General features: G+C 41.3%; 2 protein-coding genes across 2 annotated transcripts; both read left to right on the forward strand.

The window, feature by feature from the left end:
* The first annotated feature begins 1689 nt into the window (after positions 1-1689).
* ptgfrnb (prostaglandin F2 receptor inhibitor b) lies at positions 1690-79694 on the forward strand. Its single transcript, XM_082523448.1, has 15 exons — positions 1690-2097; positions 9453-9565; positions 9981-10239; positions 19291-19698; positions 26120-26530; positions 40882-41028; positions 41107-41267; positions 41464-41584; positions 42531-42750; positions 42839-43026; positions 50613-50720; positions 73787-73973; positions 74080-74198; positions 74325-74375; positions 76443-79694. The coding sequence occupies exons 1-15, from the start codon at positions 2052-2054 to the stop codon at positions 76553-76555; spliced, it is 2652 nt and encodes an 883-aa protein (XP_082379574.1). The 5' UTR covers positions 1690-2051; the 3' UTR covers positions 76556-79694.
* A 46961-nt stretch (positions 79695-126655) lies between these two features.
* On the forward strand, positions 126656-138036 carry LOC309699721 (sodium/myo-inositol cotransporter-like). The gene is made up of 5 exons (XM_082522869.1): positions 126656-126790; positions 131712-132640; positions 132729-132924; positions 134083-134210; positions 134313-138036. Exons 2-5 carry the CDS (start codon positions 132013-132015, stop codon positions 135548-135550), a joined length of 2190 nt encoding a protein of 729 aa, XP_082378995.1. The 5' UTR covers positions 126656-126790; positions 131712-132012; the 3' UTR covers positions 135551-138036.
* The last annotated feature ends 6143 nt before the right edge of the window (positions 138037-144179 follow it).

Here is a 144179-nt window from a genome sequence, read left to right on the forward strand (position 1 = left end):
CTATACAGATACAAACACATGTATCAGTTGGTGATTCAAAGCTGTGTGAATGTGGGTGTGACTGGCTGTCTTTCACTCTGTGTTAGCCCTGTGATAGGTAAGAGGAACAGTGTACCCTCTCCCCCACCCTGTAAAGTGTCCACACTGCATTCTTAAGACAATATCTACCCGCAGACATGCAAGCGTCCACCATAACCAGCTCTGAGGCAAGTCATGTGGCAGTGGGTGTGTACAGGAGTGTGTTTCAGTGAAATACGCACACATTCTTTCACAGGGAAACACATAACAGTAAGGCTGTGATGTCATTAACTGAATCAATCTGGTACCTGATAATATCCTAGCAGGGTAAAACCTTCACCTTCAGATCATCTACAGTCCCTGGATTTGGTTATATTTTCCAGTTATGTTTCCCTGTTTTCGTCTCTCTTTATGTGTTTCTATCAGTGTTCCTCTCCGTGACCAGAAGGTGGTGTTCTAGCTCCATATTTTCTGAATAAGTGACTTCATACGGTCTAAAACGAATCATAACTGAGGTTGCTGGTCGGAATAACAGTCAGCGAAACCAGAGGTGGTGCCAAGACTCCATGACCTAGTTAATAACTGATAGAGTAGTGGTGCAATAACATAAACCTGCGTGTGTGCGTATGTGTCAGATTGAACAGATGTTGTGCGACAACAGAGTCTCCGGTGTTGGACCACATACAGTACCAGGCTGCACACGCACACTTTAAAATTAGAAAGCACCAACGCAGATGACCTACGAAGTCTTAACCCTTGACCCCAAGGTTGCAAAACCAAAGTCCTCACCTCCTCTTGGCCCCTTGCTTCTTTCTCTGTCTCCGTGCTGTGAACTTTGCCCTGCCCAGTGGCTTTGTGTAAGCAGACAGCATGGGTTTGGCCACAGGACTGTAACTGACAACTGGGATGTGTCAGCGCTGGTGAAAGGGCAGGCCACAGGGAAAATGAAAATGGGAGAAATGTTAGCATGCAAACAAGGCGGCAGGCGTTTTGGAAGGGAAGTACATAGATTTTTGCGGATTCTTTTAGCCTCCAAATATATGCGGTTTGTTCATGGAACTGACTATAATGACCATATTGCTTATATAATAGTAAAAATAACAATAGATTGCCTTTGGAAGACCTGAGGAATCATGTTAACAGTAGAAGTTTCAGCCCCCACCTTCCTTTTACACTTCTCCTGTGGCCTGTGCCATAAATTCCTAGGTGCCCCCCCACCCCAACCTTTCTCTGTACTCCTAATTTAGTGTACTGGCCCTTTATCACTGCCGATTTTCAAATGTTTATAGTTATTTTCCAAATAAGCTTTATTATTATTATTATCATAAAGCATCCTGGGTATCAAAGTATCAATTTCAACACATCATGAAAGCAACATTACTGTAGAGAGAAATCAATCAAATGTATCAATTATTATACACAAGGAGCTGCTGTATTAGCCTGGGCTGGTAGGTCGATATTAAAGGATAATCGCTGGAGATTGAGCTGCTGTAATTGAAGCTCTGTGATGGAGAAATCCATCATATCATCACTGGACTGTGCCCGACGTGTAACACAGACTGCGATCTTCGCTATTAAAACTTGTGGCACAGCAAGAATGATGTGGGAATCTCTCTCTCCACCTGGGACCTCCCTGTTTCCCTCCACCCCTCCTCCAGACCGTCACCTAACTTCCGGCCACTCTCTCTCTCGCTCTCTCTCACCTCTATCAGCCTCACCCCCCTCTCTATGTAGCTCGTCCCAGTTCCCACACACAGAGACACACATTACACCGGTTCAGTGTAAGTGCCATGTAAACGCTCTCCCCCCGGACCCGGACTTTCGGCTCGCTGGATCAGAAACCGCGGTGTGTGCATCCGTTTTGCGTAGCGGCTCCGCCCGGTGTGCGGTGCGGACTGACTGCACACATCTGAGAGTTTTATTGGATTGCCCGACAGCGGCGGGAGAGGACTGGTCTTACCCCCAACGCGGGACAAAGAAAGCGGGGGGAAATTAAGGAAAAAGGATAAGAGTGGAATAAGAGAGGAGGGAACATGGATAAGTGTCTTTTCGCATTCGCTTTCGGGCTTTTGATGCTCGGTAAGAGACCTTTCTTTGCTTGACTATATTGATGGTCAATTAACTCCGATAGATGTCGGCATTCTCTGGTCGCGAGAAGCCAGTGTTGTACTCCGTTTTGAAATCTGACGATTTAATATGTTTCGGTTGTCTATCAGCGAACATCCATTTTAAAACATCATTTAAACCATTTTCCGCATATTTAACACCACCTATATAATTCGGCATATAGCCAACCCATCAACTATCACTTATTTTTAATGGATTTGTAACTTTGCAACTGGCTCCCGCTGCTAGTGCTGTGGATTTGGATGGAATAAGTTTGCGAGGGCAGCAAGCTAGCCTCCTTAAAAACTTGAAATTTCAGTGAAACAGAAGTGTCGGTTGGTGTATTGGGTTAGGCCGAATTGAAAAGTCAATCCAAGAGATTGAAAATCAATGACCGAGTTGTTATCTGAGACGCGGCTGGGTGTGACTGATAGAGTTACGTAAAAATGTATTGTTTTTAAATGAAGCTCGTCACGGTAAAAATTTGCACCTACTTCCTCCATAAAAAAAATTTTTTTCAGTGTCGACCTTCTCATACAGGTGTGTTAAGCGAACGTTTTGAAGTCATTTCCACCAGTGATAATTTATTTGGTGTGTATTTTTTTTAAATAAAATTATGTAAACGTGTTATAAATACTTTATTCTATTTAACGGTAGGGCTTAGGAGAAAAAAGGGACTAAAAAGGAAAAAATTCAAGTTTCGGGTGTTCTTCTGTCTCTCAGTCTCTCTCTCCTGTTCAGCTTCTCATTAGCCTAGCAAACTGTGCTCCCATTAAGACCAATTAGCCAACATGAGTTGACATGGTCCCATTATCCTGCTGAGAAGTCACGGCCCGGCCATAATGATGAGCTGTATTATTATAATCACATCAGACTGGTCTGAGCCAAAGTGCCAAGCCAGACCAAGCCGGTGTTAGGCTGGTTTTCTCCACAGGGACAAACCAGGGCCTGTTCACTGGCATACCTGGATACTGCAGTTGCCATATGTTTATGAGCATAACCATGACTGCCACAGGGTTTCTCCAGTATATGTGTGTGTGTGTGAGAGAGAGAGTTGGGGACTTGGCTTAAATTAGTGCAGTGTAAGATGATCAGATGCTGCCAGCGCTCATGCTGTGTGTATTCTGACTCCACACAAGGAGAAAGCGACTATAATATGCAAAATACTGTCAGGCTTCAGGTAACACAACATCACATAACCGACTATTGATCTGTTTCTGGTTGCAGGGCTTAAAGATCACTTGCTGTGTGACCTCAGGTAGTCCCTACAGAGCCTGGTCCCATCTTAGGTTTCCCAAATGTCCCATGTACAGCCATACCCATAAAGAGGAGGAAGCCTCTTAAGTGCAAATCCATCAAAATTAAATCTAGGATAACGGGACAACTGATCCATCTGTTAGTGTTTAATTAACAGTCATCGATGAAAGTTTAGAAAGTCTTAACCCTGACACTGGATGAATCCAGATCCAGTGTTTCACCCTGGAGCTGGGGATGAGTTCTTCAATCTCCTCGATCTTTGCAAACTCAACCTCAAAGAGTTTTATTTTCTTTTTAAGATGATGTATTACTTTAAGAGAGCATTCAGTCAGAGATCACACATTAAAATCAAAGAAGCACTGCATACATGTGCAAAAGAGAGTTGTCACATGTCACAAAACTAAGTAGACCCTTACTGCTTCCCAAAGAATTAGGGAATGTTATGTAGCCAAGTATGGCTTGTTTGGAAAAGTTGGTGGGAGAAAGCCTTTTCTCTGTAAAAGAACAGAACAGCTTAGGTTTGCAAAGTTTAATCTGAGCGAACTGCAAGACTTCTCAAACATAATACACAGCACGTTTGTTGAAAAGCCAAACACCCCATACCAACTGTCAGCACGATGATTTGGGATTGTTTGCAGCCATGGCCCCGGGCACATTGCAGTCATTGAGTTGCCCATGGATTTCTCTATATACCAAAGTCTTCTAGACTTAAATTTGAGACCATCAGTCAACAGCAAATGATCCAGAGCACAGCAGCAAATCTACAACAGAATGGCTGGAAAAGAATCAAGGTGTTGCAGTGGCCCAGTTAAACTTCAGACTAACTACACTGAAATGCCATGAGGGACCTTAGAGAGCTGTGCATAAAGAAGTACCCAAAAAACTGCAATGACTTGAAGCAACATTGTAAGAAAACAAAGAAAAAAAGACTGTGCCAAACTTTCTCCTTAATGAAAACCAGTACTTTAAGTTATTATTTTCTAAAAGCTACTAATTCATGGGATCTTATTTTGTTCATAGCATAGAGTCCCTTTGAAAAAGCTTTTTCTCATGATTGTATAATGTACCCTAAATGCTGTTGTTACTGTGCAGTTCTGCCAGATAACTGATCATGTTTTATGTACCGTATTTCCCGGACTACAAAGCGCACCTGAATATTAGCCGCACAAGCTAAAATCAGGGGAAAATCCTGTTTTGTACATACATTAGCCGCACCTGACCAAAAGCCGCAGGTGTTTCAATGTTGACTTATCATATGTAAGAGAATATGCACAAAGCGAATTGTCAGGAAAGAGATGGCTGTTTGGAGACACACCCCTTTTATTAATATTTTGAAAATCAAGTTATGGGTACATATTTGCACATGTGCTGTGCTTCATAAATGAGTAACAAATGTAGTACATAACAGTAACCTACAGCACACCAGAAAAATAGATTCGGACTACCTTTTAGGCTCAGGTGCAGTGACACGGCTTTAACAAGAAGAAAAGTCAGTCATTCACCACCATCTTCCTGCGCACTAAAACCACCAAAGTCCTCTTCTCCAGTGTCGGATACGAACAGGCTCAGGATGGCTTCGTCATCCACTCTCAGCTTCTTTCCTTCGTTGTCACTTTCAAAACCAAAGAATAATCCTCATTGTCATTGTCAGTGTCGGAGTCGAACACCCTCTGAAGGGCCGTGGCGGTGTCCTCCTCTTCATCATGCAGCAGTCCAGCCCTTCGAAATCCGTTGATCGTGGATGTTTTCACACTTTTCCACGCTGTCAGAATCCACCGGTGGAGTTGAGCACAACTTGCTTTTCGCAAGTTTATCGCCGCTCGTCATCCACGACTCCCGCTGAACGCATAGCGCTACTTTGAAGTTTGTTTTTCGCGCTACTTGTACGGCACTATGTTGCCTGGCGGATGGACATGTGACCAACATACCACTCTTGAACCCCGATCCTTCCGCCAGGCAACGTAGTGCCGTACAACAGCGGAACAAACAAAACAAATCGTCTTACAATATCACAAAAATCATGGAAAATCTATAGAAAAGCCGCACCTGACTAAAAGCCGCAGGGTTCAAAGCTTGTGCAAAAAGTAGCGGCTTATAGCCCGACAATTACGGTATTTTGTTTTTATCATGCAGAAGATTTTCAGCCCCAGTTTGGTGACCTTTATGCTTATTTAATGACTCTCAGGTCAGGCCAACAGAAATGTTTATGGTGAAGCTCACTGAAAACCAACCAGTTTGTTTTTTTTATAGTGTTCGTCCATATAAATCATGGGATTTTCTGAAAGCTGTGGTGAATCAGAAGTCTGAAATGAGAAGAACACCTATAATACCAGACAGTATCTATTATAGTACTGCCCAAACTATAGATTTAGATTAGCTATCGTACTTATTAATATAGCTAGGTTAAATAATCCCATCAAAGCTTTGGCCCCCAAACCAGTGCTGTTTGTGGTGACTCATTGCAATGTTTCGACACATAGTCATGAATTACAAGGAAAAAAGGAAATTAGAGACTTGGTGTCACAGTCTGATGCCTTATTTTATATAGGAAGGGTTTTTTTCTTTTTCAGATAAGAAAACTCAGCTGGAAGCAGAAAAATCAAACGAGGTCAAAAAAGGGGTACAAGCTTAAATTGTAAAATTGCTGACTCTTGCCACCTGTCTGTTAGCAATAGCATAACTGCCTCTAATGAAGCAGAAATAAAACCTCAGCTATAAGACAGAAGAAACAGGTTTCAGGGTTTTTGCTGATAAGATTGACAGTCAGCATCACCTCAACATAAAAAGCCAACTGAGCGTCCAGATGGTGATCCAGACGTGCTCGCTCATTCCAACACAGTGACGTAAAAATATCCAGACATCCCTTTTTTTACAAAATCGTATCTTGTGGGAATTTTCGGGCTCCGCTGGTTCCAATCTTTTATTTTCACAAGAGACCAAAAGTCATACAGGCTGGAAACTAAGTTTGAACATAAATCTCAACAACGTTTTTCCTCTTGGTGATTAATGGCCCTCATGCTGTTTGACCCTTTTGTGTTAATGTACCTTAAAATTAAAAGGGAAGCAAAGTTTTTGGTTGCATCACGTGATCGTAACTTAGCATTAGCTAAGGAAGTAATTTAAATGGCATGTGGAGGAGATCTGCTTGCTGCTGGCTTCGCCTTGGTGGTGCAGAAAACCTCAGTGAGCCTCAGGTGCTCCTTGTAGTGGATGTTCACTGTTAGCATCACATTGTCATTTGAGACCAAACTGTCAACCATGCATGTCTGATGTGAAGATGGAGACAGATTAAACTGTAGACCACTGTAGACAGACAGTGAACTGGAACAGTAGGTTTCATATGCTTCTTACTTCCATGTTACTTGCAAAGCAGAAAAAAGCCCACACTCAGCAGGCTCACACATGCACTCACACCGCCAGGCCAACTGCCAAAACATAAGAATTGAACCTCTCACAAATATTGATGGCTCATGCAAGCACAGGGCTTTTTCTTGAAGTACTGTGTTTTTTTTTCCTGATCCATTTATAGGTTTAAGGGTTTAAAGATAGAAGACATGACTTTTGCTGTAAAAATCCTCCTTTGCTTGCAGACCTCTCAGTATAGAGGTTTTGGTGATGTGTTGATTGGTATATATAGACCTAAAAATACCAAATTAAACTTGGGGTTGCTTTTGAAATTACAATATATGTTGCCAAACAACAGTCTGACCAGGTAGGTCCTGATGACGGCTGAAACTTAATAATTTCTGAGACCTGTTCTGTGAAGTCTATACAGAACTAATTATTAGATTATTTCCCAAACTGTTTGACGATCTGCGTGGTTGTTCTCCTTATTTTTATTAATCTGGCTTCGAACAGAGTGGAAATGCTCCGATTGAAAGGCCATGACATGACTGCTTAAGTTTCTTGGCCTTCAAGAATATTCAATGCACAGACACACTTTGCAGTGCTGCTGTTCTCATAGTACACCTGCTGACAAAACGGATGGTAAAAGCAGTTAATTGGAACCTGACTTCAGCAAACCTGAGTTTAAGAATAAAACGGAGGATGTTAAACAGACACCCGTTGCAAACCTTAGCCTATTGAATTGCCGTTCCTCATTATCAGTCCAATGTTTCCTGTACTGTTTAGTCAGCAGGTATAGACACTCCTCATTGGTTGTCATTGTCTTTCTGAATGGAGATAATAGGCTAAGTTCTTCAGATTAAACCAAACAAGAGTCTGATGTTTTAGGTTTTGTTTGATTTGCTTTCCACATCCTGTTCACTTTAGTTTCAGTAGGCGAAAGCGTCAAAACTGCTTGGTTAAGATTAAGAAAAGATCCTGATTATAAATCACGTTTTACAAAGCACACAGAAAGGCTAGCTGTCTCCTTTGTAATTTAGATAGCTTCTGGTTTATCAGCGGTTACAATGGAGGATAACTGAATACTGAGCTTGGTAGTAAGTGAAAGCGGGCGCCTACTGATGATGCCTACAGGACTCATTACAGCTGATAAGGGCGTTTCAGTGCGCTGAACTGAGCGCAACAGGGATTGAAGAACTTTTCCTACATAAGGCCTCATAAATTGTATTTTATTGGTATTTTTAATTGTCCCCATAAATTGATTCTCTGCATCTGGATGAAGCGTTTCTAGTGGGAGAAATGTTTCATCAGTCATCAAAGTGACTTCTTCAGTCTGGACTCTTCTGATGAACAGCACTAACTTCCTGGGATGTTCTTACCTGTATGGTACACGATGTTTTTCATGGTGTTTTCACCATCTGTAGAGAAGAAGAACAACACTCAATAGGATTGTGAGCAGGGGCAGACACTACATGTGATAGCTTCAGTAGACATGAGTGGTGTGAAGGTGGCGAGACATCCTCAGTGACGTATCGCACTTGCTTTATGGTGATTACACTTTACTACCATCAGGACGGAGGCACACCTCCTTTGTGAACATCTCGTGCCCTGAGGTCTTTTATAGCTTGTAGTATAACTCTGAACAAACCAAGTTGAAATATGATAAGACGTGGGTGTTGTGTTTGAGCCGTCTTTAATGCCTGTAACTGTGATGTCTGTATTGTTGTCGTGTTGGTCGTATTTGTCTGACACCTGGCACGAGGCAAAAATGGAATTTCCAAAAGGAGAGTCGACATTAAATTGACACTGTAGTACAAATAGACTAATCTGACTGCATGTTCAGTATCAGCTTTCATATCTGGGTGTCACTTACCAAAAACTACTTACTTTACCATATTATTATTACCCTACATTGAAGATAATGTGCGGATGAGTTTGGTGTGGCTCATTAAAACTAGCTTGATGATGCCGGCATTAATTGGTGTGGACCGCGCCTCACCGACCAGAAAGCACAGTATCGCGTAACTGTACATGTCTCCGTCAGTTCGGCTGTGTTGCTACATGCTCTTACCCAGCTGGAATTCAAGAGTCGAACACTTTGCCGAAGGAGGAATGAAATGCAGATGGTTTGATTTGATACGAGAGGTCTTACAATGTAACCAAACAGCACTAATGATCTGGTACGCAATTGAAGCTAAATTAAAGAGGCGCATATAAGTCTCAGCCTCTCGCTGTTGTTTTCTTCCTTCTCTGAAAGCTGCTGGAGGGCTGTCATAACCAGCGGTTGGTGTTCATGCCAGAGAAAATGATGTGGGTGTGAGCGTGTATAGAAACAAGTGTGTGTGGAGAGAGTGCAATTCAGGTTTCAGCACCGTCATCGTCAATAACGTCAGCACTTCACTCAAGTTCCAACAAGACCTGTGTCTGTGCCTTGGTCTCTGTTTTGTTTGTCTTTAAAAAGGCAACTTCAATTGGTAAAATCTTTCTTCTTTAACTCAGTAGAGTTTGTTAATTGGTTGTCAGACTTGTAGCTTGCTCCCTCTTAAACATTTTTCTTGCCGAATTTATGCGAATACGGCTTATTCTTCATGTAAATTCTATTTTACTTCACATAAGGGTGAATCTTCTTTCATCTTAGAGGTTTTGGATTCCAACTAAGCCTCCAAATATTATTGTTTCCTGTTATAGACTTTTAATCTTTTAAAATGTTTTCTCTGTCCTTCAAGGTGGGTGCTCGGCCCGTGTGGTGACGGTGCCTCCTGGTCCATTAATCCGGGTGGAGGGCCAGCCAGTCTCCATCAGATGTGATGTCAAAGAATACACAGGACCTAGTGAGCAGGTCATTTCCCCAACACACACACACACACACACCCTTGAATTGAAAGAGTTGATCCTCTGGAGAGTATGAATATTTAGTGTATTACTTGTGGCCAATAGATTATTAATTGAACTGCATATTCTGTTTATTTGCAGCTGCTAATAGCACTGTCACTAAGGGTCAGATTTTGTCCTCTGGGTTTCTTGCATATACAGGAAAAAGTGAATGGAAGTATACTTTTAAGGCACTTTGTAATGGAATCAGAGTCTCTTACATTATTGGCTCACAAGCCACTAATGACTGTACTCCCATTAAGCTGAATATTATTTTGGTTGGTGACCCCATTGCTCCGGCCCAGTGTTTCTAATTTACTCCGCCTATATTTATGTGTGTGCATCCACTTAACACTCGGATTGTTTGTATCCCTCCTCTGCAGGATTTTGAATGGAATATGTTAAAGGACGCGAAAGGGCAGAAGACAAAGATAATCTCCTCTTTCGACTCTCGCTACTCCGACCAGTCTTACAGCAAGCGCGTGGCGTCCGGCGATATTTCAGTGGTGCGTCTCCAAGACAACGAGGTGGAGCTGAAGATTGCTGAGGTGAAGTTGACGGATGCTGGCTTCTACGAGTGTCAAACACCGAGCACCGACTACGTCATCAGTGGAAATTATATGGCTCAGGTCCAACTCACAGGTATGAAAGTGTGTGTGCGTGCTCACGTGTGCCTTTGTGTGTCTGTGTGTGTGTATTTGCCAATTTTGTCCTTTCAGGATACAAAGCTTCTGATGCAGAGTAGCTGTGTTTTTACTTTGTGTTTGAGGCTATTTGGTTATGCTGGTCCATTTAACAGCTATCCCCCACAACTTACCAATGCTCTGCTGACCATGGATGTGTCCTCTTGCACATGAACACCCCTGCTGGTTTCAGACAATCACTGGCGTATAATTTGGTTTTTGCATAGACACGCGTACCTCGACACAGTGTCACACGCGTGGGGAGCAGATGTCAGGTGGGAATACTTGGCTTATGTCAAATGAGGACCAGGGAGGCACGGATTTGGATGAAGAATATCAAGGAGGAGAAATGTTTAGTTTCATGGTTTATTCTGCTTATAATGTTTGTAATAGCTGCTGTAATTGTCCTTGACGTGTTCTGGGAGGGGAAGGGCACCTGCTGCCAGACAATATTCACCTTGGAAAAAGTCAAAAGTGGTTTATAAATTTGGCCACAGGTCTGTTTGTCAGAGGGAGTTAGGTGATTGCTTCATAATTAAAGACTGATTAAGATGGATTCATATTTTCTTAAAGGTTCTTTTTAGACCTCACCTTTTACACCTGCATTGAGTTGCTGCCATGTGATTGGCTGATCAGATATTTGCATTAATGAGTATTTGAACAGATCTACCTAATGAAGTTTTATATTTATGATGAAAATGCTTTGATGGTTCATACCTATGAAGTTACAGTATATCTGAAGAGCCTTAAAATATTTTTTTTACCATAGTAAACTTCAAAACAGACTTTATTATATGATATAGTTTTAAAAAAGGATAACAATTGACTTCAGCATAATATAAAATAATGTGTTTTCCCGATACCTGATTTTTAGCACTATGTATGCATTGGTCAACTTTCAGATCTATGAAGTTCAGCTAAGTTATCTATGTTTTCATTTTTAGTTTCCATTTGCATTTAGATGCACGGCCGATTCTCTGATGTGTGATCTGTTTCTACCTGTGCTGATGCTAGCAGGACTAAAGCTGATCAAGCAGCAGTAAATATGTGAAGCAAGGCTGAAGGATACACTCATAAAATGAACAGAATCATAAGAATATAACAGCACGAGCACTGCAAATGCAACTAAAACATGTTGACATCAAATGGTATGTTATTTGAAATCTATATGAAATAATGACACATCTATGTTTTCCAATTATTTTTTTTTTTGTGTATTTATTTAGTTTTTCCACAGTTGTGTAAATCAGTCTGTCTGTGGACTGGTACAGCTGAAAAGCCGACGCAGCCAGTTCCTCTTCGTCTTCTTCTTGGGTTTTTTCTCTGGCACAGTCTTAGCTTCAGTTTCGAGTTCAGCTGGATTGGTAGTTATCGTTTTCTCTCTGTCTTCTGTTTGTTGTAGAGAGTCATGCAGAGACATCTCAGTTGATGTCAGGGAGTCTTCTCCTTCTTCTTCCTTGTCCTGTTCTTTGGTGTCTTTTTCCACCAGAAGCTCAGATTTTCCATTTGCTGTGTTGGAATTTTGTTCATTTTGCTCCTGTGTGATTTTAATGTAGGACGCTTTGACTTCTTTCAACTCTTGATAAAGAGTCTCTGCTTTCATGTCATGAAGCTCCTTGTTGGAGCAGAGCTGGGATTTAAGCTCACTGATTTCCATGTTCAGTGTCTCCTGGTCCTGCCTATGTTTATCTTCCTGTTCCTTGAGTTGGTGTTGAGCTTCTAGGAGCTGTTGTTGGAGTGTTCCTATTTGCTCTTGTTGAGTCTTGTATTGGGCTTCAAATTGAGCCTCCTTCAGACCTACACAGTCCGTGTGTGAAGCCTCTGTGGTTTGTGTAGAAGAATCCACACACTGCTCTGTGGTAGGGTCGCTGACGTCTTCGTGCAGGGCACGGATCATGTCATCCAGCATGACAACTGCTTGGTTGTCCTTTGCTTGAACCTCTGTTTTGCTCGTATCAGGCTTATTATTATCATTAGCCTCCTCCAGTTGCTCTATGAGCTCTTTAATTGTTTCTTCATGCTGTTTTTTGTCGGCGATCATCTGTGCATGAAGTTTGGTCACTTTAGACTGGTAATAAGAAGCCCTCTTACTAGCAGCTACCAGTTTCCAGTAAAGCTCGTTCTGGTGGTTTTGGGAAGCTTGTAGTTGATGCCTGAGAGCAGCAATCTCACAACATGAATCATACTGGACTCTGCCATGATGGGGTATAAATCTGGGATTTGGCTGATGTTGCCACGTCCCTCCATTTGGCCCAGGGTTTTGTCCACTGGCGTTATTCGTGTTTGCCTCTGTCTCCATATTCACCTCGTCCTTTGGTTCTGACATAGGGAGGGATCCAGGGTTTTCCCTTTCAGAGGTTCCTTCAGGGTTTCCTGACACTTCTTCATTTCTCAGGTTGCTTCCATCAGCCACGTTGTTTTGGGCTTCTAGAAGAGCCCGAGCATACGCCCGAGTAATCGGTCGTCTGGGTTCTTCAGCCACTCTTTTCTGTTTTTGCCCCCTTTTTTTCTTGCCTTTCACGACCACTTCGGTTTGAACTTGTGCCAGAGGACGTGTTTCAGGATTTGGTGTTTGGGGTTTTTTGAGGTCATTTTCCGATCTTTGCAAAACTGTTATATTTGGGCTCATGACCACTTCCATCTGTGCTTCTGCCATTTTATATGTGTCTGCTTCAGCGTCTGCGTCTGTGTCTGCGTCTCTGTGTCTTCCTTATCTTGGTTTTAACAAACAGGTTGTTTTGTAGTTCTGCCACCAAAGAGTTGCTATCCGGTTGGCTGAATTTCTCCTTCCAATGACAGAATGTGATGACATCACAAGCTTTGTGCCTTTGATGACATCACAGGCTTTGTGCCTTTGATTCTGTGATTGGATAATTCCAAAATAAACTGCCCACAAATGTACTTTAAAAAAAGTCATTTTATTTTGTAGTATATGTTGAATTAACACTATAAAAGCTACTCGACCAGAATTGCAGTTAAAAAAACAAAACAAACAAAAGCAAAACACAAGTTTTTATAAATGGTTGTTACAAACAAACCTAACCAAAGGAGAAGACGACTGTTTAGTGGAAAAATATTAGACATGCTCACTCATAATAACTGTGTAATAATGTAAACTAAGACATGTCGAAAACATTGATATTTATTCAAACGATCCAATGACCAGCATGTTTTAGTGAATGTCTGTAGGCACTGGGAGCTTGGTGGTTGCCTAGGCGACAATATGTCATCTATGTTTTGTTTTTAATTAGTTTCACTGGTGAAACTAAGAAACAACAGGCTGTAGAGGGACACGTTAACAGAGCTTTACTAACTCTTACTGTCATATCCAGTGTGGACAAATCTGTATAGATTTATATTAATATATTAATCATTCATTTGAATAACCAAGGATGCAAAATAAATATCACAGGAGAGTTTATGAGACGAGGTCAAGTTCAGAGACACAAGTTTAGCAGAGGTGAAGCCTCGAGGACAGCTGGCAGCTACACCCATGTATGACAGCACCCACCTGTCACAAAGAGCAGCCTTTCCGTGCCTGACTCTGCATAATTGTCAGCATCCAAGCATTTTAAATGAGTCATCATCCTCAGAAATCATCCTTTGCACAGTTGTTATGAAGAGAAAAATAAACTTTAGAGCTGAAAATCAGATATGAACCGTGTTTATTTTTGCTCTAACATTAAACTTTTTACCAAGAGTGTGTAGGCACAGACTTTTTTGAACAAGTGGCCATTAAAGGAAATGCAGTTAAGCTTGCTTAATTGCAGCTTAAAAGTTCCAGGTTTTTGCCGATGTTATTTTATCTAAAAGCCGGCTATTTCAAACCGACTCTATCCTTTGAAGAGCTAATGGGCCCCTAGATCTTTTGTAGACACACGGTTGAAAGAGATACGCTTTCCATTACTCAGATCATCTACTACATTCACAGTGTGAAGATTTAATTTGAACTACTTCCTGACAAAGAAACATGTATTCAGCATTTTCCTTTGAATTTAATTGGGTTTCTCTTTTTCTAGTTGGCAATTAAAGCTGTACTCTCCGCATTGGTTTAATCTGGTGTTTACCCGTGTCCAACCCATCCTTCTCAGGACAATTCTGTCCTCCAGAAAGGATTTCTTTTTTATAAGTGGTAATTTGAGTAAGATTTTACCTGAGGAGGTTTTAAGAAATGAACTCACAAAGAGCAATGTCTGACAGCAGGTTAGTTAGCTCCATAATGCACCATCATGTTCAGCTGCTCTCTGCTTCCCAGCACGGCTCCCCAGACACCTTGTTAAATTTAGACCTGAATTAACTAGGCAGCGCTGTTTGTGAGCGAGAGATTGTCGTGTATATGTAGAGCATATGTATCAGTGAGCGCTTCGTTTTGCAGCATGTAAAGGACAAAATATTTCTGACCGAGACGGTCTTTAACGCAGATGATGAGCTAGATTTATACCATTTGAGTCATATGTGTGCCACATTTCTTACACACACACACACAAACGTGCGCTGCCTCTTTCAGCCCACTGAGGCTGATTGGTTATGTAAGAAACAAGTGAAGTACAGGTCGCTGAGGGTTTGAGAACTCCTTTCAGGCTAATTTTAATTGATAGAGCAAAACGCAGATTATTTGCTCTGCCTTTGTCATCTGCCACAGACAGCACTGCAGCACAGCAGCATCAGCAGGCCTGCAGGCTGCTCTGACCTCCACTGCCAGGTCTGACTGGTGTCTGTTGCAGTCCTGTTTATGTCCACGGTTTAAGAATGCCTCAAGGATTCAAATAAGTGCTTTAAATCCTGCAATAAGCACAGTTTTTCCTATGGATAGAATGTTGTTAAACGAACAGAGACATCATGATGCAAATCACCCAAAATCATACAAAGAACCAAAGCACGAGAGGAGGAGTTCTGTTGATGCCGAATCAACAAAGCACCAGCAACACCCATGCATATCTGCTGTATTCGTCGCTATCAGCAGCATGTTGTAGCCTGATCGTCATGTTTTAATTTGACAGCCTGGTTTGTGTTGAGCTGATCGATAGATAAAGAGTGACATTTAGACTACAGAGGTCGTATGTCTATGTAGCAGTTCACAGAAAAGACTTTGAGTCTTTTATCCAGCTCGTCTGGAATGGGTCCTGCGATGTTCGAGCGTGCCCGTGTGAGGATATACACCAGGTAGCTGTCCAAAGGATTCACACCGAACGAGTGGAAGTTATGTCCCGTCTCCTGCATGGCTGCTCAAGAAAATCTCCCGTTGTGTGCAACTGTGAGAGAGGACAACTTACAGGACACCTTTTCTAGACACTGTCAAGAAATATGTAATGAATGAACCTTTAGAAACAATCATCTGAGTGTATTTCATGCACATACAAGCTGAAATGTGATAATTATGATTGAGACTAGAATCCCAAACCTCTGCTATAGATCTATTTTGATTTACTTATGTTATACATGCAGGTGTTGGTATGTCCTTCACTTAAATATTCACTTCATATCCTGCTCTCTTCCATCAATACTTGTGCGGACGTATGCCCTGAGTTTAAAATGTGTACAGACTCATACATGACAGGAATTGAAATCAGACAAAAAAGGTACAAAAATTCTTCTGAACATGGATAACATCATATTGTTACCTCTCAACAGATTCTGTCCATTTTCATGTGTTTGCTCACACTTTCCAGTGAACATGTTTATTAGAGATGGGAAACCTCGTGATACGACATTATCACAATATAAATTTATTGGTTTTCTTAAATTTTGTGATACTTTGAGTAAATGGTAAATGGCCTGCATTTGTATAGCGCTTTTCTAGTCCATAGGACCCCAAAGCGCTTTACACTACATTCAGTCATCCACCCATTCACACACACATTCACACACTGGCGATAGCAAGCTACATTGTAGCCACAGCCGCCCTGGGGCGCGCTGACAGAGGCGAGGCTGCCGGACACTGGCGCCACCGGGCCCTCTGACCACCACCAGTAGGTAAACACGGGGTTAGTATCTTGCCCAAGGATATTTGGCATGCAGCCTGGGATCGAACCACCGACCTTCTGATTAGTGGCTGACCCAATATTGCAGTATTGCAGTAACATATTGTGACTAAAATTGCCTTTTTCCAACTGCAGATTAAGTCCTCAGACTTAGTCAATAACTTAATTTTATTGGATAAAACAGATACATCAGTTATCTTTTTGATGCAAAATGAAATTTTGAGCATACGATCACTGTCACTAAAACCTGCTATAAATGTTACTATAAGACAGTCAGTCTGATATCAGTCTGTGATTGAATGGAGTCAAGTTGGCAGTTAAAAGCACTCTGCTTCTGATAATGCAGAAATTAACTGTAAAAAATCACATAGCTGTTGCTGTCTACATGGAAAGAAATTCACATTGGACTATTACAGTTGTGCTCCGCATCCTTCTGGTCTTCTATAGGAATATAATCAGAATACAGGCAGCTGAGTTGAATCCCCTTGAGTTGCGCTCATTCAGAAATCCCCATTAACACTGATGGCAACTTTTTGTTTTTAAACAAACCTTCAACAATCTCTCTGAGACTGATTGGAGTCAGTCCAAGTCAGACTGCAACTGTTTGCAGAAAGGTTGCCTTTTACCTCCAGCTTTGGACAACCATTTAGTCAGCACAAGTTGCAAGAATGATGAACAAAAATCAAATAACCAGGCAGACTAGTATTTATTTTGTAGTTGATGGTAGCTGTAAGGAGTTGGCTGTCATATTTCTACTCGTGTGACTGAGCCATTAGCCTCCAGCCTTGGATGGTCTGTCAGTTTGGTTTCATTAATGTAAGTTTGCTCGGCTAACGTTACCTCAGGATGTTGGTGCATGAGAGGAGCCCTCTTCTTCACGGTATTCCCAGAATATTTTAATTTACATAGATGATAACAATATCACGACGCAAAATATTGCAATGCCATGTCAATTTATATCAACGCCAGCGTTAATCGCACAGAACAGTATTCACGAAGACAGTCAAACCTGCTACAACACTTGTAAGTGCACAGTAGTAATTAATGTTAATGATTTATTCATTGGAAAGCGATCGAATTTTAATAAAGAGCCGGGACATTTTCACTCGCAGGACAATAGACGGTTGAAGCAGCGCTGTGCATCGTTGTCTACACCCGGACGTGTTGATCCGTTGTTTTTAAGTTTGCGTCTGAAGTTGGGGCGAACTTTTTATTCCTAACTGCTTACAAAGCAGTCTTTCCCACAGGATGTAAACGTGGCATTTCTCTAATTCCCATAATGCATAGCCACGTACTTCTCATTCCCGGCCATCTGCCGCTTCTTGGATTCATTTGTAACGCGACTAGAGCTGCCTTCCAAAATACACAGTTCATCATTTATCTAAAGCATTTCAGTGATAAATCTCAGAGTTTGGAGCTACTGTTGCTTTAAAGTGTGAGAAATGGTAATGTGTGCACACAAAGATACACAGAGCACAGATTTCCTTCTTTTTTTTAATATACAAAGTTCAAATGACTTGATTGCGATGATAAAACAGAGCCTGTAATTTTTGCTTAGCAGACACGCCAACCCCACCCTGATATTGCCTCTCAGCTTTGTTATTAACCCCCCGTGTCTTCACTGCATCTCAGCATCTGTCTTTTCCCCGCACTCTTCCCGTTGCGAGGAGCAGAGGTAAAAACTTATTTTCATAGCTCTCGCCGTGCATGCATTTAAAAGCAAAGCCATGCTCCCATCAGGAAACCCAGGAGTTATAGGCCTTTCACTTTATTTTATTTTTTTCTCTCCAGCAGTGACTCATCATCCTCCTTCGTGTGTCATAACAAGAAAGGAATGAGCGGTGAAATCTGCTCTGTAAAGACCTTCTGGATGATACGTTTAGTTTCATTTTTAATACGTAAACGAGCCTGAGATGAAAGAGTGGAGGTGAAAGTGGTTGCGTGAGAGTGTTGAGAGTTTACTTGGTTAAGACGGTGACCTTCAGAAGCACTCCTCTGGGCGTGTTGAGGTTTTTTTTGCAGCTTTATCTGCGTCTGTTTGTTTGTCCTTCAACCAATGACCTTGGCACGAGTGTATGCGAAATATTATGTTGGATTACATGAATCACTAGGAGTTTACACTAGCCCTGATTTTTGCCTTTAGTTTAAGCCGGATGACCTGACAGACAGCTTTGAGGTGTGGTAAACAAAGGTGTGACACTGAAGTAAGATTAAGATTCTGTCACTCCACCCAATAAATAGATGCTAAATGTCGAATTGTTCATTTTTTATCATATGCACCTGCAAACTGTCTAATATTAGACAACAGGGAAAAGCCTTTGCTTGCCTTGAGCTATTATGTCATCGTTTTACCTACAATTTCCAGCTCAAATACGCTGCTTTTTAAACCTGGGAATTAGTTTAAACAGATCCTCGAAGTAAACAAGACCTTTTCGCTCACAGCGACACACAAATAGGCCTCAAGTGATAGACGACGAAGACAAGTGAAGGAAAATGCAGATATGCTGCCGATTAGCTGCCGTATGAGGAATCGTGTATCTGCTTATGAATCTGTAGGCAAAGGGAAAGATGACTGGTGCACAAAGCTTTCTGGTTTCTGTTTGTTCTGTCTGGTTGTAGTCCAAGTTTTATTGGGCTGTTGTGTTCAAGCAGGTTTTTGACACTTGCAGGTAAACCGGGGAGCGCATTGATGAAAATAGGGCTCCTTAAATGTAATCTGGAAACACTCAACTGTGGTTTGAAAAAGGAAAAAACATCTGTTAGGGTTCTTGAACGTATCCTGGCAGCCAGAGCAGAAGGTGTGAAATATAAAATAGATGTGGGTGAAAAATATTTAACAGAAAGTTAATTCTAAATATACATCCTATATTTCCTTGTGATAAATGTTGCATGACATAAGTGTGTGTGTGTGTGTGTGTGTGTGTGTGTTGGGGGGGGCAGCATGTGTGGATAATTTCCAGCACCTCCCAGTTTGTTGCTGTGTGATTGATTCACTCAAAACATTTTCTTTTGGTTTGTTTTCCCGTCAGTCATTCCCAACACCCTCAAGGTCTCCCCCAAGACCCCACCCCCAGTCATCTCAGAGGGAAGTGACCTAACTCTCTCCTGCAACGTCACTCGGGAGCTCATCCACCCCACCTACCTGTCTGTCACCTGGTCGGTGAAGAAGGGGACGACGTCAGAGGAGATTTTGACGTATGGTCCTCAGGGGGATGTGGTCACGGGGTCCAGGTTTGCCCGGCGTTATGCAGAAGGAGGCATCCGATTGGTCCCTGGCAGGAACGGAGTGTTTGAACTGGTGATTTCCAGAATGACGACGTCCGATGAAGGGAATTATGAATGCAATGGGACGGAGTGGACGCACGAAAGTGGAGGAAATTGGATAAAAATCGTGGAGAGTACCAAAGAGATGGGAACCGTTGCAGTTACTCCTACAGGTAAGAGTTTCACTGTTACTTGCACAGCTGATGCTTTGTTTTGGTTAAACTAACTATAGAAAAAAACCCTAAAACATGCTTTTGCCAGACAGATGCATTGCATTTCACTGTAGTGGATGCATGCTGCCCCTAGCTGAGCCTGGTTCTGAAGGAGGTCACTTCCTGTTAAAAGGGAGTTTTTCCTTCCCACTGTTGTCAAGTGCTTGCTCACAGTTGGTGTTTTCTGTCTTATTGGTCTTTTTCTTACATTATAAACTGCCTTGAGGCGACTGTTGTTGTGCTTTGGTGCTGTATAAATAAACAGACTTTGAAATGTGTTATGAAAGATGTCCTGTATCTGTCCTTCTGCCAGTGGAGCTGAATCACTCTGTTAGAGAAGATGCTCTGCTGCCTGTGCAGTAAGTGGTGAAGAGGGCGGTCAGGATTTTACACGATTGTTCGCTGACCTCCTCTCACAGACAGAGACGGCCTTCCTTATTACTTCATTTAGTCTGATTGGCTGATCAGATGGTGCGCGGCATTGTGTTTGTGGGTGGCTCATGTGAGGTGGGCACAAAGGGAGACAGCACAGTTCCCTGTGGAGCTCCAGTGCTGCACAGAGTAATGCACGGGACTGTGGAGATGGTGGATGTGTGTTTACTGACATTTCCTGTAGCTTCTCTCTCTAAACGCTCTCGAGGAATCAAAGGAGGCGATCCTCACCGTGCAGCTGTCTGCAGCATGTAGTGTCTCACATTCAGTCTGTATGCAAACTGCAGCAGGTCAAGACTGGTCTCTGCGTCACCTCCGTCACATGTGATGTGAAGGCAATTAGTTAATAACCGTTAAGCTGTGATGGTACAGGAACCAGACGGGACGGTTTCCATAAAACCGATGTGTTCCCCTGTTTCAGGCTGAGGTTGTAAATGTGACTCAGGATCGCTAACAGCTGAACCTCGGGGCTGACGCATTCAGGGCCTGCAGCCTCGCTCTGGTGGATTGTCTCCTAACCCGGCCAAAAGTCACAGAAAAGCCAGGCTGTGCTTCTAAGATGTAAACCACACCCTTCCTCAGACCTTTGAGAGCGTGTCTTCAGCTTTGTCATTGCTGTGTGCCTCTCAGTATTTCCCACTACACTGTTCACGCATCCATCCATCCATACACCCTCACTGCTAATAATACCGACGTTCACACTTCGTGGTTTTCTCTTTTTTGTTTTTCTTACTTTCATAATTTTGTCACATTTAATCATTCCTGGCTTCAGTCTGCATCTCTCTGACTTTGGAGCCAGGCTGTGACAATGTTGGCTCGACTGGGATTGCATAATGTTGAGGAGTGATAGATCAAGTGGACGCTAATTTTAACAGAGAGGTTTATTCATACAGATATGATGCTTATCAATATCAGATGCAAGAGCGAAGGTTTAAAAGATGCAGGTGAGATGGTGCAACTGAAATAAAGGACAGGTGGTGAAGCTGGAGGAGGCAGGTTGAATAGTTTGGATGGGACCACAGGGATAGTTGGAGATGGAGGCAGATGATCTTCTGTGGCAGCAGTGAAAACAAGAAGAGGATTAACTAATGAGATACAGTAACATATATTTCTACATGTTTAAAGACTTCAAAATAAGATGTTTCTGGACAACATGCATTTCTTTGTCTTCAGCAGTCCACAGACACAGGCAGCTTGTATGCGACCCAGGCATACCGCACTAATGCTCGAGCTTATTGCTGTTGACACAGACTTGTGACTCTGACCTGCGTGGTCTGCTTTAATTCACATTACCGAAAAACTATAGAATCATGCCTAGGGCTGTGCGATATGACCAAAATCTCATATCCCGATATAAGAATTCTATCGTCCAATAACGATATAAATCACAAAAATGTAACATTTTCTGTAAGTTCTGTGAATCTCGGGCAGCTCGTCTTGCGTGAAGTGTTTGTCATGTAGCTGGAGTCGAGTGTTTTAACCGATGCATGAAACGATACATTTTTAGACATAAGTTGTAACAGCCGCCGTTTTCTTTGAGTATTTATTACACGGCGTGCTGCGGGGAAAAGCCCGTTCTAAACGTTTGAGTCTAAGGTTTATTTTTTTTTAGCACCTGACGGCTCTTTTTTAATTCTTATCCGTAAATACTCTGCATACTCTTTCATGTGATTCAGTTTATTTTGAAAAGTCTCAACAGGATCTTGAGCTTTATTGTGAAAGGTTTATGTGGGAAATAAACAAGCGGACACGCAATGGTTTTACCGTCCTTGTTGCTAACGACAACACATAAAAACAGGCGCTTGTCCGTCTGTAGTGTGGTTATATTAAATATAAGAGAAAGAGAACTTTAAGGAATGAATATAGCCACTACAGTGACCATCAAAACGATGAAAAAATGTTGCTATAAACAGTTTATTTTTGCGACACCACGAAACAAGCGATAGCGTAAAATGAAACGATAGATGTTTTTATATCGTTATCCGATATATATCCTTATATCGAACAGCTGTCGGAGAGTAGCAGTTAATTAAAAGAGGGCCACACAAGTGAACAGTTTATCAGATTTCTTCATGCAGTCTTTAAAGAACCGAACATTAAACTCTGAACACCTTTAAATGGGAACTTGCTTTTCCCGTTGATAAAGTCTGAAATTTATCCAAAGTGCTCCAGTGGCCGGATTGAAGTCTTTGCTCCGGGGACCAATTTTGGCCCCCGGGCCTTATGTTTGACGCCTGTGATATAAACACATTATGGGGCTTTATACACTGAGCTGTGTGAAGTCTGATCAGGTTTATCAACTAATTATGGGCAACTAATTTTTTTAACAGTCCTCACACCTGTGAGGTGTTTCTGAGGTGAAATGATTGAAGTGAATGATTCTTAACACTAAATCTGCTTACTTATTACTTACTCAACTCTTTCTTTCTTTCTTTTTTTTTCTTTTTTTTTTGTCTCCTTTTTTCAGCCACAGCGGTTAGTGATTTGCTGCCCGGCCTCAGCTTCGTGCGTTTGTCCTTCCCTTGGACAAAATTTAAATATCTTTTCTGGGATAATTGAAAAGGAAGCTGGCCGGTGGTTATTCAGGCTTCAAAAGATCCTTTGAAAAAAAGCCGAGGGTCATCAGTAGCAGTGCAATGCGCCGCTTCCACGTGAGTCTGCGCGCACAGGTTCTCTGCACATCCCCAGCAGGGGAGGGATCAGTACATAATCCTCAAATCTGCTTCCTGATTTGGGATAAAAGATATTTAGTATATGCATACTTAATGTGCAGATCTGTGAGCTGCTGTTGGATGTTTAACGGCAGTTCGCAGCAGCGGTCGTCTTGGGACACAATGCTCAGCAAAGTGTAGAGAGGATCCCCACGATTCCCTGTGTGCAAGCAGCTTGCGACAATGCCCGGAGTGAAATTGGAAGAAAGTCAAGGATGAGAGGGGCGGGGAGGGAGGGGACATGGGAGAGTTCTCCCTCTGTTGTGTGGCTGTCTTCATTTTAAAGGAATCTCCTCCTCTGTGAACCGCTCGTCTTTTCATTCTCTCTGCCTGCCTCGCTCTCTCCCAGGAGGTTCACGACCCTCATTGGCTGACCATAGAGGCCCCTATGTGCACAGACACACACTCAGACACACACACTTTCTCTGTCTGTCTCTCACGCTCATCGGTGTGGTTGCTCTGGTCACCATATCTTATATCTTTCCAGGTTACCATATCCTCTTAAGGGGTTTGTAATGAAACCAGTGATGAGCAGTGCACACACACGCACACAGACACACAAACAGGTCTCGGTCTCAGGTCCATTGTGTCCCAGTCTCTTTATATTGACTTACTGACTTGAGTAAAGAGGATGAGAAAAGTCAAACAGAGTGAGCTTTGTCTCTTTTGTCCGTTTCCAGACATCATACAGACTTTTTTCTCTCCCCCATACTGCTGTTTATGTTGTCACTGGAGATGATATTTACAAGCCCGATCCAATCTTTGGGTTTAAAGATACATTTTTTTTAGAAAAAGGAGAAGTAGGCTGACAGCCATTTGTAATTGGCTAAACCCCCCCCCCCCCCCCCCTTTTTTTTTTTTTTTTTTTTTTAAATTAGTAAAGAGACCTGCAGGAAGGTTTCTTGAGCACCTCTGCGTAACAATGCTGTAGGAGCAATCGCATACACCCATGCACTGCTCTAAATGTTTTTTTGTTATCTCATGACTGATATGACGAGGATGTACAGACTGTGCTGTTACATCCCGTTTTATCCCGAACTATAATAGCACTTCCCGCTTTCGGTAAGATTCGAATCAGCCAGTTGGCCAATTTGCTTATTCATATATCTGTCGTGCTAAATGAGTCACAGGTGTAGTGTTTTTGGCTTTGAATGGGACTTTGTGCTTACGTGTGCTGTCACCGCCCAGCTGGTTTGTGTACATAAAGGAAGTGTTTCCCACAGTTTGATTGGTGGGCATGCAGGCATGGGCACCTTGTTTACTTAAAGGAATAATACTATGCGTACTCTTTAAAGAAATAACTGCGCATTAATTAGCTGCCTCTGCTGCGAGTTGCCCCGGCTCACATTACCACCTTGACGTGCAGTTGCAGATAGGGCTGAACGATTATGGAAAATAATCTAATTGCGATTTTTTTGCCCCAATATTGCGATTGCGATGCGATATGCGATTATTTTTTAAGGTCTTTGTCTTCTGTATTATTAAACAAAGACAAGCAATACATCATATAGTATGGCCAATACTATATTACATTAATTTTAAACTGTTCTTTCCTGGAAGACAGACCTCTGTTATGATGACATGAGGTGATGCATGAATTGATGACAGACATTTTTATTTAACTTCTTCAATCACAACAGTATATTTGAACATACACAATAGTTTATTTTTAGCTTACAAACATCTGAGCATAAAGTGCTGACAAGGAACCCTGGTGTAAACATTAAAATGAAAGTCAGTACAATGTGCAGATTGCAGAAATATACATAAAAAAAATCAGTGGCTTTACCACACTCAGTTTTTCGACATCTGTGAACTACTAGACAGTCATTCAATTAAAAAATAATATTAAATAAATAAAACTAATAAATAAAAAATACACACATCTTACTGATCTCTGCAGTCAGTAACATTACACATAAAGTGCAAACATAATAGCAATTGTATAAACACACACACACAAACACGCCTTTAAAATTTAAAGGCGTGAAATTGGACGGTCTAGTTCTGATTAGCGTCACCGCTGTCTCGGTGGAGTTTAATAAACTCGGCCGTCTGCTTCTTGCTATCTAAAATATAACCAGACACTGGTGTAAATTCTCGACTGTCTCATACTTCTGTTTAATAAGTTTTCTGTTTGACGTTTAGTCAGCTGTGTGAAAACCAAGGAGGAACCCACCCGGGGGATTAATAAAGTTTTATTTTATCTAATCTAATAACTTTAATCTCAGCCAAACCGATTTACTCACGAACAAACAAAACACTGAAAAAAGCCCAACAATAACATTTTTAGGTTGTCTAAGTGACTTATATATTACGTTTAACCCGAGCAGCGAAACTCCGCGGTGATCTGAAAATGATGTGCCGGGAGTTGTGCCGTTCTCGGCCGCATCAGTAACCCTCGAGCTCCCGGCTAGCTGTCAAGCTGGTGGGTAGCAGACGCCTCTGAAAACGTCGAAGCACTTTTGCAAATATGGGATATCTTGATAAGCTGAGCAGATATTTGATGTTTACACAACTACTTTCTCGCCTGAAAATATGTTAAAAGTTTATTTTGTGACCCAGAAAGATTAGTATGAGTAATTTTAAAACTTAGTAGCGGCCGCCATTGCTGGAAACTGGAGTTTGGCTGGGCCGCGCTATGAATTCTGGGATATGGTAGTAATTTGGACAGCCTTCGGCGCGTCGCTGTGACGTAATCGGTCTACAAATGCGGCCTCAGGAGGATGCAGCCCATGAATTTGGACATGTCCAGAGTATAATCGCAGCCTTTGCGGTTAGAAAATTGCACTTGATCATGTCGCGATATTATCGCAAATGCGATATATCGTTCAGCCCTAGTTGCAGACGGTTGTTCTGCCCTGCAGCATCGGCGAGCTCAGTGTAGTGACACATGAAAGCCGATCTTCACAAATTAGTCATCCAGCTGTTAGAGGAAAACTAGTCGATCAATCGCATCGTTGATCTATGAAAAAACAAGGCTACCTGAGTAGATGTGTGGATGTAGGAAACACCTCATTTGACAGAATCTGTGCCTTTTCCTGTTTTCTCTGACTAATTGTTAACATGAAAATGCTCATTATGCTTCAGTACATGAAGTCTCAATTCATAAAAAGAGTCATGAGATGTGTTTTTTGGTGGGTTGGGTCAGTGCGAGGACAGAGACTTGAAGCATTTTATTGTCTTCATGCAGTGTTTTCTTAGGATTCATTGACTGATGCCATGTCTGTCCTCTCAAGGTCGTTCCCTCAACGTGAAGGCCTCACCCTCCTCCTCTCCCTCCTCCACCTCTCTCGTCCTCTCTCCTGGCAACTCGCTGACCCTGATGTGCGGCGTCACCGCCGACAACCTGCCCGCCCTCTCCCTGGAAGTGTCCTGGCTGGCCGACGGCCGTGAAATCATCACCATGGATCGCAGCGGGGTGGTGATCTCAAACACATCCTCCAGCGGAGCGCAAGGAAAAAAGGGGGAGGCGAGCCTGGAGCGAACAGAAACCGGCGACTACAGGTTGGGGGTGAGGGGGGTGACCATTGAAAATGGAGGGAACTACACCTGCCGCATCAGAGCGTTCATCAATATAGAAGGACGGAGGTGGTACATGACAGCGGAGAAGACATCCAACCCTGTGACTGTGAAGGTCTCTGAGATCCGTGAGTGTTTTCCACAGTGTTCTTCTTCTTTGTTGCCACACTATGTCTCATCTCGTATAATGTTTCAAATGAATGAGTTGAGCTTAAAGGACCAAATCAGTAATGAGAAGAAAACATTAAATAATCTTTTTAGAGTGGTCCTATTGTGGTTTCCATTATTGTTACACTGCAGAAATGTTTGTGCTTGTCCATAAAAAGCTCTCGGGTACCAAGTGCTTTTCTATTCTCGGCTCTGTGTGATGTCAGAGAGTGTGTATCATCTCCAGCACATGGGTCTGTCCTTGAGTGGAGAAGCCCCACCTACCTTCTGTTTGCCAAGGTCAGCCAATCAGAAGAATGTTTGCAAAAAGCAGGAGAGCGAGGGACGAATAAAGACAAATCATTTTTTTAGTGTAACTCATGCAAACACTGTTAGAGATGAAAGGTAAAAATATTGAAATGAACATAGGTCTTATTTAAGTTCCTCAAGTAATTTAATTTATTTGTAATAACAGCCTCTTTACTGGGAAGACTGGGACTTCTTTCTGCTTGTAGCATTGTGTGCGCCTGGGATCAGGATTTCTTTCCAGCACATTGGTTTAGAGAAGAAAAAGGTGAAACGCCCCGTTCTGCTCTGCTGTGAGTAAAGCTGGGAAATGCCACCCTGATGTGCTGCTAAAACAATCAGCAATTTATTAGTTATTTTAAACGTTTCACTGTCTAAATCCTCTTCTCGTTGAGTGATCTTGTTGGCTGTTTTTTTAATTACAGCTTCAGTTCCTATGATGGATTTGAATTGCTTTTGGACGTGTTCTGAGCTATGATGCTTTGTTTTTTTTAGTAAACAGTTTAAATTGTGACACAGCAGATGTGGGGCTCTGTCTGTTGGCTTATTGATTTTTGCATAAAACCAATAATGACTGTCTCTTTCTCAATTTTCACCTTATCAGCAAACTTTAAATGTTCCTACTCTCGACAAACGCACTCTCAGGAAGGTGTGTGTGCATCTCCTTGGCTGTGGTTGGCTAATTTTTCTTAAAGGAGTAGTTGGGGGAAGTAACAGTAAGAAGCCATGTGCACGTTTCTCATGTATGATTTCATGAGGTGTGGATGTGTAACAGTGCTGCTAGAGATGAATCTTGAGTCTTAAGGGGGGTAGCTCTTTAATCCCCTCATCAGCCTGTCGACTCCTGCTGCGAAGAGGATTGATTAGTCATGCCTGTCCTGCTCCGTGTACCCCTGGGTATTCTGTTAGTGTGCCTGGGTACATGTGCACGATGCTCTGATCCTGCTTCTAAAGAGCAGTGATGTCAAACACAGTTGACACAGCAATCAATTACTGGCGTGGTGGGTGGTCTCTCTGTCTATCCGTCTTTCCCTTCTCTATTTCCATCCTGCTCTCGCTGTGTTTGAATTTCACTTCATGTTGTATTTAGATATAGCTGGCATGCTGGGAAGGTTATCTGTGTCATGCAGTTAGTCATGGAATTGGTTTCTTTGTTTCATCCTTAATATACATAGCTGAAGTCATGGTAAGTGTATATATACATATCAGTAAATAATAATAAAAACTCATCTTACGCTCAGAAGCTCTTAAAATGAGGTGAATAAATCTTCAGTGGAACTACAAACATGACATATGACACTTTTATTTATTTATTTAACAAAAATTAAGCCAAAATGCAGAAGCAAATCAAAATGTAGAAGCAAATCAAAATGCAGAAGCAAAATGCAGAAGCCAAAGTGCAGAAGGATGTACTGTAGTACGCACACCATTACTACAGTTTGCAGCTCTGGAGAATTCAGGTTTGTTTTAACAAAGTGCCAAGAAGGAAAGAAGTCATCAGTGATCTTAGAGAAGCATCATAATAAAAGGTTATAAGGAAATTTCCAAACAATCCAAAGTTCATCCTTCTACTGGTCGATGCTTCCGGGAGTGGACGTCCCATCAAATTCGCCCCAAAGATCGTGCAATACTCACGGAAACAGTTCCACAGCTTCTTCTCTCTCAAAAGAACATGACAGCATTACTACCAGTTTATAAAGCTGCATCTGAACAAACCACAAGAATTTTGGAATAATGTTCTTTGGATGGACGAGACCAAAGTGTAGGTGTTTGGCCATGATGCACAGCACCACATTTGGTGCACACAGGTCCACACTGGACCCGTGCACCTCAAAGTCATCGACTTGACCATGAACTGCTAGAATACCAAAATATTCTAGGTTCAAATGTGAGGCCATCTGTCTGACAGCTAAAGCACAGCAGAAAACCTGTAACAGAATGGCTTAAAATCAAAAGAATGAAGGTGTTGTAATGGTCCAGTCAATGTCCAGACTGATAGGTCGCTGACACTGATGTTCTGCTCTCAAGGTGGAGGGACCTTGAGAGCAGAACATCGTCAGTCAGAACTGAAACAGCAGGGGGCCTGCACATTCTACACCATGTTTGAGATTGTTTTTTCTTTTTTTGACTTTATCAACTAGGGATTGAAGGTGACTTTTGACTTTTTTCTTTTTCTTTTTTTCTTTTTTTTAATTAAAAGCCGCAAAGGCCGTCTTTCAAGGGCAGATGCAGGTTTTACCACTAAAAGTCTGTTTGGTGCAGACTTGGGTGGTCCAGGCAGAACCAACCTGGAAAATTTTACATAATCAATGGGAAAAGCGAATGAGGGTTTATGCATGTTGTACTTCTAAATTGATCTTGTTGACCCAAATAGTCTTTCCTGCAAGGTCAACCACTCAGAATTTTATAAAAGCAAGACACAACAACAGTGTCATGCAGGAAACAGAATTACTGTTTTGATAATGGATCAAAGCCAACAACAGAATTTAGAATAAAATTAAATAAAATTAACTTCCCATCCATAATATTTGGTGTTGACTTTTTTTTTCTAAATACTGTCTAATAGGGGCTTTGTTGTGTAGTGGTTAACATTTGCGTTTAAGAAATCCGCAGTTTGACTCCAGTAGGAGACACCAACCAACCTCAAGTAGGGTTCAAGGTTTGGGGGTAAGAAGCAATGGGCGCGTCAGGAAGATGTAAAATCTTTGCCTCTTGGGAACTGAGGGATCAGCCAAAAGAAAGTTTAGTGTATTAACATCTACACCAATGGCTAAATCTTTGGTTTGTTAACCAAGCCATCCTGCTCTATTGTGGCGTCTCCGGTATTCAATACTGATGTAAAAGTCCTGTTATAACTGATCATAAGAACAGCTGAATTTCTCACAAATTCCCCAAATCCCAGATCTCAATGAAAGAAACAGACTATAATGAATAAATAAAAATTTGTTACATAAGCGCTCTTATTTCATCTACTGTACTATATTTAATGGTTTGGGGAATTCCCAGGAAGTGCTTTGGCAGATCGACTGGCTAAAAGTTGGAAAAGCCCAAGTGTTGGTTTATTTCAGGAATAAGGCAATTAGTCTTTTTGTCCCCATTTCGTTTTCGGAGAGCATAAAAGCATAAAACCCTTAATGATATTCATGGAGTCCAGTTTGCTTTGGTGCTTCTTGGCTGTAATATTGTCAGCAAGGATCAAAAGCACCTCGTAGTCCCATAATCCCTCTACGGAGTTTGGGGGACGTGGTTGCCAGAAAATACTTACATCAAAAGGAAATCGGAAACATTTCAGCATTTACTGGACGTTCAACTAACAAGTTAATAACCCATAAATCCCTGAACATTGCGATGGATTTGCCACAAGAGGTTCATGCTGTTGCTGGATTCTTCAGTCTACTTGCCCGATTTGTAGACACAGCTCCAAATCAGAACAACGGTCCCCTCAAGGTGCTTTATACTGTAAGGAAAAGGCCCTACAATAATGGAGGGAAAACCCCCAACAATCAGACGACCCCCTATGAGCAAGCACTTGGTGACAGTGGGAAGGGAAAACTCCCTTTTAACAGGAAGAAACGTCCAGCAGAACCAGGCTCAGGGAGGGGCGGGGCCATCTGCTGCGACTGGTTGGAGATGACGGGAGGGAGACGTGACAAAAGACACACTGTGAAAGAGAGCCAGAGATTAATAATTACTAATGAATGCAAAGAGAGTGAAAAGAAGTAGTCAGCTAGTGCTCCATGGGTGACTCAGCGTTAACAGCCACCTTTGCTTTATCACTTCTTGGTTTGCACCCAGTTTTATAGCCGGCCTTTGGAGAATTTAGCTGGGCTTTCCTTTCCCGTATCCAGCGTGTGGATCAGAGAGAGAATGTGGAATCCATATCCTGGTGTGCTTTAAACAACTGGAGAAGCAGGTTCATTTAGCTTTGCTAACAATGTGCAGAAGCTGGATAATAAAAGCTACAGGGTGTCATTACTGTTAGCGTAAAATCTAACAGTATATCAACCAGCCCGGCTTCAGAATGTGACTTTGAATGTGTGTTGTTCCTGTTTACTCTAGCCGCGCATGAATTATAAAGGCGCAGGGTGCCTGTTGTTTGCTTTGGAACCACTGAGCACCCCCCCTCCCGATTGCAGTGCCCTCCTTCTTCAAAATCTTTAGACAAATTGTACTGTTACGAAAACAAAAAGCAAACAGGCAGATTTGTTCCAGCTACACATGTTCAGCACCGGGCACATCTTTGTTTTAAAGAGAAGTTATTGTCAAAGGTTGGCCTGAGTCGACGGTGCGAGCAAGTGATCAGAGCTGGCGACGTCCAGCATGTTAAAAAACAGCTAATGGCTTTGTTTAGACGAAGGCAGGTCTAATGTACATGCACATGGAGCAGTTTAGCAGGATTTCTTTATATGTATTTAGTGTAAAACACATAGTGAGCAGTCTTATGGTGTGGTCCAGCTATTAAACTACAATATATCTAAACGACAGCCGGTCAGTCTCAGTGGACGGTACAGTGCGCCTCTGCTAGCTGCAGGACATCCTGTAAAGTATGTCAAAGGCAGCCTTTAGTTAAACCAACAGCCATCTCTTTTCCAAACTCAAAAGATTCCTCAAGCCCGGAGGATCCGTGTTACATCTGCAAATATCAGCAAAGCTTTGCGGGCACACGCATATCAAAGTCAGCCCGCATAAGGGCACAGTATCGAACGGCACCATCAAGGACATCGTCTCACTTTCCAACTTAACCGTTTGCATGTGTTTGTGTTTACGTGTGTGTGATAGCACTCAGATTTATCTGCATGCTTCCTCTGCATGTGTGTGTCTGCTGAGTGGTTTACAAGTGTATGAGAATGAAAGTAGGTTTGTTGAAGGCGCTCTCTGGAGAAGTAAGTGCCACATGCACACGCACGCTTCAAACACTGTCTTCAGTGTGTTTGTGTGTCCCACATACTGAGGGTATGAGGCGGTTCTCACTGGTGGAACTCTTACATGCTGGCCTGGGGGTAAACATTCCTTCATACTGCGTCTGCTGAAACACACACACTAACATTTCTAATTGACTATACAGAAGCTCATATATTCCAAACCCGTTCCTCTCAAGTTTTTTTTGTGCGTGCACGTTGGTGTGTCTCTCTGTGTGTTGTCAGCCAGTCAGCTCCTATTCAACTGATGTGCGGCCTTGAGGATTGCCCCTTCTTCCCACGATGCTTTGCTACAGGCTCACCCTACCACGAAGTGCAAAAAAAAAAAAAAAAAAAACAGAGTTGGAGAACTTGTTTAGGAGTTTCCCCACGGCAGGAACACGCACAGACACACACACAGATACACACGGAGTTAAAGAGGGTGTAATTTGTCTCACCCTTGGCTACACTTCCCCTATGTGTGCGCGCGTTGTCGTGTCAGCTGGAGTTACTGTCAGTAGAGCCACTTTACTGGAAAAAAGACATCTTGTAGTTCATGCAAAGTATTCAATTTTGTGTATTTTATGAATATGCGCAGCAGTCATGTCTGCGTACCACGCAGATACGGACCTGTGCACATTCGCTTTGAATCTGTGAATCATTTTGGTCTCTAAGCTGCTGTTTCCAGATTATCTAAACCACTTCATTTGAAGGTAAACTCAAAGGGTTTGTGCACACAGCTGTGGCACGTATACGCCATGAAACTGAGACAGTTTGGTCAGTCCTGTGCAGTAACGTGTCTGCTTGACCTCTTTGCTTCATATCACCTCTTTTAGTGGAAGAATCAATATAAAGATGAAAGAGTAGACTAAAAAACATTATCAGTAAATTTCTGCTACAAAAAGGGTTTTAGTAGTCTTCATGTAACCCTTACAGTGCGCCTCACGGATCCTATAGCTAAAGGAACATGTTCACCCTTTATACAGTGTCATATGACACTGTTGGGAGGAGCAAAGACAGGTGGCTCTAGTCGTGTGTGGCTGTTTGCTGTCAATTTGTAGCAAAAATCCGGTAGAGCAACATGTACTGGCTGCATGCATACATGGAAAATCCAGTATATGCATATGAGTCAAAGGCATCTGATCTCAAGCTGAACTAAAGGAGCAGCTCAGAGCTTTGATTCTTGTCACTAGTTTTGATTTTTATCTCCATCTTGAGCTTGAGCCAGTGGATTTCTCACATAGAGGGTAAATGGAAGATGTCTATGCTTTTCCCAGCATTTTATTGCAATAAGCCAAACAGTCGAGCTGTTGTGGTTTTCCTGCACGCACTTGCATCATGAAAAAAAAGCTTTGTTCATTGCGATTTAATGAGGGATGATTGGGCGTTATTGGGTTGTGATCTCAAAATAAAGATTAGCACTCACACATCTCTGGTGTTGGAGAACAGAGATGTGAGCTGTTCGTTAACCACTTGATCTTTTTTTTTCTTCTTCTTCTGCAGTCAGTCTCTGAGCACAGGACAGAAAATGAGCAGCTGAAATCTCATTTCTCTGCTGCCTGCCTGGCCTCGTGCCACGGCACAATGAGGAATTCAGTATTATGTGTGAACCTCTGTGTGTTTCAGCTGCCACTCCACACTGAGAGGAGTCAGTGGAGGTAGTTGAACCACTTGGGGGAGGTCACAGACCCACTCAATTGGATGTATGACTGAGAGGAGACAGTGAGACCTCTCTGCAGACAGGATGGAGAGGCTCAGCCTTCCGGCTGAGATGTGAATGTCAGGTGGTGTCATTTGCAATGGAAAAAGCTCTGATCATCCAACTGTACTGGCACCAAACAAGCTGTTATCAACCAGCTGATAAACATACCGGAGCATTTAGCAGCTAAAGGGGCAGATCTTCTTCCAGCAACAAAACGCAGATTAAAAGAGAAACTGCTGGAAACGAGGATTCTGGATTCGAGTATCTTTCTCTGTGTGTGCTGAATGTAGGAACAGGCAATACTTTGCACACGGGATTCCTGTGAAGCTGCATTAATACATCATTGTTAGCTTGTAAAATACTGGAGCCTCATTTGTTGTAATTACCGTGTAAGGCAGCTTCATTCTTATAAGATTTGCAAGAGATCAGGCCTGTGCTATAGGATCTACTTGCAATAAAAGATGGATGTGCTTTAGATGTGCCAATGATAAATTGTCTATCTGATAACCAAGTTTTATTGAAAGTAGTTACCTTCCATAGTTGTCATGAACGTTTTTGTAAGATTTGGAAAGAGTTGTTTAACCCTTTGCTAACAACAACAACCAAACTGACTCCTCACTAGCTCTCAAAGAAGCTCTAAAATCTCCCTCACCTACTGATTCTGTGCATTAATTTGCAAGGTTGTGTATTTTGAGGTTTTGCAGACACGTGACTGTTAACTTGTCCGCCACTTGGCTGTGTGACAATCATGGTGGCAGAGTCAAGTGAAAAAGGGCCAGACCACATGTGCATGGAGCATCTGCCATCCACCAGTTGTGAGGGGAAAAATGAGCATTCACTGACCGGTTGGCGAGTGTTTGCCAGGTTAATTGCAATTGCTGGATAGTCGATTGCTGAAGTTGATGGATGAACTGGTGCTCTACTTGAGCATGAAAAGCACTTCATGCTTTTTATTTGTTCTTGTTTCTAATGTCTCTGTAAAGCACTTTGAATCACCTTGTTGTTGAATTGTGCTATACAAATAAACTTGCCTTGCCTTATACAACATTTATAACACGCCCCACTCACACAGGCATTGCTTTCTATCTGACATTCACACACATTCATACTTGCGGTTCAGTATCTTGCCCACGGATATTTAGGTATGCAAGGCATTTAAACTGGGGACTGGAGCGGCGATGAAAGGAACCACCAACCTTATACCACTTAAGCTCCAGCCACTCCCAACTAGGTGTGTCCCAGTCACAAAAGGCTCAAGACTAGTCAGTGAACCCCTGGCACCTATGTGTATCTGCGATCAGCTGGCCGAAATCCTACAACTGCTTTTGTTGCTTTCAGTCTGCCACAGCTGCCCACAGTTTGCAAGGAATTACATGCCTGGACTTGTCTATAAACTCTCACTTGTTACACACTGGTTGCTATTGAAAGTGCAACAGATTAAAGATAAAAAGTGAAATATTTTCAGATGTGTTTGCGTTAGCACTTGGACCAACTTGTACTACTACTACTAGTATAGCAAATAGTGTTTTCAAACAAGTCTGCATAAACTACAGCAATTTCCTAGCAACCAAAGAAACCACAATGAGTTTTGTTGGTGCACCGCCTTCTTTCCGATTAGTTTTACCTAGCGACTGCCGACAAACTCCAGGAACGAACTCACCAGCCAGTCAGGGAATACACACCTTTTTTTTTTTTCATCGTGACCAGAGGTTGCATGACATTCAACACGCTGGACACCTGACATCACGCCAGAAACCTGATTAAATAATTAGCTCTTGGTCGATGTTCTATCAATTTCCATGGATTTTTTTAAAGCAGGCTGTCCTCTGCCAATCTTTTTCAAATTTTCCTTTAACGTTTAACTTTATTGTAAAATTGCAGGAATTAAAACATGTATGTGATTCATTTGGAAAAAAGAAATGCAAATAAAGAGGACGTTGTGTTTCCTCAAACCGTGTTGATGCTGCCGAGTGTTTGTGTTGTGGGTGTCCGTAGCTTAGGGAAGTAGGGTTGGCTATCATTCTTGGGGATGGTGGTTTTAATTCCTGCCCACATGTTGAAGCTGATAAGCAAGACACTAAATCCCCAGTTGTTTCCAGCATATGTTTAAATTGGAGAAAAAGTAAGTAATTTTAAACGAGTAATGTTCCAGATTCATTTTAAGGATCTGAAAACTGTAATTAGTCTCTACTTTGTGTGTAAGGGTTGCGTGAATAAGCTTGGTAAACTTTGTTTCGTACAGGATTAACTGTATGACTTTTTCTCCCCTAAGGAAAGTGTTTAAGATGCTTCCTGCTGCTTTCCGGCAGTTTCCTACACTCAGTGAAAATTTATCCTTCAGTAAAATGATAAGCAGCTAAATTAAGGAGGTTGTGCATGGCCACGGGATGCAAAAAGCTCCACTCTGTGGTTTTGTGATGTTTAGCATCTATAGAGTTAAGTGTCTGTCTTTCTAGCTGCAGAGCTTGAATGTTCATTCTCTGAACCCCTGCAGGTTTATTGTGCCCTGGCATGATTTTCACCTCGCCATCAGTTTGAGGTGTATTTGTCCAAAGTAATGTAAGCCCTCTTAGAGATTCAGTGTCTTAATACAAGTGTCTTATCCGACATTAGATTAGTAGTTGTTTGAGCTGTAAACGTGATATCAAAAGCACATCTGTTCAGTGTCAGCCCGCATTTTCCCTCCGTCCTGGGAGAAGTGCGCTGTGTTGACAGAAGGAGGGAATGGCTCAAGTGGTCCCCCCCCCCCCGTTCATATCTGCTTTTCCTGTCTCTCTCTCTCACACACACACACACACACACACACACACACACACACACACACACACACACACACACACACACACACACTGTGTGCGCACGCTCCAGCGCAACAAGGGCGACTCACATGCCTCTGGTTGTTTTGACATCATAGAAACACTCCCGTTCGGTGAAACTGCTGAATCTGCTCTGGTTGAGAGTTTAACGCCGCTGCCCAGCTTAATGGCACAGTCACCGCCAAACTTCCCCAGCTAACCTCCGCTAGTCACCGCGGCTTTATCGTGGCTCACGGCCCACCTGTAACTGAGCTGAAGCAGGAAACGGTGACCAGACGCATTCCAGTTAAAGCCCAGCTCATCGAAAGAACAACACGCAGCACTTCTGAGCTCCAATGAAACCTCTGCTGATGGCTGCACTTCCTTGTTTGAGCAAAGCTTCACTTTAATGGATTCTCGGATACATTTTCACAAACTGAAAACTTTGTAACAGCCTGTAACACTATATGCTTGTGCGTTAACTGGAGGTGAATCTCTGTGCTGGCTCCCACCTGATTCCTCGACATCACACATATAACGTTAAGTCTAAACTTAGACGCAGGAGCCACCTTAAGAGAGGGACTTAAAGCCATATTACAGTTTAAGATGTGAGAACAAAGTTTACAGCATATTGTATCTCTTAAGTCTTTTTTGTGCTCATGTTTTTGGTCTCTGCATTCTCCTGTCGCAAATCAAGATCTAAGGCTCCTTTATTTGTGTTGTACAATAAATTAGACAGGAAACTGCTGCTCAACACAGGATCTCCTCATAGTATAGATAAAAATAGAAATTTATAAGAAGGTAGATAAAACATGTAAATATTACAAAAAATGTTCTGAAGTCTAGTCATGTGCGTTCTTAATGTCCTGTATCGTCTGCCCAACGGCAGAAGTTCAAAAAGATGGTGAGCAGTGAGCGAGTCCTTAAAGATGTTTGTTGCTTTCTGAAAGCAGCAGGATGTGAAGATTTCAGGGCAGGTAGGAGAAATGTCTGATCCTTTCCTGGGAAATCGTTCGGTCAGTTCTAGAGATGATTCTGCTGGATTCTCCTCACTGTGAGTGAAGACACAAAGTTAGTCAAAGCCAACTGCAAAGGGGGGACCACGAAAACATCCGTAACAGACCTAATCAGACCTTTCAGTTACTGTCACCTGGCTAAAACTAAAGCTATGTACAGCCCCCGAGTAAGAGCCTCGTTATGAGCAAAGGGCCCAAGCAGTTACCTGTGTCTGGGCTTGACTGTCATGTTCCTTGATCTGTTCCTGGGGAGGTTTTTTAGTACGGTGGTCATTTGTCCCACTGAAGGATACTGCTGTCCCACAGCTCCTGGTCTCAGTGAATTTACTTTGTCCGTCAGTAATGTTATGGCTGATAGCTCTACTAATAAAAATGAATCTATTTGTTCATATTAAAATCAGTTGTTAGTTTTATGTGAGCTGAAAAATAACAATTGATGTGTAAAATAAAATAAAAAAACAGCACTTAGTGGTTTGTGAATCTGTCACCGTTGCTCTCACTGAAATCCAAAGAGTAACTTCTCGATGTGAACACATGCTGTGTGATGAAAGCAGTTTGTTGTGTTATTGACAATGACCTATTTTTCCTCGCTCTGCCTCCCAGATCCACACACTAATGGAGCCATTTTCTTCTTCTTAAAGCTTGTTTTACACAATTTTCTTCCCTGCTTAACTCTGCAGAACGCAGGATAACAGAAAGGAGCAATTTAGGCTGCCAGTCAGACTCAGCTTTGAGGACATGACTTCAGGTCAGAAGTGTGAAAAGCCTCTTTAACATGAAATCTATTTTTTCTTTGCTCTTCTTGCATTGAAACAAACTGCAGGATGACTGTGAATTGATGCTCAGTTTCATGCACACTGCATCGGTTTTCCATATTTAAAGCTTTTTCATAGTTGGAAAACTGTTGTTGGGCAATTTTTGTCATGTGGGTGAGATGACACGGAGAGTTAGTGGTTTAACCACAGTGTTTTAAGACTATTGATTAAATTAGTTTGCATTACTTATATAGTCAGCGGAGTAGGAAACTGATATCCCCTCAGCCCTGTGATGGACTTGTGAACCCCGCCTTTTGGATAGGCTTCAGTACCTCCAAGGGGAAACTAAGTTTGAATAGTGGGTAAGAAAATAGATGGATGGCTGGATGTTTCCTTAGCTGAAGCATGAGTTTCAGCCATGTTTTAGAAGTCTGAGGAAATCTTAATTGTTGCAGTAAATGAAAGAAATCTGTCAGCGTGGCTCTGTGGGCTTAAACAGAAAAAGCTGTAAAACTAATGAAAATAATGCTACAAGTCCAAAATATGTCCTTCATATTCTCCAAAGGCATTCATCGGGCTGGATTGGTGTCTTTTGTAGTCCGATTGTGACTCCTGGGCCTTAAGTTCGATATTCCCGCTTTACGGTTTGGGTGTGTCGAGGCGCATCCATTAGATAATAAAAACTGAAGAGTTTGAAGTTTGGAGGTCGGGTTTCTAACTTGCCGTCGTGGTCCTGAGCCATCTTTGCAGTGTGGCGGCATGCTTTCTCCTTGGTATCTGTGCCATCGGCATGGGTGATTGTTCTAGGTGTGCTATTATTTTTAGGTGTTTGGCACATGATGGGGTGCTTTGTCAGAGTACTGGCCAGTGAAATGCCACAAGCAAACATTTCACTGTGGATCAATATCATCCACTATATCTGTCAGTGGTGTTAATGTTGTGGCTGCTCAGTGTATACCTACTGCGTTTAAAGCCTTGTGTCACAAGCTGCTGTACAGTATCGGAGCCCCTGAACTGGCGACGAGTGGTCATGTTACTCGACTAAATAAGGCAACATTTCGGTGTGGGAGAGAGCGTGGAGCGTGGCTAATTGGCAGAGGAGCTTCACACGTTCTCATTGATCAAAGTGTGTGTGTGTTTCACACCAGATGGTGACAGTGCATGAGTCAGTGTGTGTGTGCGTATGACGTCCAGCTGACATCATGCAAACCAACTCCTTTGCCAAACACACCCAAGCCCATGCACTTGATTTCTTACATTTTTGGCTGCGTGTTTGTGTGTCTGTGTGTGTCTGTGTGTGTGGTATAGTGGCATCTATTGGTATGCTGGCACACTTTGGGATGTATCAGGAACTACTTTTATATACTGTGTGTGTGTGTGATTTCTCACGGTTAAGCAGGTGGAAATCTTGTTGTGTGTTTCCTGTTCACTGACGCGTAAAGGTGCAATCTGGATGCCTGACTGAGAGGACCTGCCTCCCCACCTACACACACACTATTAATGCTTTGATACCCACCTCATCTCACACAGTTAACGGTGTTATTTCTGCTCTATTTCTGTCATCTGGCTCAGTCACCTAACTCTATTTAAGGAAGAAATCACCTAAAAGAGAAAAAAAAGGAGGATTCACTTTGCATGTGTCTGGTGATGTCAGACTGTTAATGTGACCTAGGACTGACTGATGAAAGCAATACCCGGCTGGGTTGGGAATAATGTCTCTCGAGGCAGCACAGTAACTCAATTTCTGGCATTATCATCGAGGAGCTGTTCAGCCGTCAGGGTTCTGATTCTCTTCTTAAAAGAAGTGCTCATTTCAACCCTGCTGACAACGAGGATAATTAAAAACTCCACGTAGCCCGTCTCCTGCTGTAGATTTTGTATGTGTACACTTAGATGTATGTTATGTGGTCATGGCCATTAATCTGCCGCCTTCTAGGCTGTTTGCCGGTAAACTTAATTGCCATTCTAAGTCTGACCACTTAATTATGCCAGTTGCACCATCTGGGCATCTGGGCTTGAGGCTTCTTTTCAGTCGACCATACTTTATGTATCGAGTTTAAAACAAGGACAGGATATATTTTATATAACAAGAAGCGCAAACCTCTGCAAAGTCAGCTCACTGTCCGAACAGCGTTTACTTTAAAGGCAATAGTATTGTGTTTTCAGTTTTAAATAGCTCTGTTATCACTTTGACGATGTATACCACATCACGTCTCTAAGTTTTGAGGCTTTTTTTTTTTTGTCAGTTTTCAGGTAATAAATCATGAAGTTGACCTTTAAGACCTTGGTGGATGGATGCCAAATTTTAATGGATTATTAACGTGGTCCCATTTTACACCAAGTTTTATCAGAATTCAGTAAAACCTTCTCGAGCTATCCCGTTTACAGACAGAATGATAAACATGCAAATGCTACTAAAAACACAATCTCACCAGGGTGCATCAAAAAGAATCATCCAATTTCAAGAAGCTATATTTTTTAAAGTAATGGACATAGAAGCTTGTGTATATTTTAAAATGAGCACAAGAGCTCTGTGCAGGCCAGTCAGGTTTATCTGTTTCTTTATGGGCTAGGCTTTTGTTCAGGTTGAATGATGCTTGGATGGAACTTCACATTTGCAGTTGCTTATTTCTTATAGTCTGCTGCCATAAAGCTGTGGTTCTTTCCTTGTGCCTTTCCTGAGGTTAAATTGAAAGCATGGCAGTTCAAACTGATAAAAAATTAATTGGGTAAAAAGTACTGCAAATGAGTTTAAAACCCAAAAGGACCAGAGTTATCAGACCACCCAACCTCATTTAAAGTTTTCTATTCCGTACTGACACCCAGTTTAATTTTATGCTGCCTCGCTTTTTCACCACAGAGCCGAACTTCACGCTGACCCTCGTGGCTGAAGTCAACCCCCAGACGACAGCTGAGCCAACAGAACTCGCCTGTCGCGTCACCAACATTGCCAACTTACCTCTTGGAGGCCGACTGGGCGTCAGCTGGGAGCACACATCGCTTCCTGGTATGTTTAATTCAGATTTACTTTAGAGAAGTTTTTCCACAGAATCACTCAATTTTTAAATTGTTCTGATACCGGCAGGGTTAGGGGGCGATCCTCAGACCTCACATCCCATTGGTTCCTTGGATGCTAATGGCAACCTGCTTCCGGGGTCGATTTATATGGAAAGGATGAAGAGCGGTGCGTTAACGCTGAGCAGAGTCCAGCCCAACACGTTCAAGCTGCGAATCCTCCGCACACAGGTACAGTTTTACATGCTGTGCAGCTAAACGTTGCCCTGCAATAATTTTAAAGTCTTATTGGAATCCTGAAAACGATGAAGTGCTATGAGGCTAAATTGTGGTTAAATGAGTATAAAGTGATGGAAAGAGTAAATGGCAGTCAGGTGTCGATAAAGGAACTCGGAGGCATTAATGGGCATTCATTTTCGCTCTGCAGGAGATCGACATGGGCCAGTATGTTTGCAGTGTGTCTGCTTGGAGCGTCAACAGCCAGGGAGACATGGTGAAGACCTCTGAGAACAGAAGCTCGCCGCTGACTGTGCGATGGGACACCAAGCGTAAGAAAGCTTTTATTATGACTTAGATTCTTGATTCACTGGCATTAGTAATCAGAAAAAGCATGTAGATCTTTATTCTTTCTAGCTTTTATCTGCTGGTCAGTGGGGCTAATGTTATTATTTTTAATTAAAAGAATGTGGAGAAATTGCTGTGCCGCATCTATTACAAAAGAATCATAAACCGTTGTGATATAGTCGAGGCTTACCAGCCTCAAAATTATTACAACAAATTGCCTTTTAATTCAGTGTGACTTACCAAAAACATATGAAAGTAGCAGAAACGAGTTTCTTTTCTGTAACTGAGACTTCCACTTTTGTGGATGTGATTCTGTGTCACATGCAGATAAAAAAACTGAGCTTTGTATCAGTGTTTTGGCAAAATTAACAGTATACCTGCCTGTGTGCGTGCACAAATGTGCCCGGTCAGTGAGATACTTAATGAGGTGTTTTTGGAAGAAATACAGAAAATCCAAACTCAGATTCGTGATTCAGAAAACTACTCATGCACTGCCAGGCTGCCACAGTAGCTTCACTGCTGAGTTTCATGAATAAATGTTAATGTGTCCATATCGTTTATAGACTTTACAGAAGAATCCCACAACAGACCTCCTTTTGTCTCAGCTTCACTGTCACAGTGCACACACACACACACACACACACACACACACACACACACACACACACACAGACATTCACTTCCTCCCTATTTGAGATCTACATGTTGAACTTGGTGACCATAATTTAGCTGATTGGGCTGTGATGTAATTGCAGTGTGCTGCGCGTGTATGTGTGTATGGGTCTGCTTTGAATGAGTCACAGTTCATAGTCTAAGTACTTATCACTTCCCGTTGACCCCTGTCAATGGTGGGGACTTCCCCCTGTCTGTGATGGTTTGAATGACGCTCTTCTTAGAACTAAATGATTGAACGGCCGCTTCTATTTCCAGGTCCGATTGTGAATGTGGTGGCTAAACGCATCCGTGAGGCATCAGTAGGAGGCTCTACCTTTGAATTGGGCTGCAGTGTCACCACTCAGAACATTGGTGATGCGGGGTACTCTGTGCTCATCCAGTCTCAGGACAGCTTGGACAGCACCGTGAGGACCATCATGACTCTCAGCCCGGACAATGTCGTACAGCACGGAGGAGCCACAGACCCAAACAGGAGGTACACATGAACACATTTAAGTAACAAACTGCAGTTTCTTGTTTTATATTGAGACATATAAAACAATTTCTTTTGACTGCTTACTCAGAGACAATCTGGTTCTGACCAAGTCGGGTGCGGCAGAGTTTCGGTTTCGCCTGGCAGGTGTCCAGCTGTCCGACAGAGGTTACTACTGGTGTGACGTCACTGCATGGACGAAACAGCAGCCGGGACAGGCTTGGACTAAAGCCAGCAGCTCAGAATCAAATAAAATCAGGATAAACTTCCTGGAAAATGGTGAGTTTTCCAAAATTTCCACCCTCCTCTATCTGAAGTGGTTTTCTGACGATCTCCCCTTCAAGGTTGCGTCATTGGGCAGCCTGCAACACTTTTACAATGGCTGCTGGTTGTAGGTTTCTCTTGTTCTAACCCTTGTACTGTATGTCTGCGATGCGCACTGCATGTCCAAAGTTGTTTTCTCTTTAGAGAAGAGGCTAAAGTAATATGGAGCCAAATCTGGCGAGTAGACCATGTGGTTAGGCTATGAAAGGCGTTTATATAAATTATATAGCCTGTTTTTAAACATTACAGTCAACAAGCTTTACACGATCGAATCCAAGAACAAAAATGAAATAATAACTTCTTAAGTTAATCAGTTTAGCTAGATGTAGCTAAAGCCAAAATATGGTTAGCAAAACTAAGGTTGTCAACCATCATTATACCAAGTTTTTTCACATAGGTTGAAGTCTTCAGTGCCCCAAGAGACAAATGTAATGAATCAATAGGAATCATTTAGTAGAGAGCCAGATAGATCAGGGTATCATCTGCATAGATATGTTAACCTGCCTTGTATACCTGAAAGTATCACTAAAAGATCAAACAAAAGGGGACCAAGGATTGATCCCTGCTGGACTCCACATGGCGTTACGTTTTTGTCTGATTCATAAGCATCAATGGAGACAGAATAAATAATCCCTACCTTGAGAGTATGATCGTATACCATGCATGAACACTCCCTGTAAATGGTAAATGGTCTGTATTTTGTATAGCGCTTTACTAGTCCCTAAGGACCCCAAAGCGCTTTACATATCCAGTCATCCACCCATTCACGCACACATTCACACACGGGTGATGGCAGCTACATTGTAGCCACAGCCACCCTGGGATGCACTGACAGAGGCGAGGCTGCCGGACGCTGGTGCCACCGGGCCCTCTGACCACCACCAGTAGGCAACGGGTGAAGTGTCTTGCCCAAGGACACAACGACCGAGACTGTCCAAGCCGGGGCTCAAACCGGCAACCTTCCGATTACAAGGCGGCCTCCCAACTCTTGAGCCACGATCGCCCTGTAGGACCCAATCAAATTTTCTAACCTGTCAGATGGTGTGTTAGGATGTACAGTATTCATGCTAACATTACCAGGGTACTCAGTTTGCCTGAATCTGTATTCAGGCTGGTATCCGTTATCTTCAGGAGGGTGCTTTCTGTGCTATGATGTTTGTAAAAGTCTGATTGCAAGATTTTAGAATAATGTTAGATAATTATGAAACATACTAGGATCCAGGTTTCTCTTTTTCAAGTGAAACTGCAGTCCCTAAGGAAGACTGTGTTAGTGTGGCCAAAATAAGCCCTTTGTTTTCAGTGGGCTGTGTGCCGACACACGCTACAGTTCTGGCCATCTCAGTCAAATGTCCTTCCTCAGTTACTTCAGAACATTACAGCAGAGGATCTACATTAAATCTGTCCTGCGGGATGGATTCACTGTGGACAGCCCTGTGAATATAAACAAGGATGAAGAAAACCCAAAGAGCATGCTCCTGGCTTGGACGCTGAAGGCTCTGACGCCTGCTATTTGGTCTCAAATTCTGAAGACCCACCTCTTATTACCAGAGCTGATTCTCGTTGTGAAAGCTGAATCATTTTGAAACAGGAGTTCATGCTCAAGTTTGATGAAATGGCAAAAATGCAAGAGGTCAGAACAGGACCCTTAGAGAGCGATTTACAACAGGCAATCAGATGGCAGGTGAGACATAACTCTGATTGCTGCCTGTACAGAAAACTCTTGATTTCAAGCGTACGTCTGCCACTGCGGTGACTGAAGGGGCTCAAAGCGGCTGTTAAAACTTAGCAGCAGAGTTTCATTTCAGTCACCCTGGAGGACGTCACTGTGTGTTTGCTGAGGAGGCCTGAGTTTATGCTTTGAGATAAACTTTACATGTGAATTTAGAGTCGAAAAAACACTAAAGAACCAGCAGCTGCTCCTCTGTTTAGCACAGGATGACAGAGTTCATGTTAAACCTCCACCCTAATTGCGCCCTTTTACTCGTAGGTGGGTTTTTTCTCACTTGTGTTGCTCCTAAGGCTGTATTTGTTTTGTAAGACACCGTCTCATTTAATGAAACCTCCTAAAAGCAGCCTTTATGCAAAGTGCATAATTTAATGCTAAATGGTGATAAAATATTTTCCAAGCACTGTAGTGAAATTCATCAATAATAGAGCCGTTGTCTAGTCTTTCGATCACTTATTCACTTTCATAACAGTGGGAACAAATACCAGCGAATAAATTAATATTAAGGCCTTGCAATTATCCTGGAAATCTCAAAGTAGCTGTCTATTTATAGAAATGTGTAAGCATCCGTGTTCTGTACATCCCTCTACACAAAATAAATACACATCCTCCTCCCACACAGTGTTAATAATGAGCAACATAAATTCCCTAAAAATGTGCGGTGATAAAGATACTCTCTCACACACACAGATACACACCTTAAGCCCTTTGACGCCCACCACAGCCACTGGCCTACTTAACTTTCTTTGATCTGGGAAGTAGGAGACAGGAGAAACAGGAGCGTCAGAAAGGGAAGGAGGGAGGCAACAAGGAAGACAATGTGAGAGAGGTGGTAAAGTGGACTGAGGAGGAGGAAAGTGCAATGGGTGAGGCAGAGAAATAGAAATGGAAACAATGTGGAGAGCAGCTGAGGCAGTATCAGGGCCGGCTGGGGGGTTGGCGTGGAGGTATGCATCACCAGAAGAAGGAAAGTTGCCAAAAAGAGGATGAAGGGAAGATGAAAGTCAACAATAACAAAAGGTGGAGAATTTTAGAGAAAGGACAATGATAATAAAGTGATTAACTGTGTTAAATCAGTGAAAATTACAAACGTGTGGCTGTCTGTTGCTAATCTATTTCTATCTGCATACATGTTAAACAGAAATTGGCTGCTTACACTGAGAATCCAGTCAGAACCTCACAGATCTGAAAGAGAAATTCAGGAACTCCCCTACAAATGGTGACGTAGTTGCTAGAGGTGGGAATCACCAGACACCTCGCGATGTGATATTATCACAATACTTCTCACTTCAGGTTTAACATTTGTGATATGGTGACTGAAACATATATTATATAACCAGAATACAAGCAGCTGAGTTAAATCCCCTCGAGTTCTGCTTATTGATACGCTCATTCAGATTGATGGCAACATGTCGGCAATCTGTCTGCATCTATAATTTAGCAATCATTTGGAAACCTTCGTATCTGTAACACAGAGATTTCCCACGTGGGATCAATAAAGTATCTATCTAGCGATGTAATGTTCCATATATGAATTGATAACCCTGTGTAAAAGCTAACCATCGCAGCTGAAAAATGTGAAAAACACCAGTTTGTCTAATGGCCACTTAGAGGATGTTTCCAAAACTCAGCCTGTCTCCATAGTTCCTAAGTAAAATGCCCATATTAAGATAAAACCATAAATGTATACAACATAAAGTAGTAGCTTTAGCATCATCACTATTTCTCCTGAGTAAACTCAGCCTGCGTTTGTGGTTTTGATGCCTTTTGGAGCATCATAACACGGTTATATGCTCTGTGGTGCAGATGGTCCAAGAAGTCTGTTCTCCGGTTTTGGTGAGTGAAGCTTTAGTATGTCATTTGTATGTTACTTAGCACTAATTAGCAGTCTGTGTCATCCACCCATATATCATTTAATGCACCATGCTAACCTTGCTTGTTAGCATTAGCTGATCACGAAGTCCTCCAACATCTCATGCAGCAACATTTTCCTCTAAAAAATAAATAAATAAATGAAATATGATCGTAGCTTTGATGCTAAAGTCAAATATAGGTCACATTATGGTGGCTACTTCCATCTTTTATATACAGCTAATAAGTAACCACACGTAGAACCTGCTTATGCAAAAAATACAGATAAAAGATGCTGCCATGAAATTAGGAACCATTACATTTATGAGTGAATGAGCTACCGTGAGGAAATTAGAGCATGGAAATCCAAAGCACAGTTTAGATGACAACTTCAAGTTACTGTTTGTGGGCAAAAAGATTAGGAAGTCTTCTCAGGGGACATAATATTTAGTTTGAAAGCAGACGCCACCACCTGGAGTAAGTCGCACATCTTTGTTAAAAGACTGGATGAAACATTTTTAATCGTGTGCGAGAGACGTTTGGTGACAGCAGAGATGCTCTGAGGCTGCAGGAGCGAAGAAGTGAAAGATGACAGCAAATTGGAAAGGAGAAGATGAACTGAAGACCGTCTTCTGTCTTTCTCTGGGGAGGGCAGGAACCCTTGAGCTTTACTTCCCTTTTTTTTTTCTTCTATCACACTGTTTTTACCTTCTTCGTTCCTTCCACCACCCCTGCTGTCTCTCCCTCCCTCCCTCCCTCCCTCGCTCTCTGAGACAACTTCAAAGTGAAGCCCTTTGGCCAATCAGCCAGCTGCAAAGATCTGCACCACTGCTTTCCTTTTCTCTCTCTGCTTGCGTGCGTGTGTAATCTTTCAAGTGTTCGAGCGCGTGTGTCCGAGTTGAACATTTTGAGTTGACCCCACACAGAGCAACACACACGCACACACTCCCACACTAACAGCGATCAAGCTTCAAGCAGAGTGGTTTTCAAGAACCCCTTACACTCGCCTTGGGGGACGGAAGCGCTGTGCACTCGTCGTTGTTGTGTGTGTGTCGAGTGCATCCACAAACTGGCAAGCCTCCCATTGTTCCAGCTGTATCTTCAATGTTTCAGACGTGCTGTGGTATTTCTGCCTTGCACGGGGATCTTCTGCGAGGAGGTATATGGAAATGCAACGTCTCAACAGCACAGTCACTGTTTAATAATTCAGCCTTTAAGTGATTTTAACCGTTAAAATTAAGTGAGAAGTATATAAGTATACGAAAAAAAAGTGGTATCTTCTATAAGAAACAATGTCCCCATTTCAGACATGACCTTTTCTTTTGTGAAAGTCTTCATTAGTAGAGTCTTGCTCTGATCCCAGAGTGAGATAGAGGAATGAGCTAAAAGGAGAACTTTAATGTCCACCTTTACTGGGACACATTCCTAAACTCAATCATTCATCGTTTATTAGAAGGTTTTAAGTTAAATCCGTGTCATCCAACATATCATTTGTCCTCTCATGACAAGACCATCCATGGCACAGAGTGATGAGCACGTGCTTCCTAATACAAACATCAGCGACGTGAAGGAATTTTAAGGCCAGGCGTTCTTTGGACTTGCATATAGATCACCAGTGGCAAGACTTAAACATGTCTTAGTATTTTCATAATGTTTATGCAGCTGGAGTGCATGCATTATACAGTATGCTACTCATGACAGCATGGGGAGTGCAGACTTCTGAGGGAAAACTGTCAGAACATTTTAGATTTTACGAGAAATGGCTCCAAGGTCTCACGACTGTAGTTATTCCCGGGCAGTTTTTTTTTTTTTCCTTTTCTCCACACGATCAAATTAATTTGTACGTCACTTTTCTTGTTTTGCAACCCAATCAGCACTACACTTTAAGACACAAATTCACCACAAATTATGTTGTCCAAGGATAGGGATCATTTCTATCCATCTACATGTTTGCTAATATCCAAATGAATCCTTATTTTTTTTCTATGATGATCCCAATTCTTCCATGTGTTGGTTTCCAGGCATAGAATCACACAGGCTTAGATCTGGTTACCAACTATCTGGGGTTAACTGGTCCCAAAGGACACATCTATATTTCCTGACCGGTTGCCAGTGGTTGCTATGAAATTGATTGCTAAAGCCCCGTTCACATAGGAATAGAGCCCGGTCAGTAACCACCAGGTCCTGCTCGTCGAGTGGTGGCTAAACTGTGAAAAGCATGATGAAAACTGGAAGCAGAGACTTTTTTTGCCTTCAAAATAAAAGTTTTACCTTTTTGGAAAATATTGGTAGCAGCAATAAGGCACAGCTTTTACTTTGAGGGTGAGCGTTCAACGTTTCCTGTTTGCTTTGCTGTTTTTCCAAGTTTCATTACAGCTCAGTGGGGTACAGGCAGCTGGTCAGGGAATAAACGTTTCGCTATTGAAACCAATTGTTGCAGATGGTCTCTAAACGCACTCTAGGCTAGTAAATGCATCTCTGGGACATATACTTACCTTCTTATTGGCAATTAACCAAACAGTAATTCGTATTATTTGTCGGATTATTGCAACTTGGATTTGAAGCTGCACAGAAAGGTAACACTCTTCTTGGCACCCACCTTTCGTTGAAAGTGGACACACGCCTAAGAAGAACTTAAGGCTGTGTAAAATCTTACAGTTGTCATGAAAAAGGGGAAATTGACTGTAGCTTTCTTACTTTCTTACTTTTATTTTTTGTACCTGGCTTTAAAACTGCTTTTTAATGCTGCAAAGCAGTTTAACATGGGAGTCTGTGGGGATTAACTCAGCAGGGACCCTCATAATTCAGCAGACCATCTGCACATATTTTAAAAGTATCCAGAACAGAGTGAGGAGCGGTGAGGGGGCGGGCAGACTGTCAGGTTAAGCGCTCCTGTGTGAGGTTTCCATCGAGGCCTAGCGTGGACCTTGACCTGCTGAACCTACTCGTAGATTTCAAGACTCGATGAACGTTCGAAATCTGAAACTAGATCCTGGTTCAAGACCCAGACACATATTTTTCTTTATCTCATCCCTGACTGAGAGTTTTTCTCACAGATTAGCTGCCACTCTGAACTGTATTTAAAGACTTACCTGACTGAGGTGCAGGGGAGAATTCCCACGTCTTGCGCAGTCTATTAAGACATTAGCCGGTCTTTAACCTGCCAGCTCCCTATTACAAAGTCAGTGTGATGCCAGATTGGTCCGATTTGCAAATCGTGCTGTGTGTGGTGCATCATTCATGCTCCAACTGCTTCAGAAAAACACCGTCTCCACTTCGACACAGTTTCTGAAGCAGACTACGTTCTGCTCCATGTGAGAGAGATCCTGATCTACAGCTCCAAAAGGTTTCACATGTAAAAAATGGCTTTTCACTCCTTCCTTCCACTTAGACGCATAGCATGCAAAAGCAGAAATTACTTGTTAGTAAACTAATTTTAAACATAACCCGAAAGAGCCTCAAGCGTTTTCCTTTTTTCTAACGAAACGGCCCAAAGCCAACCTGAAAACTTCATTGGGTTGCAGAATATAAAGCCATTAAGGTGTCAACACTGAAGGCACACTTGAAATTGTAGCTATAAATCTTTATAGTTGAGGGCTTTGTTAGCCTTGCAGCAGCGGTTCCCTTTTACAAATTTATAGCGGGTGCCGAGCTCTGGTTTTGAGCTACCATCTGCTTTAGCTACAGTGCTGCTGTTGATTTCAGCATATCAGAGAACCCGCAGACTGTGACTTTAAAGCAGTATTTATCATCTGAGGGCTGAACTATATTTTCTCCCCGCAAGCTCACATCTACTGTCTTTCCTCAGGGACCCGAATGCCGAATTATCGTATATGTAGGTTTAAAAGCAAGCCTGTGTTTGAACGAGCCCTTTTGATCTCAGCAGAGTTTCTCTGATGTTTGTTGTCTGTGTCAAATGTCTCTTGAATAAAGCTCATTTGAACCGATGTGCTGGCGTTTGCAGGCCCATCCTTCTCCATCGCCATCAAGTCGGACGATAGCAGCGTTTATCCGTGGGAAACGGCAAAGATGGAGTGCTCGCTCAGCGTCTCCGGATCCTCGCCAAAGACTGGTACAGTGCACACACACACACAGCATATATGGAGGTACTGTATGTGAGGTTTTCTCACGTGCACTCATAAATCACGATCTGCAACTGTTGCAAGCTCTTTTCATCTTTTTCCACGCATGCATCGAGACACTGCTGCAGCTCCCACATGTGCAAATTCATACAAACGTTTCCTTTGCCTTCTTCACCTGTCAACCTGTCAGCAGCAGCCTTAATAAGAATGATGTGATGATTAAGAGTTCTGCATTCTTTCTCTTTCCTTTGTGGTTTTATATTCGGGGCTTGGTTACTTGGTGCACTGTACTAACATTTCTATGCAGGCTGCTTTCACTCATATAGACTTTGAGGTCCGTACTGTTAGGTTTCAGTTTCTTCTGATATGAGAAACCACAGGTTAAAAAGGGGGAAACGGTAAACAATATTGTGTCACATCAGAACGCCAGAATGAAGGGTTTGCTTTCAGTTAGGTGGTCTAACCAGTGCTGTGACTCAAAGCAGCAACCTTGCCAAGTTTGTTGAATTTGCAAAGAACAGCCCAGCCTTCCTACCATCAGGTCAAAATCTGTAATCCTGTGACACAGACTGTCATTGAGTTCATGCATACAAATTCAATTATTGGTGGGCAGGTTAATTATTTAATCAGCAGAACATGAATCAATAACAGCTTCAACACACTGTTATGTTCTCTTCTTCCAGTCTCTTCAAGTGTGAGGACTTTCCACCCACTGTGGCAGCTGCACCTTATCTTAAATTGGCTGTGGTTAATTAAATTGCCATACACAAAGCATACACTGTATATAAAAGATGGACACGATGGCCTGAAAAGTAAGGCCTAGATTATACTCCATTGCTCCATGACACAGAGAAGGAGTAAGTCTGTTATACTTCTTTGAGGTCAACTTTGAGTCTCCCTGGTGTGCGCTCATAGAAAATCCACACGGTCACAGACAAACAGTCACACGGACATCTGCAAGAACCCTCGGGCTTATTGTCCGATGATGGAATTTCCATGATTGGGTCCTTAGTGGACCCTAGTGCACCCTAGTGCACACTAACAGACTCGCAGAAAGTGTAATCCCGACTTAAAGAGGACACCTTTACTACTGCTTTTGCCCAGCAGGGTGCGCTACCACTGGTTGAAAAATGCTGCCCAATTATAAATATAATATAATAATATACAAATATTCCACATGATGCACTTGGTGTGTGTGTGTGTGTGTGTGTGTGTGTGTGTGAGTGAGAGAGAACCGGTAAAATTATTCCTGGGATGATAAAACTCTGAGCCACTGACACAGTGCTGGTAGTCTTATTATTAATCCAGTAATCAGTGAGCTTAATTATTAGACTCGACGCCATCATAACGTCTGTTTTTCCGCAGAATGTTGATGTGCAGCTCCTTTAAAGGCTTACAGACACACACTAACTCATACACTACTGCACTTGAGCACACGCACACAAAGACACCTGCACGTGAACATCAGATCTACCTCATCCAGGAGGTGCTGTCAGAAGTCTTGTTTTTTTTCTGTCTTTTTTTGGCCTCCTGCTCATGTAAGAAAACCTTCCAAGAAAACAGCTTAAAGGCTATTTTATGCCTTAGTTTGCTCGTGTGTATACTTCATTTCATTGGCAGCCTGTCCAGGGTGTACCCTGCCGCTCACCCTGTGACATCTGGGATGGGCTCCAGCCCCCCAGCGACTCTGAAAATGATAAGCGGATGAAAATGGATGGATGGGTGGATTAGTGCATTATTTATTTATTCATTTTTGCATTTAGAAAAGTGTTTTCTTTAAATCTGATTATTGTGTGGCCTGTAAATACACCAAACCCTTTAGTTATTTTGAAACGCTGTTTGCAGACTATTAAAATTTCTAAGAATATACATTTGATAGCTGCAGAGTAGACTGAACATACTATTAATTTATACATGTTTTAGTCGCATGTTTTAAGCTGTAAACTGGTCGTATGAGTATATGCAATAGAAGTTAAATAGAATTTATTATTTCCATTACTGTACATGTACAATGTTCTGTGACACTGGAAAGTCCCCATAGCACACCAATGGATGCCTCCTGTGGGAACCATCTGTAGTATAACACACTACTTCTTTCTTCTCTCGGTCCATCTATATCTCCGTCTGCCTCGCCCCCCCCCCCTCCTCCGTCTCTCTTTCTCCATCACTCTAAACATCCATTCATCTTACGCCCTCCTCTTCCTCTTCACTCTGTACTCTTTAACTTGAACACATCACACGACGGTGCGCATAACTCACCACCTCGCTCGGCCCAGCTGTCACTGTTTCCCTCAGATTTCTCTTTGCGTCCTTCCTGCCCCGTCCAACATGCGTTTTCTATATTATATCCACATAGTGAGCTGATAAAGCACAGATGGATAGTTAATGCTGCATTTTAACAAGCAGAGCTAACAAACAGAGATGAATAAAATTTCTTTTCTTTTTTTTAATCCAGTTTTTACAGCCAAACATGATTATTTTTGCGCCTGTGTCCTTGTAGGTGTGCATATGTGTAAGCATTAACACAGATGTGTAGAGCTGCAGGGATTGTGGGGGGTTTGCACCAGGGAGCGGAGCCTTCCTCTCCATGACAGCTGATAAAGATGCTACACGTGGATATTGATGTGTTCATTGTAGGAGGAGAGAGAGTCAGGAAAAGCATGTTGTGCACATAAAATGGTTTATGTTCTGCTGTTGGCCGTTAGCCTTCCTCAGACAGGCAGTTTTAACGTTTAAGAATAAATACTGTATGTGGCCATCAAGTCAAGAAGTCTCTTTCCGTTAAAGCAAGTCACCTGGATTCACTAAGGAGTCAGCTGGTGACGACATTTCAACCGTTTCAAACTAACATACGCCTAATTAGCTAGCTAATAGCTTCAGTTAGCAAAAATCTGTCATTTCACAGAGTAAAAATAGTTCAGTTTTTTTACTTTTATCATGAGTATCTCAGTAGAGTAAGAGGCAGAAGTTTCAGAGATAAAAAAACTGTCTCTAAGCTCGTTTTCTTTTCTTTTTTTCTGCCATCACGATGGCGCACGTTTCCTGATTTGTGCTTCCTGTGGCCGGGGTTTAAGTTAAACTGTAACTAACGGGCTCAGTGCTAATTGCAAATCATTTGTCACTTCAGCATTTGTGTGTGCTGTGCAACGCTACGGCAGTAGGAACCGGCTGAATTACTTGGGCATTTCTGTATCGGTGATCATGCTCTCAGCGCAACATCTGGTTCCACTTTGTGCATGAATGAAGGCGCTTTGAGTCACACTTTGCTCTGCAAGTAACATTTGGTCTGAAAATCGCTCTCATTCAGCACCTGATCGGCTTTCATTTGTTCCCTCTTTTATTTATTTCTGTTTTCTGACGATCGCAGTGGGTTTGTGAAACAGCTGGCAGGTTGTAGCAGATGTGACTCAAACAGGAGTGAAGGGGGGAGTGCGTTTTACGGCTGCGGATTAACGTAGCACAGCTGGAGCGGTTCTTTATCATATATGAAATACATGTTTATTAATGAACTAACAGGTTATATACATCCAGGGGAAGTATACACCCACCAGTCACTTTATTTAGTACACTTTGTCATGAAGAATTAAGCTAGCTACCTTCACAACTGTCTTAATTCTTCATGGCACAGATTCAAGAAGGTGACGGAGGTTTGGTCCATATTCACGATGTGAATTTCCTGTTTCACCACATCCCAAAGGTGCTCTATTTGATTTAGATTTGGTGACTGTGGAGGCCATCTGAGTACAGTGGAGTTATTGTCACACCCACGAAACCCGTTTTGGGACATCACACATTATCCGGCTGGAATCATGATTTCATGTTGTGTATACAATTCTGACCTTAACATCTAGTTGAGTTTAGAGCTCATCAGACCAGGCAGCGCTTTTCCAGTTTTCCAATCTCCAATTTTGCCCATCTGCTTACAGGTTTGACACGCTGTCCATTCAGAGATGCTCTTCTGCACAATTTGTCAATAACAAATGTATATTTGAGACAGCTTGGCCATGCTGGTTGGATTTGTTTTCCTCTCAGACTAGTTTCTGTGAAGGTTAGAGAGAGTTGGACAGATTTAAATGCACAGACAAAACACCGAGCTGTATCAGTTCATGTTTGATCTTTGAACGCTTGCTATAAATAGGCATTTTTCTGGGTAATAACACGTGCAGTTATATCATTGTACGTATCGCTGCGGATGATCATGTGACCATAGAGTTCTTCTGTGATCTAGCTAACCACAAACACTGTTTATATTTAGGGGTTAAACGACTGTGACAGGCAGGTGTGTTTAAGTCTGCGAAAGTGGTCGAAAGCGGGACAAGTATCCATAACAAACAGATTACACACAAGTTAAAGGACCAATTAGGAAACTGGAATCGAGTGACATGCAGCAGCAAAGGTGTGGCATGTAGGTTTCCCCAGTTTGGACAACCGCCAAATCTCAGCTTATGCAGGTGTCCTTACATCAAACACACAAAGCTTTTTCTTGGGTGCGACAGCAAGTTGTATAATAACAGCTCGTGTTTGTGTGTGTTCTAATACAAGTGATTTGTTACTGCCTTGACTCTGAAGCTTATTGTTGTGACACAAGAAGGAAACTAAGAAATTACTGAAGAGGTTGAGCAACAGTCTGTGTGTGCGTGCGTGTTAGAGAGAACAGTACATTCCTTAGAGATGGCCAAAAACGGCTCTCCTGTCGGAGCTTGCTTTAACAGCGGGCATGGTGAAACACAATTGCGTACATAACATCCCGCATTGTTCCTCACTGCTTAGTCATTCAATGCTCCTATTCACTGTTACGCTGACTCAGCCCATTATTAGTGAAACTACTGACTCCATACGTGTAAGTGCGTTGCTACGTCAACATTTATGGAGCGACGTTACATGAGTCAAAGGAACCTGTATCATGTCGCTCTGTCGTCTAAGATATTTTAATATTTTTTACAAATGAGCAGGATTGAAATCGGTTATCATGTCATCCACAGTAGACTGTAATTGTGCAACTAATTAATAGTAGATTTTATCCCAATTGGAAGCTTAGGGTAAGAATTGCTAGCCAAGGAGACCCTTGTGTTCAAACAGGATAACTTCCCAATTGCAGATTGTTGATCTTTGGTGCATGACGAATTCTGATCAGTAAAATGGTAAATGGCCTGTAGTTGTATAGCACTTTTCTAGTCCCTAAGGACCCCAAAGCACTTTACACAACCTGTCATCCACCCATTCACACACACATTCACACACTGGTGATGGCAGCTACATTGTAGCCACAGCCACCCTGGGACGCACTGACAGAGGCGAGGCTGCCGGACACTGGCGCCACCGGGCCCTCTGACCACCAGCAGTAGGCAACGGGTGAAGTGTCTTGCCCAAGGACACAACGACCGAGACTGTCCAAGCCGGGCCTCAAACTGGCAACCTTCCGATTACAAGATGAACTCCCAACTCTTGCGCCACGATTGCCCCAAGTAGGAATTCTGTTTATGAGTCAAAATTATTGCGTAATGAATAATCACTTCCTATGAGGTGTACTGGATGCCCTGTTAGACGCATGGATAACTGTATTCAGGTGGCAAAAGAAAGAAATGCATCTGTCACGATCCCATTAAAGGTGATTCTTTAACCTGCTCCTCATTCACAAGCCCTTCTCTTCTACCATCATCAAAGCATCTATGACAGGGGTGTCCACCTCCAGGCCTCGAGGGTCGGTGTCCTGCAGGTTTTAGATCTCACCCTGGGTCAACACACCTGAATCAAATGATTAGTTCATTACCAGGCCTCTGGAGAACTTCAGGACATGTTGAGGAGCTAATTTAGTCATTTGAATCAGCTGTGATGGATCAAGGACACATCTAAAACCTGCAGGCCCTCGAGGCCTGGAGTTGGACACCCCTGATCTATGAGAAGATGCCTTCTAATCATAATGATGGACATGCTGTAATTCCTGTTTCCTGCACCATGTGGTACATTTTCAACCATCTTGCCACATGACTCAAACATGGAGTCTGTCTGGTTTATATCATTCTCTTACAGTTTGATAAACTGCTATAAAATGCTTACTCAAACATCCTTTAATGTCAAAGGTATTTAAATTGTTCTTAAACCCAAACCTACAAAAATGTATTTGCGCTTCATCTTTAGTGCTAATGTTCATGTTAGCATTTATTAGTGGCCAACCGATATATGATATCAATATTTGGGGATTTAAATATTTGATAGAGACACAGGAAGCCACAGGTTTCTGTAACATTTGCTACGTGTAGTTATTTGGGAGTTCGTGTTAAGATAATCTCGCTGTGTGGTTTAAAAAATAATTTTGGTTTGCTCACAAGTTTAAAAACAACAGTTACCAGCAGAAAAGTTGCAGAGTGCCCTCTGATGGACAAACTATGCAATATCAACACTAATAACAGGGTTAAAGCGTTAAAAGTGTTAAAGCTCCAGTCTCTTCTTTACATTTTTATTTTCATTTATCAGCCATTAGCAAATGGCCAGCATCGGTCAATGGTTGGTTCTAGCATTTAGCTCAAAGCATCATGAATACATAATAAGTCCTAAGTTGAACTTGTGTGCATGCAGTGAAAGTGGCAGCTTTTAGTTGGTTTTTAACTTGTGCGTGTTTGATTAGTTTTTAGCAGTACCACACACCGATACCTCCACACAGCCGCTGGAGTTGTAGGTAATTATTTTTCAGAAATCTGATGGTGCGTGGGATAACTTCAGACACGATTATTGGCGTTCAAATCGCATTTCAATTACCGTCACCGCTTTCATCACCTTCTGCGTGGGGAGTTTCACGACCCCGGTGATGACGGGAGAATTAATTGTGGACAAATATGTCAGGTTTACAGGATGTTATTCCATAATGATCGGATGCTCTCTTCCTCCCCGCGCTGAGATTACTTTGATCCTTTGTTCTTTTAGAGTTAAATTTAGACCTAATTTACTAATCAAGCAAGAGTACCACCCTCCATGGCATACAGTAATTGGACAGTGTAATCATTTGTAAATTAAAGTTTATGGAAGATTTTTCTTACCCTAACTCAAAGATTGATGTGTGTGTTTGTCTCGCTGTCTTTGACCCTGTGTTGTTTTGCTTTTCATTAACTCGACGTGCTGCGTGCGGATATGCAGCCTTCATTACCCGAGGAATGAATGGCATGTTGTTGCACTCGTGGAAGTCTGCACTTGTCAGATGTTGCATGCTAGATGTCAGTGGAGGGGAGATGACATCACCATTAGAGATAGTTTTCTTTGTGTTTTGAAGCAGTGCCTCTAAAAATGTGACACTTTTCACAAGATACCACTGTTTTTAACAGCCTGAAATTCTATTGTTTAAGTAACAGCATATCACTCTGTACCTGCTGGGGAAGGCATAAAGCTTTATTCCTCAGTGATTCACTAGTACAGACACACACTGTTCTTTCCCCTTCCAAATGAGGCATCAGGCATGCAAGCAAAAAGAAAGCTAGATGGCTACAATTAGCAAATGCCAACCAAGATGGTTGTTAAAGGTACTAAACTTAACCAGTGAGCTTGGGAAAATAAATTTGCATTTGAAACAGCTTTCCTCTAAGTAGTTTGTATCACTGCTGTTTACTGTAGTGTGTCTCATAGAAGTGCACAAAGATATTTATAGTAAAAAGTAAACATTGCATTATTCCAAGAAGGTTTTGGTGAAAATTCTTGGGTAATTCTGAGGAAAAACAAATGATATTGAATCCTGTTGGCACAGCGATCATGCCTACATTTGTCTGCCAGCAATCCCTCCAGGTCCACAGTTTTTTTTTTTTGTTTTGTTTTTTTTAGAGAACGAGGGCCTAAAAACACGGTTTGGAATAAAACCACGGTACTGGCAGTCTTTTCCTGATTATCTGATTGTGTTTAGTTCTTTTATTTGTTTGTTCCTTTAAATGAACTCCTCTAGCATATACCATATAGCAGGTTTACCAAGCTAATAACTGGCTTGTATAATTTACTAGAAGAAGACCCAGCCAAAACATTTTATAGAAAGTACGGACCGTAGGTCAATCAATTAATCAATATAGGTGGTATTTACCGTAGCCAGCAGCTGATTATTTGTGTATGTATTTATGTAGTTTGGCCGATACAGGTGTTGGTGCTTACTTCAACTTAATATACACTGTATGGGAAAAAGCATTGGGTCACACCTCTAAATCTTTGCATGCAGGTCCCAGTACCACAGATGTATAAAGTCAAGCATCTAGCCGTGCAGTCTGCCTTTCCAAACATTTGTGAAGCAATGCATTGTTCTAAACAGCTCACTGAATTCAAGCATGATGCTATAATAGGGCTTCACCATTGCATTTAGTTTGTGAGATTTGTGGAATATCTGGGAGGGAACAATCAGCTGTAAGTGGTATTATTGCAAAGTAGAAGAATTTAGGAGCCACAGCAACGGCCACAAAGTCGCTCCAAACCTCCTCCCTTTGCAAAAGTGTCTCCTGGCCAGAGAAAGACAGGATTGGAGTTTATATGATGTAGAAATGATTGTATGGACAAATCCGCATAGAAGTATCGCCCAGCTCTGCAGTTTGGAGACAAGAACCTCTGACAAACTGAGTACTGCACACCTGCAAATCACCAACCCACAGACAGACACATGATGGACAAATGACTGCCTGCTGATGAAGGGTTCCAAAGGTTTTGTCGACTGAGTGCCAATTTAGGGTGCCAGCGTATGAGTGAGCGCCGCACATGAGCAACACAGAAACGCATCTAGTGTTTCCAGCGTGTCTCTGTGTAGGACGGTGGTTTATGTTAGAATTGAGTTTTTTAGTTTTTGACAGTTTTTTAAATCATTAGTCGGGTGGCGTTTACATTTCTTGACACCAGCTATACTTGTCAGTGCTGCCGTGATGGGAACAAGAGATGAAATTAAGCACAAATATTCACTTAACCATGCTCTGCAGCGCTGTGCACTGGAAGCTCGTGCCACATTACTGCTGAGGAGGTGGTGGCAACCAAAATGGCGCTAAAAGGAGATGTGACGTTGGCCTTAATTTGGTTAGACTGCTCATGTGGCCTTTCTCATGAGATACAAAATACTGATTGATATAGTTTAAACAAATTAACCCAGTTCGTGTGTGTATAGTAGAACACGATAACTAACTAAAAAATGCGCACTGCAAGTTTGAAGTTTTATTTTAAAATCAGGTTGGGCGATAGATACACAACGATACTCTCTTTCGCTCCTCTCCTCATTTCCTCTTCAGTCTCTCCTCTCTTCTCTCCACTCTCACCAAATAACCCAGCTGTCTTCGCAGGGCCGACAGGCAGCCGTTAATTAGCCAATCTCACGCTCCGTTAGCCGGCCGGGGACACAGAACGAGGTAGAGAAAGAATAGACCCAGAGCTGGAGAGAGATGGGAAGAGATGGCGGGAGTGAATGGTTGAGGGTGGGGGGGTTGTGGTGGGGAGCTAAACAGATTGTTAAAGTGAGTGAGAGTGGAAGAGAGTGAATAGAGGAGGCAGTAAATGGAGGGAGAGTCGTTGGAGAACACCATGCAAAGTTTCCTAAAGAGAGAGATGAGGACGAGAGGAAGGCAGGGAATTAAAAGTGGCGAGAGAAAGAGTTCAGTAGAAAGAGGGATGAAGAGCGGATAGACGGGGAAGTGTAGGAAGTGGTGATCTGACAGAAAGACCAAATGATTCTCCATTTAATGTTTCTGGTGAACTAATAATTTTTACTACTAAAAACAAAAAACCCAAAGAAAACACAGCCAACACACAGAGTCCATTCAACAACTGTTAGTTGAGGTTAGTTGTAGTTTATATGTATAGTTATTAGACACCCTCAGTTTGAGGATGACAGATTTGCCCATTAAGTCCATCTTTGTGTGCGCTTGGACAAAGAGTCCAGCCCCACCCACCCACCCCACAATCAACAGGACACCAGGTTTAGCTTGTCAGCTCCACCTGTCCCGGTTTCAAACTGTACAGACGCACTACAGATGCCTGAGATTCATAGGTCTGTATTTTTTTTTTCCTCCTCTTTTTGAATTTTTATCCTCGGCCCAGTGGCCTGAGGCATTACTTGGGTTGTCCGGTACACGGTATATGAGAAACATTGTGAGGGGATTTGTTGACATTCACAGTCAAGGACAAAGTGATTAGATTTTGCTATTCAAGGTCATGGTGAGCCAACGTAGAGCAGATTAGTTGAGTTTTAAGCTTATCGAGGCAAAATTTCACACATTTCTAATTATAAAAGCACAAAATCATAGCGGGATGGCATTTTATATCCGATGGACAAAGGTGTAAACTACAACTTTTTTTTTTTTTTTTTTTTTTTTTTTAATTATTAACTCATATTTACTATATCCACATCATGATGATATGGAAGCCCGTTTCCGCCACAAAAAGAAAAAAAAAAAGGATCCATAACTCGAAATTTCGAGTTATTTTCTCGAAATGCTTTTGAGTGCACGTTCTGCGCCATATGCTTCTGGGTAACAAGAAAGTGACCTCATTCACGTAGTTTACTGATTGGCAGAGCTAACTCCAAATTTTGAGTTAATAAGTCGAAATTTCAAGAAAATAACTTGAAATTTCAAGTTATGGATACTTGTTTTTGTTTTTTTTTAGTGGCGGAAACGGGCTTCCATATGATGATACCTTTATTTGACCTTTTTTTAAAGCAAAAAACAGAATTACAGAGTCCTGAATCCTACAAGTTGTTTTTGACTCAGGTGTTAGTCAGTTCCTCATTTCCTGTTGTGCTCAGTCTGAGGTAGAGCAAGTCTAATTTCTTGTCTAATAAACCAAACCTCATCTGGAAAAAGTCAGATGAGTGGCCCACCTGGTTGTGCTGTTCTTGTGGTTCTTGCACAGCTTCCTCTGCACACAGTGCAGGTAAAGCTTGTTATGCTTGTCGGTCCCCTTCTGCAGGGCTTTTGGACGTCGTTTAGGAAGTACAGCAGGTCATAATAATGGCTCTTAATCCACATGCATATTAAACAAAAGTCAAGCAAATGACTCATGAATCATGTTTAAATTGCCTTGTAATAAAAATTTTAGTGCAGCTTGTTTCAACAATTAAAGTACATAAAACTTGAGAAAAATTCAGCAATCATTTGACTTTAAAAAAAAATACATTTCTGTGTCCCCTAGATGACTGCTAAAAGTCAGAACTACCTGTTTCAGGTTTTCAGCTCAAATGAAAGATGACTGACTGAAAACATCAAATGCGGTGCCGTTCTGCCTTTTTTTACTTTATTGAAAAAGTAGAGCAAATGGTTGCCAATCAAAAAGCGGGAAACCGAGCGCTAGAAGAGGAAAAGGGAAGGGACGGGTTTGACAGTCGAACACAAATTGAAAATGTTGCACAGAGTTGCACTGTGCCATAATTTTCACTCCATTACGTCCCACAGTTAAACCGGAGTAGGAACAGAGATGCAGCTTTGAAGAAATCCTTGGAAACAGCAGATCACAGTGTCATCAGACTGCTAAGGCAGCAGTTTTCAAGCAGAAGCGTCGCACATGCAAAGATAAAACATCGTGACCGCACGCAGGGGGATTCTTCTGTTTGGGCTTACACTGCGTGCCAGTCAACAAGAGAGAGTGTCAAAATGTTTCCGACTATAGAAGGCAGTGTTTCGTGGATGCCAATGTGTGATGTGATTGCATCATTAGTCAGGTTGATTGCTTGCAGAAATCTATGGGGCAGTCTTGTGAAACAGTTAACTCTTAAAAATTCTATTCGCTTTCTGGTAAAACACATGTCTGCAGAAAATATTTAGCAGCTCTGCTGAGACCAAAGATGCAGGTGGAAGTGAATATTCATTTCAGTGGTTTAATGAAACGTGCAATCTTACACGGAGATACAGTATTTAAGGTGCTAACGAAAGTGAAAGTCAATATTTCGTGTGACCACCTTTATTCTTCAGCACAGGCTGAACCCTCTTAGGCATCTTTCTCATTATTTCTTTAAGCAGTCTTCAGGAATAGTTCTCCAGGCTTCTTGAAGGACATCCAAAGCTCTTCTTTGGATGTTTCGGCCTTTTGTTCTGTTCTGTCGACATGATCCCACTATGCTTCTATAATGTGGAGGTCCAGCCTCTGGGGAGGCCAGTCCATGACTGATGGTGTTTCCACTGGTATCATTGTCATGCTGGAAAATGAAGCTGTTGTCAGTCTTGTTCTTTCCATATGCTACTGTATGGTGGATCAAATATGTTTTCTGCTTTCATAATTCCATCAGTTTTGACGTCTCCAACACCACTGGTTGAAATCTAGCCTAAACCATAACAGAGCCTCCACCGTGTAGACACTCACTCTTGTACCTTCACATTTATTTGCTTTGTGTAGGTAGACACTTTACTGGTTTATCCCTTCAGTGCCTTTTTAATGCTTGAATGATTGATAGGTCTGTACGAACTGGCTTAAGAAAAAAAGCATTTCTGTTAAACTGGTCAGGTGCAAGGACTGGACTGAAAATGAGGGGAAAATGCAGTCGGTGTCCAAAAAAATGTTAAAACATTCAGAAAGTCAGGAGAACTAGTGTTCAAGAGCAATTTTAAAAAAAGACCATGCCTGGCTCCTTGAAGCAAATAAAAGGAAATGACGGATGGCTTTTGCATAGTGCTGTAAATTCATGGAAGTCTGGATAAATGTAGGTTTCCCAGCTTATCTATCTTTTGTAGTGTAAACATCTAAAAGCAATAACAGACCTAAAAATATATTTCCTATGAAGTCCATATCAGTGTGGTCATTCATTTTAAGGCAGCTGTATGTCAGTGTGTCAGATAAGAAGTACAATTTGCCTTCATTTACTGGTGTTCTTATTAAACATGCAGCGAGTAACGAGGGAAACTTAGCCTCCCGGTGGCTTTGTTTCTGTGAAGCTAAATGGTGTTTTTATAGTGTTTAGTATTCCACTCTACCAGTGCTGTCCTGCTTTATGGAGCAGAGAGCGCACACACAGTTTCATTAGATGCACTGGTGGTAATCGTCAGTCTTTTGTGTTCGTGTGTGTGTGTGTTTCGGGCAGTTTACGCCTTGGACTCTTCTCAAGGGATTAACCCAGAGAAATCCAATCAGACTGTTTTCATTTCCACCGACAGCCATTTTAGTTTTATTAGCTCAGACAGGAGCCAGATATTCTATTAGAGATCCACTGTAGTTTAGTTTCTGCCATCCTATCACCAGAGAAGAAGACCCTTTTTTGCTTAATGAAGCTGCTGCAGCACCAAAACTCAGGCTGGGATTTGGATACCATTTTTATCACACACTTCCTGATACACCAGGATATCAGTGGCGTTGCTTCCACTCTATCAGATGTGATTTTCCCCATACCAGTCACTGCACACCAAAGCTGCCTAATGTGTAGCCATGTCAGCTTCACGTGACAACAAGAATGCATGAAATCAGATTATTAAGCAGCCTAAACATGCAAAGAGGGACCAGTAGTGGTGTTGGTCTAATCATTTATGTTATTAATCGATAGATTCCTTTTTAAACCTCGATCTGTCACCTCACAGGCCTGAGAGATTAAAGTGCATGGATTTATAGCTTAGACCCGAGCAAAGTTAACCCGCTTCAAATTTAATAAGTGAAATTCAGAGATGGCTTATTTTTACCCCCTTAAGGTTGTTGACACACTGCTTTAGGGAACAATATTCGTCAAAATAACTCAGTGCTACAATTAAATGATCACTTGAGTTTGATTTGTTTTCTTTCTTCTCATAGTTGACATGAGTTTCCATTTTTATGCACTGCAAGTCTCGCCACCGAGACCTCATTTAAACAGGCCAAGAAAACGATCAATGATCGCCATTGCATCCTCTGGTCGCTGTGGAAAAATGTGTACTCCCCAACCAGCTGACAGGTAGTAGCTGGAGGTTGCTAGCTGTCAGTCACAAAGTGGGTATTGCATTTAAAACCTACTTGTGAGTACTTTGGTTACTAGCAGGTTGCCACTGCTTCCCATAGTTTGCATGGAAAATACCTACTTGCTTGCAAACACTTGCATCTACTCGCCTAGCAGTAATTTGCCTTAGCAATAAGCAACATGTTAGAAAAGACTCACATGTTTCCATCTGTGGTTCACATCTTCAATGCAAACTACGAACAACTGCAGCAGCCTGCTGCGATAATAGATCATGGTTTGGGTTCAAATATACCCTTTTACAGTCCATGGCTTTAACTCATGTTTTACTTGCGCTTATTCACCCGGTCACCCAGATGTCCATTTGTTTTGTTTTTTTTCCTTTTGAGGTAGGACAGTGTCCTCAAACCAGATGGCAATGGTATCAGACAGTTTGTTTCTAATCCCTTTGCAATTCTTAAGATGACGCAGAGACACCACAGAGCTTTGCTGCCAGCTTCACAGGAAGCCCAGTAAAGGGTTAAGAGTTCAGTACGCCTGAAATAAGCCAGATCGTCTGACCACGTCTGAAAGCAGACTACCTGGCACAAGAAGCCGGCCGTCATAGGCTGCGTCTCACTGTGTCTCAGTGCAACTGTACAAATGGAGATAACGCCACACACTTCAGGCCCAGCTCGACTCAAAGGCTTTTTCCCTCCTTCTGTACATGAAACGTGATTGAAGTAGGTGTGTGAAGAAAGAAACACGAGGACATAAGGGAGATGCTGAAATTCTGTTTGACAATCCAGAAAGACTTTACTTTTTGCTTTTCGTTTTTTTTAAGCGTCTTTTGTGCAGCCCTTTTGAGATGATACATCGTGGGCCACTTACTGCTTTTTTCCTGCAGATGATCATTACCTAATTGCAAACAGTTTGACCAAATCTTTGTTTATTAAAAACACAAACTAGCTTATTTTACAGTCTGTTAGATCACCCTTAGAGCAGCTTTCTTTTTTTCTTCTTTTTTTTTGATGCCGTGCTTACATGCAGTGAAATTATGGAAATAGTTGTGTGCACGTGCTTATGTAGCAGCACATCCACACTTCTTCTTCTTTTTTTCCCCTGTTTCTTCTGCTGGCTCTGTTTGTAGTACACAGGAAGCTTAAAGGCAGTGTTTAAAGCTTGTCAAGTAACTGTTGAGAGAGTTCACGAGTTCATAAAAGAGGGGTAGGAAGGTCTGGACAGCGGTCTAGATTCAGAGGAGGAACAGCTGTGGGCAAGAGGCTGTGCGTCACCCTGCTAGTGGGGGATCAGTTACTCCTAGAGCCCCTCTCGTGAGGAGGGGGCGGGTGGAGGCCTCTCTCTGGTGATACCGCGTCCTCTCCAAAGGCACAGCTTGAGATGCGTTCACATTTCCGAGTGCCTTTTTCTGCCGTTTATTTATGGCTGTGTAATAAACAAAATAATCTTCTCAGTCACTAAGTATTTTAAATCCCCTCTCTTCCTACCTCCTTCCCTCCTTCCTTCCCCTCGTTCTCCGTCCGCTCCACCATCAAGAACAAAGAAATAAAGGAAGGAGGCTAACTGAGAAAGCGGAGGCTTTCTAATTATAGCTCCGTTCCTCGAGTAGCGGTGTCGTCGCTGAAACAAGCAACCGGAGTTTATGCATCAGAATTATGCAAAGCGCGTCTTTGATCACTCACGGCAATGTCAGACTGTAACCTGGTGTTATCACAGCGTCAGAGAAATGCCTATCTTCTGACTGTCAGCTAGCCACTTTTTAAATGATGTCATTATATAAGAGTGTAGCTGTAGTCATTATGCAGTGGATTAACGTCTTTTTAAAAATCTTTTCACATACCGAAATGTGCTATTTTTACTCTTTTTTCCTCGCAGGTATTCAGGAAAAGTGTGTTTGGCCAACAAATTAAAGTAACATTGAATGGAATCACTTTGTTGAACATATAACCAGGACATACCAAAGAAAGGTGGCACTCAAAGAATAGAAACCCATGGTCGCTGTCTCAGTCACTGTGCCCAAAGAGTCAAACCTGAGCTGTTTCCCTGGTCCGCAGGTACAGCAGAGCTGCACGACAGGCAGACATGATATCATAGTAAAGATGAAGCAAATGTACTAATCATCTTTAATGGGTGACTGAAGCTATATCGTGGACTATCATGGCATTTGTTTAGTGCTCTGTTGGGTTGACACAGACACGTCAAATGTATCAGCACTTTGAGTTGAGTTGGTAATTAACCCTTTAAAGCCGGTCAGAGCAGCACGCTCCATTTTGCGTAACTATTTTTAAATCCCGGTAGCACTGCAACCACGTAAGCTAGCACAATAATTTTTTTTGCATATGAAACCGGAGGAGTTGTACTTACATCTGATGCCATCAGCTTGTCCTCGGTCACAGTTTCCTTCCACATATAGCTTTGCAAAAACTGCATAAAAAGCACTTGCACCAACAAAAACATAATATTCCAGAAACACGTTTCTGGGATGCTTAGAAGTCATATTGCACTGGAAATAGTTTATTTTGATGCATATGCTGTTTTTGTGCAAATTTGCAGTATAATATTTATTTTCATTTTTCCTGCAGTATATAAAAATTGGTGTATTTCAAAAATAAAACTATGAAAACACTCAAACTAAATTTCCTGTGGTGGGAAACTATTTTGTGCAACTTTTTTGTATTTACAGTTTTGAGGGATAAGCCTCTTAAATTTCTCTAACTAGAAATGTATGTTAAAAAACAAAAACGATTTTCAATTTTTTTTGTAGTTTATTGCATTTTTTGCAATTTATGTAATTACTATGCACTTAATGCAGACATATTATTAAAATTTGGGCTATAATGGTTGTATTGATGTATAGCATCTTGAAATGCTCCCAAAAATGGCACTACAGCATGTAAAAATATAATATGAGCTCTGGCGGACTTGGTTCTATGGTAGGTCTTAAAGGGTTAACTTATATTATCGTGTTTGCACATGTCTAGTGCGAGTATGAACTTGCTGAGGCGGTGGGGTTGTTTTAAAGTCCCCAGGCTGTTTCTGAGCTTTTTAGATCATCCGGTCAAAGGATTGACGTGGTCACGCTATAGGGAGGCGTCTGTCATCCTGTCTGTCCATTGTTCACAAGAATAACTACTCTTCCTGGAGTGTTGGTCAGCTTTTATTGAAATGCAAGGATCACCTAATGGATTTTGATTATATTGTGGTCAAGGTCATATTTGTCATTCTCTGTGGATTTTAATTCTCATTAGTTTATGCAAAACAGCCAAACCAGTGACAGGGAAACTTCTCACCTTTTTTTCTGTGCTTCACACATTAACCTGTGAACTGCGGTGGATCGTGGGCTGGATGAGCTACAGCGTCACCAGTGTTCTGGTTATCAGAGTTGTCTGGTGGCTCCATGCTTCGTAGTTTTTATGTGGTTGTGTTTAGATAGGAGTTTCCAGATACCATTACCAAGGTGGCTGCTTGGGGTGTGCAGTCTTTCTTTCTGGGATTTATCAATACAGTGGCACGATTTACACAAACATTAGCAATCAAATGGTAACCCAACCAAATTCTACCACTTTTGAAAAGTTAAACTAAAAGTTGGTGTATCTGACATGCAGTAATAATGATACATTTAAAAAAACCAACCACACATTTCTAATAGGAGCACCTACCATTGTAGCAGGATATAATGAAATAAAAGGAACAGCAAAATAAACCTTCTTAATCTCTTTAAGCTGAAGTCTCTGTATGAAATATGCCTGTGCCTGAGATTATTATAGCTCATTTGATGACATCATAAAGATCCAAGACTAGAGAAAAGTGCTCGAAACTAGTCATTTAGAGGTGTCTGAGTCCGCCGCCTCTAACACTATTTATACAGTAAATAGCATGATGGGTCCTCTGTTCTATAAATTATGAGTGACCACTTTTTTTTTCTCTAAACAACTAGAAAACTTAATTTGAACTTTTCTTTCACTCCTCCTTTTCCTTCATTTAAACCAGTTCTGAGCGCAGGGCGTGATTCTTCAGGTCACTTTGAGTCCACCGCCCAGGAGACCATCATTCATATCATACTCATCATTCATCTTGCACAGGAACTCTTTCCATGTTTTTCTTTGACTGAAGCGTGTGCTGGTGGGGATCAGGTTTGGAGGAGCAGGCCTCGGTGTATTTCACCGCGCCTGTGCTCCAGAGTCTCAGAGGAGTATTGGCTTACTTTTAGGCAAGCCTCGAGGTACATTAGGTTTGAGAGGGGAAAACAGCTTGAAACACTTAATGTGATGGTGGTGATTGTTCGTAAATACTTACAACCCTTCTGTTAGTGGTGAAAGTTTTATCGGGGCAAAACGGGTACAACCATCCTGAAGTGTCCTGGAATAAACTTGAAGAAATGTGATCTTGTCTTTAAAGTTTGATTAGCTGTAACTCTTTGTCATTAACTTTTTTTACTAGGAGAGGCAGAAGTGAGGAAGGACTTGATTATTTTCTTGATTAATCATTTATCCTGTTAAACACCAGCACAATTTTTTTTTTTCTCCATCCTAGATCACAAACACACGGACCAGCAGCCAGTTCTCACAGTCAAGCAGACCAGATTGTCACATTATAATTTTAGCCTTAATTTTGGCATTTTTTATCTGCGCTGTAGCAGCTTTGAGGAGACGTAGCTTTCTTGAGGATGTTACAGGGTAACTCGGCCCTGTCTCCATGTCAGAACTTTGAAGTCTTCGGTCGATTCTGGTCAGTGAGTCTGGAGGGTGTGTGTGTGTGTGTCTGATGTGTGTGAGGTCAGTCGACCCGCGGTGTCACCTCCTGTTTCCTCCTCTTTGGTTGGATGGAGCGCTCGGCTACTTGTCTTTGTTCCAAAATATCAGTGCCCTCCCTCTAGGCTGTCTCAGTGCATCTTCATCATCACCTTCATCATCGCCGCCATCAATTGAGTCAGATTTAACAGTGTGAAGGGAAGCTTTATGACTTTATGTGAGCGTCGCATTAACTCTTTAAAAATGACCAAATCTTAACTGATTTCTTTACCTTGATATCAAAGATTCTTCTGATAATTGAAAGTTGAAAAGAAATGATTTGCACATTATTGTACATTGTTTACATAAAACAACTGCATATTACACAATAACGATAATTTAACCAGTACAAATGTGGCTAACTCCACTGAAATCAGGCTCTGCACACGACAAAAGCGGCTCCTCTCCTCTAAATGAGAAGCAGTAAAGTTGATTTGCCAAAATTACATCCTAGTGTCCAGTGTGTCCACTTCTCCACTAACAGGAAGTGATTGATTTAGACTTTGGAGAGAGGACGGCCGGGGAGGAAGCGCGCTGCGACTTCTAATCTTGTGCTCTTGGAAAAGCAGCACCTCAGAATAAAAGTGCAGTTTGCTGAAGTTCTGCTGTTGTTATTTCAGCATTAAATTTAAATTCTCATGAATAAAATCTGCATGTTTAGTGTGGTTGCGTTACCATTCAAGAAGGTTTAAAGTAGAATTTGTAAGTTCATAAAAGCAGAATAAATCCAGAGAATATGGAGGCAGAAAAATGATGATACTCATCAAGCTGTACAGCGGTGCGTAAAAACACGCGCTTACAAATGGTAATTTTTATTGGGTTTATGTTGATAAATCAATATAGTTTTGACAAATAAAAGCAGCTTACACTTAAAAATATTTCTAAATTGGACCATCGGACGATCGGATACAATCATGCTAAAAAGAAAGTACACATTATGTCAGGTTTTAAGGTTTTATAAATCGGACTGTGAAATGAGGTTAATTCACCTTCAGATGAACAACAACATATGACATATTATACTTTATTATTTATTTAATAAGAATTAAGCCTTAATACAGAACCAGCCCCTCATTATTCAGTAGTTTGTAGAACCACCTTTAGCAGCAATAGCATGAAGTGTTTATTTCCTGTGTGACTTTGTCAGTCACATCATGGTGAAGGAGTTTTGATCCACTCCGCTTTAAAAGATTACAGCATGTAATCGGGTTCAGATCTGCACTTTTTCAGCCATTCTGTTGTAGATTTGTTGCTGGACTTGGGATCATTTACCTGCTGCACGATCAGTTTAAGCCAAGCTTTAGTTGTCAGACAGGTGGCCTCACATTTGATTGTAGACTACTTTGATATATAGAGGAAATCATGGTCGACACAATGACTGCAGGGCGTGCAGGCCCTGTGGCTGCAGAACAAGCTCAAACCATCGCGCCTCCACCACCGTGCCCGGCAGTTGGTATGAGGTGTTTGTGAATTATGTCCAAGCATCTCCACTTTTCTATCTAAAGAATGGTTTCCGTAGGTTGCTACGCTTTGTTACATTTTAGCAAACACATACTTTCTTCTAATTGTATCGTCAACAACTTTGCCATTTAACATACTGAGAGTCTGAGATGTTTCCCTGTGCATTGCCCTGTCTGACCTTGATGGGAGTTTGCAGGACATCCGCTCCTGGGATGATGGTTATTAGTAAGAATCCAGGTTTTAGTCTCTTCCGCACAGACCACTCTTCAGAACATGGTCAGAAATGTTTTAATGAAAATATAAACGGCAGCATTTGCCTCAAAAACTTTACATCAGTCTGACTACGTGTGGGATAAGGTGACATTTTGCCGTCAGTGGAGCTAAAACTTCAAAAGAAAAAGGTACACGCTTTAGGGCTCGTCTTTGAATGCTGCTTTAACCTCCTAAGACCCGAACTCTTCCACGGCATGCATTTTTAATTTCTCTTTGATATTTAGGCACATTGGGGCCCGATAAATGTAAAAACAAAGAATTACCAGATTTTTTTTTTAACCTTATTTTTGTTTTTATGAAAAATCAGAGCCACATATGAGGATATCCGTTTAAAATTTTGATAGAACAGTAGCAGTATAATGTCCTCGTAAGTGGATATCAGACCAAATTGAGTATTTTGGTCTAAATAACCCAAAATAGGAGGTTAATTTCAAAAAGTGGTTTATGGTGTGATATTGGAAGGGGTGATGAGATTTCCTGCTAAATCGAGATTATTTTTGAAATGTTCTGGTCTTGCTGTACTGTACATACTGTACTTTTTGGGGGGCCCTCTGGTCATCTTCTGGTGTGGCGTTCAGTCACACAAAACCTTGACTATCTACAGCAAAACTTAATGAAATTTCAGCCTAGTGTCACACACAGGAGGGCAAACAGTTTTCAGGTGATGACCAATATTGAGACCTGGGGGTGCTAAACTTGATACCAAGGTCGGTGTTATTACTATCGCCGCTGCTGCTCACGCTACTACTGATTTTTAATGATGTAGCACTTGAATATTAAAGCCATTAGGGAAGAGAGGGAGAGAGAAATTGAGATGTGATTCATTTCTCTGCTCTGGCTGAGTTCACTCCTCTTCTCAGTTTTTTTCCTTCTCTTCATTATATTCGCTACATCCATTCTCCCCACCTCTTTCTTCCTCCCCATGTCTGTTTCTTTCACTCTTTTTTCATAATTGTTTTTCATCATCATTTATCTTATTCTTTCTTTTTTCTTTTTTTACCCTGCAAATGTTCCTTTTATTTTTTCATCTGTATCCTCTATTTGTCTCCTAAATGACAGAGGATGACTAAGACTCCATGGGGTTTTTATTGTGCTTCAGTGTGTGTGTGTGTGTGTGTGTGTGTGTGTGTGTGTGTGTGTGGGAGGTAGAGTGCTAATAGTCTCGCTCGCTCTCTCTCTCTCTCTGACAGACTAATGACTAGTTTGTGCTTCTGTCTCTCACGCTCGCTCGCTCTCCCCTTCTCTCCCCCTCTCCCTCTCTCTCTCTCGCTCTCTCTGAAATAATTAGCTCGCTCGCCCCCTTTTCCAAAGATTGCATCTATTATCACGAATTCTATCAAACTCTCGTCCCCGTTTTTATTTCTTTTGTCATCGCTGTCGCCCTTTTATGATGCGTGTCCGTCTCCCTGTCTTTTTATCTTAATGTGGGAAAAGGAACGCCGGCGTTTATAATGTGGTGATAATGGATTTATTCTGCTTTCTAGATTTCCTCCTCTCTTCTGTTTGTTATCGTAGTGAAATTAGGGCTGTGCTGGACCTCAGAAAACACTCAGTTTCTACAATGAAGTCGGTACAGTAGCGCTTCTCTGTAAGTGTTAGGCTGGTTAAAGTCGATGTTAGCCAGTGTTAGTGACTTAAAGGCTTAAAGAAATACTTAAAACTGAGCTGGGGTGTCGTGATCAGCGGCAGTAACACACACTTCAGCTGCCGTGCCTTCTCTGACTCTTCTGTCAAATAAAGCGACTTTGTTCTCCTAAACGGCTCGTTGGTTTGCGCTTGATCTCTTACTGGCTTCAAATATGTCACATCGCTGCAGTAACGCTATCTTTTAATGGCACTTCTAATGTTCTTTATTAACTGACACATACAGTATTTTGCCTTTGAGCTTTCTTTTGTAGTTTGTAAGGTTCAGGTTGAAGGTATTTGAGAGACGATGGGATTGGTTGGTATAAGCACGTTAACACGACGTGCGGATATTGTTAAATAAACGCTCAGTTTTGTATTGAATGGAAGTACTCACTGAAACATTACCACCAAAGAAAACCTGTATAATACTGATCTGTGTTCAGGTTGTACAAAGTGTGTCCATAGTGGGTTTAGCCTTGTTTGGCAGTCCAGCTGTGTCCCATCTAAACAGACCAAACGAGTTACACAAATTTCAGCATAGGTTTAAAAAAATGGTTTTAAAGGTGTTCAGAGGTTCAACACTTAGCTAATAGTGCAGTTACTGAATGTCAGAAACTACACTGCACTGCACATTCCTAATATATGTATGAATGATTAGTTAATATCTCATTTGTATATTTTCTTCTGTCTGTATTTTGAATATATTTACACACAGGCGGGGGGGTTGAATCTAATGCACAGAACTTTTGGATCTAATATGCCAGAAAATGAAGATCTTTGAACCTGGTTTTATCCTTAAGTTCGTATTTTGTATCTTCAACTATTTAAAATCCCAAAAGGTTGATTCTGTTCATCTGGACGCGGCTTTTTCTGAAAACGCTGCGTCCAGATGAACAGAATCAACCTTTTGGGATTTACTTGGATGATTGAGAATGCATCAAGACTATTTAGATACTAAAAAACGTATATATTGATGTCTATTAGTTAAAATCATCACCACTCTAAACATCTTAAAAGTCCATCACAGCTTCACTTAAATTTGTTTCTGTGTGTCTCTCAGACGACCTGGCGTACGAGGTGAAATGGTTTTTCACCCGGCTGCGCGGCGGACCCGCGTCGGTCCAGGTGGCCAGCGTTGACCGCTTTGGCGTTGTGAGAAAAATCAACCGTAATTCATCCAGCGACGTTACAATAGAGCGCAAAGACACACACACCTACCTGCTCAACATATTTGGCACTCAGGACAGGTGAGGTGCAAACGAATGATTTGTCTGTTTAATCCCTTTTTGGCTGAGAGACTTGCACAGCACCATGACCGTCATCACAACAGCCTGTGTCCTCTGTGGTTTCCAGTGACAGTGGGGAGTATTTCTGCTCCGTCACTCCCTGGTACCTGTCGGCCTCAACGGGAGCCTGGACAGAAGCTCAAGAGCTGACATCATCCAAAGTCTTCCTCGCTGTCAAATTTGCAGGTGTGGTGCAAAAGACACGCAGTTACGTTATAACATGAACACATTGAAACATAAAAGTCTATGATATATGTGCGTTATTTTGTTATACGTAACACCAATTCTCTTGTTTCCTCTCTCCTTCTGCAGTTTGGGACTCCCTAAAGTTACCTCTCTTATATGGTGCATCAGCCTCACTGGGTAATATAGTCATTATATGTTTGTTGTACTTCAGAGACTTTGCTTTAGGCAATCTTTAATTGTCTATATCCTTTTCTTTCATCTAGATGACATATTTTTAGGGATTTAAGATTTAATTATGGATTCATTTTTCCACAGTAATGCCTGATTATCTCCAAGTCCTCTAAGTGAACTTGTACTTTTTACCGCTCGGCCGCAAAAGGCTGATGGGGTATTGTTGTCAGGTCACAGGCAACGCGGACACCCAAGTTTTTGCGATTCGATAATGAGGCGACGTAGGATATTCAAATTGATACCATAGATGCATCTCTTAAAAGGCTCGGACGAGTTTGAGTCCCAGTGACCTTGACCTCAAGATGATCTCAAGACCTGGGAGGTCACTAAATCTTCTAGAAAGCTGAGGGGTAGCACTGGAAACTTTTTTTTTAAATTTGTGACTCAAGCAGAGAAGCTTTGATTCACAGTAGAAAATAATCCTTATGTATTTTATACCGAGCCCTGGTGCAGCGCCTCAATCTATCCTCTCTAAAGCAAGGTGTTTTAGTGACATTTGGCCTTCTTTTAAGATAACCTTCTTCTGATTGGCTACCCTTTGCAAACAGAAGGCCACTCTCTATGATATCATTGAGAGCCAAAAGTAGAAAAAAAATGTTTAGACCAGTCTAAAGCCTGGCCTTTTAGCCCATGGGAATTACTTCTACACTTTGCTTGTGTTGAGTATGAGTAACCACTGTTGTGACTGTATGTTTATGCCAGAAAACGAGGAAAAACGCAGAAATCACCAACTCCTGAGTGCAATTCGGTATTTCTTCGACTTTGACAGCTGACTAGCTGTGCACCTAAACAGTACATCACAGCTTTCTGGTTTCCTTGTTCTCCTGTACTGTTCTATAAAGCGTCCTCTTGTGTTATGTGTATAGGATTGTGTGTAGACATTTATGAAAGTGTGTTGTGTTGCTGTTGCAGTGCTGAATGACAAGCTGTTGTTGTCTGATTCTGAAAGAGGGCTAACTAAAATGTTGACTTAGCATGAAGAAAATGTTAAATGTAGCCAAGCGCAGCAGAAAAATGTCTCTGGAAAGTGAGAAAAGCTCGGCTCACTGATGCTTGCTGTCAGCGAGGGCGTCCTTGCTAAAAGTGCTGGCCGACAGACTCTTTTGTGTTTTCTTTTGTGCTGCACTGCACTTCGCTTGCTGACGGTGTTCGTCTCTATTTAGGACACATTTCTGATAGCTGGCGTTGTCCGTGCACTGCGGACAAGAGTTTAATCAAAATAGTCAGTAGAGTACAATTTAATTTGCCTTAATTAGCACTGATGGGGATTTTGGAAAGCAAGGATGGGCTTTTGTGTTTGCTCTTCACATAAAAATCTGTGTTTTTATTAGTGATTGTTGCAGCAATGCTAGCAGCAGCTTTGCCACAGAAGTGATTATAGTCCTGACGTAGCCGTAGTCTTCTCGGTGCCACATGAGCTGGAGACGAGGGAATCCCTGCATGTCAACTTTTAGGCGCTTGAACCAGTGCCTTAAACAGACAAGAGAAGATTGGAGTAATGAGACCTTAATCAGAGTTAAAGCTATCTGTCATGTGCTCTCTACCTCCGGAAGTCGGTCCCTTTTCCCAGCACTGGCCAAGAAATTCTTTTGTCAGATTTGTACAGGGCTGTGGTTTAGTGGTTAACGCATTCAGCTTGCATGCAAAAGGTCCCTGTTCAATGGCCAAACTCAATCCTGGATAAAATGGGAAGTCTGTGTCTGGAAGGACTTACAAAGGGTATAAAATGTGTAGCAAATCAGTCAGTACCTTGTGAAATAAAGGAGCAACCAAAAGTACCTTATTCTTCTGTAAATTTGAAGTGTGTGAAGACTAATATTAGCCACTGAACAGGGCCAAAACATTAAAGACACTGTTTTTAGAAGGTTGCTAAAGTTATTCGCTTTTATTGTATTACTAGTTAAAATGGTACTCATGAATAAATGCATCGATAGAAATGGTAGCATTAAGAATCGTTGGATTGGAATGGTTTTATTGGTGTCGGTAACATGGTGCCTGTTCTGGTTTTTCCAGGTGTCGGCCTCTTCTCTCTGGTCCTGGGTCTGGTTTGCGCCCAGTGCTGCTGCCGCAACACCGCACACCTTCCACGCTCACGCAACAAACTCATGGACCTGGAGATGGACTGACAAACACTTTCCCCCGCGCCCTCACACTGCAGCGCTCACAGGAAGCACCACACGCATAACAGACACACGCCCATAGACGATTTCTGGGACACCCAGTTGTTCCCGGGCGACGGGCGTTGGGATTAAAACGCATTTTCGCAGTGCTTTAAAAGGTGCTCAGGACTGTTGTTTTTTTCAACTCTGCAGTGTAGGAGCAGGGGACTTTCACGCTCACCAATGGGGAAAAAATAGCCTTTCAGACTTCTGTTTCTATGAAGAAATCTTGTGGCACTTCTAGAGAATTTTATGCAGATAAATTTGTGCCCTGCCGACACCACCGCCGTACAAGAAGCTCTGAGGGATCCAGAGCTTAATATCCGAGGAACAGGAGACTTCTGAGACATCACTGCCACTTGGGAATAAGGGATCAGTAAACAGATCTGCTGCCTCTATAACCACTAGGGATAACAAATGAAGTGCTCAGGCCTGACTAAATGCTTTTTTAGGTTTTCTTTTTTTTACTTATCCTGATGCCAAGGCAACCAGTAAGCAACGTACCAGTGAATCCCACTATAATCTCTTTTTGGGGAAGCACGTAAAATTCATGGGTTCTTTGGGGTTGGCGAGACTGGAGTGCCATTACTTAATATGAATCTGCACAAGGTTAAAAGACATAATATATCCCTACTTAAGTCACATGGGAAACATCTGCTGAAGGTGTTCTGGCATTGCGCTACCACCCCAAAGTATTCCCACCTTAACACCTGGACTATATTTACCTTTATTCTCAACTCTAGTTTTTTGAAAATTCAGAGATTTAAAAGAAATGAGACATTTTTAAGCTTTACACAGAGATATGCAGTGTGTTTGTGTGTGAGATATACTGTACATGGTGCCAATATTTTGAACTAATGGAGGCGTGCTTGGTTCGTATTGCCACATCAACACTTGAACTGCTGCTCAGAGCGGCAACAGCAAGCACTCTTCTTTTATAAATATTCAAAAATGTATCCAGCTGTTATTTTTGCCCGGGTCTTGTGTGTGTTTCGTACACTGTGTGAGTGCTGTGCTACAGTATGTGAGACAAAGAGTTGCATGTACTGTTTTGTAATAACAGTATGATGTCATTCATGAGCAACACAAGGCGTTTGTTTGTTTTTTTTTTTTGGTTTTTTTCTCCCCCACGGTTACATTTTGATCACATCAAAGCTTCCTACATCTAGATTTGAAAAGCTAGCTGTCACCTCGCTATGGCAGACTCAAGTTTGTTCGTACTGTGAACAAAATGACAAAAATAGTTTGGGTGACGTAAGGAACTTGGTTTCTTCCGTGGTTTGAAGTTTTCAATAAAGTGATGCATGTTTCTTAGCTTTGGGTATAAAAGGAATAGTCGAATAACTTGGGAAATGTGCTTAGCTTGGTTAGCTTAGCATAAAGGCTAAAGGAGGGGAAATGCTAGCCTAGCTTGTTCAGAAGGGAAGCAGTTTGCTCTGAAAGAACTTACTCTTCCCTCTATATTTAACATTTCCAACCATTTTGCATAACCAACATAAATGAGACTCTGATATTGTTGCTAAGCATTTTATGTCACTTTTGGTTTAGCTAAGATAGCAGTTCTCCTCACAAACAATATAAAATATGGACTTAGCTACTATGTCATCCACTGGTTTCTGGAATCCCATTTTGAAGCCTTGAGATGAGCATTTCCACTGTTGCTGTGTTCATTGCAAAAAAAAAAAAAAAAAAAAAAAAAGAGTTGAGACAAAGAAGGGTGGGGCCAACTATGAACCTGTACCCTTATTGGCTAACAGCTTGGGAGTGGCAACTTATTAGCTAAGAGACGTGTGGTTCATTCCACAGATAATGTTCCATGAAACACAGCATGACCAGAAGTTACAAAATATAATTTTTAAATTTTAATTAATCAATTTTGCAGCTACATCTATCGCCATCTGGTGGCCTTCAGATAGAATGCCGGTTTAAGGCACTTTTTCCAAACAGACAGCTAACAGCTACATCCATGTTTTATGCTGTTTGTGGTTCCTTTACACACCATGAAGAAGCTACAGTGTAGCTAAAAAACAGACCAGTAAACTTCCAGTTGTTCAAGACGTGTCAACAACCAACGCGTGCATTATTTTCCCTTTGATATGTTTAGGTTCTGATTTTTCAACAGTCCTGCTGTTTTCCTTGCACCTGCTTGATAAAACTCTAAAATGTATTTCTATAAACAACAACAAAAAGAAACCTGCAATAATCTGCAATAATCAGCCAACTGGCAAAGTTAGCTGTGTCCAACTCGCATCAGCTGACATCTGTTTAGTCTCTGTGGAGTTTTTATCGCAAGTGAATGAACTTGCAATGACGGGTGTGTCGTGCCGACTGCTGTGGGAACACACACATACTTGAAGCAACCACACACACAGAAAATGAGGAAGTTTGTGTCCAAACCCAGCAGGATCCAAGTGGGCCTGTTGGGTTTTTAGCATGATGTGCCAGCCGGTTTTCTCCTGAACTGGCTGGGGTTGAATCAGGCTTTGTTTGATGTGTTTTAAAGAGAGTTTTAAGCAACTTTACGAGCAATATGAGGCTGTAGTCGGGTCACAGCTCCCAGAAAGCTAAACTTCTATTATTCACTCTTAATCAGAACTAAAACACTGTTAACTCAGGCAGCCAGTGCGGCGCCATTATCCAGTCACAATAAACAGATGCCCATCACCGTGTTTCTGAGTTAATGTTTTCATATCACATTTTTTCTTTTAACTGAAACCGAAACCAGTGGTCTGCATCATTTCCACATGCATCTTCCCGGAATTAGAAAAACACTGGTGAGTGTTTTGGCTTGGCTTAAGGAGGCTGGTTATTTCAGAAACTTCCAGTGTGGTTCCTTAAATCCTCTCCATGATTATACTGGTGCAGTATTCAGAACAATTTCTTCCACTATCATTAACATACACACACCTACACATTCACAGGTAAACAATATCACTCTGTGCCAGTGAACAAGACCTAAACAAGAAAAGTAGCATCAGTACACATCCCTGATCATGTGATTACATCACTGCAAGACCTCCCCAGTGTCTTTTTATTTTGTCATTTTATTGCAATTAGTATGATGACTCATGATGATGTTTTTTAATAAACAGATTTGTAAGATGTATTCATTCTGACAGTTGTTTCTGTATCGTCTCATTTTATTGTGTGGTGCTTCATGAGGATGATTTCGGTATTGGTCAGTTCCATCTGTCACCTAGGTTACCCTTGTCTTCACTCCAGCTCTTTATGAGCACAGACATGACTATCATGACTATTTTAAGGTTTAACCCCAACTAAAGTTGTTTACGAAGGGGGGGAACTATCCATTGGGGCCAAAACGGTTTTTAATGCTGGAAAAATGGCATTTTAACCTGGGAGTCTGGACGATCAGCTATTTGTTGGAAGCAGTCTTAAGTGGCCATTAAACCTACGATTTTGGCACATCGGCATTGGATACATTTTCTGTCACTGGCTAGACAAAAAAAGAAAAAGTCTGGGTCACTGCCAATCAGATGCAGTGTTGGGTGTATACTGGCAAAATATGGTTGTTTCTGTGTGTCTGAAACTCAGACACAAGCAGAGCATGAGCGGCTCACCTGTAAACGACACTAGTGACTCACAGTCTGTCAAATGGAAAATCGACCATGTTGTCAGTTACAGTCCCCCGTTTCCCACCATTCAATTAAATATTCATCTAAGAAGTGAGTTTGCCATTACAAGCTATTAATTCATAAATATGGTACTGTGCAAAAGGTTTGTGCCCTTCTTCTTATGGTATATGGATATAGATTATGTTTATGATACATACTTGTATGTTTTGCCAAGGAAATGGGAGGAATTTGTTGAAATATGTAAACATACATGGAAATACAGTATGTAAGGCACAAACGGAGTCGGTCAATATTTGGTATGACCACCTTTATTCTTCCGCACAGTCTGAACTCTCGCCGGCAGCTTTATTTAAGTAGTCTTCAGGAATAGTTCTCCTGGCTTCTTGAGGGACATTCAAAGCTCTTTGGATGTTTGTGCCTTTTGTTCTGTTCTCCTTCAACATGATCCCACACTGCTCCAATAATGTCGAGGTCCAGGCTCTGTGGAGGCCAATCCATGACTGATGGTGTTCCAATGTGTGTTTTTCTATCCAAGTTTGCGTTCACTGCATTGGCAGCGCTTCTGAAAATGGTCAGATAGAGGGACCGCATTGAAAATGAGTGAAAAATCAGCCAGTTTCCAAGAAAACCTTCAGAAAGCCTCAGAAACTGTTGCTCAAGATCATTTTTCAATAATAACAAAGTCTGGCTGCTTGACCAGAGACTTTAGTACAGTACTGGATGAGTAACCCAACTGAGAACCACCTTCTTGATCAGCGAGTGCCTCTTCCTAAAGCTGCTCACATTTCAGTGTTTGTATCGTCTGTTGCTGCATGCTGGAGTTGATTTATTGTGTATGAATAAGCCAACACTTCCTGCAGTTGTCCCTGGCTGGCCCACATTTACCCTCTTTCTTTTAAATGGCTGCTGAATTTTTTCCAGATGATCTGATGTGGTCGTGATCAGCGTTCCCGCTACGAGCTTTGTGACAAATGTGGGCCAATTTAGTTTTCTTTTCCGTCTGTGGGCAAGCCATCAATCAGATTTTTCTGTGCTCCCAAAAACATGGTTTTAAAAAAAAAACAACCAAAAAGGCAACTATAAAAACTTCTAGCAGAATAAATGTTTTATAATTCAACATTAGACCACGGCTATATCTCTCCCTCTTCCCTCCATGTTGTTCTTTGTGTGTCTCCAATCGGCTTGTTATATGGGATTCATCTGTTTGTACTTTTTCCTCTATTTGTCACCCATCTCTCTCTGCTGCTGCTGTTTTAACCACTTCTCCATCCCTTTCTCTTAATTTCTCCTCGTCACACCGATCCCTCTTTCACTCCCCCTCTTCATTAGAAATGCAGATGAGCTGGAACCTCAGCCGCTCTCTGGGGCTTTTACACCTCTTTAACGCCAATCTCTCGTTCCATCTCTCTCCCTCTTTCACCACCACCCTTTCTCTCATCTCCATCTCGTGTGGAGAGGGCAGAGAAGAAAGACATATTGAGTGGCTCTGGAGCTGTCTGTGGTTTTGCTAACATGCTCTTGTTCTCTCTCAGGGTCCATTTGACCCATTTTCCAGTTCCTGTATGTTTGCATCTATGTCGCCTATGGATCATTGATAATGTGGCCTTGTCACAACTTAAAGCATTCTGTTCCCAGTTTGATCAGTGGTGTATATGTGTGGGTGTGTGACTGTAAAAAAATAAAAGCTTCCCTTGGTATAGTTTTTTTTTTTTTATTATTTAGCTCTTGTTCACTGCTGTAAACTCCTGCCGTTTTGGAGATGGCACATTTCATGGCGTGAGCCCTGGCACCGACTCGAACGTGTCACAGCTTAAGGGTTGCTCCACATAACAAAGAATTCAGACAGAAAACTGTAGCAGCGCGTGGAGCAAAGTAAGCAGCCTGTTATCCCCAGAGTCTACCAGAGGCGACGTTTTCTTGTCTTCATTGTAATCAGCGCTGATGTCTCCAGCAGCTCCAAACAGCCCCAGCTCCATCACACCAGTCTGCTGTCTGTTAATGTCCCGTTTCCCTTCTCTACACCCCCACCCCTCTGAACCTCCGCCCAAAACAATACTTTGGTTGCAGTTTATAAAACTGATTTTAATTCTGTTTTGTTTTTGCTCCAGAACATGGGGTTTCCTGCTGTGTTAAAGCTCAAATTAGCCTTGCTTTTGGGAACCTTTGGAGATCAGTCAGGTTGCAGATTTGAAACCATGTCTGCTGAAACTTTCTTGCTATATGTACTACAGACTTGGAAAAGATTTATAGGAGTTAGAAAGACACACTAGATCCTTTGGCTTGGCACATGAATATCTCCAAAGGTTCAGACATTCTGTACAATCATTTGCAAATCATTTCAACCCTAAATTATACAGATTTGATGCAGATGTAGAAAGTTATCCATAATGTCCTTATTGTTTTGGGACCAGGGGAGTACACATCAATCCAGTTTCAAGGTTCTCACTCAAAAATATCGGCATAGGGCGTGAAATCCCATCATCTGCTATGCTGTTTAATAACAACCAGAAAATTGTTTATCATGTCCCAGTGAAGCAAAGCTTTGAGCTCATTGATATAAAGTATTACTAACACATATAGTCCTTGTCCACCAGTACCTAATGTGGTTAGGCTGGTTTGACTCCGTTTTTAGGGTTTTTTTTACTAGGTGGTAGTGTCTGTTAGAAGTACTTTTTTAGTACCTACTCAGTTGGAGTTCCAAGCGATCCGAGGCTATCCAAAATCGTGACGTCAGCAGACTGCATGTCACCAGTTGGCTCATGAGAGTGTCTCCTTCTCGAAAATCAAAACCAGCATGTTTAAAAACCAACAACGAGGCAAAAAAACACCGTGGTCGCTGAGTGTGACAAAAAGCCAGACATCGGGCAGCAGGTATACCATCGTCTCGATGTCGACCTTTGTTGTGGCTTTCTTGTCGCATTCAAATCCCTCGTTGCTACAATGACCCCAAGCATATTAGCTGATTAGGCAAAACGACCAAAACCACGCTGAGTAGGTACTTGTGGAAGAGGGGGAATACTGAGCTATTGCCAAAAATGAGTTTGATGGGGTTACAGTTACCTTTAAAGGTACAGTGTGTAAAATCTCACCACTAGATGTCAGTAGATTGCTGATCGCAGTTCATTGAATTCTTACATCACATCCCAACCCCCCACATTTCTAATGGATAATCCTAGCTATGGTGGCCGCTGTAGGACAAGCAACTTTTCCAGCCGTTCATCTGTAGTGAGTGTAGGCTGTCAGTCTGCTATTTACCTCTACTCTGGGTCTTTATGTCTATCTACTCTGGAGGAGGCTGTAAAACTGGCTGACTGATGTTAGCTATACTGCGGTGAGTTGTTGAGGATATGCTGAATATATAATATAATCAATATAATCAGAATACAATGGAGCTGGTTATCAGAAGCATAGTCTGATTTTTAGGATACTCAAGCCAGACATTAGCTGGTATAACGTTAGCTTCTAACAAGCTGTTGTTGTTTAGCTGGCTTGTTGTCAGCTGTCTGGAGACGGTCGTGTTGGATGTCTACTGTGGTGACAACAACAAACTGTGACAATATTAGGAATAAATAAGCATATTTATTTATTATTTATTAGGTTATTAACTATTTGGACACTATCCTAGATTAAAATCATTACTTTCATATGTGTCTGTTACTCAGACTGTAAAACAACAAAGATACAACAGAACCTAGTTCATGATATCGCAAAGAACGGGAAAAGATTTCAACAGCGACTGCGTGGGTCTGCTGTGCTAAGGATTTCAGATCCTAACATTTCCTGGAAATTCTTGTCAACTTCTGCCTTTTTGTGCAATTGTTGGGGTGTTTTTCAAAATAGGAAACCTGAAGGAGTTCAAACCATCCAGTGAATTTTTCTTTTCTTCTTCTTTTTGCTCCATCAGATTGATTTATCAGCCACGACCCCTCATGCGCTCATGCTACTTCCCAGAACACAAGTCCGCTCAGACAATAAAGCTCAGCAGCTGTTTTCCCTACAGGAACACGGGTGTGTCTACAGTTCATTAACACTATGTGATGAATTAAACCCAAATTCAAACTCCCTCCATAACTGAGCTCTTGCTGATAAGCCTGTGAAAGCTGATTGCAGGCTGGAGGAGCAGATCTGCTAGTCTGCCCGGGGTGAGATCTCGCTGACTGTGTCGACGTTACAGCACTGCAACATACGGAGGCAAAACAGATGCTCTGCCTCGTCTCACCAACTTGCGTTTCTTCTGTAATCCACGGGGGCTACCACACCTTCCATCCTGGCAGTGATTGGCTGAGGGTTTACCTAGACTGTACCCACAATGCTTCCACAGTAGCTCCAAGTCCTGTGGTGCTATAGTAGAGTCTTCAAGATAATAATGAAGTATTTATTCAAGTTAACACCCATCAGCTGTTAAGCTTTGCATTGGATTATTGTGGTTAACTGGTGTGTGTGTCTCTGCATGTGAATGTCAGAAGCTTGCACAAGGTGTGCCTGCAGCCTGTCTTTTATCATCCAATATCCAAAGTAACAAAACACACAAACAATCAAAACTGAGCCCACTCAACATGCATCTTTTTTTTTTTATTTGCAGGCCCAAACTCGTTGCTTCATGCTTATCAATTATTGCTGCAGGAAAAGAAGGCCCCCAAAGCAAACTGCAAGCTTAGTCTGGGCCTGCAAACCTCCAGGGCCAGAAAACCAAATAGTTTTTATTAAAACAAGCACACGAACGTGTTTAATCAGAATATATGTGCTGAAATTCAAAAGGTTTCAGATATCCAACAACTTCAATTAATTGGATGCATTCATGAAACCCAGTGAGTTCTCTTCTAACACCTCCTCATACACATGTCCATGAACAAGGTTTTAAAGTGTCCATAAAACCTGCTGTTTTACTGTCTCCAGAGAATTCATGTCATGGTTTTTGTGACCCTTTTGTACTCATCAGGCCAAACCATCTGTGCTTCTGTAAGGATAAACCATTTCAACCCAATGACATTTCCCCAAAAGAAAGATCCAAACAGTCGGGACACATTATCACGCAAAAAACACAAGAGCTACATCTCAGTGTCTACAGGTGTGGGCTAGCATGTTAAGTGTTAAAGTTTACGACTGCACAGTTCTAAAAAGACGGAGTAAGTACGGCTTGATTGGATTTGGTTTGCCAAGAGAAAAGTCTCTTCTCTCTTAAAAGAACATGTCAGCATTGATTAGTTTTGTAAAGCTGCATCTGGAAAAAAAGTGGAAATGACTGATCATATTGTGCTACATTTGGAGGAAACAGCATGTCAGCATATATACCTCATACCAGCTGTCAAGCACAGTGGGTCATTATTTTGGTGTATTTTGTAGCCACAGGACTTGAGCACCTGCAGTCATTGGGTCGACCATGAACCCATCTGTATACCAAAGTATCCTAGAGTCAACTGTGAGGCCATGTGTTTGACAGCTAAAGCTTGCTGAAACTGGTTGGTGCAGCAGCAAGTAAAGCTGCTGTGCATGCCCAATTTCAACGAACTGAAGGAACGCTGCAACGAAGAATCCGCAAAAAATCCTCCACAAGGATTTGAGAGACTGATGAGGTCACACAGAAAACTGCAAGCTAAATATAGTTGATTCTGGGCTGTACTCAGTGTTTTACACGCTGTGTCTGCGTTTTGGTTTTGTTTTTGTCAAATAAATATTAAAACAGTCTAATGTGTCATATGTTGTATATAAATTAAAAACTAGATTTTTTTAAGGTCAGTTTTTTAGAATTGACAGAGGATGCACTCTGTTTTTACCATGACTGTAATCTTCATATGTCTCTGCAGCAAGCATGGCCTCACCCAGCCTGTAAAGGGTTTAAGGTACAAGCGAACCTATTCCTTTATATCACAAAGAATGGTAGTGCTACAGTTTTGACACTGTTGCTGCTTTTTGTTGTTTCTCCTGTAATTCACTCTGAACACTGTGTTAAGGCCAAAGAAACAGCAAAACAGTCCAAAAGCAACAGGAATCCGTGAATGCTACATCCTCTTGGGCCTGGAGTAAGGCTTTACACTACAAAGAGGTTTCAGCATGCACGCTGACTGCAAGTTAGCTTTGAAATGTGAAGGACAGAGGCAATGACAAGCAAGAAGAGAAAACAGACTGAATCACGCATGGCACGTTTTACCTACAGGACATCGGAAATCTCTGGGCTGTTTTCTGTTTTTCCTCTCTTTTTTTTTTTTATTGGGACAGCAGCGGTCAAATATTGGCCCGGGAGAGCTGTGAGACAGTGTTAACTGACCCCCCAGAGTAAATGTTAGAGTGTGTGTGTGTGTGTGTGTGTGTGTGTGTGTGTGTGTGTGTGTGTGTGTGTGTGTGTGCTCCCAGGAATGCAGCGATGGCTCTCAACACCTTCCCCTCACCATGGAAACTATGTCAACACACAAGTGGGGGATGGAAAGAGAGAAAGAGGGTATACCAGACGGGAGGGTGGCAGAGTGTGTGTGTGATTTATTATTAGGCTGAAGATATTTGACCTTACTTCTCCATAAATCTCTCTTGTGCTTTCACTCTCACTTGCGCACACACACACACGAACTTCACAGCAGTTAGATCCTTTTCAGAGTCACTTTCATCTGTAGAGCTTCACTCAGCTGATGTATGAAACATTTAAATGCGAACATGTTACGAGCACACTCAGGAAAAAAAGAAACACACACGCGGTGCCAGGGTTATACTTGTGTTACAAATTGCACGAGTTCCAGTCTGCGATGCCTCAGATATAATCAGTGTGCCGCAGCTTTATTTGTTCTTCACTGCAGAGTCCACACAAACAGATGAAAAAGGCACTTTATCAAATGTGTTTTCAGAGTTTTGGATTCTCAGCATTTCAAATGTACCTGAAATTGAATGGAGAGTCCTTGTGCTAGTTGTCTTCTGTAGCATGTGTTTAATCCATAGACAGCACAAATGATGGACATGGACAATGATGGCTTCTGGGTCTGGAAAAGGAAGCCAATGCCGAGGGACTAAAATTTGCATTCTTTTAAAGGCCACCAGAGGGCGATAGCTGCGGCTTCAAAATGTCTTCCGGTCCGATCAGAAAACAGCTTTATGACTTGATCTCTGTAAACACTTACAACTGAATTTCATGGTCTCATGTGACCCTTTAATGACTCACATGATTAATAGTGACCCACAGGAATCCCCCATGGGGACAGGCCCTCCAGGGATTGCCTACTGGGGCTACTGGGACTCTCCTTCAGGCTACGTTCACACTGGCCCGGATAGATTTGAAAACAGCGTTTTCATCTGAAAACGCTCCGCGTCCACACTAGAGTTTTCAGTCGTTTTCAAAGGGTTGCGCGTCCACACTATAACGGCCGAAAATGCTGACGTTGCAGTTCCGTGCGTGCGCGAAACGCAAGACGACTTGACCCGCGTCATTTCCCTCTGCCGTTTATTTACATTCCGGCTCTTTGAAACGTGGCGGCGAAATGGCAAGACAAAGCACCGAATTCTTGGTTTAAGTGGTCACATGACTACATCATATGACCAACGTGTGTCATCGTTTTCGAAAGTCTGCGTTTTCGAGTGTCCACACTGCAACGGGACAGCTCCGTTTTGAAATACATGCGTTTTTGAGAGTGTTTTCAAAATGCTGCGTTTTTTCTTGGGGAAAACGCCGTCTCAGTGTGGAGGGGAGGCCAAAACGGAGTTTTCAAACAAAAACACATTAGTGTGGACGTAGCCTCGGACACTCCATCATACAGAGCTGAAGACACTTCTAAGATGAGAACTGAAATGTCTTCACAAGCCTTTTTCCAATGACCCAAGACCATGATAATGCTAGCTACGTCCATATCTTTTTGTTTCACCTAGCTTACCTTACCCTAGCACAAGGACTTGAGTCAGAGGGAAAACGCTTGTTCGAACAACACATTTAAAAGTGCAACATGTAAATTTACTTTATTCTTACTCTAGCAGTTGCTGTTTTTTGGCTACTATGAATCCCAAGTGATGTAATATTTGCCAGTAAATTTGGGTGCGTACCAACTATTGCCAGACGCTGCTATACACCATAAAAATATCCATGATACCAAGGCTGAGCATGTAATATTGCAAGCGCTATGCAAAGAAACCTCTCAGAAGAAAACCCAGATCTTTTCGGAGGGCTAATTCTTCCAAGCCATGATGCAACATTTACATTATGCTAACTCATCAGCAACCAGTCAATAGCTCTGGAACCACCACCACCTGTTAGTTTTTCATTTTCTATTGATTATTTTAATTTTTTAAAATGTTTTTAAGATAACAAAAAAACACAATTTGCACCATGAAGACATCAGAATCTTTTGTCTTTGATGCAGGGCACTGCTGTTCACATCGCTCCATCTCGCCCTAACCTTGAGCGAGTAGTTTAATCTACAGGGCATTTACAGAGGTGTTGATAGGCTGCTGATTGAGCTGTCAGATAGAGGAAAAATCTCAAATCTGTTATTTGAGATGGCAACGTGTAATTAGTTGTGTGTCTTTTTATGCTGGTTAAGCTTTGAAGAAAGCAAATGTATTTTCCAGTGCATCCGATGCCAGCAAATATCTGTCATTCTAAAACATCAGGCTTCTGAACTCCATCTGGTTGGAGCTCTCAGAGCTGCGGTACTCTCACCCTGCAGGAGTACCACCCTGCAGGCAGCCTGAACCTCCAGCATGACTTGTCCTTGTATGGCGTTGTGTCTTCAGCCTGGCACAGCTCCAGCTCGTCACCAGGCACACATCCTCATAATCCATACACATCCAAGTATACACAAATAAATGCCACAAGTACTATAAGTATGACTCCACATTGTCTCTCCTTTTCTCTCTCTCTCCGTGGCGTGAGGCCAGCTAATATCTCGCTGAAAGACAGGGCTGCAGCAACTGCTCCGATGCTGCAAATACTGTTTACCTCAGTGCCCAGATGGTAAATAAAACTCAGGGTTTGATGATGGCTTTGAGGGAAAGGTAGGAAACCATCTTAGGCTGCCAAAAACCAAGAGTCACTAAGAGGGTCTTGTAAAAATATCAATAAGATGTGCTAAATATGTCCTCCACATTCCCCATCCACAATGAGCTGTGCATCAGCGACAGGTCGACAGCTAAATATTAACGAGCATTTTAATGTGTGAGCTGCAGCTAATGTAGGATGGTTCACTACATGCAGATTTTCAGACTGGGTTTGACATTTCTCTTACTCTCCCATTAATTTAATTATAGATCAGGGGTTTCAAACATGTGGCCCGGGGATCAGAAATGGCCCACTGATGACAACAATCCGGCCCACTGAACTGGTTTGGAAAAAAAATGTGAATGAGGGCATAAATATGGGATTTTTAACAGTATTCCAGCTTTCATTTGACCTCCATGGCCATTCACACTGCACCAAGGTAACTAATAGTTAAACAATTAAATTTTCACTATTAAAAAAAATGTCCTTATGAGTCCACAATAAAAAAAAAACCAACCAAAAACAAGCAAACAAAAAAAACCACAACAGTTTTATTACAACAGGACAGTTTGTGCGATGATTCATTTTAGTAATTTTACACCCCTGTTACTTATAATTTAGTCCCAAATAGTTGTGCTGGCAAATGTCTTATATTTAATACATAGCATATGTAGCATTTCTTGTAGAAAAACTGAGACATACAGTTGAAATTGTACTTTTTCTTATATAGATAACTGCATGGTTACATTTCCTTACACTGTCAGTGCTCCAGCACACTTATGGTCAGTATGCAGCCCATGATGTAAAATGAGTTCGACATCCCTTTTGTAGATGAAGCTAAAAGATTTGACTATGGAGGTTAGTGACCTACACATAAATCCCTGCAAAGCTTTAGAAAAAACTAGAAGGAAAAAAGATCTGAAATTAACTTGTGAATGATCAACGACTAAAACTGTATAATAACCCACAGCAATTAGACGACCGGTACATGTGGTGGGGTGAAAACGGCAATATTTCCCTCATAAGTTGAAGCATAAAGTATCATGGAAAAGAAATATTCCAGTAATGTACAAGTTAGAATACTCCGATGTACCGCGACATTAGCAGCCAGCTGACAGGTGAATTGAATAAGATTGATTGCCTCATTATAATGGCACCTGTCAAGGGGTGGGCTATATTAGGAAGCATGTGAGGAAGCAGCCCTTGATTTATGTGTTACAGGCAGAAAAAATTAGCAACGGTAAGTAAGTAACAAGGGCTTGGTCAAAGTATCTCCAAGATGACAGGGCTCAAAAGTGGTCCAAAGATTTATGACTGGACACCTGGAGTTGTATGTGGGAAGGAAATCTGGATAATCTGGTGCATTTGGTCCAAACTGCTCAAACATAATGCTCACTACTATAGAAAGCTGTGAGAACACACATGTATATGCATGAATATCTCCTCTGATGACTCCCATTTTCTTTTACATTAGGTGGGCAGCCAGGTGCACGGGCAGCAGGCTGAACCATGGAAAGCCTCCAGAGGCAATGTGTTGTTCTAAACCAGGGGTGCCCAATCCCGGTCCTCGAGAGCTACCGTCCTGCAGCTTTTAGATGCACCCTTGTTCCCACACACCCGAATCAAATGAATGGCTTGTTATCAGGCCTTTGCCAAACATGATGGCATGCTGAAGAGGTAATCAAACCATTTGATTCAGCTGTGTTGGAGTAGGGATGCATCTAAAAGCTGCAGGATAGTAGCTCTCGAGGACTGGGATTGGGCAGCCCTGTTCTAAACAATGGTCGTAATTATAGTGGAGAACATTTCAGAGATAAGAAGTAAAAAAAAACAAAGCAGGAGTAACAGGTGTGAGCCAAAACAGAACTTCTAGGACATGATCATGATCTGCTGCCTCGGTGCTGACACAACCAGCGTTGGATTTGTTATTAAAAAAAGTAGTGCATTACATGATGCTTATTACTTATTATAGGAAAGTAACACAGTATTTTACTTAATTACTCAGTAGAGAAATTAATTTGTTACACTACTTGTTACATTACTTTCACTTTTACTCTGTAAAGGACCTGAAACACACACCAACAGAAATCCCTATCCTAGTGAGCGCAAGTGATTCTACTGTAGCTGTTTCTACAGGTAGAAATGAAGGCTACTGCAAGTTGCCTTTGTTACCTGGTGAAGTTCAGGCTCTGGGTGCTGGGCTGGGGTCAGCATACACTCAGCTGTAACATCATCTAGGATCTTGGCTAGCTTTATGTTAGCATGCTATCTGTGCAGATGCTTGCAAAGAGTCGAGGTTTAATGCAATTGTTTTTGTCTTGGAGGCAGGTTGCACTCCACTATCATGCTCTTGTTCTTTTGTGCATTCAAAATAAATGTAACGTTCATCTTTCCACTCCTGAACAACAGCTGTAGACTGCTCCACCATTTTCCTCCTCCTGCACACAAAGTGACGTCAGCTGCAACGTGCGAAGGAAAAAGCCACGTTTGATTTTTTCTCTTTTCTATCCACTCACTGTGTGAATAACTTTGTAATGCAAGTAACAACATAACTATAATATATTGTAATACAATTACTGAATTTAGTACATTAATGTACAGTCATTTCTTTGAATGTGTTATACCCAACACTGGATACCACAGTCACCAAGACCTCTTACCACGAAGTCTTAATGGGTCAGAATATAAACGGTTGGTTTTAACGTTGAATGATTCTTACTTGTGTTATTGTACCAGTGGTAGATCTGCTTCCTCCCTTCCTCTCTGTTAGAATGTGAGTGTTACTAATCAGACTTCTTCAGTGGCTGTGGGTGGTCTAAGGAAGTCTCCTGCAGGTGTATCTGCTCTCGATCTACAATTAGTTATAGTTAAACCTTGTGCTGACCTCCATTCTTTGCCAGGTGGTTGTTCTACCTGTGGGGCTATAGCGCAGGCCTTTTGCACCACTTCATTCACTTACCACCTTGCTTGAATTTCCTTGTGTCTTGCACTTGCTCACCTGTCTCCTCCCTCTTCTTGGGAAACCTGCTGGAAAGCCTGCCTGACCCATTCTAACTCTGCCTGCATTATAGTGACTGGGCCTAGTTACTTACCTGAAGATACTCACTTGAACATAATCCCTGCCTTCATTTAAATTTCTCTCCATATTTGGAATTACTGTTGGATAAGATGTGAAGCTGGTGCACATACAGATTTCAACACCAATGTTGTGTATCTCAGTCTTGTACAGCAGTCTTCCCTTAGACTCACTTACGTGTTGGAAAGCCTCGACAACTCTTGCAAATGATTTGATCCAGTGAACCTTCTCTCTGTTCATGGTTAAACTGGATGTATTGTAAACTGATAACTTTGTTTATCTTGTCTGGTATTTAACCTCTACCATCTATGGATCCAGGAACTGCAGGTGATACAGTTACAGTATAACTGGCACAATCCATAACAAACAACTTAAGAGAAGAGCCATTAACCTCGAAGAATGGCCCCGTGTCTGCTTTAACCCTTTAAAGCTGGTCGGAGCGGGCACGCTCCGTTTTGCGTAACTTTTTTAAAATCCCGGTAGCACTGCAAGCATGTGAGCTAGCGCAATAATTTTTTTTGCATATGAAACCGGCCATCAGCTTGTCCTAGGTCACGGTTTCCTTCCACATAAAGCTTTGCAAAAACTGCATAAAAAGCACTTGCAGCAACAAAAACATAATATTCCAGAAACATGCTTTGCCGATCCGATCAGCTGTTTGTAACACTTCCTACATCCATCAGCACGAACTATCGCATGTTCGCCATGACCTGCCCGAAACCGGAAGTGACGTCAAATGTAGTTTTTTACCATCAGGGCCTTATGAGCCTGTACTGGTGTTTTTAAAAGTTATGTTTGACTTTCTAACTTTCTGTGTCGTTTCTGGGATGCTTAGAAGTCATATTGCACTGCTGGAAATAGTTTATTTTGATGCATATGCTGTTTTTTTGCAAATTTGCATTATAATATTTATTTTCGTTTTTCCTGCAGTATATAAAAATTGGTGTATTTCAAAAAATAAAACTATGAAGACACTTAAAATAAATTTCCTGTGATGGGAAACTAGTTTGTGCAACTTTTTTGTATTTACAGTTTTGAGGGATAAGCCTCTTAAATTTCTCTAACTAGAAATATATGTTTAAAAAACAAAACGATTTTCAATTTTTTTGTAGTTTATTGCACTTTTTTGCAATTTATGTAATTACTATGCACTTAATGCAGACATATTATTAAAATTTGGGATATAATGGTTGTATTGATGTATATCAACTTGAAATGCTCCCAGAAATGGCACTACAACATGTAAAAATATAATATAAGCTCTGGCGGACTTGGTTCTATGGTAGGTCTTAAAGGGTTAAACCCTAAACATCATCTCCAGTCTTCCCAGAAATGGACTCAAGAATCAACGATTACATTTCTTAAAAATAGCCACAAAATGGTGAATACAGAGCACTGTGGACACACACAGACACTGATGATGGTGCACAATGTGTATTGACATCATAGCTGTAATTCCACGGCTGCAGGGATGTAAGCTAATGCTCCATGAAGAAGGCATTAAGGCAGAAGTGATGAGGGGAGTCAGACCGACTTCGACATGTCTGTTTGAAGTCGTCTGAAGCCGCTGCGACTCTGCAACTGCTGTTTTCTGCAGACTCTGGTTGCTCCTGATCAACTTATGAGCCCGTGAAGTTCACGTTCCAGAGCGTGAACATAACAAACATAATCTCAGGTTCTAATGTTAATTTACAGGAATTAATAGAAAAAATATGTACGCTGTTTAAAAATAGCTACAAGTGAATTTCAAGTACGATGATAATTTGATCGCTGGGACGTAACCTCAGGCTGAATCGAGTTAGATCGTCACATCCTATCATCGTATCCATCACTCCTGTTTTTAAGATCAACAAAGCAGAAAATGAAAGCAGTATAAGCAAATTAAATGAGGAAGCTCAAAGGGAAACTGCGTCTGTATCATCTTACTGAGTAGTAAACGTCCTCATAAAAGTGAGCTCTGTAATCCCTCTCTCAGACATAGCTACTTTAAAAGGCTCACAGTCCATCGAACAGCACGTCTTCGCAAGGATTTACACAGAAGGTTGGATTTTTTATTTTAACTTTATTTTTTTACGGGAAATTCTCTGCTTTACTGGATCTTGTCCATGAGGGTAAAGGCAGAACTGCTGCACTTAGTTAAGCATGTGGGCTTAAACTCAAGACACCATTGGCTGCTTTGGGCCTTACAGCTTCAAAATACCAGCACTGCTCACAAGTGAGGGGAAGCAAATGATGACTGTGGGACTTTTACATTATTGGTATGGTGTTTGATCATTTTCAGAATTAGCCTTAAGTTCATATACAGTACCATTAATTACCTATTTTGCTAAGAAACTGGGAAATATGTGTAGCAATTTATTAAAATATGTGCAAACACAGATAGAAATACAGTATATAAGGTAAAAACAGAGTTTGTACAATTCTAATGAGCTTGAAAGTGAATATTTAGTATGACCACCTTTATTCTTCATCATAGTCTGAACTCTCTTAAGCAGCTGTCTTGTCATGTCTTTAAGCAGTCTTCAGGAATAGTTCTCCAGGCTTCTTGAAGGACATTCAAAGCTCTTCTTTGGATGTTTCTGCCTTTTGTTCTGTTCTCCTTCAACATGCTGCTTCAGTAACGTTGAGGTGTGAGCTGTGGGGAGGCCAGTCCATGGCCGATAATGTTCCACTGTTTGCTTTCACTGCACTGACAGTGTGTTTTGTAGCCCCATAACATTACACAGCATCCACCACGTTCTACAGATTGCTTTGAAACGTGTCATATCGTTCTCCTGACCTCCTCTGTACCTGTTGATGATCATATGAACCACAATTCTGGATTCATTATTCCTTGAAACCTGTTGCCACTGATTTTCAGTCCAGTTCTTGTGCAATGTGGTATACCTCAGCATTTTCTCCATTTCTCTTCTTTAACAATGACTTCTTGATAGTCACCCTTCCACTGAGATTATTTCCGCCATTTCTGATGAGGCTTCAATGAACCAGGTCTTCACTGGGTTTTCTTTTTTTTGTTTGTTTCTTAAGAACATGACTTTTAGATACTGTTTATCTGCTGTAGATTAATTTTTAGGTCTGACACTTCCTCTTTTTTCCCTTTTTTAAGGAGAGACTGCACACCATGCTGAGATATGCAAAGTTTTCAGCTAATAGCTCTTTGGAATCACTTTGTTGCAACAAAAACACAATTTTATTCTAAAAACTAACTTAAGAAATTGAAAAAAATGTGTTTTTGCAACAGGCTGCTAGTAGCAAAGTGCCTAAAGATATAATCATAAATTAGTTCTTTGCTAAGTTGTCTTTGTAGACACAACACAGGTTCATTACTTGAGTTAGGCGCCTTTTTAATGCTTGAATGATTCATAGGTCAGAGTTCAGTGCTTTAACAAAGAGAAGATCAAAAAATGGTCAGGTGCAAGGATTGGATTGAAAATGAGCGAAAGCCAGTGTCCAAAGAAAACCTTTAGAGTGACTTCAGCCTGGAGAACTGTTGTTCTAGACATTGTAAGGAGTAAGAAAAACGTTCTGCTCACTGGAACCAAATATAATGAAATGCGGCGTGGCTCGGGACTTTTGCACAGGGCTGTTTGAAATTTATAACCCAAATTTTCATGAGTTTTAAAATTTCTTCTCGTGGTCATTTTGGTGAACTGAACCAGCCATGATGTGGCATTACATAAAAGCTGCGACTACCAGTGTGACTTTCAACGAGGGCTGAATGGTTGATGTCAGACAATGACGTCTGCTGTTCTGCAGATTAACGCCCAGTAACGCGATACGTAACACTCCGTAACTCTGCTTCTCCTGCCAGGTTGAGGCAGCACAGCGAGGATGTGGGTCAAGTCATCTTTAAAATGTGATGCGGTGCTTGTGTGCAAAGTTAGTCGACGCGTCATCAGCGAGTTCACAGTCACACAAACCCTGATGGTGAGCGAGGAGAAAACGTGTCACACTTCACGGTCACCAATCTTTAAATAATGCATCTCATTACAGAAAATACACACACTCGCTGCTCGCTGTAATGGATCCAAGCATGGAGGAAAACATAACATTCAAGTAATTTTATTGTCGCAACTAGTTAAACTGAGCCCCTGGTGTTTATTGCAAAATTCATTTCAGTAGGTCTTTACTTCATTTTATGACGATTGTGCAATATTTAAGCCGTGTGGAACCACTGAGCTCTTTTTCTGAAAGATTAACTGAGTATTTTTTACATGTACGGTTCCTACTAAGCAAGCAAATGGAGCGTGTTTGTTTAGATCAGGAAAGAAGATGGTCCTAATTGGAGTAAAGGGAATTTTACAGTGGAGCAGACTAATTATGATTATGACTGATTATAAGAGTCTTTGATCTTTGTTGTCATGAATCGCTGTGTGGCAGGCAAGCAGGAGTGGTGGACCCAAAATGCAGAACTCAGACACGGAAGTGAAACTTAAGGCGCAGCTTTATTGCTGGGAAAAACCTCGTACAAACTAAACTCACCAAAAGAAAACCAAAAGTCAGAACAGAGGAACCAAGGACTGAAACACTGGAAAGAAACACTAAACTGGAGCAGGAGACCAAACGCTAGGAACATAGAAGCAGAACACACAGCTAGTTGAGGGTACGACGCGACACTGACACAGAGAAACACAGGGCTTAAATACACAGACGGCAGTAATCAAGGGATGAGAGACAGGAGGGGAACACACCTGGGAGAAATCACAGCTGACGAGACAGGGGAAACGTAAACTGAGCACACTCACATATGACACAAACATTCACAATAAAACAGGAAACTCAGACACATGGAACCAGACAAGACATTGAACTAAACAGACAGATTCACAAACAGATGGGGTGACACCATAGACAGAGACAGACTCAAAGGCAGACCAAATATAACACACAGAACTCAAACAATAATAATCATCATCATCATCATCATCATCATCAACTAGAAAATGATAACTAAAAGCGCTGGGTCACCGACCCAGGACCATGACAGTACCCCCCCCCCCCTCAAGGGCTGGCTCCAGACAGCCCAGCAGAAACACAAAAACGGACCAAAACCAAAAAAGAAAAACACCCGACCAGGGTGGGCGGAGGGGGCCCAGGACGGAGGGACAGAGTCCAAAAAGGCCCAGATGGTCAAGTTCAGAAGGCCGACCATGCGAATGGCAGCGGGGCCGGTCCCGATGCCGGCCACGCAGTAGGCAGTGGCGTGGAAACAGTTCTGGGGGCCGACCGTGCAGACGGCAACAGCGGCGTGGAAACAAGTCCGGAGGCCGGCCACGTGGAAGGCAGTGGCGGCGGAGATGCCCAACAGGCGGCCAGGCAGATGACCGACGATGTGGAGGTGGTAGTAGGGGACCTGAAGGCTGCGTGGCCCCTGCAGCCCCAGGTGAAGCGGAGGCTGGACCAGGCGGGGACGCAGAGGCTGGACCAGGCGGGGACGCAGAGGCTGGACCAGGCGGGGACGCAGAGGCTGGACCAGGCGGGGACGCAGAGGCTGGACCAGGTGAAGCGGATGAAGCCGAAGCATGCGCTGGACCAGGCGACGCTGAGGATGCTGAATCCGGACCAGGCGACGGCGTGGAGGATGCAGCAGAGGCCGGGCCAGGCAACGGCGTGGAGGATGCAGACGGAGGCGCTGCAGCAGGTGGCGGCATGGATGAAACTGCTGCTGCAAGCGTGGATGAGGCTGCTGGTGGAGCAGCTGGTGGCTGGACGGGCTCCTTGGGCCCCCCAGCTGACGAGGCAGAAGGCTGGACGGGCTCCTCGGGCCCCCCAGCAAAAACAGTCTCAGAACCAGTGGGCACTGGAGCCCCTGGCACACACAGAACGGAACCAGCAGGCGCGGGGACCTCTGGCAGGAACGCCACAGATCGGAACCAGCAGGCGCGGGGACCTCTGGCAGGAACGCCACAGATCGGAACCAGCAGGCGCGGGGACCTCTGGCAGGCACAGATCGGAACCAGCAGGCGCGGGGACCTCTGGCAGGCACAGATCGGAACCAGCAGGCGCGGGGACCTCTGGCAGGCACAGATCGGAACCAGGCACACGGGCCTCTGGTAAACACATGGCAGACTGCAGCTGCACAGAGCATTGAGTCTGCTCAGGCAGCAACGGCCGGGTGCGGTCCTCAGCTGGCTTCTTAACCGCCAGGGGTCCAGAGTCTGCTGGGGGCTGAAACCCAGCCTCTGGGGAGGCCCTGGAGTGAATCTCAGTCTCAGAACTGGCCAGCTTTTGAGGACTGATAACAATATTGTTTGGTTTGTCTCTCTGATTAGGATTCAAGGTTGTGGAACAGTTCTGTAAGGGTTGGATAGACATAGCTTGCTGTACCGGAGGTGTAGGGGAAAATGATGGTTGTGAAGTTGGAAACCGAGCTGACGATAAGGCTGATGATTCCTCTACCAACTGAGCTATTGACTGGGCTAAGGATTGAAATAAGGTTTGTAGTAAGTCAGGCTGTGGATGTGACTGTGCTATGGGAAGCGAGGCTGAATGTGGTGGAGGCGGCTGACTGAGCTTCGGGCCGGGCGGCTAACTGAGCTTCGGGCCGGGCGGCTAACTGAGCTTCGGGCCGGGCGGCTAACTGAGCTTCGGGCCGGGCGGCTAACTGAGCTTCGGGCCGGGCGGCTAACTGAGCTGACATAGCCCCAGAATAAACAGTTCCAGATGAAACAGTCTTAACTCCTGGGTCCGAAGGAGCATCAGAAGCACAGTCTTTTGAACCAAAGTGGAAACGATCGCTCTCAAAATGAATACTGTCATTTTCTGGAACAGGAGGAACAGAAGATCTAGAGTTCATGAAGCTGACGTTAGCGGCCTTGGGGGAAACGGTACGTTTATCCCTCGACACAGAAGGCGAATGTAGGGGGACTTTGTCACTCACCCTAGGCGGTTGGTCGAGAAGAGTCCCAGGCTCCTGCCGGAGCCGTGAGTGCTGGCGGCACGTTTGCCGCTTCTAAGTAGAAGAGGAAGCAGCACTGGCAGAATGTGACAAGGAATGACTCGGCTGTGGCTGCTCCTGCTGTGAAGTGGAAACGCTGGGTGAGTCGGGTGGCACTATAATGATCCCTAACATCTTGTAGAAAGCTTGAGCTGGTGTAAGCTGGTTGCTCGCGGTCTCATAGTAATCCTCCCGGGACCGGCGGGAGCGTTTTCTGTGAGACCGGGGCATCCGGGGGGAAGAAGCAGGTGAGTGGACCGAAGGGTAAGCAGCTAGTGAGGAACGGCAGCACGGAGGCCCTCCAAGCGCTAGCCGGGTCCCGTCAAAGGCTGAGCTGCGCTTCCTCAGTGAGTCTGCTGGATCCATACTGGTCGCGTCGTTCTGTCATGAATCGCTGTGTGGCAGGCAAGCAGGAGTGGTGGACCCAAAATGCAGAACTCAGACACGGAAGTGAAACTTAAGGCGCAGCTTTATTGCTGGGAAAAACCTCGTACAAACTAAACTCACCAAAAGAAAACCAAAAGTCAGAACAGAGGAACCAAGGACTGAAACACTGGAAAGAAACACTAAACTGGAGCAGGAGACCAAACACTAGGAACATAGAAGCAGAACACACAGCTAGTTGAGGGTACGACGCGACACTGACACAGAGAAACACAGGGCTTAAATACACAGACAGCAGTAATCAAGGGATGAGAGACAGGAGGGGAACACACCTGGGAGAAATCACAGCTGACGAGACAGGGGAAACGTAAACTGAGCACACTCACATATGACACAAACATTCACAATAAAACAGGAAACTCAGACACATGGAACCAGACAAGACATTGAACTAAACAGACAGATTCACAAACAGATGGGGTGACACCATAGACAGAGACAGACTCAAAGGCAGACCAAATATAACACACAGAACTCAAACAATAATAATCATCATCATCATAAACTAGAAAATGATAACTAAAAGCGCTGGGTCACCGACCCAGGACCATGACATTTGTGCTTTTATTATTCCTCTAAATTAAACGGCACAAAACAAGTGAATGTTAAATAGACTGGACCTTGAAAAAGGTAGGCAGGCAGGTGAGTGAGTGTGGAAGCTTGGCTGAATTTAAGTGACGTGTCATATTATTGGAGTTACTTTCTATTCTTTTTATGAATCGGCTGATACAGGCTGATTATAACTATATACATATATGGTGTGTGCGTGTATACAGAGCACTGATCTTATTATCATTCTCTTGTGAATATTTAACAAGGCAGCTCAGCCACTTCCTTCATCCGCTCCATTTTACATCTCACAGAACAGCCAGTGTAAATCTATTATACACATAAAGTGTCAGAGCTCATCATTACCACGCTGACCCTTCATTACTCCGCCTGTTATGATGCTCTGTGAGTGCTCACACACTTCCCGAGGCCTTCTTACATTAACCTCTTTTCCACTGGGAGAAAAGGACGGCTTCAGAGTCTGACCCGGTCTTTGGCCTTCACATAATGAAGAGTGTGGTTAACAGTGAATATCAGCGTGCCGCGCTTGAGTGCAGCCATCTTCCTGTTTATGTATGTTTTCAAAATAAAGGTAGCATGCTATCAAGCTGCACAGTGATCATTAACCCTGTTATTGGCTTGCACGTTTAGTAGCACATTAGGTTTTCAGTCATCGTAAAGCATAATGAATCGTATTGTTTTACACCCACAGCTATTTTTGTTGTTTTGCCCATCCCATTTATATCAATGATAGTCGGCTCATAACAGATACAGCTCTCTGTAAAGTGCACCATGACATCTAAGTCGTCCCAAATTATCATTAAAGATGATTTAGTGAAATTTAAATAAAAACTTAAGTGAAGATTTATTCCGCGAGTGTTGTATTATGATAAATATACGCCACAATTTTTGTGTCCAGTTATGGAGGTACTTGCCAACAAAGAAAGGTTTTTGTCCACTGAATGTGTCCCCGTGAAGTTCTCAAATTCCTACTACACGTCGCTCGAGTTGTTGGATAACAGTGTGTGTCACTCGAATGCTAACTGGAGCAAGCATGGCCCACAGACCTGTTGTACCACATATTTTTGACACTGCCCCCTTCTGGCAACAGACACTTTCTGCAAGGATATTATATTTAACTAACACTAAACTGAAAACATTTGAATTAAATGAAGACAAAAACCAGACTTAAAAAATTAAAACCAATTGAAATGATTTTGGGAAATTGGAAAAATAAAATAAAATAAATGTCTTTAGTTTTAGTATTTGTTTGTTCGGTAAAAGTTGATGGACATGTTTATTGAAACTCTGCATGTCTACAAGAATAACACTGTGATTCAAAAGTACTGTGTTTTTATTGTATTACTTGTATAGAGTACTACTAAATATAATTATAGAATAGGCTTACTAAAACTAAATAAAACTAGATTAAAACTAAACATTTTCAAATAGAAAAAAACTAAAACGAAACAAGAAAATCCAGTGTGGAAACTATCCATCCATCCATCCATCCACCAGTCTGGAAACTAACTAAAACTATCCATCCATCCATCCATCCATCCATCCATCCACCAGTCTGGAAACTAACTAAAACTATCCATCCATCCATCCATCCATCCATCCATCCATCCATCCATCCATCCATCCATCCACCAGTCTGGAAACTAACTAAAACTAAACTGACAAAAAAAGCAAAAGGTGAAAATGTAATAAATAAAAAAAATACAAGTTAAGTAAAAAATACAAAACTAACTATATGAATTTCTCTGCAGGCAGATGTGGAACCCAAAGCTGCCAATGGAAGACCAACATGTTTTCACCGCTGAACCATAATTTCACCAGTGATTCTAAGTGAAGCCGCTGACTTTACCCACAAAAAACCCTTTAAAAAAAAAAAAAACTTAAAATGTCCTGGTTATTTTCTGCTAGTACATCATCTGTTTTTTCAGTGGAAGTTGTGCAATTTATTTACATTTTTTGAGTGGAAGAAAATCACACTGATGAGGTTTCAAAAACTCACAAATAGAGTTGAGATGGATGGAAAAATCCTGCATTTCAAAAATGTTAAATGGAAATATCTTTACAGTTTTTTCCCAGTGTGCATCACATGTATTGTAAGCAGGCATCACATCAACATTCATGTAATACTGGAGAAAGCAATCTTTTATAGCTTGCTGAGACACAGCAGTGCCCAAAACATCAAACTTCTTCAGCATTTTTAGCCTTCACGTGACCAGCTAAGGTGAGTGGTGTAAACCTTAAACTTTTTTTTGGCTGCCTAAGATGCACTTTGCCCATGTGTGAAAGTAACTGAGAGCACTTGTTCTGTGAGCTGGAGTATCTGCTGCACAAATCAATATGCACATTTTGGAGTTGCAGTCTCGCACTCCTCTCTCTGCAAAGAGGAAGGTTACAACGGTTCAATAACGTTAGCTCAACGAAAGCCAAAGGTCGGAATTAAAGAGTCTAAAAAAAAACAAAAAACGGGAATTCAAAATGTTCTCACTTTCTCCTCTGACAAACCAAAAAGCAGTGAGCAATTTAGAATCTTCCATTAAAATAACCTCAGAGACATTAGATGGCAGCTGGGTGATATTACATTTTAATAGCACAGCTTGCAGTCATCCTCTGCTGAATCGCTCCAAAGGGGCGTTTGAAGAACTGTATGTGCTTATGGTCTAGATTTTTCCCTTTTCTGGGGAATGTGTGATGAGAATGCACGTTAAATATTACAAAAGAACTCTCCTGTCGGTATGTAAGTGCTGCTATATGTGTGTTAATATTATGCACGCTGATAAATATAAAGCTTGACAAAATTACAAGTGATTGTATTAAATCCTCTTGTATTGCATTGCATCTATGGTAACTGACTGAGTAATTTTGCTTTGCCTTGGGCCACTGCTCATATCAAAATAAAAGTCAGATTATGCCTTAGGGTGTAAGCTAGATCGACCTCTTCTCTTCTGCCAGCGCACAGTACGTGCTCTCTTTGTCTGTGCTGCTTGATGTTTTCCACTTCTCCCCGGTCATTCCCTCCAGCTCTGCACCAACAATGCCTACAAATGATTTTCAAACACCCTATTCATTAATGCAGGACACTTATAATTGTTGTTTTGTTTGTTTTTTGGGAGATGCTATGCTATTCTCCTAAAAATTTGTGTCTACATGAGTATAACTTGACTATACCCGATACTGATTTTTGGTCTGTAAATAAAAGCTGCCCCTTGCTTCAGTGCAACAGCTTTTCCACCAGCCTGTTCAGTATGTCAGCCTCTCCCTTGTCTTCCAGTTTGTGCACATATTGGTTTCTTAAACAGGGAAACATGACAACTGTGTCCTCGGTCTCTTCTAAAATTTCAGTGTGGAAAACTAAGTGCACCCCACAATTCAATAACTTGTAGAATCACTTCTAAGAACAATGATTTGAAGTTATTGTTTTCTGTGTGACTTTATCAGTCTCTCACATCATTGTGGAGGATTTTTGGGCCACTCTTCTTTATGCTGTTTCAGTCCATTGAGATTTGTTCCATTTGTTTATACAAAACTGTCCACATCCTTTTAATCAGATTGAAATCATTGTAAGACCTTTTCTTTTGCAGCAACTCTGTTGTTAACTTTCTGCTGTGTTTGGGATCTTTGTCCTGTTGTGTGACCCAGTTTGGCCCAGGCTTTAGCTGTTGGATACTTTGGTAAATAGAGGAGTTCATGGTTGACTTAATGACTGCAGGGTCCCCAGGTCCTGGCTGCAAAACAAGCCAAAATCATCACTCCTCCACCACCTTAATGTGCTGCCGATCATTATGACCAAACATCTCCACTTTAATCTCATCTGTCCAAAGGACATTGTTCCCGAAGTCTTGGTTTGTTCAGATGCAACTTTTTAAAGACGAGTCTTAGTCTTGATGAAGACAAGTCTTACTCTTGGCAAATCTTCCAAACGAGCCAAACTTGTTCAGTGTTTTTCTCATTGTGCTGTCATGAACTTTAACATTTAACATTGTGAGTGATGCCTGCAGGCGTGTAGATTCTTGAGTGGGAAAATTACTTCTCCCACTCAAGAATGATGGTCTTCAGATTGTTTAGAAATAGTCTTATAACCCAGGGGTCTCAAACTCGCGGCCCGGGGGCCACTTGCGGCCCAAGTCACCTTCACTTGATGTGAAGAAATATAATGAAGTTTGGCCCTTGAAGTTACATTTTTTGTTAGGTAGGATTCGTATGTCTGGATTTTTATTTTTTTTAATAAGAAAAAATTTCTAGCAGAAGTGCTGCCACGTGTCTGGGCGGAAAGAGAGTATCAATTTGTTTATTTGGTAGTTCAATGAAAGGCTTCAGTTAGTTAAGCACGTGCTGTTTTTCATCTGATGCCTAATTTTAAGACCTGCTGAAGACCGGATTATTTTTTATTTCTTGACGCACAAAACCGTGTAAGGTAAGCGCCATTTCTGGCAATATTTTTCTGCTTTTCAGTTTCCTGTTGTAGCAACATCACACATGTGGGCAGTGTTTCGGAGCGGTGTTAATTAAGTTCACTTTTTTTTTTTTTTACTTTGATCAGACATGGTTGATGATACTGCTGCCTGTTGTAACTAGTCGCACCATCCTTCCATTACCTCAGCACTGACACTTTCTGATTACTGATAGTGAGACGCCACAATGCTCATTCCCACTATGAACAGATCCACCAGGTCTGTGATGCTGGAGGGACATGGGGAATTTTTACTGGTACGGACAAAGGTATAGGTACACACACTGTAGGTACATCCAGTACCTTCTGTTCTTGACGACTGCTCTCCGTTCAAATTCTACATGCGGTTCACAATAAAAAGAGCCAGATACACATCTCTAGTTCCTTTTTTTCTGACCCTCTTTAACCAGGCGTGTATTTACAGCAATATCCTGGGGCAATAGAAGCACACAGTCTCCCCAGTGTAACCAGTCTGGATTGAGTTGGAGGTTTGCTGCAATTCAACCAGTTGCTTAAATGACCAGAGGATATGCTGTAAATACAACTGTAACTTCAGGGATCAAACCTGAGCAGTTTTCTAAAAGAATTCCCACCAGCTGCAGCTTTTTACTGGTTATGAATCATTCAGACGCTAAAAGCTGTTTTTTTTATATCTCCCTCCCTGTGGTATGAATCATTAACAATTACCCTCCAGGTCGTGCACTGAAAGGTTCCTCAGAAACAAAAGAATGTCAAAACAAAGGTAGAAATGCCACAAAGTACATTCACATTTTTAATTATGGAGCAAACATATTTTTCCAGTCAGCAGCCTCACTGATGAGTTCACAGAGTCACAGAAACAGGAATATTTGCAGCACAGGGAATCCACAGACCCAAAATGGCAAACACAGGTAGTCGGAGTCGGAGGTAGTCGAAGTCACGTCTACAGCAGAAGTCGTTGGTGGGGTACACCAACGACTTCACCAACGACTTCAGTAAGACCAGCGTAAACGAAGGGCAAAGACTGTGAATGGCTTATTAGGAACTAGCTGGATGTAGGGAATGGGACAACAAGGACCTTGGATGAGATGAGAAATCTAGTGTCTAACATCTGGTAACAAAATACCAATGTATAATGTTCTTGGTCCAAGCTGTATACAGTGTCATACCCAGTCCAGCAAACTTCCACATTTGGGGCTGAAGGAAATCAGATCTCTGCCCTCTTTGCTGTGGAAAAGAGTCCTTGGATCACCTTCTTAGCAACAAAGACTGTGCTGTTGTTGGCCCCATGATCAGGCACTCAAGGCAATGGCTGATGGCAGCCATTAAAAACATCAATGAGTGCCATCACCCAAAGACTTGCAATTGCTGGAGAGAAACCAAGCTAAAGCAAAGGATGGCCTCCTCATCACTGCATCAACTCAGAGGAGGACTCTAGCAAGCAACTAAAGTTTCCAGCCCAGACAAAACCATCATGGCTGCTGCCTGACATGATCACTATACCAGAAATTGATGGTGCTGGAATAAACTGTGCTCTGGAAAGAGCACATAGATGAGGTAAAAACAAAAAAGTGTGCCAAGTATCAGGACCAATGACTGTGTAAAATGACTTTGAATGTTTTTAAAAAATTGAGAACCCAGGCAGAAGGAAAGGGTCGAGATGTGCTGCTGAGGATTTGCTGGACATTCACTATGCAAAGTGCTTGGATCAACAGAGGGCCATTAGATCAAGTACTGATGCTGCAGTGAAAGCCACGAATAGCTACCACTGGAAAGCAAAATGAGGTCTGATCAACCCTGGCTGGGTTGCCTCAGAAAGGGTTTTTGATGCTGACACACCCAAAACACCCGAAACAACCAATGATCCCAGGTTACATCAGTGATGGATCTTTTGAGACATACATGTTTGAAAAGGATGAATACCCAAGTTAGCTCATTGTTGTTATTGGTTCTGATTACTAATGTAATAACTTGCAGACAGCATTTTGATTTTGCAGAATAATGTTGCAATGCAGAATAAAATATATAGAGTGGTTTTTGTGTCGTCAAAAATGTAGAATCTTAATGTGAAATGCAAACATAGCTTTTAAATAAATGCAGTGGAGAAAAAAATTCCAACATTGAGTTTGGTTTCCAGCAGAATTCTGTAACTTCTGAGATAGTCGTTCATTCACAGGTTACAGCGATGTTTCGAACTATCATTAGCTCTTTAAAATTAATGATTTGCAACAGAACAAGATGCAAACACTTTACTCCAAGATCATATCAAAGACCTTTTTATAATGTCTTTGAATATACTTACATATTCTTCCAATTACGCAAAACCACCAAAGTGGTGGAGAGGTGGACCACGGGCAGAGGAAAACACCTTTAATTTTGAAATCATTCATTCATTTGTTAGTTTTTATTCAGCACAACAACAATGAAGATGGTTAAGATACAGTTTTTCTCAAATGCTAAAACACATTTCACAAACGTTACCACCAGGTCCCCCAATGTCCAAACACAACACCCTTCTCTAAAGCTACATAAACACAACCACACCTTCCCACTGCAAAACTCAAACTCCCACACCAAGAGAGCAGCTCGAAGCTGTCAAAACTGTAAACACTATACACAGCATTACACACTACAGCAAAACAATTGAAAACACAATGCTCAATTTGTGAGAAGGTTCTTTGTTTCATAACTGCCAATGCATATTTTAGAAGCTATACAGTAACGGATCGTCGTAGATCTCTGCAGAGGATTAGGCATTTAGATTTGTGAGTTTCATATGAGTAGTATAAATCTATAGAAAATCCTGCATGTACGTACACTACTGTAACACAACTCAATGCAAAAACAGAATCTATCGCACACAACAGTAATCTTGAAAACATGAACAGGGTGTGAAGTTTTTTTATTTACGTTATTCACACCACACACACACCACAATCACTGTGCGGCATCATGTCGCTGAGCTGTTGCTCGCATCTCGTCCGTAATGATGGTGCGAGGTTGTCTTGCTCTCCCTCCTGGACCTTCTCCTCTCCCATGTTGGCCTTCTCCTCTTCCTCGTTGGTCGCTCCTCTTCCTCCTCTCATTTGAACTCCTCTTCCTCATTGGCCTGCTCCTCTTCTTCCAGGGCCAGCTCTTCTCCCTCCTCTGCATCAAATTCCTCTTCCCCTGACTCTGCCTTCATCCATTGTGTTTGTTTGGAATCTTCAGCATACTGTGCACTCTGAACTTGCTTTTACATGTGGGTACAGCATTAGCAACAAGTGTCTTCAATTTTGAGTCATTGTGTGTAGTGAATGACGCCAGGTGTGTTCCCTGTGTTCAAAGATTGGTGACTGTGGCAAGCATTTTGCATCACATGGGCTTTCATTTGAGGATATGAGCAGAGTTGTTTTGCAACATGTGTTTTAGCAAGGAAAAATGTGTTTAGATTTATGAGTACAGAGGGTTGTGTTTTGTGAATTGTGTCTTCATGTGACATGTGTTTATGGTACTGGAATATGGTGGCTACATTTAGTAAATGTGTTTAGACTACTGGTCATTTGGGTTACAGGATTGGCTTTTGTGTTTTAACATTTGAGAAAAACTGTAATATTTAAGAAATACATTTTAATATTTAAGGTTTTGGATTAAACTAAAGTGGTTAACTTTAAGATGTTTCATTATTTACAACTTTTCCCTTATTTATTTGTCTAACGTTATTGCATTTACAGTGGCGTCTAAATCAGGTTCTGGGGAAGTCACTGAAAGTAATAAATGATGTATTCATGTCACAATGTTCCCCTTTAATGACATTCATATTATAGATAGTAATGCCATTGTGTGTGTGTGTGTGTGTGTGTGTGTGTGTGTGTGTGTGTGTGTGTGTGTGTGTGTGTGTGTGTGTGTGTGTGTGTGTGTGTGTGTGTTAAGCTGTGAAAAAAATCAATTCTGCTCTGATTTGCAGCCTTCAGGTTTCACTTCCTCTTCGTGTCGTGGTACATGCATCCAGAGCACAAGTGTGACTGAACCATGAGGCTCTTCAAGTCCACAAGCATTCAGGGTAACTGAGGTCAGGTTCTCTGCATTTAGCAGCTGACTGCCCTTCATCACTCAGATGGTCCGAATGACTGTCTGCACCCAGGATTAGACTCACACAGAGAGTGAGATGGAGGGCTGCTGGGGGTGCAGTTCAGCTCCGATCCTCCCATGGACCGTCTCCAAAGAGCAAGCGGATTCACTGCTGTCGAGCCACCAAGCACTGTTTTCTGTTTCTTTACCACTAAGCTCATTCACAGCTAATAATCTGCTCTAGAGATACAAAAGCACAGCTTTATATTTTCATTTGAACTTTTCTTTTTTGAGATGATTTAGCTTTTTGGGTACTTGGGTGCACAGAAAAGAGCATAATATGACATAATATGTATGCTGTGTATGGGGAGGGGCGATAAGATATAGAAAAAAGCCCTTTTATGAACATGTGTGTGACTGTGTGAATGAGGCTTGTAGTACAAAAGTGCTTTGAGTGCTCTGAATACAAAAGTGCTAGTCCACTTACCATTTTGCTGCACTGTTGCATGTTTTAACATCAAGTCCACAGAGAAAAGAATGTACTGCCAAGCATGTTTCTGTCTCAGATAAATGTAGGGTAACGTTGTAGCATCTAGTCAGATTTTCATGCCTGAAATTATGAATTTAGAAGTTTTGAAACTAAAACAATGAGCTGAGGACAGCTGAATGAGGACACAACTACCCACAACTTTGATTGATTTTTAATTTCAAATATTTACCAAATATTAAAAGTTATTTAAGTTTTAAAAGTTCAAACTTAATTGCAATTTTATAGCAACAACTATAATTTCACTTATTCCTTTTCCAATTTCTCTGAATTCATTGAACTATACTCATAATATTCCCATATTAATAAGGATGAACTAACTATTTTTTAGTATCTCTCTATTAATTTTCCCTCTGGGTGATTTTATATCCTAAAAATTTGAGCTCCTGAGTCATTAAAACGATAGTTTATACAACCAAATTTGTTTCCAGCAGGCACAGAAGCAGGGAGCAAATGAGAACTGCTGTGTAGAAATGTCATTGAGTTTTATTTTATTAGTTTAGGTTTTCATTTCTAATTAAATTGCCATAATATTAATCGATGCGTGGACACACACATAACCAACATTCTGAGGATGGACTTAAACTGGATATGAACATATGGTTCACTCTGTAGCTTACATTTGAACTCATTATTAAGCAGCCCTGCTGAACTTTGTTGTTGTAGTTCACACAACCTGCACCAAACATTAGACACATCTGGTGAAAGGTCAGATTTTCAAAGTAAAAGCTATTACTTTCTTAACGGGAAGATTAATATGTTTTCAAATTTTGTATAACTATTCCATATAAAACCCTCAGTTCCACACGAAGTTATTCTGCGGATCACTTTAATGTAACATTTAATTTAATTTAACATAATTTCTTTTATTTTTGGAAAATTTTTCTTTTCTAACTTTTTCCAAAAATAAAATCCTCAGATTACTTATTAAATTTTATGAAGATGCCTTAATGCCTTTTTCAGGCAAGTTTTGTTTTTTGTTTTGTGTATTTTATGTTCAATATAGGTATTTGTTGTGCCTGAAAATGAATAAATAAATGAAATGAATGAAATGAAATGAATCCTGTGAAACTTTCAAGATAAAAATACAGAGTTATTTTTTGAAAATGAAAAACATGATGCTCAGAAATCCCTCTGATTTTCAAAAGCTTTCTTATCCTTAAGGTGACAGATTTCCAAAATAAGAACAGTGTTTTTTACCATACAAATGTTTTTACTTTTTTAGCCAATTGGTTCAACTTTTCAAAGACAAACAACAGACAAGTTCAACAAACAACAATGCAAAGACCATAACAATGACTATTTTTTAAACCCCAAACCACGATAGAATATGCAACAGACGATGTCTGGCAGTAGCAACAATCTCCAGATTCTGCATTATCTAATTATTTACAAAACTCTACTTTGACTTAGAAATGAGTAGATTTGACAGAAGTGAGTTTCTTCTAGTTATGAAAGAGTATTGGTGTCAGGGATGGAGCCACATTTCTGCATTTCTGCTCCACCTTCCTTCCCTCTAGCAGTGGCATGCTCTTAAGCTGAATATTTGACTACATTTGACTTCCCACTTATTAGTCATCAGAATAATTTGTGTTGCCTGGCTTGTTTGCCTATTATCATAACTGTATTTTCTAAAAAATCTTATCTGCTGATCTACGTCTGTACTTGACTAACTCATCAGTCGTGCTGCATTATGGAAAATGGGGATTTGCAAGGCAGGTGTCGTAAATTGAGGATGTAAACTACGGACTCTTAGAGGAGTAAGACATCCCTCCATTTGTAGTTACATTTCTCTACATAAGGCCCCCAGGAAACCTGGTGGTATCATACTATCATACATCTATCTCTGCTATGCTGATGACACTGAGTTAGTTTTGGCTCCCTCTCATGTGATATTCAAGACAAGCTTACATGTGAGATGTTGCAAATATCCATTGTGCTGTGGGTAGCTGTGATTCTTATCCAGATGTTTGCGCCCTCTTATCTGGGCTACTGGATGCTCTCTGGAGATATCGTGTCCAACAATATAACTAGTCCAGATCTGCCTCAATCCCTTGGAATTACATCCATGTCGGACAATTCTCACTGTTTTTTCTGGGTTAAGGCTTCTTCCTTCTAGTTAAGCCTCTTGAAAAAGAAGTTCTGGCCCTGCTATCACACTTTGCTGCAAATTTTAAAACTCCACTCCAGCTGCATTGCTTTTTTCTTTTCTTTCTTTTTTTTTTTGGTATAGCACAAACATGAAGCTCAGAATGCAACACTTATCTTCAAATAGTATGACCGATGCTGGAAGCGTTTATTTCTTATTCAATTGGATTTATAATCTGCTTTTAATGAATCACAAAGCCCTCCAAGAAAAATATTACCAAGTCAAATACATGTAAGCACGCACACACAGTCTCACAAGTTACATAACAGCTCTGAGTGCTGGTTCACTGCATCAGTTACTTCAAAGAATGGGGGGAAAAACAAAAGAACGAGGCAGGGAGAGGATTGGGTTTATACCTCCTCATTCATCTGTCAAGTTCTCTCTGCTTCTCTCTGTAACCTAAAAAAAGCTGAGCAAGCATTTGGTGTCAGCATATTTTCGAGTTGTGTGTGAGAGGGCCAATATGTATGTGTGTGTGAGGGGATCAGATGTCCCCCAGACAATAAGACGCCCTTATTTAAAATAACTGAGAGAAAGGGGTGTGTGGGGGGGACAACTAAGGAGTAAAACAGAGTGGAAATAGAGAAAGAAATGTTGGAATGAAGTCCGCCTCTCGCTTTCTCTGGCTCTCTCCTCCAAATTCTGGGCAAATGACTGAAAAATATTTGAAAGAAAGGCATTTTCACAACTGATCACATTTTTTTCCTACCCCAACTACAAAGTCAAAATAATGCCAAAATACTGCCCTCCTTTTTCTGTTCACTTCTTTGAAATGGTGGCTACTGGCAGGGCTAGCTGGTACACTACTAAATGCTTAAAGCATTTTTATTCACATGGTACTCCCTCGCCCACACTCAGCTAAATATTTGCCCGCAATCACGGTTTCTGTGTCCAGACAGATGAAGATTAAGGGTTTCTTTGTGCAAACTTTCATTTGTAGCCTATACTTTCCCCTGTTTATATGACCAAAGCACTACCGGTAACTTTCAGAGTGCTTCCTTGAAATCCTTTTCTTACAGCATTCCCTATTTGGAGTTATGTACTTAAAGCATTCCTACGCAAGCAGGTTTCCACTGTGCATGTCATCCAGTCTGTGCACGGGTTTTCATATCAGGGCATTTGGTTCAAAAGGAACAAGAAAAGTTCTGGATAGGTCATAAAGATACAGGTTAGATCTTTAGATCATATTAAATTTCATTCCATCTTATCTGTTTGGGTGGTAATCAAGGTCTATCTGGATGAAATCCAAAAGCTCACAAAACAAAAATCCTCACAAAAAAGTTCCTGGTGAGACAATCATGTGACAGCGCAGGTGCAGGAGCGCCAAGCTAACAATAAACGGCTAATAGCAAACATGTATCAATAGTATGATATAAATAACACACATATTACCTGCACCTGCATCACTTCCACAGCTGTTCTTTCACGTTGATCCCCCAAAACACTTCTGCTGTGTTTGATGAGATGTTGTAATATTTAACTTCTGATATATTAGCAGGCTTTTAGCAGCGTTCTGGGATTTTTAACAAATGTTTTTAGATTCATGAGAAGATTTATAAGCTTTTATGGCGAGCAGTATGTGTTCATAAGAGGGAAATCAGCACTCAATCTCATGCTGAGTTAGTTAAGGTAGAAGAAAGTTGACCTAACTTAGGATATGCTCCACGGTATCAATATCTGGATGACGGCAACAGATGGTAGAGCGCAGCTGAATTTACAGCTAATAAGCGTGTTCGCTAACAGCAGTGAAATGGCTTTTTTTGCTCTTTAATTCTCTTTCTGACAGACACACAACATGAGACTCTGACACTGTCAGCTTCCTGCTGTCAGGGGTGTGTTTGCTGAGGTCGCAAAGTCATTTGAGTTTCTCAAGTTTCTCAGTCGTCTCTCTTTCTCCGTGTCACGCACGCTATCACATGCCCAGGGTGGGTGAAGCTCATATCATACACAAAAATGTTTATGTGTATTTCTGAGTCAGTGATTCGTGGAATGAGACATTTCTGCTGAGTATTAGTTGGATTTTTTTTTAAATCACATTTCGTCTTTTTTGTTCATTTGAACACAAAACAAAAGTCAGTTTTCACAGCTGCCATCAAAACTGAGAAGTTCACACCAAAACCATCTGGGTGGATAAATGGCGCTATAGGTCAGAGAAAAACCACATCAATATTTAATGACTGGATAAAATCTGTTTTTGACATTGGTGAGTATTTTTTCAAGTGGGTTGAATTGATTGCTGTGCAGATATTTTATGGAAGGAGCAACTATTCGTGAAGAAATGAACAGGAAATTAAAGTAATAAGTGCTTTACTGCAAATTACAAAGAAAGAAAATAAATAGAAATGCGGTTTCACACCAGTTATTAATAGCTTTTGTTGTTGTTTCTCTCACCCAGTTGAATATTTGGGGGCTTAGCCCCCTGCAAAGCTGTAATGAGCACTCTATAGTGCCTTCTAAACTTTTATAGAGCTGCAGATTCACTCTCATGCAATGACTGGTTTTAGCTGGAAACATGTTTTCTTTATGCAAGAAATTATAATCTCAGTTTAATCATATTCCCTTAAATTAATAACAAAAGTACTATGCTTATACAAAAGTGCCCTATAGTGTTAAAGCAAAGAGGCTGTAACACAACAGTGCACTCTCCTGCTGTCAGGTCCTCCGCCCTGTTCATGGGTGCCTGTAAAGACTTTATCTACGAAAAAACATACACAAGATGCACCATCGCCATACACACAAAATTTAAAGCCTCCTCCTGCACCACCGTGACTGTTAGCTCCAGCGTTTTTCAAATTCAATCACATTTTTCATTAACCCTCGGGGAATCCTCCCCCGCCCACACATGCATACACACATGCACACTTCTTGATGATGATAAACATGTTGGAAGTGATTTTTCCATCTGCCTTTCATTCCGTCTGCCATCTGCCATCGCCAGCAACTCTGAAGGCTTCAGCTCTGTTTGTGTTAGAAGAATAGTGCTCTCCTCCTCTTCTCCTCTCCTCCTCCTCATCGTCCTCATCCTCGAGCTTCACTGTAGAAACATATCTACTTTCACCCTCCAGAGTGATATCATTATATCATCTGATATAATGACACAGGTTCCCTTTTGCTGTCCAGCTGCCGGAGACAACATGCTTGAGAATGATAGAGCCTTAAAGGCTCTATCTAAATATTATCTCTAAGTGTTCTTGATATGATCTTCAGAAATGTCACAGCTGGTCATGCTAACAACAGCTAAATTATTTGACATATTTGATAATACACACATGTTTAGTGTGTTTATATGAGTATATTTTTTATGTATATTTGTCCAGGAGCAAGGGTACAGTTTGAATCCCCTCGGGGGTGGATCTAGAGACTTTTTCCTAGGATGGCATGGAAATCAGATGGGGTGGCAAAATTAGAGCGCTTTCTTTACACATATGCAGGTGGTACATTCTGTAATATGTATGATTGGTTAAAATGCAGCAAGTATACACATTTTGTATAAACATAGTATGTAACTTTCTTATTGGCTTTAGTCCAAATAATTAAACATTTCAGTTACATAAAAAATGTAAATTTCTATTTTAAGTACTGTATAGCCTATAAAATAATTAATTATATAATTGAGTTTGCAACAGACGATGTCTGGCAGTAGCAACAATTGAATTTCAGATCTTTTTTTTTAGTTTTAGAACTAATCACATTGGCACATGCTGAAATTTACACAAAATATCAGAAATCTGCACCGTCATAAACAAATGAATGTGTTTTTCACCAAACATTTAAACATTTATTGAGTTAATAACACTTCATGGCTTTTCCAGAGTGTAACAATCAACCACCATTGTTGAAAGCTGAGTTGGTATTGATTCAAAATATACTCTCGAATAATCATTGGTGTCAGTTGCTACTGAAAACAAGAAATAAAATAATTTTGGATGCTATGTGCTGCCCCATTTTTTAATGTGGGGGAGATAGACTGTACAATATATTTTGTTTTAAAAATTATATTCCATGTTATTGTACCTAGGCTCAAATGCTAGCTTATTTTAATAAACAACATTGTCATATGCAAAGCTAGGATGGCACATGCCACCCCATTCCACCACTCTGGATCCGCCCCTAAATTCTGTGTCCCTAAATTAGCTTTTAAATACTGAAATTGTGACAATAAAATAAATACTACCCTGGAGTCCAACTTCAGAAACCTCAGGGCTGAAATAAAGCCAATGCAGAATTGAACAAACAAATGCATGCAACATAACAAAGCGGAAAAAAAATCCCAGCTGTTCCTTGTTTTGCCACTTGAGGCTAATTCTCCTGTTAGCTTCAGTGTTAGCAGTCTTAGCATGCTACCATTGTAGTAGAAATAAACATGTCTACAGGATGTATAGGTGGTTAATTGTAACTCACCCATTTAAAACTTATTAAGCCTAAAAAATTATATGATTAAGGTTGTGGTGGTTTGAATTGACAGATGCATGCCAGCTAAGCTGCTAGCTGTCTGTTAGCTTTACCTCGGCTAATTTGAGCAACAGAACTAGATCTCTTGGCTGTGTTTGTACTTTCAGTTAAACTATGTGAATAATAGCATGCTTTGTGCTTAATTGTAATAACAACACTAATTACCAGTTGTCTGTTTATCTTCTTTGCTAAAGAAGCTACCTGGTTAGCTGATAACTTGAACAAATTGCTATAAGATTAAATCTGCAGTCACCTTGATCTTCAGAAGGTGAGATCAAGGTGGAAAGCCTGTTAGCATGACCACTGTTATGACTATTCATACAATGCCTCTTTATCTTTAGGGGATTGTGGGGTACCTTTAAAGTCTTTCTGTCGTCATTTAACTCTGTTAACTCTGGTTCCTTTGCCAAAAATATTTTCTGATGATTATCTGGTCAAGCCAGTGTCTGATAGATGATCCCTTGTGGAATATGAAATTCAGTGGGAACTAATAAAATTCAGCCTCCTGTTGAATAAAAAGGAAAAACATATACTCACTTGTTAAGTACACTGTAGGCTTGGTACTGTGTTGGCCCTGCTTTGACCTTCGGGACTGCCTTAATGCTGTTCCACCACATACCAAATGTGCTCTGATGGTTTGAGATCTGGTGGATGTGGGGGCCATGCGATCATTCAAGGATCCAGATTTAGATTATCTGAGCTTTGTGACATGGTGTTATACTACTGAAGACATCCACCAGAAGATGCGTGCACTGTTGTTGTAAAGGGATGGGCATGGCCTACAACAATAATCAAGTATGTTGTAGCATTTGAAGGTCTCAAAGTGTGCCAGGAAAATATCCTTCACACCATTACAGCACCACCAGTCTGACCTGTTGATAGAAGGCAGGATGGATCAATGCTGTGATGTTATTTACTCCACCCAAATGTCACAGCGGGACTCGGGACTCATGAGACCAGGCAATGCTTTTCAAATTATGTGTTGTGCAATTTTGGTGACCCCAAGTGTGCTTTTCTGTTCTTAGCTGACCTCTGATCTGGTCTGACCTGAGCTGGTTGTATGTAAATCCTGTCTTGCACCAACAGCCATGTCAGGTTCAGAGTCACTTACATCATGTTTCTTCACCATTCTGATGCTTAGCTTGAACTTCAGCAGGTCGTCTTGACCGTGTCTACATGTCTAAATGCACGGATCGCTGCCATACGATTGGCTGATTAGAGCATATATTGTTTTCGTATCAGTATTTAACATCTGTGGTGTTAGAATTGCTTTTGAATTTACAATCTTTGTTTAACCTGAACAGCAAATTGTATAGCTGCTGAACTGAAGCCAAGAAAGTCTTTTAGCTGTTTGTCTCCATCTGCCAGTTAGCTAAACACAGGAAGGCAGAACTGTCGTGGACTCATGGGGACGCTGGAGGACGCGATTAAATATAGTCTGTAAAAAAGCTGTCTTTTATATGATGTTTTGGTTTTCCACAGCAGGGATCCCTGTTTGTGTGTCTTTGACTGACAGTGTGTGTTTTTTTTTTTTTAATTTCAAGTCAGTATTTCACCACAAAAAGTGGCCTATTAATATTTGATGGCTGAAGAAAAGAGCCGCTCATCTCTTTCTTAGTCTTTTTGAAGAGTGTGTTTGAGTCTGAACCAAAGTGGAAAAACAGAAAAACATTTTAAGGAGACCGAGATGAAGAATTCACAAATTTCATTCTGCTGTAAATCTGGTAATAACTTCCAGTTTGCGTCCTATCCCAGAAGAAAAACTGAAATAACCCTAAAACGGTGGCTTCGTGGCTCTTTTATAACAGTGACTGTGACACTAAAACAGGCAGCAAAGAGAGCTCAGATAAATAAAAGAAGAGAGCTGAACGCAGAGAGCCGGCTGTGCTGTTTATCCAGTGTGAGCATGGCGCCATCTACAGTCTAAAATTGAACACATTATGTGCAAATGGACTGCAAATAACACCCAACATAAAAAGGTAAATAAATAAATAAGTATCAAGACTCTTCATGTTGATCGAGTGTTTGACAGCTCCATAAAAGGCGCCTCTAGAACAGCTGCAGTTCTTCTTTGTATTGACTATTCAAATCTTTAGACCCGTCATTAAAAAATCCAAAATATCCAAAATATTTTACTTCCAGGTTTTATTCCAAACTTTCTTCCAGCAACACAGTGTAGTACAGGAAACACAGAGAGGTGTCACAGTCCAAGTTTATTTTCCTTATTTTGCATCTGGTGTCCTGATTGTTTTAGTTCCATGTTTTACATTTTTCCAGATGTTGTAACAATATTAATGTATTTATTCTTGTTTGTTTGTTTCTCTTGCATACTCTCATAATTGTACATTATCTAATGTCAATATCTTAATGCAAAGTATTAAAAATTATCTAAGTAAAGGACAATAAAAAAAATAAGCAAAACTTTTTCCCGGTTGTATTTATCTCATAACTTACAGCAGACATAATATTGACTTTAAGAAGTAAGTTTTTTTTCCTTCAGTGAAAAACAACAGTTAAATACAAAACACATGCTCAACAATCTAATCCAATTAAAACCAGTGTTACTAAAGCTGCACTCAAAAACAAAACGCTGGCTTTAACCGATTTAATTACATGTAAGTCTTGCATGTAATTTCCTTTTCATTTGAGTACGATGTAAAATATTAAATTAAATGGAATCTGGTCAAATGAAATTCAGTTTATTGGTGTAAACTGAATGTATAAAACCAAAACTTTCGTAATTGTAACCCAGGACCCCTGAACAGTTATGGACTTGTTATTGTGATATGTATTTGTAAGTCTATGCTTCTGTTCGGTGTTCCACTTATTGTATGTGTAGGTATGTGTGCGTATATATGTGTGTGTGGATGCCAAGCACCTGCAGACCTGATGGGCGTGGTCCTGTTAGAGGATTGGCCACGCCTGAAGCCACACACACACCTGCTGCTGATCAGGCTCGTCGGGGGAGCTATTTAGGAGACCGATGGAGCGCCCACCGGTGCGGGATCATTGCGTGAGACTTCACGGCAGTCTTAGCTCAGTTAAAGTCTGTGAGTGTATGCCTACTGGAATACAGTGTCTTGACGGCTGCCTCTGTTATTTTCCCCTCAGGAGGATCGTGGAGCATCAGAGGGCAGCAGGCACGGGGTGTGTGTGGACACACGGAGAACACGGAGCACTGACTTTTTGAGAAGACACAACACGGGAGTCACGGGGATTTACTGTTATTGTTTCATTCACTATAAATAAACGCACTGCTTAGACACAGAGTACCGCGACTGGGTCCTCCTTTCCCCACATCCCCACGGTCTGCCCTGCCAAACCGTGACAGTAATATTTAAGAATTTAAATAAAACCTTTGATTTTATACATTTTTGTTGCATTTTACTCAGAATTGTTGTTGTTTCATAGGGTGTGTAAGGAGTGTGGCTGAACATATACTTGTAAAAACAAATAATCAGATTTTTCTTCTTATTTATTTATTTATTTATTTATTTATTTATTTTACATCAGTCAGATTGTTTCAATACAAAATAAAAGAAATCAACCCAGCCTCCACAAGCCTGCTATTATAACAAAGCCGCGAGGACCCACATTGCACTTATTGTGTAAATAAGAGTCTTAGTAGAAGACCACACCTGTGAAGCTTACCTTCACTGACCTCAACAACCAAATTTAGTGGTTGTGTTATCTGGGATCTGAGCAAGTGCAGTGAAGAGTTTTGTGTATTCAGATAATTGATTGGTCTCATTTTGAGGCTCTTTTTCTCTGTTACAAAGCAATCAGTGGTAGGAGCATCAGAAGCATCATCCTTAAAGACAGCTGTATAAACATCACCCAGAAAATCTCAACAACAGTGATGCTAGAACAAATAATATTATCTTTCTTTCTACTTCAATTATTATTCTTTTTATAAATTCATAATACTTAAAAAAAAAAAACCCAAATATTGATATTCAGTAATAGCTATGGCTATTTGCTTTCGCCTCAGTCTAATAGTGCGACTCTAATGAAGACTCATGTTATGTGTTAAAATAAGGTCATCAAAAAGTCATTTGAGGAGTTTTCAACCAACTCACACAAAGCAGCAGCGATTAGATTGCAGCTCAGGAAATCTTCTTACAATCATTGTTTTAATTGCAAAAACTGGAGATAATTACAAATTCGAGGCCTGCTTATTTTTTCTTCTAAAATTGAGGACCCACTTTATCAAAAATGGATCAAAAGTTTTTAATGTAAATAAGTCAGTGCCTACAGATCAGCCTTTCTGTGCATCAAATAAATTAGTGTGGATTGTAATGTGTTAAATGTCAGCTTGTAAAACCTCTTTCCTACCTGGATAGTGCAAGAACAAATGCTTCACATCAAGGTCTGACTGGATACATGTTGATGGACATCAGGTGATTGTGTGACAAGCCAAGTAAAGGTGGCATCTTTGATTGAGTGATTGAGTGATTGATTGAGTGATTGATAGATTTTATTGATTAGCAATCAAATATCTCAGTGAATACAGAATAAAGATTTACCACAAAGCAAGAGAGCACGAGACAAGGCTAATCAAAGGGTATTGGCTGAATATGCTTGTTATGCCAACCCTTTTAACAAAAGAGCTTTTAGCATGCAGCTCATGTACATAGCACTCGAAGCAAAGAGTAAAACAAAGAAAAGCAAACAAGCAAACAAAAAATTGTTCTATGAGGTTATTCAGTACTTTGATCCCATGTACAGCAGCTTCATAATAGCAGATTAAGTGAGTCCAACACACCTCACCTCCTCATCTCTGTGCATGTAGCTCTGCTTCTCTGGTTGTGCTGGTAAGTGGCAACATGTGATGTGCTTTATGTCCTTGAAAGTGGCTGTTTGTGTTGGGCTCAGGATTTGTGTGTCCACAGACACATGCATCGTGGATGATGTTCAGATTACATGTTGCACTTTGTGCCCTTCGGAGGACGATGCTCACTGGTCTGTGAAGTAAAAGGTGTTATGTGTCACATTTAGCAGATATTATTAGAAAGTAATGTGGACTTTTTTAATTAACTGGGGGGGGCAGCTGCACTTCCTTATGACTTAATTAAAAATGACTACTTATCATTCTACATTTTAACAACTTTCTTCATTTAAGCAGATTACTATCATGCAAACTCTGTTCTGTGTCCTCTGTGTGTGTGACAGAGAGAGAGCTTTTTAACATAACCTTCTGCTTTGGCTGCAACCACAGATTACCTTTCCAAATTGTGATCAAAGCATCACAGCTTCGACTCTGCATCAGTTTCTTGTCACACGTGGGGGGTTTTTTCCAGGAGCTGCTTTCAAACAGAGACAAAATGTGCAGATTTTGCATACCTTGCAGTCCTGTATTGTTTGCATGTAAATTTGCAAAACAAATGAGCGTTCAAACCATTTTCAACGTGTTGACAAGAAATAGAGAAGTATCTCTTTTTTTGCATTGTTATATTTCTAAATGAAACTAAGACGTGGGGATTTGCTTATTATACTGCCCTCCTTGTTCAGTGACCTGCACAGCCAGTACATGGGCTTTTGTAATGCTGCTGAGTCTGCAGTAAATTAGCACTATGTGATGAGCGACAGCAGCAATGCACTCTAATAAAATTTATTTAATTATAATTAAATCATAAGGTTTATCAGTTTGCTACATTTTATATTTCTTTTGTTGTATTTTGAAAACTATAAGGACGTTTATTCAGAGTAAAAATGCTACACACAGCAACCTGAGAAAACGACGGCAAACAGAAAAATGCTGCAAAAAGGCACAAAAACCCCAACACCTAAAACCAAAAACACTTCACAAAACACAACAGAAGTTGTTTTTTATGAGACTATAATGTGACAGGAACTGATGTGAAGTGTTGCACTGAGGCGCCATGAAAAGAAGCGAAGAATTCACGTGTTGTGAGGGAGAAAAAGATGAAAGGCAGCATATGTTTTAATCACATGATTCATACAATAATGTAGATAAATCTTTGCTACTGTTCTCTTGTTACTTCCACAACTGTTGTTTTGTGGGCTTATTTGTTATTTTTTGATAACTTTTGCAGTATTTTTCTATTTACTGGTGGGTTTATTTAGGTTGCAGTGTGTTTGAACTTTCGGGGGCAACCATAAAATACATTTTGCTTTTGCTATAAGTCTTGAATAGCTGCACGATCAACACATTTCTCTCACATGTACCATAGGATTTGGTTACATATTGCATTTTTCCACAGAATCAAACATATCAGCATTTCAGAGGTTGGGATCCTTGTGATTTGAAGCCTCTTTAGTCTGTCTAAAGAGAATTAAATAAAGGAGAGGAAGGCTCAACTTCTGAGTATTGCCTACTGAGCTTTAAGGCCTCCCAGCTGTATAATGTGCCACAAATACATTACAGTAGAGCCAACCTGAACTACAGTTATTACAGACATCATATTCAAATTGTGTTTCAGCCATTAGCTATTTCTCCCAAGTAATTTCTGTGGTCAGAAAACATCAGGGATAAAAACATTAATAGGAAAAATGCTGGCTAAAAATCCAGTAAATGGTTTACAGACTCACATTTATGATTGGATCTAGGAGGAAGAAACTACAATACTGACAAATCAGTGACAGTCGTTTTGTTAAAAAATATATTTTATTTATATAGCACATTAAAAAACACTGGAGATGACAGAAGTGCTTTCTAATCATCTATTATGGAAAAGTATAATAGTATGCTAAAATATACATAATTGATTGTGGCAGTGCTGAAAATATATTTAAAAGATGGTGGAGGTAAAAGAGTGAAGCTTCATAAATAATGCTGAAGATATAAATGCACTCATTAGATACAAATGTTCAGCTGCTCCTTAACACAAATATCTAATCAGCCAATCACATGGCAGCAAATCAGTTCATTCAAACATGTAGACATGGTCAAGATGACCGGCTGAAGTTCAAACCAAGTGTCAAAATGAGGAAGAAAAGGTTATTTACGGTGCTTCAGAGCATCTCTGTAGCATGGGCTGCAGCAGCAGAAGATCACAACAGGTGCTGCAGGTAAGAACTGGAATCTGAGGCTACAATTATCATAGTCTTACCAAAACTGGATAACAGAAGATTGGAAAAATGTGTTGTCTGGTCTGATTTTTGCAGCAGCTGGGATCAGAATTTGTCTTGTATTTAAAGCTCAGGGTGCTGGTGGTGTAATGGTGTTGGGGATTTCATTTTGGCTCCTTAGTACCATCTGAGCATCGTTTAAATACCACAGCCTGCCAGCCTACCTGCTGCTGAACATGTCTATTCCTTTATATCGAAAGTGTCCACATCTTGTGATAGCTGCTTACAGCTGGACAACACAACATGTCACAAAGCACAATGTCATCTCCAACTGTTTTTTTTTTGAAAATGACAATGAGTTCAGTTTACTCCACAATCACCAGATCGCAACTCAGTAGAGCACCTCTGGGATGTGATAGAATGGAAGACTCACATCTGCAGATACTGAGTTTTTCCAGCAATTGATGAATCTATAATATGAAGAATGGAGGCAGTTCTGATGCTGAAAGGGGATTCAGCCAAGGTCCTGCACTATGTACCTAATGAAGTGACTAACTAAAAGCAACTAAGTTAAGAAGGTTTACAGTAAACGTGGGAAAAAGCATATGCAGACCTAACAAAAAACAGCTGAATATCAGTGGGTTTATAGAGCTGATTTGCAACTGTCAGTTATGGACCGGACTTTTTGTGGGATGGCAGAACCTTTGGGAACCATGGATAACATAAAAAAGTTGGGAATATAGAATTATCATATTCATGTACCGGTAATATATAATTTGTGATGAAATTGAAATCAAAAACTTCAGTCAAGTGTGTAGATCTTGGGAGCGATGGTGATTCTTATGCGCAGATCATGAGAAAACAACACAGTGGTTGAGATTTCCAGTGTATCAATGGATCATTTAGAATAGTAGTTATAGGAGGAGATTTTGACACAAGCATCAAATTCCCATCAGTGTTGCTGATTTTACCTGCAATAACTTTATCGTCATGCGATCCGACAAGTAGCCTTACACCTCACCTCACCCATGCACACACAAACACACAGACAATGGTGCGACTGAAATACTTTGCATGCACAGAAAATAAAATTAAAAAATGTAGGTACAAATGCAAAGTTGAACGAGTATCTGCAAACCACACACATACACAAATATGCACAAAACAATATACATGCAGACATGCACGATGTAGTGACTCGCTCATTTGTCTTCATCTTACAGTAAGACCTTTAAAGTTATCTCACCTTGAAAGATGATGGGAAAATTATGGTTCAGATGTGGTAGGGCGCTGGCATTCTGTTGGCAGTCAAAAATATGTGGTACACTGGTCTGTGGGTCACTCTTGCATGTGCTGCTGTTCATCCATTGATCCATTTATCAAGTTCTAACATACAAGTTGAAGTGAAAAAAAAAAGAAAAGTGTCCACTGTATATTTTATCTTTGATGGGTTTTTTGCACTTCTCTCTGTCCTGGAGAACCTTATTGTTGGTCCCTTCACTGTTCCAGTGGTTTTGTGAACTCCACAGGAACACCTGTGCACAGATTGAAAACCCCTCTCTGTACTCTCTCTGTAGGCAAATACCTCTGCTGTACTATAAAGTTAGCATCACATGGCCAGCAAGAGTGCACTCGAGATCTTTGATAGACCATTACACAGCTGCTTGTTGGTTCTTCCAAGTAACATTTATGGTGGCACAAAGGAGGGGAGTATAGCTTCCATCCAGTTTCTTGCTCAGTGATTTAGTCAGGTTTATAATTCAGACCCATAGAGCAGAATCGCCTCAACTCACTTGAACACTTTAAGTCTGATTAACCTTTGAATTACACACCTTGGAAAGACATCATGAGTTAAGTTCCCCAAGCTTGACCAGTCTGGCAACTGATATCGTGAGCATTGCCAATGTCATTGCCAAGGTATTTGAAATCATCTGCTTATTCAATGGTAGAGCCGTTCTTGCCGAGTAGAACTAAGCAGTTGGGTTAGTGTACATGAACTAAGTCCTTGATTTGTTAAGGAGTAGAGTGGTACCCTGGGTGGCACTTTCTACGTGGTGTAGGAGGTCCTTTGCAGTTTTGATAATATCTTCAAGAAGGCAGATGCCATCCACAAAGTTAGAATACAGTCTTCTCCCTAGTGTGGGACCATAGGTACTGCTGACAGGTCCCAATGACTCTTGTGTAATATTATATACATTTTTACTTCTTAAATAAGACAGGATACAATAAACTGTGAATGGTTTCACAAAAAAGGATTGTGTTTTGAAATATATCCAAAGCCATAAGGGGTGTTTCGTACAGCAGGAAATTTAGAGTTATCTGGATAAATGAAAATTTTGGTTGCAAAATAAACACTTCCCTTTTCCACACTAACTAAACTACTTTCATAGCCTAACAATGCTTTATAGATTCCAAGTACAAAGTGTGTTTTATTAGGCTTTAATGTGAGATTTGATCTAGACTACACCCAGTTAAAAAATGCATTACGTATAGAATCCACAGGTCAGTCAGAAGTCATAAATCTGTGATTGACTATCTTAAAGACAAGTTTTGAAAATACCCCAAAGTTTAAAGGCAAACAAAATGTGCAGATTAGATTCAAAGACGATAACTTTGTCATGATCATTAACATATAAGCTAGTTTTAATGACTGTTGCAACTACTAAATAGTTTGACAGGGAAAGAAGTTAACTTATTTTGATATTACTACACAATTTTCTCCTGAATTAATCACTGAAACACTCGCTGTGACTCACATTGTCATTAATCACATCTTCAATTTAAAGCAAGTGCAAAATATCCAAAAATCCACCAAGAGACTCCTCGGTCCTTAGTTTTTTGTTTATCATGAATCAAACAAATAGTTAATTAGTTAGTGAATTCAATTCCTTACTGGAGGCACGTGCGTTCATCCAAACATCGATAGTATCACTACCAACGCTGGCACTGGTATTTGATCAATACTAGAGCACCAGGATTGATATTTTGGGCGATCGTGGCTCAAGAGTTGGCAGTTCGTCTTGTAATCGGAAGGTTGCCGGTTTGAGTCTTGGTCATTGTGTCCTTGCGCAAGAGACTTCACCCGTTGTGTACTGGTGGTGGTCAGAGGGCCCGGTGGCGCCAGTGTTTGGCAACCTCGCCTCTGTCAGTGCGCCCCAGGGCAGCTGTGGCTACAACGTAGCTGCCATCACCAGTGTGTGAATGGGTGGATGACTGAATGTGTGAAGCACTTTGGGGTCCTTAGGGACTAAATAAAGCGCTGTACAAATACAGGCCATTTACCATTTTGCTTCTATAAGATAACCTTTACTAGTCCCACATGTGGGAAATTTGTTTTGTCACAGCAGGAAGTGGACAGTGCAAAAGTAATGAAGAAAAATTAGAATATAATAGAATAAATACAGTACACAACTGTACACAATAGAATAAATTAGAATACAATATACCTATCAGGAGTTCAAAATGTATCCCTTTTAACTGCAGTAAATTATTCGCATTTTTAATGAAATAATTTACCTCAAATATGCACAAAAATAACTTTTTTGTGTTGACTGTCACGTGACAGACAAATAACAAGCATATGAATAAACACATAAATTACTGTGGAGAGTAAAAACAGTGATTTAAAATTGGCTCCTTAAAATGTGTTTAGAATTTGAAAATTGATGATGATTTATTTCATTAACGTGCCACATTGCTCTGTCCTACATAGAATCGGTGTCAGTAATGCTGAACCTGTATGTACATGCTTACAGCGCACTCAGTGGAAAGCACCTGCACACCACGAGCGCCCCCCCACTTCCTCCTCGAACCTAAAGGCGACGATGCTGCTGTGGGCGGAGTCTCGCGGTGCCTTCAGTGTCCTCGCTGCGCCGAGGAGAGCTCCGTGCGGCGTTGCGCTCAGACCGGTCGGACCGGTCCGGTAGTTAAACGGCAGTTTAACGTTAAACCCGGGAGACACTCAGAGAGGAAACAGGTGAGTCTGAGCTTTTCTTTAAACCGAAGCTTCGAAAACATTCAGGAACTTTTTTTACCTCTTCATATTTACTGCTAATGCAAATGAACGTATGCTGCGAATGAAATACGTGTGGAATTAATAAAAGACTTGTAGGAACACCGTGCTGCTTCATTCAAAAAGTAGTAGACTGTAAGAGGATATGACAGGACACTGAGACAAATGGCCCAGGATTATGGATGGAAACAGAGACTGTGATAATATAGTAAAGTGTGACAACTAATAACCCGTATTATACGCCTAATATTAATAACAGAACAGGAAATATTTTTATTAGAAATTAACTACGACACTGTAAATCATACAAATTAAATAAAGCAGGTAATTATGCCTTTTAAGGCAGGGCTCTAGACTAACTTTTTGACATGGGCGCACCGGTACGCCTAACTTTAAAAATTTAGGCGTACCGGCACAAAAGTTAGGCGCACTCAAATTTTTCAACCGCATCGCTTAACACCGCAGTTTTACATGTGCACTTTCTTTGGGGGGGGGGGAAGTCCATACAGACAATATTAATTTCTAAATTATTAACTAACAAACTTGTGCTTAAAGTGCTTTGTCAATATTGTAGAAAATGTTAAAAACTTAATCATCATCTTGGCCTCCTCTGACGACCTGTTTGCTGCTGTCTGCTGCTGAAAGGCCGTGGGGAGAGGGGACACTTGGGCAGTGCATTTACTGCAGCATATAATGTGTTTTCTGGATACACTGTGCTTTTTCAGCATTCAAATATTGATGGCACCGTGTCAGAGCACTGGCTATGAATTTCAGACAGATCAGGCCTTAACTTAACAAAAAAAGTTATCAATAGTTCTTTTCATCTTTTCTTATTACCCACAGCTACAGTACATCCACTTCTCTCAGGCCTAGGCTGCTCACTAGGGCTGAGTATCATCACTGATTTCTATAATCCATTCAATTCCGGTTCTCAAAGTCCTGATTTGATTCAATTTAGCCTCAGACAGTCAGAAATATTATAATTCTGATCATTTATCAGTACTGATACACATGAGACTTCATCAGAATTGTGAAAATCACAGCAGATGCCTTTGTGTGAAAGTAACTGAGAATAAAACACAGGAAAACATGAAGGAGATTTTCCTGGTCTGGCTTTTTATAGCAGATAACCTTAAAAATATTCTGCAATTTTGCATAATTTTAAGAAATTTAAATTTCTTCAGTATTGAACAGCAGAAATTAGGCTTTCTTGTCCGAGGTCATTTAAGTGAAAAAAGAAAAAGCGCTGTAAACAACGCTAGACTGGTGGGTAATAAGCGAATGAATAATGCAGAAAACAGATTTGAGACGGGAAACTGTTCCTGAAGTACAGAGAGAGAGAGAGCTGTGCAGGAAGTGTGATTTTTATCGTGGTGGAAGCAAAACAGCAAAAGTCAGAGGGAATTCATGACGACATTGATCAAATGTGAAGCGCAGTTTGCTGCTTCTTTTGCTGCAGGCTCGGTGAATTTTGGTTGGAGAGAGGCAAAACCTGCAGCTCAGAATCAGCGCAAAAAGACGTAAACACAGCGCGGACCCGAAGAATCGCTAAGCTCCGACAGCGTGTCCGTGTTCAGGCCGTCGGGTGAGAAAGCCGAGAAAGACGAAGCTGATTCTGATGTGTTGGGTCCGCTCCGTGTTTAGGTCTTTGTGTGGAATCCGTTAATGAATTGATATCGCTTTATTCAAGCTACTCACCTCTCTCTTCCACCTGCACTTTCAACTGGACCACGGCCAATCAGAGAGGTCCCGCCCCTGACTATCTCTGATTGGTTTAGTCCACGATAGGGGCATAATGTGTGTCTGTTGTTGACCACACGGAGAGTTACAGAGATTTTTTTTTTTGTTACCGGAACAGTTGGTCGCACAGGTGCGACCAAATATTTATTTTTAGTCGCACCACTGAAAAATTTGGTCGCATTTGCGACCAAATTGGTCGCACTCTAGAGCCCTGCTTTTAAGGTCCTTTTGAATTAAAGCTAAAGAACAAAACAGAAGTATAAAGTGGCAGAAAGCAGAGTGACAGGAACTGTTTCAGAATGTAACATTATTTTATTATTATTTTTATTATTTGGTTATATTGCAACATCAAACGCTACTTATGATTTTAATTTGAGAACAAAGAGGTGTTTTGAAGTATTATCAACAGATAAATCATAACCAAAAGAACCAGCATGAAGCACAGCACAGGAGTACTGAGAGGTTCCTGTCATAAAGTCCTCCAGAGTGCTCAAGAGTATTTTAAAGAAGTGAAGTGAATCAGGTCTAAAATTGGGTAACTATGTTTCCTGAAAAGGGGGCAAATATAATCAAGTCTGAGAAAGCTGGAAATAAAAGATGTTTCCTTAGCCTTTCCCTCAAGACTCTGGTTAACCATGTGCTAATTATTTCAATTTAATATTGACTCTGATGCAAGAGTAAACTTGCTACCTGGAAATGCACTAGGTCTCCTATGTACATGAAATTTTGTTTTCACAAAGACCTTCCGATTCAGATCAGAGCACCGCAACAAAAACAGCAAACACAAACACCGGCCCTGATGCAGGACCCTCATACTACAGTCCCGCATCATGGGTTGTGATTGCTTTGTTTACTGAAAGGATTTGCAGTTGTTACTAGATAGCAGCAGCTGACATACACATCACTTCTGTAAAATTCAGCCTGTCTTACAGCCTGTTATCCCAATGTAACAAAGCAATGCTGGTGCATGCATGCATCTTCCCTCTATCATAACTGCACACCAGCTTTCCTTAGAACCCGCCTTAAGTGGACCAGACCAGTGAGACTCCCATTTCTCTCAGTGTTTAACTGCACATTTAATCTCTGAGATATGTTGATATAAGAAAAAGAATTGTAATGTCAACAGTATGTCTCTGTTTATCTACAGGATAAAGAAATGCCAATGTATTAAATGAAAGAAGTCTGTCACCATGACTGGTTGGGTTTAAATTGTAAGAAATAAATGTGGAAAATTACAAAAAAAGTTCTGGTAGCTCATTGCTCAGATTGTCCTGTCAGTATAAAACAAAGTTTCTGTAAATTCACAAAAAATGGCAGATTTCTTATTGTGTAATTTCTATATTAGATCAGATTTGTCAGTTGCTCAGTTAAGTTGGAGTAGTATGAGCAGTTGCTGTGGAGGTCCTTATTAGGCGAAACAGGGCAAGTTGTAAAATTTATCCGAATACAGACCAAAATCTATGCCCTTGTGGGCTGGATTGGAGTCTGTGTCAGGCTGATTCTGGCCCCCAGCCCTTATGTTTGACACCCATTGTCTAACATCTCTGCTTATATCAACACATATTTTGCAGTGTGGACTGAATTTATAAAGGGGTTGCATAATAAATAAAGAAATTACCTGTTTTGTAAGTACAATAATGAGTCTGCATTACTTTACTTACATTATAATCCATCTAGTCCTTGTCGGCCACTGAGAATATCTTTATAGAATTTTTATGTTATATTACTTGCCATTTCTGCTGCCCTCTTGGCCTTTTACTTACAAAGGGAGGATATATAACACTCACTTTACCAAAAACTGATTGCAGTTTCTGACAAAAGTTTTATTTCTGACTGAAAATGACTCAATGCTATTTATGAAACTTAAGAAAACACCAGCAATAAGAAAAACGCTGCAAAAGCACACAAAACATAATGGTAATGGGAAAAATGACAACGAAAATAGGAAAAAACAACGGAAATAGGAAAAAAGAACACAGAAATATGAAAAACAAAAAAAAGAAATAGGAAAAAACACAAGGGAAGTGTTTCTGGGGAGACAATAACCCGACGGACCAGTTGCAGGAACCCATAACATGGTAGCTGTGTTTTATCATGATTCATATAATACTGATGATGGATTTTTAGGCTAATAGTTGGGCTAACACACTTACCTGTCATCTTTTCTTTCATCACAAAACCAATAGATCCTCCACTTCTTTTAAGTGTCTCCCAGCACAATTCTTAGCATATTTTGGTTCCTGCAACTGGTCCGTTGGGTTATTGTCTCCCCAGAAACGCTTCCCTTGTGCTTTTGGAAATCTGTTTTCTCTTTTCCGATTTCCATTGTGTTTTGTGTGCTTTTTTTTTTGTTTGTTTTGTTATTACTGGTGTTTTCTTAAGTTGCAGTCCGTTTGGCCTCTCAGGGCCACCATACCAACAACTCATTTACAACAGTTGAAATACCAGCAAATATTTTTATGGCAAATCTTTATGCAATATGATCATTCTTCCAAAAAATGTCTCTATTAGCTCTATTAGCTGGCAGTGTTAAAGTAAGAGGCTAAAATTAATAGGTGACCAACTTAGGATGACGACTTAAGCTCTGAAAGGTTCAACCACTGACTGCACCACTTCTCTTACACTGAACAGATTGCAAGGTTTAGGGAACACAATATCTTACATGATTTCTGGAGCATTTCTGCATGTGTACACATTGAATATGGCAGCCAGATTTACAGTTAACTCCACTGCAATTCAGTCAGCTTTTTAAAAACAAGAATTAATGCTTGGGTTTTGAGACAAAAGAACCACAATTTCACCACATTTTGCAACCTTTTACAGCTTATCTAGACTGCAAAGAAGTGTCCTAGTCTAGATCGAGAGAGACAGAGGGAGAGATAAAAATGTATTAATCCCTTGGTGGGTTCCTGTGGGAAATTCATTTAAAAAAACAAAACAAGAATTAAAACACACCTATTCATGGCAGCAGTGGGATTTGAAACCATGCCCCTAAAGAGACTGGAGCCTTAATCCAGTGCCTTAGACCGCTTGTCCACGCTATCAAATATTGTCTCCTTGTTTTATCAGCCATTTTAAACTGTTCACATGTTTTTGCATTGCTTTGGTCATGCATCTTGTTCGTGTTTTGTTCATCTTGTTGCAGGAATTGCACTTCTTCTGTAAAACCAAGGAACAACTCAATGCCATCCTGTGTGCTGCCAAACCACAGCTTGCACAGATTTCCAGATCTAACTACCAAGGATCAAAAAGTCAAGAGTGCTTGAAGTAATTCCTTAGACACGGATGCAAATGTTTCAGATGTCTCTTTTATAAACATCTTACACTGTCTGTGTATGTAAGAAGATATAGATGACTGTAGACAGAAGTGTTCTAAGCCGTGTCGCAAATTCGCCATTGGGCACATTTAGTTTATTTCTGTCATACAGCCATAACAGGTTTTAAACATGGCCATGGAAGCAGCGGACATGATCGTTGTAGCGATCTACTTCATCCTGGTGTTAGGGATTGGCTTCCTTGCAATGTGGAAAGCCAATAGGAACACAGTGAGCGGCTACTTCCTGGCGGGGCGTTCGATGAACTGGGCAGCTGTGGGAGCTTCTCTATTTGTCAGTAACATAGGAAGTGAGCACTTCATTGGATTGGCTGGATCAGGCGCTGCTAGCGGTCTCAGCGTGGCTGCATGGGAGCTCAATGCTGTATTACTGCTCCAGTTTTTAGGCTGGGTGTTCATTCCAGTCTATATCCAGTGTGGCATCTACACTATGCCAGAGTACCTGTCCAAGAGATATGGGGGGAATCGACTGAAGGTGTACTTTGCTGCTTTATCTCTTGTCCTTTACATCTTCACCAAGCTGTCTGTGGATCTCTATTCTGGAGCCTTGTTCATCAAAGAATCCTTAGGTTGGAACCTCTATCTGTCCATCCTCCTCCTCATCGCCATGACAGCTCTGCTGACCATCTCCGGAGGTCTGGTTGCTGTTATCTACACAGACACAGTTCAAGCGTTCCTCATGATTGCTGGGGCCCTCTGTCTGACAGGCATCAGCCTCTTCAAAGTGGGAGGGTTCGAAGGTCCTTGTTTCTCTTTCATGCATTCATGAATTTATGTCAATTGTTTAACTAAAAAATGCTTAACCGTGTTTTGGCATGTCTTTGTAAGGTGTGAGACACGGTTACATGGAGGCCACTCCAAACATCAGTGCCATCTTGCTGTCTTCACCCAATCTGACGTATTCTGAGTCCTGCTATAACCATGCCACTCCGAAGCCAGATAGTCTGAAGATCCTCCGAGAGGCCCAGGATCCAGACCTGCCATGGCTTGGTTTCTTACTCGGCCAGACTCCTGCCTCTATTTGGTAATGCTATTTCTTTTAAGACTAATTTCCTTACCAATACGGTTTTGTACAGACTTATGTGTTTAAACACTCCTAATCCCTAAAAGATTTACTCTGAGCCAGGTGTTTTTCTTCTTTTGCCACCTGTTAGATTTGATTGCTTTAAGTAAAAGTAGACTGAATTTGTTACCATGAAATGCTGCCCGGAGGAGCATTTATTCTTGCTCCTTGGCTTTGCATGCTTCATTTAATTTTTTGTAGTGCTACCCTCAGGGCAAGTATGCTAATCAACCATGCAACATGTGTGCAAGGTCCTGGTTGCTCGCTGGCATTGCAGCCAGGACCTTGCACACATGTTGCATATGATTTATTTCCCTCAAAAAAAACAATGAATTATACAGTTAGAAATTCTTAAAGTAGAGGCAACACATATAAATTGAGTGGTGCTTCTTCACAGTAAGAAGGTCCGTGGTTTGGTTCAAGCCGTGGAGCAAGAATCCACACTCCTCAGGTTGGCATTATTGGCAGTAAGGTCAGTTTCAAGCAGTTAAATCTGACAATTGAGAAATCTTTCTTTGTGGGTACTCCAGTTTCCTCCCACAGTCCAAAGACATGCACTTAGTGGGGTTAGTTTGTGATTGTTAATTGGCTATAGGAGTGAATGTGAGTGTAAATGGTTGTCTGTCTCCCTGAATTACACCTGTGACAGAATGGTGACCTGTCCAGCGTATAACCTGCGTCATGCGCTATGGCAACTGGGATAGGTTGTAAACCACCGCAACCCTAAATTGGAAGAGTGGAATAAAATGGATGGATGGAAATTCTAATGATGTTTAGTTCTCATTCTTTTTCTCTAACATCACTGAAAGTCCAATAAAGGCTTTAAATATCTCAGTGGTCAATGATTGACCTATAAAGTCATTTCAGTGTCAACATACATTTTTTTTTTTTTTCAATGAAAATGTTTCATGATTTATTAGACTGTGAGATCTGAGGTGAAAGACTGACTGAGAGACCCTCTGTGGAGCCACAGAACAAGCACGGTCTCAGAAATGTCCCTAGAATAGTTCTCACAAAGCTGACTTTTGGGGTCATTACAAATGGCACAGGTAGTCCAGAGTATACTAAATAGAGGTGAGTACCAATTAGCAGACTAATTTTTGTGTCTATGTGCTCCAGGTACTGGTGTGCAGATCAGGTGATTGTTCAGCGGGTTCTGGCAGCAAAAAATATTGCTCATGCCAAAGGGTCAACAATCATGGCCGGTTTCCTCAAAATCCTGCCAATGTTTATCATTGTCATCCCAGGTAGAGACATTAACCACCCTATCAATATCTTACACAGATAAAATTCTGACTCTATACTCACTAATTGTCTTACTGATGTATCCTATGTGATCATGATTCCAGGAATGATTTCCAGGATCTTATTCGCTGATGACTTGGCATGTATCAGTCCAGAGCACTGCATTGAAGTGTGTGGCTCTGCAGCTGGCTGCAGCAATGTGGCTTACCCAAGGCTCGTCATGTCAGTAATGCCCGTCGGTCTCCGCGGGTTGATGATGGCTGTTATGATTGCAGCTCTAATGAGCGACTTGGACTCTATCTTTAATTCTGCAAGCACCATCTTTACCCTAGATATTTACAAGATGCTACGAAAGCAGGCGTCGTCCAGAGAGCTGATGATAGTAGGCAGGCTGTTTGTCCTTTTCATGGTGATCATAAGCATCGCCTGGGTGCCTGTGATCATTGAAATGCAGGGAGGCCAGATATTCTACTACATCCAAGAAGTATCAGATTATCTGACTCCGCCCATAGCGGCTCTCTTCCTGCTTGGCATCCTGTGGCGTCGTTGTAATGAGACAGGTGCCTTTTGGGGAGGGATGGTAGGGTTTTTCCTTGGAGCTCTCCGTTTGGCTTTGGCATTTGTTTATCGAGAGCCACTCTGCGATCAGCCTGATGAACGCCCATCCTTCATCAAAGATATCCATTACATGTATGTGGCAGCCATCTTGTTTTGGATATCATCTCTGGTGGCTGTTGTTGTGAGTCTCTGCACTCCTCCACCCGAAGAGGGACAAATCCAAACCACTACTCTCTGGGGACTAAACAAGAGAAAGAAGCTAAAAAATCAAGAAAGAAATGCTGAAAAAGACGTCAATGTTTTGAAACCCCTAAATCACTCAGCCTTTAATGGAAATGGTGTTCTTGGTGAAGAAAAGTGTCACAAGGACCCAAACTTGCTCAATGGCTCTGAGACAAATCTTGAAAATGGCCAATCAGGAAGCAGCAATAATGTCACAGCAAGTGATATAGAAACAATCTATTCAGTACAGAATGGTGGCTGTGCTCAGAGTTCAGGCTCCAAAATGGTAGAAAATGAGGAAAGAAGAGGAGTGGAGGAGGAAGACGAGAGCTGTGGAGCAGGGGACGCAAAAGAGGAGCGTGGATGTTGTATTAAGGTTTTGGATTGGTTTTGTGGATTCAAGGAGGAATTGTCCAAAGATCAGGTCATAACAGTTCAAGAACAGGAGAAGATGGTGGAGGAGCTTCTCTATGAACCTCCAACGACCAGAATCATCTTAAACATCGCACTGGTGGTGGTTTGCTCAGTTGGGATCTTTCTCTTCATCTATTTCTCCTTATAGGTTCAGTTATTTCCAAACAGAAGGCCAGATTTGTCCAAGAAATACAGAACAGGCATGTTTGATACAGTTAATTACCCATCACACAAATGAACAAAAGCCACATTTTAAGGATACAAAAGGCATGGGGCTACCATATTTTATTTTGTTATTCAATATTCAAAAGATGGTAGAGTTTGAGATGTACTTGTTTGCAATACACTTAGATGCCCATATATATGTGACAAAGTGAAACCCTTTAAAAAGCATTTACCCACGTTGCCTTTCGTATATTTTTGTTGTGCTGGGTATATGCATGCATACACATATACTGTAGGTCAGCGGTCCCCAACCACCGGGCCATGGACCCGTCCGTGAGTCGTTTGGTACCGGGCCGCGAGAGTTGAGGCTCCGGTGTGAAATTTACGGTTTTAAGGGTTTTTTATCATTAACTCGGTTTCCCTGGGTCTTTTCCCGTGTTATAGTTGTGTCCCTTATTTTGAAAGAAATATTTACATGTTACCATAGCGACCAGAGAGCATTAAGGGACAGAGAGGTCCAATGAGGTTGGCGCATTTCAGGAGGACGCTGCTAATAAAGTTACACAGTGAATTCACGTTCATTATTATATTTTCAAAATACCACCGTTTTTGTCTTGGTCGTATCATTTTATTGTGTTTAACTTATCCGCGACACCTTAAAGGCCGGTTCGTGAAAATATTGTCTGACATTAAACCGGTCTGTGGTTTAATGTCAAAAGGTTGTGGACCGCTGCTCTAGATATTGTACCTAGAGTATGTAGGTACAATACTGTAAAACACCAAGCTGGTGCTTTACATGGTTTTAGTTTTTTGTAGAGAGAAAAGCTCTGATGTTTTGCCTTTAGCCTATATAATAAAAAATCACGTCATGTGTTAGGCCAGACCTTCCCAAAGTGGGGGAACCATTGCAGGGGGGGCGTGGTATGAAAAGGAAAAAAAAAACAAAAAAACACTGCTAGCACTGGCACCTCCACAAACGCAAATCAGGAGATGAAGCATAGCTGAATGTTTCCAAACCAACTTCATTCTAAGCCAAAGACTAGAAAATATGGTGAAGCAAATCTTCCCTTTGGTTTCACCTGCACAAGTGCCGAGGTAGCTCTCCTCTGCAGAATTGGTTTTCTGCAGGGGATCAGGAGCAGCGCTAGGCTCTCCAAATCACGGACAAACAGGATCCCACGTTCTTGATTTTTAGTTCACAATCACTTGTTGTAATGACTAACTACTCCTGACATTTTGGAGATGTTAGCTCTTTATACAGTAAAGTTACTGCTGGATACAAATAACATCAGGCTGATCCTGCCACGATTTGTTCCCCCGGTTCAAATCACAGACAAACAGTATCTCACAGCTGTTTATGTTTTTAAACCCATTTTGCACAGAGAGGCATTTTTTGAAAAATGTATTGATAGCAATGTTGAATATTATTACACAGGAAAAAAACAACATGTGTGGACGCAGCGTAAAAGAGTTAGTAGTTTATTTTCTTACTACCTGTAATTTATTGCAGATTACTTGTATTTGCTTAATTGTTTACTAAATGTTTGAGATGTGAAAGAAACCGCAATGGAGCTAAAGATGGGTGTGTGTGGTTGGAGGATGTGTTAGTGCGTGTGCGCGTGCGAGGGGGGGGGGCGCGAACATTTTTCTTGTAAAACAAAGGGGGGCCCAGCAAAAAAAGTTTGGGAGCCGCTGTGTTAGGCTGTTGGGAAAATACAAATACAAAAATACAAAAGAAGAAAAATGTGATTTCAGAAAGTAGAGTTTGACCGAAATAAATACATAATCTAATGTAACATTTTATAGTAAATTTATATTTTCTGACTCTATACTCACTAATTGTCTTACTGATGTATCCTATGTGATCATGATTCCAGGAATGATTTCCAGGATCTTATTCGCTGATGACTTGGCGTGTATCAGTCCAAAGCACTGCATTGAAGTGTGTGGCTATACGTATAAATTATTTTAATTCATTTGGATTTTTTATTCTGAACTAACATGAGTAAATGTGTACAAATAATGACTCAAAGTGCACTGTTGTATAAGTACAAAGTTTATTTTAATGCACCTTATGTTTTTACAATGACTGCTTGTCAGTGTATGATTTACACAGGTCATTAGTAAACTTGCTTTAGTTGTAAATCAGCTTTTACAAAAAATATGAAGCTGTCAATGAGCTACTAGCATAATTTTATAAATTACATTTTATTTATATAGCGCCAAATCACAACAACAGTCGCTTCAAGGCAATTAGGTTTTATTGTCCCGTACTCATTTGCATATAGGTACATGAGGTGTGTTTTCCATAGTGCCACATTTATAACACTGTACACTTGATGATGTCAGTTGAAAACATAAATTGATTTGTTTTTGTTGTATGCTACAGATACAATTGCGTAATTTTGAATTAATGCCAATGGGAATGTGTTCATGATATTCATAATGAATGTGAATGGCTGAAATTGACTGTGCCTACATCTTTTCATTTAAATGGAAATGTAGGTAATTCTGTTGTTTTTAGCTGTTTTTACTTCCAAGACATACGATCATGACACCTGGATTAGTACTTGATACATATTTGAGTTGGGAAAAGCATTTGGTGTGATGGTCATGTTTTATTTTACCTGTACGCATACGCAGAACTCAAAGGTGCCTTGCACTTACTTTAATCACAAATTAATTAATTAATTGTGAATTAAAAGATGTCAAATTGTAAGAAGTTTTGCTGACCCTGATCATCAATTTAAAGATAGGACATACTTATATTGCAATATTTCCATTATATTATTTAGCACTGAGCACTTAAACAGCAACAGATTAAGTCGGACAAAAATTAAAACAATTTATTTTATTTTTTTAAGACACTGATTGAAAGTTGTACAGATTTGAAGTTTACCACTAGTAAGTTCTTTAAAAGCATATTTTACAATAAAAACTTTTTAAAAAACGAACTACTAAAAACAAGTGTCTTTTATATAATTCTTTTATAAATTGATCTTTGCTTAATGTAATTGCCATTTTAAGCACACTGAGGGTTTAAGTATTTATGTGTGTATATATCAGGACTATCACATGTTAATGGTGCGCAGTGGCTGGAAACTGGTGAACACTGCAAACTTTACAAGCTTTCTTTGACCTGATTTGCTTTATTGAGAATGAGGGGAACATGTGGGTTATATCTGTTTATAACTACAGAACATAATTTTAAGACAGACATCCAGCAGATGGATTAATTTCCAGCAATATTACCACTCGGTTATTCCTGCAACCAGCTCAACCAATACATAAGAACACCCAAGCCGGGCATCTTTCTACCACTTTTGTTGACACTGCAATACTCCAACAAGTGTTGGCTGCACTTCAATGTACTGAAGGCCTCAATTTTCACATGCATAGTGAAATATTAACAAGATAAACTGGCACAAATATGTTCCTGGGTTGTGGTGAATTTAGGTGTTTTTCCTCAGGTTGCTATTTTAACTATAGCTGTGACAATTTAAACACATACTTGTTTCTTGAGAACAGAAATCTTTCTTGCAGGATCACTGAGTAAAAAACCTTCATTCTGCTGACTTCTGCATAACTAATGACACCTATGAGCCTCACCTATACTTTACTGTGAATGATGAATGTTAACATATTGAAATAATATGACGAACTACTAAATAAACCTCTTAACTGTCATAATACACTTCAGGTTTACACTGTAAATGTGCTTATTATCAGCTGTTGTGACGGATATTGTGATAGTAATTCATTAGAAACATGGACATGAGGTTCTTAAATGTTTGAGCTACTATAAAACCAGCAAACATTGAGCTGTCTAAAGAAAACAATGTCAAACAAGGAGCAACCAGGTCATGGTGCGTGAAGCAAACTGCATACGCTAAAGCCACAACAACAAGCATGCCAACACTCAGTTAAGTAAATTAACAGCGGCCTCTACTACAGTGGAAAGTTACAGACTGGAAGTGGAAAGTTACTGGGGGTAGTTGTCACACAAGCCAACGCACATAAGTTTAGGTTATTTTTTCCTCTCTCATTCAGTATGTTCGGCTTTATTACACCTCAGTTGTGGCCACTATGCAATTTAGTGTTAACCAAGATAATGTCAGTATAAATAGATGACTGATTACAAGTTACAGCGCTGGACCGTGATGTGAACACAACAGCCTCCCTCACATCAAGGATGATCAGTTTTTGTACTCCGACAATTTTTTTTTGTACTGCGATCATTTTAATATTACTGATTCTAATATCTAGTTCATGACATTTTGTTCAGACTCCCTTTGGCCCAGAGAATATCCTTATAACCATTATCAGTGATGTGTAAGCATGCTGCAAAACCCTCTACGCTACTACGTCAACTCTTCAATATTTCAGCACAGTCATAGCGCTTTTTGAACCTTTTGACCCTAAAAACACGGAACACCAACTCGATTATGAGCACACTGCATTGTGTATCTAAAAATAATAAAAAGAGCTTTATTTAATCATCTTCAACCCTAACAGGATCAAACTTTCTTGATCTTGAGCAATACTTTTCCATGAAAAGACATGAAAAATGCTACGACGAGTCATGGATTGGCCTCCCCAGAGCCTGGACCTCAACGTTATTAAAGCAGTTTGGGATCATCCTGACAAAGAAGAGAACAAAAGGCAGAAACATCTAGAGAAGAGGTTTGAATGTCTTTCAAGAAGCCTGGAGAACTATTCCTGAAGACTACTTAAAGAAAGCTGCCTAAGAGAGTTCAGACTGAGTTAAAGAATAAAGGAGGTCATAACAAATATTGACTTTGAAACTTGTTAGAATGAACAAACTGTGCTTCATGTTTGTTATGTTGTATTTTGGGTATTACAAGAGACTAACCAAATGCATAGCAAACGAGGGCCCATCAATTCAGACATACCTACCTTCCAGTACAGCATATCAAGAAATAATTGATCGACACAAAGCTGCAAGTATTTTACTTTGCAAGTTTGGAGCTTAAAAATAGACAGCTATACAACTACAGAACAGAAATACAGCATGGTTTACGGAAGCTTTGCTTGACTTGGTTGCAGTCAGACTCGATGTTTCTACAAACACATCTCAATATGTTTGCATATGTTTGCCGTGTTGAGGCTACTCTTTAACAGCACCTCATAGTCACTGCATACACATCCTGTGTGCATGTGAGGTGGCCGTAAATTGGTATCCTAATGGAAACTGTCTGAAAACCACAGAGAAAACAAAATGTGTGTGCACCGTTTTGTGTGTGTGTTTTTTCTGTGGTTTAAAACCAACAACATACTGGGAATCCATGTAGAGTCTTCGTTTGGTTAACCACCCCCCCCCCCCCCCCCCCGCCCCCCCCAATCGTGTGTGACCCTGTCTTTTCTTACTCAGGTTTGTTTTGACGTTTGTTTTTTTTGTCAGAATTGACATGAAAGGGTTTCTATTGAATCGCTTAATGTTAAATCAAACCCACATTTTAAGGCTTTTTCATTTCAAGGAAAGCCCACAACTTGATTCTGAGTAATTTTACTAAGACTTTGCCGTCAAGTGTTGAGTGTTGAGTGTGGGCGTCCGGAATCTTTAAACAAGTTGTGCCACAAGTTCTTTAAAGTGATTCCAGAAGTTGCACACTAAATCAGGGATATATACGGGATGCTTTACACAGATGCTCCTCCAGAATCAGTGCTATTGATCCTGATGGAGTCTATTTAAAGTGACTCACATTTATTAGAAATTAAGAGAAGAAAATACAACACAAAATAGAGAGCTGATAAAGCTGAATGAAAACAATGCTTTCACTAGAGAAATGAAGGTTATAGTACAATGAATTACCACATCAGTGTGCCAGAATGGACACTGATGAGGATATGTCAGTAACACATCCAATAGGTCATGGGTTGCTGAATGCCTGACAAGTGGGCTGTAGTATCCGAGACTGGAAGGTGGTCTGTCTGATGTGCCGTACGGGAGCTCAAAGGGGACTGTGCTGTCTTCATTCCTGATTCAGTACTACTTGGAGTCATGGCACATACAGAAATACTCAAATCTGCAGCAGATAGATGCAAAGGTGATGGGCAGGAGGAATAAAGAGTGAGTTTTGAGAAATGTATAATTTGCTTCTAAATGTGAATAAGACCAGATAAACGGTGATCGACTTCAGAAAGAAGAGGAGGGACACGCGACAAGAGTACCTGGGCTTTTATGTCGACAACAGGGTGAACTGGAAGAGCAGCACAGAGGCTAAGCACAAAAAGAGGTTGAGTAGCATCTATTTCCTGAGGAAGCAGAGATGCGTTAATGTGTACAGCAAAATGATAGATTGAAGACTGATTTCATATCATTCAGTTGTGGCGAGCACAGCATACTTTGTATAGCATACTACCAGACGGAATAAACTGATTATGAAAGCTGTCTGCAAACTGGACACTTTGGAAGGAGCGCTGCAGAGAATGTCACTGAACAAACAGTTATCCATCATGGATAATCCTGAACTCCCTCTGCAGCACTTGTTGGCAGACAGGGATTTTCTCTGACAGACTGATTCGGCCCTGCTGCCACAACAACAGAGACAGGAAATCTTTCATACCATGCTGTCACTCTCTATAATGCAATATTTCTCTCTGGCAGAAATCCTATTACATTATTAGACAACAAATAACATTAGCAGAGTCACGCTAAAGTAGGTTAAACAACAAATGAAACTTTAACTAAACAAAACAGCTAGGCAGATAATAAAAGCTACGTGCAGTTCAGACATGACAAAGATCCTAAATGGGAGTGTAGGTTATGTACAGTTCAATGCTTTTTATTTTATAACTTTTGTCCTACTCATGTTTCTCCCTCCCTCCCTCACTCCAAGCGGTTATGGCAGATGGCCGCCCCTCCCTAAGCCTGGCTCTGCTGGAGATTTCTTCCTGTTAAAAGAACGTCTTTCTCTTCCCACTGTCATCAAATCTTTTGCTCATAGGGGGTCATATGACTGTTGGAGTTTTCTCTGTCTTCTTTGTATTATATATAGGGTCTTTACATTAAAATATAAAGCGCCTTGAGGCAACTGTTGCTCTAATTTGGCACAATATAAATAAAATGGAATTAAATAGGCATTTCTTGATATATTTGTTTGTTTGTTTTTTTCATTTTGGCCTACAGACATATGTATATATTTGCTTTATTAGCCCTGCTTCAGTTGTTACAGAAGCAGAAGAGCAAGGGTCGTGAATTAGAGAAAACAGTAAAAACAGAAAAATATGATAGGATGCTAAAAATGCTAGAAATGCATGAATCAATGACTTACAAGAGTCATTTATATATATATATATATATATATATATACCTATGCAGAACACTGCTGTTCTGCATAGGCCTGAACCCCCTCAGTGAGATCATTAACAAGACTGGCTACGGATACCGACTACGGAACGGAGCAGTTGTCAGCCAAGCTGTATGCCAAGAGTGAACGAGACATCGATTCACTGATCCACACTACCAGGCTATACAGCAATGACATTGGAATGTCGTTCGGACTGGAGAAGTGTAGTCGGATGGTATCAAAGAGAGGGAAGGTAGTCAGAACTGAGGGGATTGAACTACCAGAAGGCAACATTGCAGACATAGAGGACAGTTACAAGTACCTGGGGATCCCGCAGGCAAATGGGAACCATGAAGAGGCCGCTAGAAAGGCTGCAACCACCAAGTACCTGCAGAGGGTCAGGCAAGTCCTGAGGAGTCAGCTGAATGGTAAGAACAAGATCCGGGCCATCAACACGTACGCCCTGCCCATGATCAGGTACCCTGCTGGGGTAATAGGCTGGCCAAAGGAGGAGATAGAAGCCACTGACATAAAGACAAGAAAGCTCCTTACCATGCATGGAGGGTTTCACCCCAAGTCCAGCACCCTGAGGCTGTACGCTAAGCGGAAGGAAGGGGGCCGGGGACTGGTGAGTGTCAGCACCACAGTCCAGGATGAGACAACGAACATCCAAGAATACATTGGGAAGATGGCCCCAACTGACCGAGTGCTCAGTGAATAGGCAGCAGAAACCCAAGAAAGAGGAGGGAGACTAGGAACCATCATGGAAGGACAGGCCCCTGCACGGTATGTACCACCGGCAGATAGAGGAGGTGGCTGATATCCAGAAATCCTACCAGTGGCTGGACAAAGCTGGACTGAAAGACAGCACAGAGGCACTAATCATGGCAGCACAAGAACAAGCTCTGAGTACAAGATCCATAGAGGCTGGGGTCTATCACACCAGGCAAGACCCCAGGTGCAGGCTGTGTAAAGATGCCCCAGAGACAATCCAGCACATAACAGCAGGGTGCAAGATGCTAGCAGGCAAGGCATACATGGAACGCCATAACCAAGTGGCCGGCATAGTGTACAGGAACATCTGTGCCGAGTATAACCTGGAAGTCCCGAGGTCAAAATGGGAGATGCCCCCAAGGGTGGTGGAGAATGACCGAGCTAAGATCCTGTGGGACTTCCAGATACAGACGGACAAAATGGTGGTGGCTAACCAACCGGACATAGTGGTGGTAGATAAACAGAAGAAGACGGCTGTAGTGATCGATGTAGCGGTTCTGAATGACAGCAATATCAGGAAGAAGGAAC

The sequence above is a fragment of the Aulonocara stuartgranti genome (genome assembly GCF_965226115.1).
Source record: "Aulonocara stuartgranti genome assembly, chromosome: 23".
Lineage (NCBI taxonomy): Eukaryota > Metazoa > Chordata > Actinopteri > Cichliformes > Cichlidae > Aulonocara > Aulonocara stuartgranti.

Coding starts and splice junctions, on each gene's coding strand:
- ptgfrnb (XM_082523448.1), top strand. CDS start 2,052: ATGGATAAGTGTCTTTTCGCATTCGCTTTCGGGCTTTTGATGCTCG. Junction 9,566..9,980: donor ACACAGGACCTAGTGAGCAG/GTCATTTCCCCA, acceptor CCTCCTCTGCAG/GATTTTGAATGGAATATGTT. Junction 41,585..42,530: donor TGTGCGATGGGACACCAAGC/GTAAGAAAGCTT, acceptor TTCTATTTCCAG/GTCCGATTGTGAATGTGGTG.
- LOC309699721 (XM_082522869.1), top strand. CDS start 132,013: ATGGCCATGGAAGCAGCGGACATGATCGTTGTAGCGATCTACTTCATC. Junction 132,641..132,728: donor CAAAGTGGGAGGGTTCGAAG/GTCCTTGTTTCT, acceptor TGTCTTTGTAAG/GTGTGAGACACGGTTACATG. Junction 132,925..134,082: donor CAGACTCCTGCCTCTATTTG/GTAATGCTATTT, acceptor TATGTGCTCCAG/GTACTGGTGTGCAGATCAGG.